The following is a 144,179-nucleotide window of genomic DNA, read 5'->3' on the forward strand; positions in this document are numbered from 1 at the left end:
TTTAGTTTTTCACTATTGCAGGGCTACCTGTCTCCATAGGCCAGAATTGGCAGTTTGATTATAACATCTTATAATCCTAATTGACCCAGGGAACATGGTAGAGAAACAAATTTAGTATGCCTGAACTCAGGATGATAAAATAGGTCTTTTAGTGAAGTTGTTTTTAACATTCTGTGTTTGAAAATACCACTTTTAAAAAATAGGTATTTTCTTGCCTAACCATCCAGCCTACCTCTGCTAGGTTGTGTATTGCATGTCTGGTTTGTGAGTGACGGAGGCTGAGGGGGCTCCAGGAGACAGGTTGAGTCAGCAGAAGGCTGAATAGACCTATCTACATTGGGAGTTGTGGAAGGAGTAGCACCTGGGCCTGAATAGGACTGTTTTAAAGACAACAAATAGCCTAGCCTACACTACACCCGTTCCTTAAACTATGACAACAGGATTTTCAATATTTTCAATTCCCTAGAGTTTGTGCCTTATCACTACTCAGATTGTCATGGTGTAGCAATTTAATATCTTAAAAACCATCAGAGGCTGCATCCCACCCAAAAGAACCACCAGAGAATTGTGAAAAGAGTGTGGAAAAAAAGTGTGAGAGAAGAGAGAGAGTACCTAACGGTAGAAACACCCAGGGGGCTGCTGGCTGGTACTCACCAGTATGCCCACTTGTCATCATCAGTCACTCTCTCTCTGTGGAGAAAAAATAATAAGTGTGAATTATCTTTTGGGAAGAATCTCAAACCAATAGGTTAAGAGTGATAGTAAAACTTAACGCCTCCTGTGCACATGACTAGCTCAGCTCGTCATGAGCTCCGGTGCTCATGTCGAGCTGAGCTCGTCATGACCCCACCCGTTTAATGGAAGGTTCGCACGCTGGGCTGATTCCCCTGCTGTGCTGAGCGTTCCATTAAACGGGCACGGTCATGACGAGCTCAGCTCGTCATGAGGACCGGAGCGCCGTGGCTCATGACGAGCTGAGCTCGTCATGAGCACCGGGGCGCTGTGCGTGCCCCCCCCCCGCACATCGGGGGAAACAGCCCCACAGTGAAGGGGTTAAACAATCAGTGTCTATATCTTTGCTCAACTTTGAAGCCAAATTATTGGCCAAAGCGCTGGCGAACCGCCTTCTCCCATATGTCGCAGACTTGGTTCACCCGGATCAAGCGGGCTTCATGCCGCATAGGGCGACACGACACAACATTAGACGTGCACAGGCGGCGGTGGACGCTATGGGGGCGACTGGAGAACGGGCAGCGCTACTGCTGGCAGACATTGACAGGGCGTTCGACTCGGTCAGCTGGGCGTGCCTCTTCGCCCTTTTGCCGCGCCTCAACCTGGGCCCGGTGTTTGTTTCATATGTTAGGCTGCTATATACGGACAACACCGCTTCGGTGCGTATCTCAGGGGCGATTTCGGAGAAATTCCCAGTTGCCAGGGGGACCCGACAGGGATGCCCCCTATCCCCGTACCTCTTTGCACTGGCCATGGAACCATTGGCCGCGTGGGTGCGCATCGATGCACAGCTTCGTGGCTTTGTGTGGGGGGCGGGACTCTCGGATAGAATCGCGTTATATGCGGACGATGTCCTCTTCTTTATGACTGATCTTAACCGCTCTGGCCCTCGAATATTGGAAATAATGCGTATCTTTGGAGAAGTGTCAGGACTCTTCCTCAACCCGCGCAAATTAACCCTGTGGGTGCTGGGCGGAGAGTCGGAGACATACCCCTGGGCATCGGCCCTACAGGTGGCGGTCGGTGGTCTAAAATACCTAGGAGTCTTCCTGTCTGAGTCTGCCGCAATTGCATGGGAGCGCAACGTGGTGTGGGACAGAGTCCAATCGGACATCAAAACCTGGTCTCGCATGCCTCTCAATATCTATGGCAGGTCCGCAATCTTTAAAATGGTCGCCCTCCCACGGCTCCTGTATCAACTGCAGAACCATCCACATAGGATCGACCCACAGTTGTTCCGTCGAGTAAATTCAGTACTGGGCCGCTTTCTGTGGGCGGGGGGTGCTTCCAGGGTGGCGCTGCGGACTTGCTTCTTATCCACGTACTGTGGAGGTCTGGCTACATAGGACCTTCTGTTCTACTATCAGGCCTCCCACTTGTTGGTTCTGAACAAGTGGTGGTACGGCGATCACAACGACCCAGCATACGCACTGGAACACTTCTTGATGGGTGATGCCACGCTACATACGCTGTTGTACTCGGCCGGGCGGCGGAAGAAATTGCCGCAGGTCATTCAGGTGGTCTTCATGATCTGGAGACAGGTGCAGCGCCGCATGGGCTGGTGGGGTAGGCTGACAGCGGAAACCCCACTATGGCACAATGGACAGCTCCCCGCACTGGCCTCGCTGTCGGGGTTTGGTGGCTGGGACTCCATTGAGATTTCGTCACTTGGTCATGTTCTTACTGGGACTACCCTCAAATCCTTTCAAGACCTCAGCTCCGAATTCAATATGCCCACGACCCAATTCTTTAAATATCTACAATTCCGTCATGCACTTGCACCGAGTCTGGTGGGGCTAGACCAACTTCCTGAATTTAGCCCTGTGGAAGCTAAGCTCTTCAGGGGAGCTCTGGGGGATAAGAAAGTCTCCAAAATATACCAAAAGCTTGTCACTCATTGCTCCTCTTCTCTCCTGTCGTTGAAGGCCTCCTGGGAGACGGATATTGGCCCTTTGGATGAGGATGACTAGAGGGAGGCCCTGGAGTCCCCCCGTGGGGCTGCCATAGCTGTGCGACTCCGGTTCATACAGTTCAAATACCTACATAGGGCCTATTACACCAGAGAGAGACTGTGGAAGGCTGGCCTCATTGCTACCCCGGAATACCTGCGCTGTGGGACTGAGAGGGGCACGCTGCTACATACTGTGTGGTCCTGTGTGGGTCTGACCCGATTCTGGAATGGGGTGTGGAATTGTTTGTCAGAGGTACTGGGGTGGGACCTTCCTCGTACGCCCAGGTTGGGTCTTCTGCATGTCCTGAAGAATGTAGGTGGGAACATTTACAAGCGTCACCTCTTGTTGCTGGGCCTAGTCGTGGCCAAGCGGGATCTGGCGAGGGCATGGAAGAGCAACCGTGCTCCCCCACTTAGCGCCTGGAACGCGGGCTTGGACTTTCTCATGGGGTTAGAATTGCCAGTGTTTGAGGCCAGGGGATGCCCCCGGAAACACTACAAGATCTGGAAGCGGTGGGCGGATTACAGGGGGTTGACCTTGGAGCCCCCAATTGACTTAGATGATGGATTGCCTGCCGATGGTGACCTCGGGGCCTAAGAGGGTATTTGATGCCTACTGTGCTCTAACTGTATACTGCAGCTGAAAGTGAACACGTTCGCTGGGTTAGGGTGGGATAAGGGGTGGGCAGCGGGGGGTTTTGGGGTAGTTGGCGGGGTAAGGGGGTGTAGGAGGGGGGCGATTTAAGCGTTTAGGCTATGTATCCATCCTGCTATATGTTTGCCACTGACAGTGTCCTCCTGATTGTGGAGAACTGTACATATGCTATGCCTAAACATTTAATAAACGCAGTTGTGAAAAAAAAAACAATCAGTGTCTAGTGTTTTTCATATATGTGCCCATTGGACCCCTGTGAGAATCTGAAAATAATTCTCACCGTTAAAAACCGGTAAAGCTTGCTGGCCTGGCGCAACTTTATTGAATGCTGCAAGTTTCCATAATTAAAAATGTTTTTTGTCAAACCATAATCAGCTTTATACTGCCAACATGTTTTGTTGCTGAATCGTCACGCCACTTCTTCAGGGCTGTAAGGGGTTCCAATTCTCAACTTCACTCGAGATTCACCTAAAACCTGTGAAGGTACCATTAAAAGACACACACATAAACAGGACGCCAGTTGTAACATCCATCTGCCTCCGATGAAGGCAAAATGAATGCAAAAGCTTTTTAACCAAGCGGTTTGCTATAAATAATGTACATAATCACATTTTTACCTAGCGGTTGCGATGCCTCCTCGTACCTGCAACTGTCTACACAATAGTACACGCGTCCTCAGATTGCGTGCCCCTCGGGTGACTGCACACCGTCTAGCCCCCTACAGACATACAAATTATTTGTTATGTTATTCCTTAGTATCTCCATCGATATCCCATCTTTCTTGCATTGAAAATCAACAACCTGCAGCCATACATGCCGAGCTACCACTTGTTGAGTTTTGTATGTACTCAACCGTCATACTCCCTTTCCAGGCATTTAGTTATGCAGGGCGATATTTAAAAACACAGATTTTTATAAGCCACTACTTTTTCAACAAGCTCCCTTTATCATTATATAGAAAATGTACTCGTGTATGTGGTTTCGTTATTATCAAAGTTCTGTGCGCATTACAATGTCAACATAATTACCGGTCCTCGACATTCTTGGAACGCGCACTCACACTTTGCAGTGCGCATCATAGACTAAGTCCAAACTGCTCGGCAATTTCCCTTAATGCACACCTCTCTCTCACCTGCATGCATACCGCTTACCGCTACCGTGTCCCACCGGCGTGTTAGGAGCTCCAACAACGAGCCAGCATGACAGTCCGGGTTAAAATCACTCTAAGCCCCACCCCTCCAGCACATAAACATCCAGGGTCAACCTGCGCTGATCGTCAATGGCGGCCATCTTAAAATGGAATTGCAAAGCGGCAGAAATAAAGTTTTGAACTGGATAAAGTGAAATTACAACATATCCATCGAACGGTCACTCTATTAAATCCAAGACACAAATATTTATTTACAGAGGACACTCCTGCTTCCTTCATTAATTGTCAAAAAGGGGCGGTCTCCCCATTCTTATTTTTTTTCAAAAGCTCTCTGCATATTCACCATCTAATAAAGTTTTTTCTTATTATCCAGTATTAGGTTATCTTTCATAGATTCACATGCCTGAATCATTTCCCGTTGTCGGGATGGGAGTACCCGGTACATAAATTAAGTAATGTCCCATTAGACATATAGAGTAATAGGCCAAAGGCCCCACATTAGTAGCGTATCCATGTCCTTTTGTCCCCTAGAGAAGAGCCAATCAGCTATCATCTCCCTCTAGAACCCTCCTGGAAGGAGCTCCTGTCCCTCAGATTTTCAACCGCACGTTGTGCTAAGGGAGTCTCCTCTGAGCTCTGCTCAGTTTACTACTCCTCTGGTTTTCCAGTGTTTTCTTGCCTCATATTTACATCTTCTGACTGAAGTTCTTCAGTATTCTCATGGCTGAGACACCTAAGAAAGGTCTTTTTAGGCCCTGTGGTTCCTGTGGGAAAAAGAGACTTCATGTAGATGACCAACATCAAGATTGTCTCTACTGCCTCTATCCGGACCATTCTTCTAAAGATTGCAAGGTATGTCGTACCTTTTCCTCTAAAACCCTCAAAGATCGTGAGGGACGCCTTTTAATCTGGCTGCAAAAGCTTAAAGACAGAGACCAGCTGTAGTCTTCTGAGGAGAGTGAGGGCTCTTCTGTTTCCTCTAAATCCTCTCAGAAAAGACCAAGGGTAGCTTCTCTAGGCCCTTCGTCACAGGCTCCTCAAAAGAAGACACTTAAAAAGTCTTCAGAGGTCCATTCAAAGGCTCTACCATCGAAGGTGTCCTCTCAGGAAGTTGTTCACACCTTTAAGAAATATTTAGGCTTTCCTGTTTTCAGTTTCTATTTTGGGCAAATTCTGGTGGTGTTTTGTCAGTGTTTTCCAGTGATTTCAATACCTGAAAAAAACAGTGCTTTTCAGTGATTACTAATTTTCGCGCCATAAAAAACGACTGAAACGGTGTTTTTCCGGTGTTTATGGAACGCTTTGCTTTTATTATTGCTGGCTTTCTTCATTGATGCATGGCATATAGACAGTGTACATAACTGTATATGAAGTCCAAATACATTTTCACAAGTCAAATTTATTGTAGTACACCATACAATATTTCTTCAGTGATTCTTTAGTCATTCGCGCTCTCTCTTTCCTTCCCATGTACACTTTTATTTGTGAAAACGCCCTCTCAACGTTGGCACTTGAGACTGGCAACGCCAAAACAGCCAGTACACAATTTGCCAACTCTGGCCACTGACATAGCTTTCCATGCCAGTACTGGTGCACCTCAAGGTTGACATTCTCTGGGATAGGTTCTGCAACATATGCGTTGAACTGGGTGCACATGCCCTCAGAGGTATTAAAGCGGTCAAAAATGAAGCTGTACTTTGCAAAGTCCGGAGAAAATTCCCCTTTACGGAATGGATCTAACACTTGTGCAGAGTACCAAAGTGAGGCTTCATTCACTTCAAACGCCATGGTTGGTGAAGGGACATTTCTATGCATCATAGCTAGCCATTTCTCATGCATGGTAAAATAAAATGTTCTGAATTGGTCTTCAACACTTCTTTGCTTCCCAAGTGGCAAGCATTCTAACAGGGAACATGTTGCCGTGCCAAAGTCACTAAAAGTGTCGTCTAGCCTACTCTCGAGGAGATGTTTGACATCAACACCAATTATACTGAACACTTGGTAGACAAGGGTGTTTTCTGACTCTAGTTTTTTGATTATGTCCACTACAGCAGTCATGTTTTCTTGTAAAAATCTAAGGATGCAGTACAGTGTACTTTTTTTAACATCACTATCAATATGCACCCGAAGATCCTCACATTTCTTGCCTTTTGCATCATCACTAAGCAAAAATTCAGTAAGGGGTCGCCACATAGATAATATTGCATTCACGGCCTCTAGGACTGAGAACCACCGACTAAATGACACAGTTGGGATGACTCTTTCTTTGCTGCCACACAAAACACAAAATGAGAAATATTTGCGTTTGAGTTCCCGCGCATAACGAAACAGTGCACCTGAATGGACTACAAAATCAATAGCATTCTTCATTAGCTCAGAAGATTGTAATGCTGCTTTCAGCATACCATCTAGCAAGTGGCAAGGATCTCTCACAGGGAAACACTTCAGCTCAGGTACTGCTTTTGACAGGTCATCACATAACTTTTTCATATACGTTGCTGAATCACTGCAAATACAAACAATATCTCTCCAATCTTTGTTAAACTTGGTAAGAACTCTCTGAAGCAGCATTCCAAGTGACACTGCGTTGCATGTTTCTAGTACATCCAGATCTGCCATGATGGTACGTCTGTACCATCCATTTTTTGCATCACAAAATGTGATTAGCACTGCCACTGCTGGGTCGCCACGCATCTCTGGGGTTTCATCAATGGTAACAGAGATCTTTACATCACCTTGGAGTAACTCTGAAATATGTTCAATATCTGCAAGAAACACCTCAGGTAGGTATTTCTCATACATTTGTGTTGCTTTTGGTAATGTTTTGAATGCTGGTGAACGCTTGCGGAAAAGATTCCCAATCGGTCCATCGGCTTGGTGTAAGCTGGTTCCAGATTGCACGAGGGCACGTACAAATTCATGTGCCACATCCTTTTCTTCCTCACGTTTTCTTTTGAAGCGGGTCATTGTCTCAGCAAGAGACATCTGGCATAGGCTGTCGCTATTAGGTGGCTCTTTCAATTTCAAGTGGGTCTTGGTGACAAGATGTTCAGCAATTCGGCTTGCAGTCTTCCCAGTTACTATTGGGACAGTCACTCTGCAAAACCTGCAAATTAACATCTTTTGCCCACGCACTTCTTCAACCATGAAATCTTTGTTTTCCAGCACATAGTCTTCTGCCGTCTTTATTCTGCGGGGCATGTTCTGCGCACACTAGATCAATAAAAAATAAAAAACACTTAGAAACCGGTTGTGTACTGTTGAGAAAATAAAGAGAACGACAATATTTTCATGGTCAGGTGACTGCTGTGCAAACAGGGAAGAGCGCACTTGTGTTGCAATGAATAACAGAAACAACAAGTTCTGGTCACAGGAGCTAATAGGCTAAAAGCACCCCAGGGCAGGGGTGTGAGGCCTTGATGTCTGTAAGATTAAGTCAGCAGCATTTTTGGAAATTTGCCTGAAAAGGGAGGCTCTGTGCAAGGCACACCTCTTGAACTGCGGGGTACAGAGAGACGTTTTTGGAATCGCAGGTTTTGGTACTCTCCAGGTATGAGTAATTTATGAGAGATTTTTGGGGGTGTTGGGCGTTGTAGACAAGGAAGGCACTTTTCATAGTTCATTTAGAATCAATGTGTTGTCATTTGAAGAAAGTGAGAGCTGGGTGACATGTTCATGGTTTTGGGCACTTGTCACAAATCGCGTAGTATGATGGCACCGCTCTGAGTAAAGCTAGGCTGGTTTTCACTGCTGTTTTTTCTCCTCTGAGATTTATATAGTGCGAACTCGACCTGAAGATTTTGAAGCGCTTCACGTGAGCACCTGTTGCTTTACACAAGGGCACATTCATTTTGGTTAAAACCGACTCTGAACGAAAATACACTACGGAATGAAAATCAGCTCACCCGGTTTAAACCGAGTGTCACTGATTTTCATTGCTGTTACACCGCTTGGCCACTTGATGGAGCCAAAGCATTGCAGACCAAACTGCAATTTAGCCATCAAGAAGGAAACAGCCCAGAACGTGCGTCACCCCCATTAAAAGCGGGGAGACACATTGGTTGGCAAGCATTTTCATCGTCTACGACAGTGACCCCATTGTCGACGGCAGGTAAGACTGTGTCGTCGACGATAAAGATAAAGAAGACCTAGTCGACGGCAAAACAACCATCGACGCTGCGATCACCGATGACTGGGTCGTCAACAAGTTCGACGACGAAGACTGTCCCGTCGACGTCCACTCCATCATCGATGAGATCTCCATCGTCGACGTCAACGACGACGGCTCAGTCGACGATAATTCCATCGGCAATTAAACCTTTCGGCGTTACACCGTCGATGGGCTCGTCGACGACGATGAATTCAAATTTGAAGAGTACATACGTACACCTTAAAATAACGAAGCGTACGTTGACATTGGCCCTAACGTCTCCAAGTAGGGTCCAACCACTGCCTGCAGCATGTCTTCTGGAAGAGGAGGATTCTGACGAGGGCAGTATGTTTCAAACAGTGACAAGCCCCTCTGAACTTAATGTAAAGTATCAAGAAAGTTCAGATGATCAGAGTCAGGAGAATCAGACAACTTATAGGGAAGAATACCAACCGCCTCCTCCACTTATGGTTTCTCTTCCAGCCTCCTTGGTTACAGACCTAAAATATCTCATTACGGACTGTAAACAGAGGTTTCCTACGTCTCCTAAACATCAACCCCCAGCGGTGTCTCCACCACCAAGACCACGGCCTCCACCTTTGAATTTACAGCCGGAGCCTGTCGTTTCGCAGCATCCTCCATCTACTGATGATGAGGAGGAGGAAGATCCACATGAAGAGGAAGAACTTCATGATTCCCAGTCTAACCATGATTAATGGGATGACTACGTCATTCCCTGTCCTGCTTCTCCAGTGCCTGCGCAGGCTGACTCACCGCCTGAAGACATTGGGGGATTCCATAACATAGTTGAGAGAGCAGCTTAACGTTTTCAAATACCCATGACTTCCCACCAACAAGATTGCTTCTTGTACGATTTTAAAGAGTGTTTCAGGATTCTTTTTGAACCAAAGAAGGTAAGACCGCGAACAGTGCGCTGCCCTGCTTTGGGCGCTTGGTTAAATTTCGCCACATTTAGCATGAACACTGATTCTGTGTTCGTTTACCTTTACAGACATAATTCCTACTCACAGCGCCACACGCTCGATTGCGGTGGGCTGTTCAGCCTTCCGAGTTATTACAAAATGTGAGTATGACAAACTTGATATATCAAAAGCGGCAGGCGCCGCGTTAAAAAAGGTTTCAAATGTAATGCAACTTTTGATTCAGGCAGCACATTTGTGACCCGGGTTCATTTCGCAAACTTTACATTGCAGAACCAACTTTAAGCACAGTACCTCACGCAAGGTTGCGGTGGACTGTTTGGCTTCTGAATAGAGAAGACTTGTGAGTACCCCCATGTTTTTCTCATAAGTAATGCAAAGGTATTGCATAAATACATGTAGGCGGACACTGATAAAAGCGTTTATCCACACTTTAGGTCACCTTGGAACAAAAAACAATGCCTTGGCAAGAGACCACCCTTGAGGCTTTCACTTAAGGTAATTTCACTCCCTATTTTGTAGCACGGCGTGCGTGCGGGCACCTTCTTTTTAAAGGACAATCATTTGAATATATTCCTTCTCTGTTGCAGTGTGAGACACACAGTGGCGGCCACACTACTATTAATAAAAGGTCGCACTCAAGCCCTCAATCAGGTACGACGCATCCAGTGGATGCTTTTTTAGCTTAGTGTTGTTAGTTTTTAATGGATTTGGAGGAACCCTTACTAAACATAGATCCTTCATTTTTTTCATTGATAACAGTTCCCAGTGGAATCCATTTAATGCTGCCCTGATGAGAGCCCTGTGACTTTCTTAACAGGACTCGAAACGCGTCGGCTACGGCACTAGTTCGCATAAAATTCTTGTTAATACATTTAATATGAAGGTTCAAGTTTAAAAGGAATGTTTAAACTTTAACTCATGTGGTTCTAAAAAGAAATAGTGCACCACATTGTGGAAACTGAATGCATATTTAATATTGGCAAATTCTTTCTGTCCATGATTAACTGTTTTTTGATAATTGGAATGAAATGATATATGTTGATTTAATGTTCTTTGTATGTCACATGTACATTAGTCCTTTTTTGTTAAGGTCTATTGATGATTAATTCAATGTTTTTTGTATGTTATTTGTACATTAGTCTTTTGTGAAAATTCAGTCGCTAGAGGTTGAGTTGATAATGTTGATTCTCTTGCCTAAAAAATAATCATCTAAAAAACTGATTCTAAAGATACTGACAAAATAAATTGTCTTGGTAAAACTAATTCATTTAGCTTTATCTATTGTCTTACTGAGTGATTTAGTAATACATCCCGGAGGCATAGGTACAATCCCCTTGTTTTATATTCTCTCCAGTGGCGGCATATCTCAGGCAGCAGCACCATCAAGTTTTTCCATATCTGGATGACTGGCTAATCAAGGCACAATCCCTGGAAGGCACATCCAGGTCTTCCAATGCTTGTTTACAGCTTTGCAATTGCTTGGGACTCACACTCAATCGGGACAAGTCGGTCCTCCTGCCTACCCAGCGTACAAATTTTCTAGGCGCTATCCTCGACACAAACTAAAGGAAAGCTTTTCCATCGCAAGAAAGAAAGGACAGACTTCTGTCACTGGCTATTCACAAAAGTTCCAAAAGGTCCTTATCAGTTCGCCTTTTCAAGTCCCTGCTCGGAATGATGTCATCATGTATCTTACTGGTTCCACACTGCCGTCTTCGCATGTGCCCTCTTCAAGAGGCGCTCTCAGCTCAATGTGTCCAATGCACAGGTTCATTCGACGATGTCATACGAATGACCCCTTAAATGATCAGGGCTCTGCAGGGATGGATTTGTCCTCAGAACCTTTCTAAAGGCTTGTCTTTTTTGCTTCCAGCTTCGCCGCATATCATCACAATAGATGCGTCACTGGAAGTTTGGGGAGCTTTCCTCCAAGAACTGCAGATAAGTGGGAAGTGGTCCCCCTTTGAGAAAAAACTTCATATAAATCTCCTCACACTGCGAGCGGTCTTCCTCGCCCTTCAAGCTTTCCTACCAAGAATCAGGAATTCTCTAGTGCTTGTGCGAATGGACAATACCACAACAATGAACTATCTCAACAAACAGGGAGGGACTCGCTCGCTAACACTCTCTCACGAGTCGCAAAAATCTGGAACTGGTGATCCTGCATAATATTTCCCTTCGGGCAGAGAGCGTCCCTGGGACAGACAACTTTCTGGACGATTCTCTGAGCAGGCAACAGACGACGTGTCACGAGTGGGAATTAGACCAGTGAACCCTTCGCCAGATATTCTCATGATGGGGCACTCCTCTCATAGATCTATTCGCTACAGGGCAGAACGCCAAATGCCAACACTTCGCAAGCTGGTATCCCCAGAAGGGATCCCTAGGGAATGCATTTTCGATCGCATGGTGCAACGTCTTTGCATACGCTTTTCCACCATTTCCAATGATTCCCAGAGTTCTCAGGAAATTGAAAGCGGAGCCTTGCATGCTCATTCTGATAGCCCCAGCTTGGCCAAGACAGCATTGGTTCACAGAGATTCACCTTCTCTCCCTGGAACCACCAATCCGGTTGAAACTGTTCCCTTCTCTCCTCACGATGAACCATCAGCAAGTTCTGCATCCGGATCCGGCAACTCTCAGGTTATCTGCTTGGCTCCTGAGTTCAAAGAATTTCAGAATCTAGACATTCCGCCGGATTGTAGAGCTGTTCTGGCGCTGGCTTGAGCGGACAGTACTAACAAGACATACTCTTTAAAGTGGAAGAGGTTTTGCATTTGTTGTAAGTCACAGAGGATACACCCTTTTTCTTCTTCTCCAGTACAAATATTGCCTTACCTTCTCCATTTAGCGAACTCAGTTCTTGCTCACGCTTCCATCAGGGTTCACTTGGCGGCAATATCCCGTTACAGAAAATCTTCTGCTGGCCCTTCTCTCTGGTCTAACAGATTGATCAAACAGTTTCTAAAAGGCCTGTTCAGGGCTTTTCCTCCTGTGAAGACTTTACCTCCTGCTTGGCAACTCAACACAGTTCTTGCTCAGCTCATGAAACATCCCTTTGAGCCGATACACAGAGCTGATATTAAGTATCTCTCTTGGAAAACGGCACTCCTTCGCGCCCTTACTTCAACGAGACAAGTAAGTGAGCTCCAGGCTTTCTCAATTCAGGATCCTTTCCTTCAATTCAAACAAGACAGGGTGATCTTACGGACCAATTAAAAAATTTGTGCCAAAAGTGCTGTCGGACTTCCATCTCAACGAGCCTGTAGTCTTACGCTCTTTCTTTCCAAATCCTCGCACGATAGCAGAGAAAACTCCTCATTCTCTGGATCTGAAATGCTGCCTAAAGTTTTGTATTGAAAAGACAAAGACCGTCCGCAAATCCAACCAATCTTTGTGGCTTACAGTAGACCTACAAAAGGTCTTCCACTCACTTAACAAAGTATCTCTTGCTGGATCTCTGCAGCTATTTCATTCTGTCACGAGCAGGCGGGGCAACCCATGCATTCTAAAGTACGGGCCCATTCCACTAGAGCGATGTCTACATCCATGGCGCTCTTCGCAGGTGTGCCTATCATAGACATTTGCAAAGCAGCAACTTGGAAGACGCCGCATACATTCACCTAGCATTACTGCTTGGATACAGAACTCATGAAGGATGCAGCAGTGGTACAAGCAGTACTTCATCATCTATTTTGATAGAGGTGAGCCTTCCTTTCCTCCCACCATCCTTTCTTGTATACACACATTTCTCTATTGTATTTCTTGATGGTATTTGTGCTTGCTATTGGATGTTGTTTATTTGTCACTTTGGTATGTTATTATCTGGTGAATTTGTATATGCTGTACAATCCCAAATGTGCTTATCATTGCTTGCTACTCTGATTCAGGCATGTGAATCTATGAAAGATACCCTAATACTGGATAAGAAATGCATTAATTACCTGCAACTGCAGTTCAGTTATCCAGTATTGGTATCTTTCATAGATTCACATGCAACCCTCCCGCCTCCCCTGGAAGGACTCATCTAATTCTCTCAGTAGTACGCCTACTTAGCACAGTGCTTACGAACATCTGAGGAACAGGAGCTCCTTTCAGGAGGGTTCTAGAGGGAGGTGATAGCTATTTGGCTCTTCTCTAGAGTTTGGTCCTTTTTACAAAAGGACATGGATACGTTACTAATGTGGGGCCTTTGGCCTATTACTCTATATGTCTAATGGGACATTACTTTATTTATGTACTGGGGACTCCCATCCCGATGACAGGGAATGATTCAGGCATGTGAATCTATGAAAGATACCAATACTGGATAACTGCAGTTACAGGTAAGTAACGCATTTCTTTTATTTTATTGTTACACGGACCATACTGGTCCGTCATCACTCATAGTGAGATGGAAATTATTGGGGCATTTACATCCAAAGGGCCAGGCGGGAACAAAGCCTATTCTTAATTAGTCCCATCCTTTGAAAAATTTACACTCGAAGGCCCCATCTACATGTCACTGGTACTAATCCTATTCCTGCACCACTAACTCTCACCCCGTTGTGGTGTCAAACAAGGACCCTCAAAATTTAAAATGTAAGCATCCATGTGTCTTGTAGTCACATAGAAAGCCACATACTCTTTAACGCCTGCTGATTCCATTAAATTCAATGGAATCGTTCAGACCATCCTGATCCGCTCGTTCTGAAAAAATCCATTTGGCTTCTTTCCTAGCCAGAATCGATTTAACATTATGTGTTTCGCCCAACACTCTTTCTAGAACTGTCCAGTCTCTGGGGTCATGTTGTTTATTGTTAAAGTGTTGTACTAAACGTGTTGTCAACTTCCTGGCCTTGAGAGTGCTCAAGTGCTCTTGTATGCACACTTTCACCTTCCGTGAGGTCAGGCCAATGTAATGCAGCCCACAATTACAAGTCAGTCCATAAATCACATTCGATGTGTTACAATTACTGAACTTGTTCATGAACCATCTTTTGTCATTGTTCAAAATCACACTTTTAGTCACCTGCGTGAGATTACATACCAAACAACCCCCACACGGATAATGACCAGATGGAAGGGTGGTTAACTGTGTTGTAGGAGTGTGGGTATGGACAAGTTTGTCCTTCAGATTAGACGCTCTTTTAAATGCAAACCGTGGAGGTGGCATTTTACTTGTAGCAGTATAAAGAATGGACCAGTGTTTCCTCACTATCGGTCTCATTTTTGTAGACAGTAGGTCAAATGTGGTGACAACTGGGAGACACTTTTTCCTTTCCTTAGTGCTCCTCTCTAACAGAGCTTCACGTCGAGTGTTCAAAGCACGCTTACATGCTTGCTTAATGACTTTGATAGGATATTTCCTTTCCTTTAGTTTGGATACCAGTTCTTCAGATTGTTCTATAAATTTAGCAGTTGTGGAACAGTTACAGCGGTAACGCAAGAACTGGCCAACCAGGAGATTATCCCTTAAGGCTCTTTGGAGAAGGGAATTCCTATCTGTTGTCTTATGATGCACAGTGGTGGCCAACCTCTGGTCCACAGCAGTAATATCCACACCCAGGTATACAGCAGATGTATTAATGATAGACCACGTGAACCTGAGACATTCATCAACCTGGTTCAGCCATGTCAAGAACGCCAAAAGATGGTCCTCTGTACCTGTCCAGATACAGAGGATATCATCAATATATCTCCTCCACAGGGAAATATTCCCTCTGAAGGGATTGGAGGTATGATATATAACATTCTCCTTGAACTGGCCTACATAAATGCAGGCCAGACTTGGTGCGAATGTGGACCCATTGAAGTCCCCGATACTTGCAGGTACAGTTGGTTTTGATACTCAAATTTTTTTTCATGAGCGCCAACTCAGTACAATGCAGGACAAATGACTGGGGGGTGTCATAAAACCATTCAAGCGTCCCCGGACCCCACGCTGTTGCCATCAGCGTGGCTTCCTGGGGGATGCTGGTATATAATGATTCAATATCAATAGTAACCAGCAATTGGTTTTCAGGGTCAAACACCACTGTTTTAACAATGATCAGTATATCAGTCGTATCCTGCACGTATGAACGTTGTGTAATGACTGCCGCCCTCAAGAAAAAGTCAGCAAACTGGGACACGGGTTCCAGGACTGACTGGGTGCCCGACACAATCGGGCGCCCTGGTGGAGGACTTTGTGGCTTATGGATCTTAGGCAGAATGTAAAATGCTGAGACCCGCGGTTTCTGGCTAATAATGAAATCTGCCTCTTTAGATGTTATCCATTTCTTTCCTACTGCATCCACCACCAAATTTTTCAAAGGATCGGACCAATTAGGAATAGGCTTTTTTCTCACCCGGCCCTTTGGATGTAAATGCCCCGCTAATTTCCATCTCACTATGAGTGATGACGGACCAGTATGGTCCGTGTAACAATAAAACAAAATAAGAAAACACTTTATTTGATAGTGAGTGTGCAGAGAGCTTTTGAAAAAAACTAAGAATGGGGGAGACCGCCCGTTTTTGACAATTAATGAGGGAAGCAGGAGTGTCCCCTGTATATAAATATTTGGGTCTTGGATTTAATAGAGTGACTATGCTGTGGATATGTTGTAATTTCACATTATCCAGTTCAAAACTTTATTTCTGCCGCTTTGCAATTCCATTTTAAGATGGCCGCCATTGACGATCAGAGCAGATGGACCCCGGATGTTTACGTGCTGAAGGGGTGGGGCTTAGAGTGCTTTTAACCCGGACGGTCGTGTTGGCTCGTGTTTGGAGCTCCTAACACGCCGGTGGGACTCGGCAGCGGTAAGCGGTATGCATGCGGGTGAAAGAGAGGTATGCATTACGTGAAACTGCTGAGCAGTTTGGACTTAGTCTGCGCAAAGTGTGAGTGCGCGTTCCAAGACTGTCGAGGACCGGTAATTATGTTGACATCGTAATGCGCACAGAACTTTGATTATAACGAAACCGCATACGCGAGTACATTTTCTGTATACTGATAAAGGGAGCTTGTTGAGAAAGTAGTGGCTTAAAATATCTGTATTTTTAAATATCGCCCTGCATAACTGAATGCCTGTAAAGGGAGTCTGACGGTTGAGTACATACAAAACTCAACGAGTGGTAGCTCGGCATGTATGGCGGCAGGTTGTTTTTTTTTGTAAGACCTTTATTCGTAGCACAAGAAGGATACACAGCCGGGAGCCTACAACCCTGGGGCCGGCTGCGTTAGTGTTAAGGTGCGTTTCAACGTGGATAGTACACAGCCATTTAGCCGGCATCTGTCCGGCGGCGTAAAGCACATAAATTAGGTCTTGTTTTTTAACAAACTTTGTTGGTGTATTAGAACATACACAGAAAATTCCAACCCTAAACCCCAACAACGAGACCTTCACCTTTCAGTTGTCCACATCAATAAGTACAGTGTAAACACATCGTTTCATCTTTTCTGAACACCTCTCCCTCCAACCCCCATCGGCACCATTACATTTGGCTCTTATCACTGGTAACTTCCAGTGTCACTCCGTGTCACTCTCCACCGTGGCCAAATATTCAGTGAGATACAACCAAAAGTCTTTCGGCCTGGATCGCAGTGGTAGACTCTCTTCGTATGTCAGTAGTTTGTCCCTACAGCTGGACATATCTTGTAACCATTTTAGTGTGGTGGGTACCTGAGTAGTGTGCCAGCATTGTGATACCTGCCTCTTGGCTAATAACAAGGCGATCGCACAGAACTTACGCTTAGATGATTTGAGTTGCGGTACAATGCCCAACAAGCAGCATCGGATTGTGCAGTCCACCGCAATCCCCACCATGGTAGACAGTTTAGTGATTACCTCTGCCCAGTAGTCCTGGATTTTGGGGCAATAACAGGCTAAATGGACAAATTCAGCACCCTCTGCACCGCACCTTTTGCATCTGGTGTCATCCTGCATTCCGTATCTACACATTCGTGCCGGAGTGTAGTATGCCTGGTGCAGATATTTGTAATGTATGATTTTGAGATTCCCGTTAGGGGTCAGAATCTGTGTTAGTGCACATGTCTGTTCCCATTCCTTCTCTGTCAATGGGCTGTCTAAAACCAAGTCCCATCTAGTCTTGGCCCTGTCCGTGGACTGTGGAATCTCAGCTTGTGCCGAGGAGTATAGTCGCGATGTGAGGTGCGATAGATCCTGTGTTGTAATGATGAGTTGTAAGGTATCTAGGATAGCCGGCTCTTCAGGAAAGGTAGGGTATAGTTCCATCATGGCTCTCTTCAGTCAATAATGTGTGAAATAAAACATCTGTGATTTGTTGTGTATGTACTGGAGTTCCGCAATTTCTACGAATCTGCCCTCGTTAAATAACTCTCCCATCTGTGCAATGCCCACCTGCTGTAGCAGCGACATCCCCACCTTCTCGCGTGTAACAGAAAGTGCTGAGTGATCATGCAGTGGCATGTTTCGTGCATAAAGCGGGGCTTTGTGTGCCAGTCTCCCAAGTTCGTGCCATGCCGTGACGGTAGTGTCGACTGTATTTATGTCGCAAGCGTGTAATGGCGGGCGTTTATACGAGAGGATGGCGGTAAGAGGGACCGGGTGCGCATCGCCTTCTTCGATCGCTGTGTGAGTTAGATATGGCACCATGTGAAACCAATAAGCCGCATACTGTGCCTGCGCGCACAAATAATACAGTTTAATATCTGGCACTCCGAATCCTCCTTTAGCATAGGGGAGCTTCAGCGTCTGGAGGTCGATCCGTGTTTGTTTCCCTGCCCAAATGAGTTGTAGTATCAGTGACTTGATGCGACGGAATACCTCACCCGGTGGAGCAATGGGGATATTATTGAATAGATACAGCAGTTTGGGCAAGATATTCATTTTAACTATTGCAATACGGTCTGCCAGAGACAACGGAAGCTGTATCCAGCGCTTTACTTTATCTTCCAGTTTGGATATTGTTACGCCATAGTTTGCGCGGATTACTATGTCTGGATCTCTATGGAATAGCACACCCAAATAACGCACCGGGTCGGTCTGCCACTCTAGGGGGTATTCAATATCAAAGGGAGTCGTAGTGTTTGTGAGGGGAATGATGGAGGACTTTGACCAGTTGATTGTTAGCCCCGAGTGCCCGCCAAATTTGATGTACTCCCTCAGCAGCTGGTTTAGGCGTTCGTTCGGGTCGCGAACGTAGAGCACCATATCGTCTGCGTACAATGATATGTGTAGCGGCCAAGCGGGAAATTGCAGGGCAAATGATCTATAGTTCTGCCGGATAATGCAGGCCAGTGGTTCCAATGCCAGGGCAAATATTAGGGGGGAGAGCGGGCAACCCTGCCTAGTACCGCGTTCCACTGCAAAACTGTCGGATAAGTACCCGTTTACTCGGAACTTGGCTCGTGGTTTAGTGTAAATTAGGGACACCCACTGGACAAATCTTTTAGGGAAGCCCATGCGGTGCAGCACCGCAATCAAATACCGCCATTCAATGGAATGGAACGCCTTTGCAGCGTCCAGCAGCACCGCTACCGCCTTCGTTTTTGGTTGGAGATAATGGGCTAGGGCGAACATTGTCCGGGTATTATGGGACGTGGACCGTGTCGGGACAAAGCCTGCCTGGTCAGGTAACACCAAGTTGGTCATTAGTGGTGTCAATCTCATAGCCATGATCTTCTCTAGAATTTTGGAATCAACATTTATCAGTGATAGCGGCCTATAGGAGTCACATTGGGTCGGATCCTTGGATGGTTTCAGGAGAGCTATGATTACCGCTTCTCGGAGCGTTGGGGGAAGTTCACCCTGGTCGAACGCGGCCCCGTACATCTCTGTCAGCCGGGGAGCCAGGATATCCACGTAATGTTTATAAAATTTGTTTGTGTACCCATCCGGGCCCGGCGCTTTACCATTTGGCAGTGTTTTTATCATCTCCGTGATTTCCTCAACCGTGATGGGTGCTGCTAAGTATTCCCTCTGGTGGTCAGACAGCCACGCTATGGCCACATCTCTAAAGTAGTCGTTGATATCATCTGTGGAGGCTATTGACTGTGATGTGTATAGTGTACTATAGGAAGCGACAAAGCTTTGCAATATATCCGCCGTTTGTGTTAATATAATATCGTTCTCAGTTTTAATGCCAAGTACCTCGGTGTGTTTCTTGCCCTCACAAATTTTTGCCGCTAACAGCCCACCCGGCCTGCCTCCCTCACCAAAAGCTCTAGCAGTGTGTTTTTTATCCATATACTTTATTTCGTCGTCTACTAGATTCTGATGTTCCGTGTGTAATGTGCGTAGTTTTCCCAGAATCGTAACATCATGGGTAGTTTCGTATTCCCTTTCCAACTCCCTCATTTGTGTGTCGCATCTTTTAATCTGTTGTCGTATGTCGCGAAGTATGCCGATAGTTGTGCTCATACACACCCCTCGAACCGTTGCCTTAAAGGCTTCCCACAGTAGGCATGGGTCATCGACCGCCGGTTCTTTCAGCAGGAAATAGTCTTTGATTGCTGCGCGAATAGTGTCTGCGTATAGTATGTCCGTTAGAGCACGTGAGTTAAATCTCCATTGATAGGGAGGTAGGATGTGATCTGGTATGGAGAGTTTCAGTAAAACCGGATTGTGGTCCGATAGTGTTCTAGGAAGAACGTTAATGTCACTAGTCCAATGTATGATATCATCAGTACCTAGCCAATAGTCCAATCGGGACCAGCTGTTGTGGCATGCAGAAATGTGCGTGGCACCCGGTTCCGTGTGAAATTTGTGTCTCCATATGTCCGTTAGCTTCACGTCCTCCAGTATATGTTGGAGTTTGGCTCTAGCATTTTTATGTGGTTCGATGGATTGAGCGGAGCGGTCTATACCATCAGTAAGGGTCACATTCCAATCACCCCCGCATATTATCCTAGTGTGTGTGAATTTTTGTAGGTGTCCCCATAAGTCCTGAAAGAAGTCGGGAGAATCTACATTAGGGCCATAAACATTAAGCAAAGTCAGTTTCTTACCACGAAGTGTCTCTGATACAATAACATATCTGCCCCCTGGATCCTGTATCACCAACAGAACCGTGAAATTTAACCCTTTCCGCAACAGCAACATCACCCCTCTAGAGTAGGAGGAGTACGTTGCGACATGGACAGATTCGGCCCATTTTAGGCCTATGGATAGATGCGTGTTCGGGGCAATGTGCGTCTCTTGTAAAAACGCAATATCTATGTAATGCCTGTTCAGGTATGCAAACACGCGTCTAATTTTCTTGGGTTGTGTTAAGCCTCGTACATTCCACGTTAGTAGTTTTATGTGTGCATTATTGGCTTGAGTCATCGGTAAGGTGGTGGTGTCTGCATCTGTTGTGTATTGCAATAGCGCCAGGGGTCCGCCGAGACGTGTCCAAGTGCAAGCATGTGCATACAATCGTTTTCTAGTTCCACAAAATATAATCGATAGACAAAATCTGACTGTTCAGGTCTCAAAACATCAGTAGTTACCTCTTCCCGCCCTCCCCCTCCCACTCCAGCAACCCAAACATGCCAAAGCCATTCTCCCCCCCAATTACCCTCGACAGCAGTTCGGGGCTAAACATCAAAACCGTTCCTATAGAACCTGTGTGGGGAACTCCCTTGTGGAGGTCCGCTGGAGGCGCAACTCTCCATCCAACTACATGGATGTGGACGGCATCCCTGACGTTAGTAAAAGTATGCGCGTCATGTCTCAACACCCTCGGCCGCTCCCGGCCCTTCGTCTGAAAAAATTTAGTTGGCCATCAGGTGGGAACACTAAACTTGTTGCTCCCCGCCCACCCGAGCCCAATAAGGAACTTGTCAATATATAACGGCCCAAAATCCATTAACAGTGTGAGAACCCCAGGCGTCCCTCCATGTACCAACCATCGTGTTCCACCATACAACACATCTCCCAATGTGCCCAGTACCTTCAACAACATAGTCATAAATAACGTGTGCAGAACAGCTAAACATAGGAGCAGTTAGGTTGGGCGGGAAGCATTGTTCGCCCACGGGCGATCCCGTACTATCTTATGCATAGATACAGCATGTCACACCTAAGAAAGTATTCATTAAGTTCCGCTACTGCTCCTCCGTGTAACCCCCCATCAGTTCGGACCACGTGAGGGAATCAATATACCAAGTGGGTATTGTAGGAGGGTAGCTCCAGACTATGGTTGCCCCCAAATTTTTGCCTTGTGTTTTAGCTGGTTTTTGACATAGTTGGCCTGGGACCCTGCCAATCAGGACCCCAGGCCTACTGCTCTCTCTGTAAAATGGATTCCATGTACCTTAGGTACAAATCTAATTGGTATTGGGCCACCTTATCAGACCCTGTAACTCAGGGCATAGGTGTACCCAGGGCCTACCAGGGGCTGCAGCATGTATTATGCCACCCCTGGCTGGCCATCTAAATCTGACACAACAGGCTGCACGACAGCTGGGGCAAGGTGCTTTAGATATAGTATACCTATATCTAACCCTAAAATGGACACATGTATTCCTATCAGTCACTCCTATGGCAGGCCTTAACAATCCTGAAGGCAGAGTGCTTGAAATTATGTGAGATGGTGCTCTGGCATGAGCTGAGCCCGTCTGCAGCTTGCGGAACCAAGTCCTAATAGCTGTTCTATGATAACGCCTACCATATACTCTTAAGTGCATTATAATCCTCGCGGTTATTTGCTATCTTTGGTATCGCTTTATCAAAACATGTCGAGTTAGGTGTCATACGAATTGGAATACTAACCCCTCGCCAATTCTGGCGACGGGGTTAGCATCCCACCCTTCTAGAGGGACACGACATGTATGTAACTGTGAACCCCGGTTAAAGTTAACTCGAGCCTCAGCATCACAAAATGGATGCTGCCACCACAGATACAAGTCTGACCCCCAGCAGCTGGGAGTCCTTCCAGCGAGGGGAGCTTGGACAAAGGCTTTCCTGTCAGGGGCGGTGCTAGCACCATCCCAGATAGGGTTTTGTGTATCCTAGGTAGGCAGGGCTGAATAGGAAGGTGACTGCAAGTGGCACCCCTGTGCACACTGTGAATCTGCCAGTTTGAACCAGTTCCAGGGGCACACCAGCCCCTGAGCTGGGGAAAGTCCGGCGTGGGAGAGGGGTGTAACCACCCCCCTTCCTGGTCCCACCCATGGGCAGGACCTAGTCCCGTACCAGCCCCTTTCTTTAGTATAAAGGTGGGAGCGGGGACCCTTCCAAATGAGATCATCTTTGAATCCTGAAACTACTTTCTACGAAAGGAACTCAAGACTTCTTCCTAAGATTTCTCCCTTGTGACTAAGGAGTAGTCACCCTGCATCTGCGGGCACCAACTAAGAACACTGCGGTTTGCTGCACGTCCTTCCTCCGGAACCAGACCGACCAGCACGACGAGACCCGGCTTCCCTGGCACCTCTGACCTCTACCTACATCATCAGCCCAGCTGAGATCCGTGGGTGTGACGAGACCTCGAGGGACCGGCCATCTTCAGAACTGCACGACGCTTATCCAGCACGACCGCCGAGGGATCCTCGAGTGAGTGCTTTGGGGTTTGAGAAGCCCTAACCCTGAGCAGCTCTAGCACCGAAGTCCAGTCCCCCAGCATCCACGAGATCTGCGTGGGGCCCTTCTGCTCTTTGCTGCTCACCGCGTTGTCCGGCCACTTGCCTGCTGGCTTGTAGCCCTCTTGACGACGAACGACGACACTTCTTTCGCTGGTCTGGTTGCTCCAGACTGGCCCTTGCTCCCCTCCAACAGAGGAGCACCCGGACCCTCCTGGTCTACTCCAGACGCCATTTTGAGTCCACCGCGTGGGCTTCCATTTGCCAAGAGTTGTTGCCCCAATCCTGGGTCCAGCATCGCCGACAGCAGATACCTTCGTGGGACAGCTCGCACCTCCATCCTGGTCGCCGACAACGCCTCCTGGTCCGAGAGACTGCAGAGCCCAGCGTCGCCCACTCACCTGGTCGAGGTGACTTCATCCGGTGCCATCCTGGTGCCCATCTAATCACTGGCTAGTGATTCAGAACTTGGTCCCCTCTGCTTACAGGTACCCTCTTCAGCTGATCCAGTCCTTGGATCGGCCCGGAACATCTTCAATGGTCGCCTGCCAGCAACTTCCACTTCAGGCTCCTGGTTCGTCAACGAAGAAACCTGACGACACTTGAACCCTATGCAGCCGCAGCCCCTGGGCTAGGTAAACCGAGTACCACGGTGCTCCAGTGTAGACCAACTCTCTTTAAGTGTCTAGATCCACTTTCGTTTTTGACCTACCTAGTCTGGTTCGCCCGAGAACACTAACTTTTGCATTTACTAGGATCCATATACTTAGTCCCGCATTACGCGTGAGAGTTCCCACTCTGCACACGGCGTTCCTAGACCTCCTGCTTCTAATCTAAGGGTTCAGCATCGTAGGCCTAGCGATTCTAAAGTCGATGAGAGTAGTACTTACCTGCTAGTAATTTCGCATTCCACTTTTGTAGTATATGGTTTTCCGTGCCCCTCGGGCATTTGCGTAAATTGTGCGACTTTCAGTATTTCTTTAAGAGCTTTGTATTGTGCTTAGCGCCCTGTCCTCATAAAGAGTCCAGTGCTGTTTGTTATAAATAACTATCTGTTTATTTTCATAACTACTTGTGTGGTGTCCTTTCACTTGGTGCTCAAGGGGTATATGTGATGGTATAACAGCTGGCTTAACACGCCCTCTAGAGTTTAGCCTAAAGACTGCTCTTTTCCATGCTACTAGGATAGCTGGTCTATAAGGTTGACTTACAACCAATCATCAATAAGGGTCGTTTGGACTGATACATAGTGATCACTAGAATAGTGAGCACTGCATATCAGGCCAACTTCTCACAGGTATCTCAGCCAATATGGGTTTAAATTCGTTACTGTGAGATCTCGAATATGACCTGCACAATGAGGGCTCCCACAGGCAGAGCAGCACCCACAACTAATCGCATCTTCGGAGGCCATCTGGAGCAATGTCTCGGATATCAGAAAGTGTAAGTATTGCAATGTTACGGGAATAGTGCCGACCTGACATTTTCAGCTCCATATGTCGGCGTCCATCCCCACCAGCCCCCTCAACACTCCGCACCATGCGGTCTCAAAGCATATCAGGTGACATTGTACACAATAGTCAATCTGTGGCCAGCATTGTGAAAGATCACCCACCATCAGCAGTTATAAGTCCCGCAGTCCGTCGTGGACGCTCAGCATCGCCTGGCATGATCTACATTAACGCTGGCTTAATGAAATGTCCATGGGGCGTTAAAGTGCTACATACTCACATACAGTTGTCTTTCGAGCGTGGCCCCATCATGCTCAATCCGTGTCCCCTTGCTGTCCTTCTCGCTCCCCAGCTTTTTTTCGTGAGATTATCTGCTTCACAAAGTCTTGCGCAGCTTTCGGAGTCGCCAATATCACCCGTTTTCCTTCCCATTGAACCCGTAGTCTGGCCGGATATAGCATAGAATAAGTAATTTGGAGATCTCTGAGCCTAGCCTTCACCGCCTTGTATTCTCTCCGAGCCTGTTGGACGGCCAACGTGTGATCCGGATAGAATTCCAGTTTATTGCCCTAATGTGTTATGGGGCCTTTCTCCCTTGCCAGCCTCAAGATGGTGTCCCTGTCTCGATAGTTCAGTACCCTGGCCTACGATCGGCCGTGGCGACGCTCCTGGCGGCGGGCGGGGCGCAAGGAATCTGTGCGCTCTCTCTATGACGAAAATCTGCGATAAAGAGTCGTCTCCAAACACATCTTTGCACAATTTCTCGATGTATTGCTCCATTCTTCCGGTGTTAGTGGACTCCAGCAGCCCCGCTATGCGCACGTTATTGCGTCTAGAACGCGATTCCAATTCCTCCTCCTTTGCTTTGATCACCTCCAGTACCCTCTCCATGGCCGTGCATTTGGCAGTTGTGGCATGTGATTCGTCCTCGACCGCTGAAATCCGCGTTTCCGCCGTTTCCAGCCTCTCCGTGTGCTTTTCCACTTTGGCCGCCATACCATCCATCCTGCACGTTAAATTGTCTAGTTTGCCGTTGATATCCTGTAGATTGGATTGGATGGCCAATAGGATCTTTTCCATATTGCTGCCAGTAGCAGGGTCGTTTGGCGTTTCACTCATGGCAAGAGGGCCCGCTTCCGTAGCTTTGGGTGTCTTCCTTGATTTGAAGGAGATCTTTTGTTGTTGCTTATCTGGCCTGACCATGTTAGATGGAGATGGGGTGAGTAGAGCTGCGTTGCGTGGCGCGGCTCTCGTTCTTCTAGTGGCCGTTGCCGTCTTGGCGCCCAGTGCTGCGCACTCGCTGGGTCCCGGGTATCTTATCTTGCTGGTGGCCCCCAGGTGTGAGGTATCGCTGTCCTCTTATACAAGAACCCCTTCAGACCCTCATTGTGGTAGCGGCAGGTTCCGCTCCCCAGGCGCCCCAATCTCAGCTGCCGAAGCGCGGGCAATCAATGCTTCTCTCCGGCGGTTTGCGTGATTGACTGGGGCCCCGTGATGGTATTCAGCCCCTGCGTTAGTGCGGGTCTCCTTCACTGTATATGATTGCATCCGCCTAAATCGATTATGCCCAGCGCCCCTGACGGTCACAGAACAAGGTCGGAGCCCTCCGGGACAATCAATGCGCATTACGCGAGCCCCGCCGTCTTCGGATCCCTCACCTCGATCGCCGCCTCGCGTCACCACTCCGGCCGGAGGCAGAGCGCTCCAACGCAAACCTTTCGTGCCTGTTTTCCGCTCACCTTCCAAGAATCGCTCCATGCAAGCGTTGGTCAGGAATACCTGGGGTCCCTTCACGCCACCTCCTCTCCAGTTGGCGAGCCCAGTACGCCGTCAGTTACTCGGGCGCGAACGGGAAAGTGATGGCCGCCATCTTGTTTGTTGTCGGCACCCGGAGCTAGTTTGCCGTTTTTCTCATTCAAAGCGCCGGGCACCAGACCTCTATTTCTAGCTCATGGCGTGCCTGCCACATTCACACACCCGGGACCGTGTTCGCTGATGTCATTGGCGGGCATTAGAGCAGCCGTCCGGCCGAGCTCGGTCTTACCCAGCCATTCCGCTGTGCGCCCCCTAGCGCCTCCACCATGGCTGCAGGTTGTTGATTGTCACTGCAAGAAAGATGGGATATCGATGGAGATACTAAGGAATAACATAACAAATCCTTTTTAGGTCGAGCTCTCGACCTATTGTGGCCAAGTTGCTCCTCAAGGGACGCAGATTGGTGCACGAGCGCCGACTGCACATCGTGAACGCGCATCATGCCCCGCCCCCCAGCCGTGCACATCTTTTGCTCCACATTCACAGCGGCAGCCTCTCACAATCACGCACACAGCCACACTCACAGAAGCGCGCGCACACACACACACACACGCACACACCACACACCATACGCACACACCATACACACCTCACACACAGGTGCCAAGCCCCACTTACCTACTCAGCCGCCCTCCTGTCTTCTGCTGCCATCCACTCTGAGGGCGCGGGCTTCTCGCAAAGTCGGAAGTCCCGCCCCACGACTGCCGTGAGCGTGCACATCCCGAGACCGGAAGTTCGGGAGAGTGCACGCTCGCGGCTTTTTTTTAATGTGCAAATGATCCTTTCACGGCCGTGCAGCTTTACTGCTGCGCAGCCAATGCTTGTTTCCGCCTGCCTGTAACGCCTGCCTGTAAACAGGTTGGGAGCCTTGACTTGTAATGCTCGGTGATTAGGAGCCACAGGTGGGGTGTGCCTCTGGTGGTCAGTGGGGTCAAGCAGCGGTGGACATCTGAAACCCTGGCACGAGAGAAGAATTCCTTCTGGGCGGCATCACAGGAGCTGAGAGAAGCTGATCGCAGATCAGGAGCACCAATCGGTGGTGCGAGAGATCTCTGACCCACACACGAACGGCCTTGGTCTCAGGGGGCGAGAGATCTCCGTCCCAAACACCCACCCCCTCCTACGGGGCGAGAAATCTCTGTCCCAAACGCACACAGTCCCGTTTCAGGCAACAGGAGATCTCTGACTCACGTACAAATCTTTGAAGGCTGAGAGTGCTCTATTCTGAAATGCAACAGCCCCTGTGTCAGAGACGGGACAGTCTCTCCTCTGCAGTGCAGCGGCCCCTAGTCTCAAAGGACTGCTGAGGTGACAATACATTTAATACATCAATCTTGCAGAGAGAAAGGTTGTTTCGGGTTATGTTATTGGCATTTGTTTAGCGCCCAGTCTGCTATTGGTCTGGCTTCGAAGCGCTTACCATTGTCAGAGGATCAATCTGAACGGTTCTGAGGTTGCCATACACCGCATGGAAGATGCACGCACAGTGGTGCCACCAGGTGAATGATGTGTTCAGTGTGCCTGGTGTTTGATGGGCGAGGCCAGAGGGCTGTACCCAGTCGCTTACACGTCTTCTATAATGGCCCGCATGCCCGCTGCCCAACCGGGGTGTAGTACTGTCAGGAATGTGGCTTTAGGGACTGGTAATGGGTACTGTTATACATAAATAGAGGCAGAACGGAACAACGTCGATGTGTGTTGGGAGTTCTGTGTTCCGTTGCACGGCGCTGTTCACGAGGCGCGCGGCGCTGATAAACAGGCTGGTTGTGATGTAGTGTCTGTCCCTTTAAAGAGTTATCTTCCCAGATGAGGTTAGCATGCCAGGTTTGTAGCAAACATGAACAGCGCCGGGGAGCGCGATAATCGCACAAACGTCTCTTTTTCCATCAAACACTCTTCCAAGAGTGTAATAGTTCTGCGTTATGCGGTAAGGTAAGAAAATTCAAAGCTGAAGTGCAAAGAAGCATGTCCCCAGGGTGCAGTAAAAGCATGAAAACCCATTTAAAACAATTGTCGAAACTGTAAACACACAGAAAGGAAAAATGTTCAGTGTTTTCAGAAGAGGCGAAGAATGTCATCATCGCCTAATCCGCCACATCTGTCAGGAAAGGCGGGACTCCTGCCTGTCGGCTGTTTATTTGTGTGCTGTCCTAGAGGATACATTATTCCATCTTGGCGAGTGTGTAAAGCGCTCAGCAGACACGTGGCGGTTCAGCGCTCTGTGTATGCTAATACACAAATGAAATAAATACCTCTTCAAACACGACCACCTGTAAAAATGAAAATGGCCTAGGATTGAGGTGGTTCCGTTGTCTAAACAAAATGCTAAGGAGCCTTCTCTTCCTTTCTAATTGACTCTGTGACAGCACCCGTTTCTAATGGAGCACTCCTAGGGAAAAGGAGATAATGGATTTAAAAGCTTACTGCACCGTGACTTAAACAACACTTAATAACAACACTCACTCGTGGCTCAAAAGATCTGTTTATATTCGGAAACTTATTTATAATCCATTTACATTCTTTCTGATTTGTCAACTTTTCTTTTGGCATTTGAACTTAAGTTATTGTTGTATCAAGAAGTTTTCCTTTTTATAACAAAAAGCATGTTTTTGTAATCCTGGCCGAGTTCCTTTCTCGCTGCATTACTACTCCATGCTCGTTTCAGTTCATGCTCGTTAACTAATGTAAATCCTCCACTTTTATTTGATGGGCTTGTTCTTTAGGAGAGCGAACTTCCTTACCTGACCTTTCCTTCCCCTAGTTGAAGAGAATAATGGATTCAGCTCAGCGCACCGTGTGTGCTTTCACTTTCTAAGCAGCGGGGACAATGACAGACGCTTCTTTGCATACGTCTTGCATTTACAAGGGTATGAGCTATAGGCATTGTACATGAAAATGCCTTTTATTTATGTGTTAATTATCAAAACGTATCAGTAATAAATGGCATTGTCATTTACAATGCCAATAGCTTAAACTCTCTAAAATGCAAGACCTATTGCATTGCAAATGCGTGTTTAATGTACTCTCCACCATCTTTGCCTACTAGTCTACTGCCTCCATGGAATGAAGAGTAGAACAGTGTTCACTGTTAATCGTTTTTTTTTTTTTTGCTCTGGACTTATGTTACAACCTCTCGAGTTGCTGCAGCCTGCTAAGTAGGGCACATTCACATGTGAAATGATAGGCCCAAATGATATACAAATTGCCAAAAATATTCCATTGTTAAGTAACCTGTGTGCAGGACCACCATACAGCTGAACAGAGTATGGTCATGGGAAGCGATAGCAAAGGATATGCGTGTTCCGCTGACTTCTAAAATATTGCATATGATTTTAGACTGCATGGTTTCTTAGAAATCTGTACTGCAAACTGTTTCATAACCTCAAATATAGGTCTTGTTTTTATAGCAGTTCCTTCGTCTAGCGTGAGCAATAAATCTTAAATATTGCATCCCCCTATTTAACAGATACACAGGTATGTAGGGGCTATAAAGGAGAGAATCTGGACTAAGTGGGCATTCTCATTGGGATTGTTAGCAAAGTCAACACAAAAGGTTTCTTTGCAAAACTCTGCAAATTAGGGAAAAACACAGTACTTGACAAACTTTTTTTGAGGCGATGTCCTAGTAAACCCCGGATTTTTAATTTATTTTAAATCCAACACCATTTAGTGCATGTTTCTTCTTACTCTCTCCCCTGTCTGCTACTCACAGTTCAGATCTACCCCCTACCCTCTACATATGTTACCGTGACTCCCCAAAGTTTATTGCATCCTGTGCCCCTTCCTATGTGTTATTTATTTATTTTACACGCAGCTAAGACAGGTCCTACCTCGCTGCTCTGCAAGATGGGTGTCTAACCATCTTAAAATGGTAAAGTAAAACATAGGGGACACCATGTCCTGGTGCATTTGCACATATATATACTGGAAAATAAACTCCTATGTGTCTGTCACCACGCTGGTGCCAGCCACTTTCCTAAAGTTTGCAGGTTCCACACTCTGTGTTTGCTTTTAAATTTGTATGATTATTAAATAATAGGTAGTCCCCGTCACCTACTACACATTGCACCTTGCATTTTAAGATTATTTGTTTGTATTTTTATTCATCCATTCACACCCTTTACGTTAATATAGCCAATGCTTTACTGTGTATTTGCTATAAAAGCTCAGAGTATGATATAGTGTGCACTTTTTAATTTAAATAATCACTCCACTGCAACAAAAATAAAATTGCCATTTACAATGCCAATAGCTCCAACTCCAACAAATGCGAGACCTATTGCATTGCAAATGCTTGTTGAATGTCTGTAGGGGCTAGACGGTGTGCAGTCACCTGAGGGGCACGCGATCTGAGGACGCGTGTACCATTGTGAAGACGGTTGCAGGTACGAGGAGGCATCGCAACCGCTAGGTAAAAATGTGATTATGTACATTATTAACAGCAAACCGCTTGGCTAAAAAGCTTTTCAATTCATTTTGCCTTCATCAGAGGCAGATGGATGTTACAACTGGCGTCCTGTTTATGTATGTGTCTTTTAATTGTACCATCACAGATTTTAGCATGATGGCAGTATAAAGTTGATTATGGTTTGACTGAAACCATTTTTAATTGGGGAAGCTTGCAGCATTCAATAAAGTTGTCAGGCCAGCAAGCTTTACCAGTTTTTAACTGTGAGAATTATTTTCAGATTCTCACAGGGGTCCAATGGGCACATATATGAAAAACACTAGACACTGATTGTTTAAGTTTTACTATCACTCTTAACCTATTGGTTTGAGATACTTCCAAAAGGAGAATTCACACTTATTATTTTTTCTCCACACAGAGGGAGAGTGACCGATGATGACAAGTGGGCATACTGGCGAGTACCACCCAGCAGCCCCCTGGGTGTTTCTACCGTGAGGTACTCTCTCTCTTCTCTCACACTTTTTTTCCACACTCTTTTCACAATTCTCTGGTGGTTCTTTTGGGTGGGATGCAGCCTCTGATGGTTTTTAAGATATCAAATTGCTACACCACGACAATCTGAGTAGTGATAAGGCACACACTCTAGGGAACTGAAAATATTGAAAATCCTGTTGTCATAGTTTAAGAAACGGGTGTAGTGTAGGCTAGGCTATTCGTTGTCTTTAATACTTTGAGTGGAGGGCCTCCTGGCCTCCATTCCCCCTTGACTCCTATTGGGTTGGCCTGAATAGGACTGTGCCTGCCTTCCACAATGCTGGCTCCACCTCCTGTGGTGCGTTTGATGACCCTGGCCCACACTGACAAAGGAAGAAGTTGTGCACTGGCAGAATGCACCCAGACCTGGTTTGGACTAGGTACAGACACACTCTGCCTTCAGAGACAAATGATTTGTGTGTATAAAAAGGGGGACCCAGACCCCAGAACTGTAGATCACTTCTGGACATCAAGATGGACCTTTTGCCAAGGAGAAGAACCAGAGAATCTGCAGGAGTTTTTGACTTCCCCTGTGTCAGGTTTAATTGCTGGGGTTGGCCTGCAGTGGTTTCTTTATCGCCAAGGAAAGGAGAACGACTTTTATTTGCAACTTTCATCCCCTTGAAGAAGAATTTCCAAGGGTTTGAACTGTGCTTGCCTCCTGCTGAAGTCTCAGGGATACAAGACTTCACCACCAGCTCCCCCTTGAATTTCGTTGCTAGGAATTCTGTCTGCAGAAGCCTCCATGTTGTTGAGAGCTTGACGCTCGACTCAACGAGAAGAAGTGTGTCGCATCCACAGCTGTTGCCGTCGCATCAATGGAAAAACGTGTCGCCACCGCAAGGGTCGCTGTCATATCACCAGAGAAGCGTGTCTCCGTCGCAGCTGTGTGTCGTCGCATCACCGGAGAAGCGTGTCACAACCGCAAGGGTCGCAGTTGCATCACCGGAGAAGCATGCCACAGGGCCTGTCGCTTCTCCAAAGTTACAGGGTTGCAGCACGGCCGCCGGGTGTGCACGCATCGTCTTCACGTCGTCGCATCACATCAAGGGCGCCATCTTCATGCATCGCACCGGATCGTCGCATCGCAGCAAGGTGCCATTTTGTTGAATTGCAATCAGGCCCCACCTCGAGATCGTCACATCACCTCCTCTCCGGTAAGGAACAGACTCATTGCCTACTTTGCGCAAGCACTGAGGAACGGACGCATCGCCTCCCCTGAAGCAAGGAACCAACGCATCGTCCTCCCTGCAAACCTTTTGTTTATCTTGCTTGACACATCCAAAGGTACTTTGTGGGAAACGTGTCGCATTTACCATCTAAAGTGAACGGAGTTATTTCTACCATAGTAAAGTCAAGTTCTTAATATTGTAATGTGGATTTCTGTTGTTTGGGTGTTGTGTTAAGTCTCTATAAAGAAATACTTATTTTAATAAAACCTGTGTTGTGTCCATCTGTAGTATTTTCACTGTATTCATGTATGTGTTCACGAATGCTTTACACTCTGCCTCTGAGATAAGACTTCCTGATCGTGCCAAGCTACCACAGGGTGTAGCCCCCTTACTCTTACTAGAAGCAAGGGTCCCTATTTGGACAAAGGTGCAAGCCATTGCCAACTAGATACCCCCAGTTCTAACATTCCCCATGATCAAAAGCCCTTGGAGGAACGTCAAGATATTTTTGGCTTGTTACTGAGCCACATGTATGTGTAGGAGAGTCAGTATGTCTGGGTGACCTTAGCTGCTGTGGCTCAATGGGGGGTTTCTGCGAGTCTGTATAGAATACACAGTAACATGAAGCCATTAAGGTCAATCAGCTGTCCCAGTGAAGTTCACAAGAAGGTGGGTTCTGTGCGTCACAGCTGGTCTGACCATCCATGGAACTTGGCGGAGCCCGCACAACACCTGCGGCAAAAGCAAGAGGGCATGTGCAGCTCTTATTTGAGGAGTAAGTTTTAGTGTTCTCCAGTGCAGTCTCTCTCCCATAGCAGCGGGCGGCTGATCGCACCCACAAGCAGATGTGCCACTCCTCAGGGCCTTCTGCCCCCACTCAGCAGCTCTGGAGGCTACCCCGGTCTTCCCTTATCGTCGTGCTTAGCGGCAGAGCAGGGCTGACTTGCAACCTCACTGAATCGCAGTTCAGGGTTGCCCTGGCAGTTGCAGTCGGGCTCAACAACCTACCAGGCAGCCAATGGAGCATCGGGCAGCAGTCCATCTTCAGCACATCATTTAGAGTGAAATTCGGTGTGCAGATAGGTCAGATGATGACGGATGTCAGGGGTTCTCAAAGGTTTTTTAATGGTTTGGTAACCTAGGAGACAGCATATTCAGTTGGATAATTAATCCTATAATCACTTTAATTTGTGTAGAGGGTGTTAGATGCCTTATGTTGAAGGGAAGGCTGAATTGTAGAAAGACTCTAAAGCTGTCATCAAAGAACGGAAATAAAAAAGGAAGAGAGATGATTATGAATGAGGCGCTATCTGATGTCATTTCCTTGATGGGAAGGGGCTGGAGGAAGCTGGACGCAAGAAACTAAATTTAATGGAACCTATTTTATGGGATTGATGAAGTGATGTGATGATTTCAAAAATCATCAGGAGGAGGGGTTGATGTAGGTGTTTTAGCTGTATTACCACACTGTAATTAACACAAAGAATTCACAATATTCTGCTGAGAAGCTTTGTTTCTTTAAACTTTGGATAATGTAGGCCTTGATTTCAAAATGGTTGTCTCTGTGTGCATCCTTCTTATTTTTTTGCACAGTCATCTGTCTGTTATTCTTCATCATATACGCAGAGCACAATAGTTATATTTTAAACAATGTTTTGAATCACAATATCATTCTCTCATGTACTACATGATGCTTCATTCTCAAACTTCAATTTTATGCGGTGTTAGCATAGTGAATTTTTTCCCAAGGCCTCACCTACTGTTCCATGTTATGATTCCCACAAGAACTTAACCTTGAATTGTAGCAATATTTGAACCATTTATTAAGGTTTCTTAGGAGGACCAGGGATGAGAACTGTATTATGAGCTTTTATTGGACCATGTTGAATAATATGACTTTAAAAACTGTATTGTTCATTCTCTAACCTGATTGGTTTAATGTGTGAGATTCTAATGAAGTTGTATTAATGTATTGCTTGCTTTGTATTTTCAACTATAGAAGGCTCCCTTCCCTCAGGGTGTTGATTTCAGTATATCATGACTGACCTCAGAATTTACTGAGCTGAATTATACCTTGTTCTGCTATTTCTGTATTTGCATTTCAGCATTTCATTCTGAGCTTCTTGCTTTTATATGAAATATGACCACGGATTGACTCCTTCCCATGAATGTTGCTTTCTGTAATGCCTTTAAACTAGCAATAAACCTTTGTTGTTTTCATTATAATACGTTTGTCTTTATTATAAATTCTAATGTGCATTACATCTACCTCTGAAATGTTACCGGATATTGAATTCAAATGCTGACCAGGTCTAGTTGAGAAGCAATAAAATCCTTGGGATTTTAACATTGCTCCCTTTTTATCAGAAATGCTTTAATCTGATTTTAGGGGAAATCACTATATGACGGCATAGGTTTCACATCTGTTGTTTTTCTGTAAGCTAACCCACAAAGGACATCATTGTTTTATTAATTTTTTTTAATGCAAAATTGGCACTTTTATAAAAAAAACAGTTTTTTTTATAAATGTGTCCACAACGTTGGATAAAAAAAACCTGAGCCTTTCCTTACTGGCTCTGCACGGCCTACCTCTGAAATGTACAGAGCTTCCTCCTGTGCAATTAGCCTTCAGCCTGTCCCCTGCTCTGCAGGCGCTTGGACCTAACTCCTGTTCCCACAAACCACCCCATGTCTCTTTTTTTAATTTTTTATATAGAGAACATGGTCCAAGGGCATAAAGCCATATCCTTTCTCCTCTGCCATCCCCCACTCCCTTGCTGTGCAGTGACTCCTCTCTTGCCTCCCTCCTCCCATGACTTATCTGGTAACGCAGACTCTTATGCACCCCAGCTCCTATGCGCACAACCCCCAAAGAACACAGGTTGTCTAATGCTGTATAGAGCAGATTTCACACTGTAATCTGCACTCTTTGGCATCAGACATCCCCCAATATGAGTTGCTTTACTGCAGGAGACTCTGTGAGGTTCCAGATTGTGACATAGCACTGTTTCAAGCAGTGACACAGAACAGGTTGTGCAGTAATATTGTGGCAGGTACATTTTATTTTATATTATGGCAGACTTTGTTAGAGTTCCATTTAACGAGAAGAGACAAAGATTGCAGGGAAGTATGGCGCTTTTGGACCCCACCCCTACAACTTATCGGGCTGGTCTACAACCAGTACGAAGAGATAGACTGAGAAGTGAATAAGATTTGAAGAAGGATGGGAGAGGGACATTCAGACTCCCCAATATCATGAACCGCCAAATGAGTTGCAGAGGAAGATAGAGTGGGAAGACAGACATGACTAGTGTCTTTTCTATTTTAGCTAGCTGTCCTCTTATATCCTTAAGGATACCTGCTGTAGTGCTTATACAGGCCCCTCTTATCGTTACCTTGAAAGCCTCCCTTAGAGTGGCGACGATATCCACAGACCCTACATTCACTTCAAAATACCTCTCAATTTCTGTCCTGATTGTTTCTTTGTAAATCGGGTCTAACAGGGCTTCTAATCAGAATCGCGATGTAAGATTGTTTCTTTTTAAATCGGGTCTAACAGGACTTCTAATCTGAATCGCGATGTAATTGGCCTGTGGGTGTTAGTTGGGAAGAGTAGATTTAGTTTGACGGGGTTGTGATCTGATAATGTGCGGGAAAGAGAGACCACTTCCGTCACCCAGTCATTAGCCCCCTCACTCAATAGCCAGTAGTATAGTCTAGACCAGCTGCCATATGCCGGAGTGGCGTGTGTGCCTTCACTGATGTTGCAGTTCCTAAGTCACCAGGCATCTACTAACCCGAGCTCAGCCATGGCTTCTCTAACACACTTGGCAATTTTTGGAGTGCACCCATTTAGTTTGCTATATTTATCCCATTGGAGATCAAGATGTGTGTTAAAATCTCCTCCCCACAGTATTCCGACTTCCGGTCAAACTCGCAATATCTGAACTGTATGTGTAAACACTTCAGGCTCATCCGCAATGCGGATAAGTTGTGCACGCATTGGAATGCGTATGCATCCCTGTAAGAAGAGGCACTCCATGGGGTTCATTAAAGACTCCAAGGTTGATTGTAGGTTATTTTTTATTTTTCATATGGTAGTTATCAGTTCATGATATTAATGGCATATCAGAAAATTCAAATTCAAATCATGGTAATTTCCATTTAGTAAAACTCCGATGCATTTCGGGCTAATCTAGCCCTTTCTCAAGGAGTACTGAAAAACGAAGAAGATATAATGGGCTGTCAGATAAATAGGATTATACCATTTCGATTGTCTAAATATCCAAATAATCACCAGCAGTGCACCCTCTACCACCGTTTTTTTGTCATCCGCAATGCGGCCATATACATTAACCATAGTCACCAGCAACATCCTGAGTTTGCCATGAACTAGGGCGTAACCCCCTCATCGTCAGTATGTGTTTTGATCGGTGTGAATAAAAGCCAGCGTTTGAGTAGGATGAGAACACCTCTAGCATAGGAGGAATAGGATGAAGCAAGCCTATAGCCAGCCCACTTAACAGAAATGTTTGCCTCAGTCGCCCTGGTAAGATGTGTCTCTTGGAGTAGAGCAGTGATTCTTAAGCTTTTGACGTCTGTGTACCCCACTTAATACTTACTGGAACCCGGGGACCACTACTGATTTATTACTGGAATCCGGGGACCCCGACAGTTATCACCAGAAGCCGGGAACCCCATGCCTACGCATTTTTACAGATTTGAACCCCACAACAAATACATAAAATGCAGAAAAAGCATTCATAAAACAAATGCACAAATGATGAAATACTTTATTGAATTCAAAAATATATAAAATAAATCAAAATTTACATTTTAGTTGGAGGGTTGGAGCTTTTCAAAATTCAATTGAGGTCACTCATTGTCCTTACTACCTTCTGTTTACATTCTAAAGTCCACCTTACCCCTTAACTACACCGCTCTCAAAAATCAACCTGGGGATATTAACTTTTATGTTTTTTTTAACACAAACTGAATAAAGAATTATGATGATGAAACTTAATTTATAGTCTTCAATTTCTTTACATTTAAAGAAAGTTTTACATTTTTCACTTTTACATTTTGCTTCTTATTTAAATAACCTATAGTAATATGTTAACATTATATATATGTTAATATTATTTCGTTTTCTAAGCATTTGTGGACCCCCTGAGTTGGCTTTGCTGACCTCCAAGGTCCCCGGACCACAGGTTATGAACCACTGGCCTGGAGTCTTGTGGTTGTGTTATACTCAGATGCATTTTAGTTAACCTTCAATTCTAGTGAATCCTTGGATAATTATGTGTAAAAATTGTCAAATTCCCCACTGATATTCTCATCTTCTCATTTTAAATAAATCACAATAATGAAAGCCAGAAATCCCTAGTATCTAGTAGGACTGAGACATGACCCCAAATTCTGAAATATTGTGTAGAGTGTAAGGTGTCATCATTTTGTGAACTTTGGGTCTATATATTATGTCATCTCCTCCGGAGCAATTGCAAAGCCTTGGCAACTTTTAAATTCTCTTGAGGTTTTTGGATTGTGAACATAGTTTGGGTCCTATGCTCTACTCAATGGATTATAGGGTCTCTGCGCCTTAATCCAGACCGAATGTTCGGAATAACCTATCTGAAAGATACACGTTAGTGATAGATTCCTTACCTTAGAATATCCCCAGGCGTCAGACTGTATCCGGAAAATTTTGCGTAGCAATACACCTGCGCGCCGGCAGGCGTCGTCTGCGGCTCCGCGTCCGTCGTCGGCATCGTTAGCGCCGGAATGACATCGACGGAGTACTTAGACGCCGCCCATGAGCGTTGACGTCAGTTTTTCTTTTTTCCGCACCAGCTAGCGCAGATCCGGAGAAGCTCTACCCCTTAGTCTTTTTTGACTAAACTTTTTGATCTTTTTGATCATTTCTCTACTCGAGTCTTCGACACCTACGGTGCCGGTAGGGATGCCCGGGTTTAAACCCTGTTCCAGGTGCGACCGACTGATGTCGGTTACCTACCCCCATCGCCGGTGCCTCAAGTGTTTAGGCCTCAACCACGACGACCGTACCTGCTCCGATTGCCGGGCCCTGATGTCTAAAGCTAGGCGGGAGCGGTCCCGCAAGCGACTGGAATTCTGGCAGTCGGCCCCAAGCCGCTCCAGGTCCCGGTCCCACAGGAGGTCGAGGGACGGGTCGCGGGGTCGGAGCCCTCGCAGCTCCGGGAGTAGACATTGGTCGTCAGGATCCAAGTCCTCAGGTAAGAGGCATGAGAGGTCGGAGAGACGTCATCGTTCCTACGACCCACCCCCGACGCTCGCGCGATGCGGCCGGGGATTCGGGTGACACCACCCACGCGGGTCCGACATAGCCACACCTTCAGGTCCCTGGGCATGACGCGACGCCTGAGGAGATCGAGCGGTACCTCATGGCCATGAAGTCCCTCCCTCCTCAGCCTGGGTTCCTTGGCGCCTCCGGGCCCAACGGCCCCGGCTGGAGGGCCTAGCGGGTCGGGCGCTTCGGCTCCGACGATGTCGGGTGCTTGGGCCCCGGCGCCACCGGTGACTTCGGTCCAGGCGCCGCAGGCCCTCCCTGGATCCGCTTCCGGATCCGGGTCGTCGCCGGTCGACCTCACGACCTCACCGGCGCCGGCCCTGCAGGTGTTTCCCCAGCCACCTGCTGGGCGCCGCTACCGATGGCCTTTGGGGATTTCTATTTCCATGAACTGGCCCCATCTGCTGACCGTGAACTACAGGAGATGGGTGACGAGGGTGATTGGGAGGGGTCTGAGGACCCTCTGGCATGGGAGTGCCAGTCTCAACAGGACTGGACATATGAGCTTGGGGAGGCCAGTGGAATTGACACTTCGCCAGACACTGGAATTGTCTCCCCTCCAACCGTGGCTACGGAGGAGGGGGCTGCTTATAGTGTAGTGTTGATGAGGGCAGCCAAGGCCCTAAACCTTGAGCTCCCTGTCACAGCCGTGAGGACTAACCTCCTCACTGAGGTCCTTAGACGGCAGACAAGCTCCAATGAGCCTCTGCTGCCGTTTAATGAGGCCTTGTGTGACGTTCTTGTGGGCACTTGGTCCAAGCCCGCCACAGGTCCGCCTTTAGATAGGAACGTGACCAGATGCTACCGCCCGGCCCCGGGCGACCCATGCTTTTTGTCTACCCATCCCACCCCGAGAGCCTGGTCATCCAGGCCTCCACTTCCCAGGCCGCATTCCAGACGGCTTCGCCCGATCGGGAATCCAAGAGGTACGAACAGTTCCGAAAGAAGGTGTTCTTGTCCCTGAGTTTGGGACTGCGGTCAGTCAATACTGCATGCCTCTTAGGCCGCTACACCCACACACTGTGGGACACGGTCGCGGAAGTGCTGCCAAAATGTCCGGAGGAGGCCCGGGCAAAACTCGCCCAAGCCCTTGCGGAGGGTCGAGATGCAGCACGGTATTCCATCCGGTGTGGGCTGGATACCACGGACTCACTGGGCAGGGCGATGGCAACGACGGTGGCGGTTCGACGCCATGCGTGGTTGAGGTCCGCCAACTTTTCGGCCGATGTCCAGGATACCCTTCTGGATATGCCTTTCGATAACCGTCGCCTCTTTGGCGACAAGGCAGACCATGCGCTTGAGCGTCTTAAGGACTCCAGGGCTACGGCCAAGTCCTTGGGCCTCTCAGCCCCATGCCAGCAAACGGGTGCCTTTCGCTCCTTTCGTGGCCACGGAAGGGGCGACCCGACACGTGCCCCCAGCCACGCGCCGCAAAATGTTCAACAGCACGGTGGCGGCCGTGGAAACCGCCATAGCGGCGGTCGGGGACCACGGCGAGGCCAGTCCACACCTTCCCCCGCAGCACCTGCCTCAAAACCCTCTAGTCCGTGCTTTCAGGCCCATGTGATGCCAGTGGGGGGCAGGGTTCGCCATCACCTCTTCCACTGGCGCACTGTCACGTCGGACAGGTGGGTGCTGCAAATCATCCGAAGGGGCTACTCCCTCGCCTTCGAGGCGACCCCTTCAGCCATGTCACCGCAATTCCACCGTGTGTCGGGGGATCACTTGCAACTTCTGCAAGAGGAAGTCACGGCCCTCTTGGCCAAGAGAGCCATCGAGCGCGTTCCAGGGCCGGAAGTAGGGTGTGGTTGTTACTCCCACTACTTTCTGGTACCCAAGAAGGCAAAGGGGGCCTACGCCCTATCTTGGACCTACGGAACGTCAACAACTTCCTCCAACAGGAGAAGTTCAAGATGCTGACTCTGGCTCAGGTCTTAGCTGCCCTGGACCCCGGAGACTGGATGGTAGCGTTGGACTTGCAGGACGCTTATTTTCACTTCCCCGTCCTGCCGGCCCACCGGCGTTACCTTCGGTTCACGGTAGGCCACAAGCACTTTCAATTTACCATGCTCCTCTTCGGCCTTACCAGCGCCCCACGGGTGTTCACGAAAGTGATGGCGGTGGTCGCAGCCCATCTGCGCAGGTTAGGGATGTCAGTCTTCCCCTACCTTGATGACTGGTTGTTGAAGGCGGGCTTGCCCCAGACAGTCGTCAGCCACCTCCAGACTACGGCCGATCTCCTGCACCAGCTGGGGTTCTCCATCAACGTGCCGAAGTCGCGCCTGTGTCCCTCCCAGAAGCTCCTCTTCATCGGAGCGGTTCTGGACTCGGCGCAGTTTCGGGTTTATCCTCCCGCACAGCGGGTTCGGGATATTCAGGCTATGATTCCGATCTTTCAGCCTTTATCCCGAGTCTCGGTCAGGTTGACGCTGTGGCTTCTGGGGCTGATGGCCTCCTGCATCCTTCTGCTGCATCACGCCCGGTGGCGGATGCGGGCTCTGCAGTGGGACCTGAAGTTTCAGTGGGCCCAGCATCAGGGCAACTTGTCTGACCATGTCTTGATCTCGGAGGGCACTTCAAGACAGTTGCAGTGGTGTCTCACGGACCGCGATTGGGTCAGTGGCAGATCCCTCTCCCTACCCCACCCGGAGCACGTAGTTGTGATGGACGCGACCCTCCTGGGCTGGGGGGGGGGGGGCACATGGGAGAGGCGGAGATCAGAGGCCTCTGGTCTCCGGCGGAGTCCCAGCTCCACATCAACCTTCTGGAGCTGCGGGCGATCCGACTTGCACTGAAGGCATTCCTCCCCTCTGTCCCGGGGAGTGTAGTGCAGGTGTTCACGGACAACACCACCGCCATGTGGTACTGCAACAAACAGGGCGGGGTGGGGTCGTGGACCCTATACCAGGAGGCTCTGCGCCTCTGGCAGTGGCTGGAACATCAGGACGTGACCCTGGTGGTTCAACACCTGGCAGGTTCCCTCAACGCCAGGGCGGACAAACTCAGCCGCCGGTGCATGATGGATCACGAAAGGCCTCTGTCAGCAGTGGGGAGAGCCTTGGTTAGATCTATTCGCCACAGAAGAGAACGCGCAATGTCATCAGTTCTGCCTGTTGGAGTTTCCAAGGCGGCGCTCGCTCGGAGACGCTTTTCGTCGCAAGTGGAGTTGCGGTCTATTGTACGCCTTTCCGCCTATACCACTTCTGCCCAGAGTGCTGAAGAAGATCAGACGTGATCGGGCCCAGGTTATCCTTGTGGCTCCACACTGGGCACATAGATACTGGTATCCTGAGCTACTCAGCATGTCAGTCGATCCCCCGATTCGTCTGCCTCTTCGGGAGGACCTTCTGTCGCAGCAGCAGGGACAGGTCCTCCACCCGAACCTGTCCAGTCTCCACCTACGAGCTTGGAGATTGAGCGGCGACAGTTGAGGCCATTTGACTTGCCTCCCGAAGTCTGTAATGTCGTTCTGGTAGCCAAGCGTCCCTCCACGAAGTCGGTATACGCCTGCAGGTGGAACAGATTTGTGGCATGGTGCACAGCAAAGGCTGTGGATCCACTCTCTGCAACCCTTTCTGAGGTTCTCTTCTTCCTTCTTTCTCTTGCCCAGCAGGGCTCTGCTCTGGGCACTATCAAGGGCTACCTTTCTGCCCTTTCCGCCTTCTTAAGGCTACCTGATCAGCCTTCCTTGTTCAAGTCCCCGATTGTAAATAGCTTTTATGAAGGGCATCACACACGTTTCCTCCTGTTCCTTTTGTGATGCCACAGTGGGACTTGATTCTTGTGCTTACCTACCTAATGTGTGCTCCCTTTGAGCCGCTCCATAACTGTCCTCTCCGTCTTCTTACCTTGAAGACTGCTTTCCTGGTTGCCATCACCTCTGCGAGGAGAGTGAGTGAGCTCCAGGCTCTTTCTTCTACACCTCCTTTCCTCTCTGTTCATCCGGACAAGGTTGTGTTGCGGACGAGACCCTCTTTCATGCCCAAGGTTATCACAGCCTTCCACATCGGGCAGTCCATTACCTTGCCCACATTCTCTCCGCCTCCGCATCCCTCGAAAGAGGAAGAGAGGCTCTACTGTCTGGACCCAAAACGTGCGCTCTCTTACTATCTGTTTCGCACACGCCAGTTCCGGGTGGATGACCAACTCTTTGTTGGTTACGTGGGCGCTAAGAAGGGAAAGGCGGTGCACAAGCGGACCATCTCGCGGTGGATTATCTTGTGTATCCAGGCATGTTACTCCTTGGCTAAGAAGGAACCCCCTATTGGACTAAGGGCTCATTCCACTCGGGCCACAGCGACTACCACTGCCCTGGGCCGAGGAGTGCCCTTGCAAGACATTTGTCAGGCAGCTACGTGGGCCTCGCTGCACACGTTCGCAAGACATTACTGCCTGGACAGCCAAGTCCGGAGGGATGGCTTCTTTGGCCGTTCCGTCCTCCAGGACTTTCTGGTGTCATTATTGGTTTGCAGACCCACCACCGGGGTTGGTATTGCTGGGGTATCTATTCTAAGGTAAGGAATCTATCACTACCGTGTTTCTTTCAGATGCACAAGTTACTACTTGTGTAACGATATATCTGTAAGAGACATTAGTTAGTGATAGATTCCTTACCGACCCACCCATCCTCCCCATTCTGCGAAACGATATCTAGGGTTAATGTCATCCCCTTTCAGGGCCCTAGTTTCATGGCACCAGTGTTGGTTCTATCATGGCTCTGCGTATCTGGCGTGGAAAATCTGTGTATCAGAACTGTCTGCTAGGAAGAGCTACCTGCTAGCCTCTCCCATGTTTTGACTTTGCTATACTGACAGTCAAGCCATAATGGGGTTTACTTGGTGATCAGTTTTGGGTCCAATGGTACAGTTCGGTCTGCGAAACCAGAGTAAATAACTATCCTTGTACTCCTGAAAACTTTCCAGCAGTTAGGAAATAGATTAGCTGTGGCACAAACTCTTTGTGGCTCACATAAGGTCTGGACATTTTGCAGTGGTCCAGTGACATTTGTAGTTTATCTGTTCACGGTTAGCAGAAGTTAGTCCATCAAAAAAGTCTATTGGCACAGGAACTTCCTTTTTGCCTCAATCTTGAAAAATCCCACAGGACTAATATTGGAAGGCTACTGGACATGGTTAAGGACACCTTTAAAGCTCCAACTGGTCCAATATATAATTTGGAACACCAAGTTGTTTCTTGGAAATGGTCTGGGACCTTGTAGGAGGCACCTAAACATAAAGTAAAAAGTTATGGTCATTTTATGACAAGATTTGAGGTGTTGGGAAAGGGGTATGGGTTTTCACCCTCTGGATATGGGGCAGGGACACCTTAATTTAAGGTTACGGAAACATACTGCTTGTAACTGTCATAAACCAGGAAGTGTAAGTCATAGCAGAATGTTTCCAATGATTCTTAGTTCAGAGCTACCAACCTTACGTGATGGGTGGCACTCAAAATCTTTATTATTATTAACGTAGAACTGAAAATGGTACATGACATTATCTCATTAAAGTAAATGATTTAAAAATAAATAAATCAATAAAAGGTATTCATTTCATTTATAATTAGCGGTGATTAAAAATATCAATAGGCAGACCCCCACTTTCATGTAAATGTTTAATTAACATTTAGTACACTTTAATTATGTTTGTTTTTAATTAAAAGTTACACATTTTATTATTACATTTTTATAAAGCACATTTATGAATGTTTGTCATCCTTTTTGGCTGAGGTGCAGTTTATGAACAGTTGTGGGATTAATCTTTTATGGGTAGGTGTGTGTATTTGTATGTCCACCCCTAAACCCCGCCTTACCCCTCCGTATCACCCTCCTTACTCCTGCCTAAATCCCTCCCACTTAGTAGTAAGTATTCCTCATTTTCCAGTTACTCTCCCAGGTTCCTCCCACATTTACTCTTAAAGTGCATATCTACGTGTGAAAAAATGTCTGCAATAGGGCGAATATCCCCACATAGAGAGGTCTCTGCACATAGATTTGTGAATAACATTTTTTAGTACATGGGATGTACACTGTTGTAGCACTACTAATCGCACTACAAAGTGGAGTTTGTGAGTAGGCCACTTGAGTATGCAGTTACTTCTTGTAACCTTTCACGTGAAGGCATCCGACCGCCTTATTACAATGACAGCAGTCGGATTCGAAATCGGCCAGTCAATCCGACTGGCTTCTGACGGGCTCAAGGAGCCCGTTGGGCAGTCGGAACTGCAAAATAATCCCTTAAGGATGGCGTTCCCGCCATCTGGATTATGATGTCAGTTTCCAACAGGCTTTTCGTTTTGCGCTTTCCGACATAGAAAGCATGTCGGAAATCGACTTTGGGGAACCCTAGCAGATCTCCCCTTCTTCCATGGCCTCCGGTTGACGACCGAGGTGGCCCCACACAGTGCAGGGATTTAGAGTGACTCCAATTTCTCTATGGGAACTTGTGCTGCGTCCGGTTTCTGATCACCGCACAAGCTGTCATAGGGAATTGGGAGTCTGTGACTGCACCATGTGCGGTCCCATCATAATTGCGGTTTCGAACCGCCGACCTGCGGTCAGTCGGTTCCGAAACCGTAGGGATGCCTCTGACTGACATCCAAATTTTGCACGAAATACCTATAATTAATGGAATAAAATGTTACGGCACATTTATTTAATTGTTTATTAAATAATGTATTATTTATAATATATTTAAATAATTAAAACATAATATCCCTAAAGAAAAAATGAAAAAATAAATTCCATCTACATTAATTTATTTTTTATATGAAATGTACTTGTTAAAAGTTATGTGCAGGATTATGTTTCAATACTAATATTTATTTAACAAAAATCTTAAAGTTTATTGTAATTTTAATATTAAAATAACTTTATTTTTTTTTAACAGACCAATTGTTAATTATATATCATAATTTCAAATGTAACAATAGTTATTGATTTTAAAAGTTACAATACATTCAATTATTTAACATTTGTTTCTATGGAGTGGTGTATTTTTAAGGCCCTACCTCTCTGGTTTCTAAAGAAGCCAGTTGCAATCACTGTAAGTGGCCAACGGTGGTACCGGACTGACTCCAAGGCTGGGCTATGATTGCTTTGAAACATTTGTGACTGTTGTAACTTTAGAAACACAGGGCCTGATTACAATGTCGGTCGGACGAGCATCCAACCGGTATTGTTGCGGTAAAGTGACCAGCCGACAGGTAGTCGGTGGTCCCAACCTCCAAATTAGGATCCAACCACTGTGGGGGCTGTCAGAAACATGCCTCTTTGCGTTGAAGCTTGTGCTGTGGCCCCAAAAAGAGCTGCAGCACAAGTCCCAATGCAAAAGGCATGTTTTTAAATATCACTGCACCTTGTGGCAGGCACCGTGCAGTGACTGCCACACGATGCAGGGATGTTTAGGGTGCACCACAGGTGCTCCCCCCCCATAGCGGAGGGCAGCGGGGAACAGGGACCCTCATAGGGGCCCCAATAAAGTCTTTCTGATAGCCTTTTCATGCCAAAAGAACCAACATCAAATGGCTGGCGGAAAGGTGGATCGTAATCCCCACAGCGGTGCCGGAGAAGGCACTGCCTTCATAGTGGGGAATGCGAGCCTTGAGCCCATCGGAAACTGTCTGTCCCTGGGGCAATGTGGTCCGACTGACCGCATTGTAATACAGCGGCCTGACAACAGATATAGATGTCGGTGAGACCGACACCGACAGCATGTCGGTGTCGGTCCCACTGACATCTTAATCGTCCCCACAGTTTGTATATAGCAATGGGCTTACCCATGTGTGGGTGTTTTATACTTGTATGTCCCCCCCACCCTCCTCTTTAACCTTCCAGAAACCCCTCCCAATTAGGTGTAAGATTTCTCCATTTTCCGATCCCCGTCTCTCCCACACTTACAACTAAAGTGCCGCTTGCAGGCGGAGACTTTGGGCATTTTCAGCTCCTGAACTGACCTGGCATTTAACCGATTTCAAGGATTCCACGGAGAAGGGGGACTGCTTGCCAAATCGGGGCTCGGACTTAGCTTCCTGCCGCTGAACTTGACGCGGGACTGCGAGGACCAGCTTCCTTAGCGGCTCGTTACCTGCCGCAGCTGGGGCCTCTTCCCGCTCCTCCCACCTGGTGCTGATATCGCCTCGCGGCTTCCGCTTCGCGGCTGCCGCTCGCAGGCGGAGACTTTGGGCATTTTCAGCTCCTGAACTGACCTGGCATTTAACCGATTTCACGGATTCCACGGAAAAGGGGGACTGCTTGCCAAATCGGGGCTCGGACTTATCTTCCTGCCGCTGAACTTGACACGGGACTGCGAGGACCAGCTTCCTTAGCGGCTCGTTACCTGCCGCAGATGGGGCCTCTTCCCGCTTCATACCCTGCCTATTTAGACACGCCCATTCCGTGGGACGCGCGCGGAACGGAGCACGGGGCGAAGCCTGGGCCAAGGGCGGGTCCGTTGTAACCCGTTCGAGCCCGGGGGAGACCGGACCGGGCCACCCCTCTGGGGGCGTGACTAGCTGCTCAAGACCTACCATATTCTGTGCCCCATTGTTCTAGCTTGGCTGAGATCCAACAATACCAAGAATAAATCAACATGACAACAAGGGAGACGAGGAGCAAAGCCACGGCACCGTCTACCATGGTTGCAGGTACTCTGGACAGTTTTCTTATTAGAGCCAACACTGTGGTAAATAATGAACTGACAGCCCTAGAAAAACAGCTCGCGGAAGGGATTGAAAGTACTAAGCGATCTTCTCTGGGTTTAACCGCGAATGCTAGATCCCCAGAAATACTGGATGCCTCCCATCCATCCCTCCTGGATAGCATCGATCAAACAATCGAATCTGTCCTTCAACAGCTGAGGACTTCCTCAAACTCACATCGAGACTCCCTCCAGACTATACCTGAGGTGACTTCTCTGCCAATATCTGACTCAGTCTTGACTCTGGATGAGGGGAGTGATCCCAACTTAACTCACTCACAGGGTCTTAGGGAAAGTGCTGTTCCAAAAAGAAAAAGAGCTAGACAGTCTAAGGGTGTAAAAAGGGCTAAATTGGATCATGTCTCCAACACCACTGATAACATGCCCGACATAATGGAATCTTCTTCTCCCACGACTGCTAATGAAACTGTGAGTTCAATACAGCCCTCGCAACTGCAGGTGCCAGTGCAGTCTGGCCCGTTTACTTTCTGCGAGGGGTCTTGTGGCGGGAGGGAACAGTCTATTCATTTTATTACTAATGTTCTGAAGAAACTCCTAGACCCCCTGTTGGCCAGGCTTGATTGTATTGACACCAGGCTACAAGCAATAGAAACAGAGACCGGGGTTATGGAGGATCAGCTAAGAGCTCTGGGTAGCATCCAACGTGTAACTACGATGAACGCGGGGATCCCCCCTCCCTCTAACTCACCCAGTACCTTAACCATAAAGAAGACTAACCCCCCTCTATAGTAAGCGTACCCATAGTTATCCTACCAAATCCTACCCCCTTACCCGTCCCAAGGCAACTTCCTCCCGTGCCCTCATTGCGGAAATCAAAGCCGCCTGTGCCAACAACCATAACGAGGCAAGAAAAGACGCCCACCAGGACGGTTGACTGTCCCAACCAGAATGCTAACAGCCTAAACTGGTCAAATACAGTTAATCTTCCTCCAGAAGCGGCGGCCCATTCTGTAATCTTGACCCGGGTCCCTGAGCTTTCTAACTGCACCAGAATCCTTTGATTCTTTAAAAAACAAAGTGATTAGCTGGTTGAACATTCATAGGCCCCTCCCTCCGAACTTGTGAGGGGAAATATTGATGGTCAGAAGAGTCCCCTGGGTGGGACACACCACAAAGAAAATAAAGGGTGATAGCGTTTTGGTAAATTTTAGGGATTTGCAGATCATTTCCCATATTTGTAACTGGTTGGGGAGCTCGGGAAACACAACCATCCAACTGCTACCGCTGTCCTTTTTCTATTCAAGAAATCACAACTTGTATTCTGGGGTGAATGATCGCTGGACAAGGGTGGGATTCGCCATTGATGGGCAAAGGTATAGGCCTATGCGTCACGATATACAAACCTCGAGCAACTATATACATACCAACAGGTATAGTTGCCTTGATCAGGTAGACTGACTTCAGCGGGATGAATGTACCGGGGAAAAGAAAAGGGGTGGCCCCCCCACACAGCTCAGCTGGGGACAGTGCTAGATATCTCTGATGCTAGCAATCTTACCTGTGTCCATTTATCCTCTGATCGGCCAAGTACTACTAGTACCTTAGAATCCCCTATACAATCGCACAGTACATCCCCAGGTCGGCATGCATTAAAAATCCTTCCTCGGAATATAACATCTCAACATGCCCTAGATTCGGGGGTTTTGGTAGGACAGGTACCCTCGGCAGGGGTGTTATCCACCAACCAAGATCAGGACGGGGAGTGCGGGGTGGGGAGAGTGCCTAGTTTGGGCCCAAAAAGGATGAAGGTTCTCTAATGGAACCTAGCAGGCATTGATAATAAAATTGATTGCAGTAACTGGGGCTCCCTAGTGGGCAGTAATGACATCTGTCTCTTTCAGGAGACTTGGGCTAGGGAAGATTACCCCAGGGTGGGTAATGCAACTTTCTATTTCCCTGCTAAGTGGGGAGGCAAAGGGAGGCCGTCTGGTGGACTTGCAATATGGGTTGCTACCCATTTGGGTTGCACAGCGGAAAACATACCAACTCATTCGGAAGACGTCCAATGCGTTCTTCCTAAATGGCCACATGCCTATAAACTAGCAATTGTGAAGGTCTACTCTCGTCCAGTGAGTGTGTCTTTGGAATCACCCACTATAGATGAATTATCTTTCTTTCTCTGGCTATTACCCACTGACTGTAAGATTCTGGAGGGAGGGGACGTCAACTGCCACTTTGAACCATTACATGGATTAAAGGAGGGTGCCCTGACGGCTGAGGACGACTATTGGGGGATTCGCCCCTGCCGATCGCCTAGTCCGAATTCTTGGTCTCCTTTGGCATTACAGATTGTGTCCCTTACCCTGAACTGCGCCCTGAGGGCTTGTAACTGGCGCACTCCATCTGATAGCCCCTCAGTGTGTACCTTCAACAGGAAGGGCCATGAATCACGCCTAGACTATATCCTTGTGGACACTAGCATGTGGTCTAAGGTCCTGGATTTCAGGATGAGGGTGAGAGCTGACAGCGACCACAATGCTCTCTCTCTAGAAATGGTTTACCCAGGGCCTAAAGAAAGCACATCATCATACGCTACCGATCAAGACACAGGGGCTTTAGTATTATCCCACAATAGACGTAGGGTAAAATGGGGGAAATTAGCTAACTCTGCAGAGTGTATCACGAAAATCTATGACCTGGCGCTCCCAAGACTAGTCGAAATGGCGACCTGATTAATCAACCCATAGATACAGACTTTAATGAGAAATTAGGGCAAATCCACACAGATCTAGTTGACAAGCTAGGAGAGGTCTTCTACCCTGTGTCCGTTAGAAAGAAGAAGAGGACACCATCCTCAGCCTGGTATAACTCTACGTGTAAAAAGATCAAGACTGAGCTGATTTCAATGGTCAAGTCTGGCACTAACAAACACAAAATACATGAGCTCAGACGGAAATATAAGGAGGCAGTTGCCCATGCCAAGTCTGAATGGGATTGGGATAGATGGCACAATCTAACAATGGCCCTGGAAAACAGGGACTCTAGAAACTTTTGGTCATTAGTACATACAGGATCAGGGGAATCGAAAACTGCTGTAGAGCCAAACATCGCTGCTTCGGTATGGGAATCCCACTTTAGTAAACTGTATCAGGATGGTCCCACTATGCCTATAGAGACAGTCTCTGACACCCCTTTGGATCAAATTGAGCAACTAGAGTTCACTCTGGGTGAGGTTCTAAATGCAATAGGGAGACTTGCATGGGGGAAGGCTCCAGGCCTAGATAAACTGCCTGGAGACTTATTCAGGCACTAACCAGAGATCTGGGGTCCCTATCTGCTCATTATTTTTAATTCAGTCCTGAGGGGAATGGAGATCCCCAGTACTTGGCTAGCGCAGAGATAGTACCGATTTTCAAAAAGGGCTCTCCTCTGCTCCCAGCCAACTACAGGTCGATCAGCCTTATAGATGTACCCCAAAAACTTTTCGCTTGTCTTCTGCTGGACCAGCTCTTGGATTGGATGGAGGACAATGAGATCCTTCGCCCTCTCCAAGCAGGATTCAGGAAGAACACATCCACCATGGATCAGATTTTTCGCCTCGTCCTTCTTTTCTGGAAAGCGGCAAGGATCGAGGGGGGAAGTCTGTACATGGTGTTTGTGGACCTGAGGTCCGCATTTGACCTAGTACCACGCGAGAAATTATGGGCATTCCTTAGGGAGTTAGGTGTTCCACCACAGCTCCTGGATGTAATAATTAGGCTGCACAAAGGGAATTTTACCCAGGTCAGGTGCGGGAGGGATGGGGCATTGTCATCTAGGTTCCCAGTTGACAGGGGGGGTGAGACAGGGTTGTGTCTTAGCACCAAGCCTGTTCTGCCTCTATGTCAACGGCGTAATATCTCACCTTGACAACGTCAACAACAATGACGCCCCAAGGCTGGCAGGCAGGAGGGTTCCGGCAATTATGTTTGCCGATGATACTCTACTGTTCTCCAAATCCCCTATGGCAGGGGTCCCCACACAGGTCCTGGAGGGCCGGATCCATGGCAGATTTTTTGGATATCCTCATTGAGATACATGTAGTAATTTTAAAAATCTGGCATGGATCCGGCCCTCCAGGACCGGTTTGGGGACCCCTGCCCTATGGGGATACAACGGATATTGGACGGGTTTGTGGACTTCTGCAGAGCCCATGGCCTTGAGATCAATGCAGACAAAACCAAGTTCATGGTATTCAATCCCTCGGCAACAACTAGGCCAAATCCAACCTTGGGATTGGATAGGCTGGAAAGGGTCACAACGTTCCAGTACTTGGGAGTAACCCTGCACGATAATCTATCTTGGGGTCCACAGATAGCAAGATCTCGTCTAAAGCTAACGCAAATGGTGGGGCCATTTTGAAGGTTTCAAATTCCTCAACCTTCAAGCCAGTTAGCCCAGCACTGGAGATGTATAAAACTCAAGCCAGAGCAGCCTCATTATATGGTAGTGAAGTGTGGGGCTATAATGCTGGAACTGAACTCATCAAGGTAGAGACTAACTTCCTTAGACGGTTGCTGTCCCTACCACAAAGCACGCTTCTCTTACCATTGAGACTAGATCTGGGCCTCCCCTCTATAGGGGATGAGCTAGCCCTAAAACCATTGAGGTTCTGGCGCAGGCTATGGTCCACTACCGAACTGTCCCACTACAGGCAAGATTTGAAGCATGTCCTGAGCTATAGTTGTTCTGACAGAATCCCATGGTTGGCCTATGTAAAACGAGAATTTCTGCGACTAGGCCTGGGTGATTTGTGGGATGATCCCGAAAGAGGCTGCCTTGAGGTCTCTCGTAAATCGCTCACTAAGATCTTCAAGGACAAAAGCCTAACCACGCTCTTGTGTGCCCCAAAAATTGGCATCCGAACTGAACAATTTTTGGTTTCCAAAAGTTCATTCAAGTTCGAAGAATTTATGGACATTATTTTTCCTACTACTGCAAGGAAACTTTTTATTCAATGGAGGTTTGGTACACTGCCCATTAAAGACTTTACAAGCAAATGGTCTACACCGGACGATAAAACCTGCCCAGGGTGCAGCGTGATTTTGGAGGACGAAATGCACGTGTTGTTTTTTTGCCCTGCCTACAGCAGACCAAGAAAGCACTGGCTAGTACCTCTGTGCAGGAATCTAGGCTTTAGACACTGTTTACATTCGTTTAGAATTTTAAAGTCAAGCACTTTACAATGTATTGTATTTGCACTATCTAAGTATTTAATGGCTATGCGGTTGAAAAGGAAAAACTTGTTGAATGCTAATCCCTAACTGTGAGAAGAACTGCATTACATAGTATCTTGATTCCCCTGGACCCTGACAAATAATGAATGAAGTTAATTTCCGTTTCCTCGCAGTTGGAGTAAAATTGGTGTTCAACTGTATCCTAATGCTTTTTTTTAACTTGTATTTTTATGGCACATGGATTTTACTGTTTTTGTTGCATCTTTTATGGCCTTGTTGGCCTAAATAAAGAACTTTTGGATTGGATTGGACTAAAATGTAAACATACGTGTGAGGACATCTCGGCACTTGTGGAAATGATTCCCACATAGAAAAGATAGCAGAGGCTGGGGCGGGGGTCTCTGCACATAGCTTTGTGAATTGCTTTTTGTAGTATGCTAGTAATACTATTGTAGTACTACTAAATGTACCACAAAATGTAATTTGTGCATGGGCCCGTTAATGTGTCAAAATGGTATGTACTAAATAGTAAGAAAAGTATGTCTCTCTGGTGAATAGAAATAAAATGTTTGCATTGTGTACGTAAAGTGGCATTTTTGTACGAAGGGCCTCGTCATAATTCTGGTCAAGAAGATGCTAAAACATTAGTAATATTTGATATTCATAAACAGTCTGGTTCAATATTGGGTTAGATATTGGTACGTTATCATTATCAAATCATACTTTGCACTTCCTGGCAGTATTAGCAGTAATTCATTCAGTTCAGCTTCCCTCCAGACAGTGATCAAGCTTTGGAGAGACTTCGCTTCCCTGCCTATAAAACAATATATCGGCTTCTGAGAGCAGGAAGGCTGGAGAAGAGTAATAACCTGGTACTTTTCGAGGAATCCGGTGGCTGGAAGAAGACAGGAACAAATGACCAAGCAAAGGGCAAAAGTAAGGGCCAGCTTTTGACATACTTAAGGACAGTATGGAAAATATGGCTAAAACCGCTATGCATGCGGCTGGGCCTCAGATGTCATAAAATGGCCCTCCGGGTCCTCCGTACTGACACATCTTCTACTGCTGTGGTATGTGGGGTAGCCAAATTTCTGGGAAGTGCATGGCAGACCCGTACCAGGAGGGCAAAGCGTCTCGCTCATTTAATCTAACCAATGGACAGCATTAAGGCATGAAGTGCTTTTTTATGTTTAAATAACTAGCTTTGAGCTTGATTTTAGACAATTTTAATGAGTAGTTTATGAGGATGTTGTAAATATATGAATGTAGTGCCCCTTCTCTTTTATATATTTCTTTTTTTTTAATGTACTGTATAAACTGTGTACTTTTATGATGATTTTTTCTTCGAATAAAGTAATTACAATTACATACTTAAGTCACGAAGGGGCTTACTGGGAGAAGCCTTTTAAAACAGATTCCTCTTAGCCATTTGTCTCTGCTCCAAGTAGAATGAGGGGAAAACCTGTTCCAGCACACTGAGAGGTGGTGTATTCTTCTTTCATACGGCAGCACTTGAGAAGAGATTTAGCACTGAACAGAGGAGCCAGGGTTCAGCCATCTCGAACAATTCTTCAGGGAATAGTTTGCAGGCAAGGTAACAGGAACCGCTGCAGAGCTAGACTAGGGGAATAGTGGGAATTCTGCAGGGATTGGAGGACAACTCAATGGCTAGTTGAAATAAAGTCGGTTCCAGAGTCAGGAAAGCTGATTAGAAGTAATTTATTGAAGAGCTAAGTAAAACAGTACATATCAAATAACCTGGGTCGTAACTGTCATCCCATGGAATCCGGAACACAGCAGTGTTCCTGATTCCAGGCATGACACAACAACACCACACATTCCCCTTCGTAAAGGAAAATTACAGAGACACAAGGAAATGATAAAGAACGAGAACTAGCAAATATTACATATTGAGAATTGTGGAAAGAAAAGACATAAGTACAAATATCTGGAAAACAAATTACATAATATACAGATTGAATTATCTATAAAGATGATAGTCCTTAGACCAGACTGGAACATGACATTTCCTCTGTACACGTTGGACAGGCATATTGTCATCAGAGGAACAGGAAGACTTATTTTCAGGAAAACTGTGAAGGGTTGTAGAACCCGAGAATTTCCTCCAATTACTTGCTCCATTGGAAGACCTCAAGCCGGATGAAACCTTAGACCCTGGAGACACATCCTTGGGCCACAACCACCTAGGAACCTTAACCACCCTAGACAAGTTCCACATGTTACCGTCTGAAAGTTCGACAACTTGCCTTCCAACACGCGTGACCATCAAAGGACTGGAATACCGAGACTCACCAGACTTGACATTTCTGCACTTCTTGACACGGACCCAATCATTGACACAGAACTGGGAAGGACCACCACAAGGGGCACGATCAACGTCAACAGCCCTCCTGGAACCAAGCATTCTCACCCAAGGTTGAGACAAGTTGGAACCACTCCTCCTCCCTCTCATCTTCTCAAAAGGATACAGGTCACCCATGCTCCTGGGTGTGTTTCTGTAACACCACAGAACTTCACTAATGGTTTGTTTACAATCTCTTCCATTCTGCAAGGCAAGTTGAAGACCTTCCTTAAATACCCTGATCCATCTCTCAACGATGCCATTACTTTTAGGATAATACACTGACACGCGTCTATGTTTGATACCATGACGCTCCATAAACTCTCTCATCTCCAAGGATACACATTGCACACCATTGTCAGTTGTAATAGATTCTGGAAAACTCTCCCTTTCAAACACTTCATTCAAGAACTTGATCACTACACTAGATGTTATGCTAGAAACCATCTTTACCTCAGGCCACTGAGACAACTGGTCTATCAAAATTATAGCGTACATCACACTCTTGTTAAACGATAAAGGACAAGCAATATCCAATGATACACTTTCCCAACCCCGTGAAGGTCTAGATATGGGAAACCGTTCACACTGAACATGCTTTTGAGACTTATCACTCAAACAGCAATCCAAACAGTCTCTAACATCTCGTTCTATGCACTTATCCATTGCTGGCCACCAGAATTCACTTCTAACCCTTCTTTTCATGGATGTCATTCCAGGATGGCCTTCGTGAGCCATTTCTAAAATCTTGGGTTGTAAGTCACGAGGGACCACTAATTGCAAACCTCTAAACAAAACACCTTCTACTACCGACAATTCCTGCGCAACATGAAAGAAAGGGAGAAACTCATCAGACAACAACTCTTTACGAGGCCACTGGGTTTTTACAAAATTGCAAATATCACCAAGAACAGAATCATTACCACACGCCAATTTCCATGCATCCTCATCAATACAACCTTTGGAGATTTCACAAATTGACACAACATTATCATCATCCTTATCTTCTTCCACAACATTGTCATCAGGAATGGGCAATCTAGACAAGCAGTCAGCTAATACATTCCTAATACCAGGGATATATTCTACTTTGAAATGAAAGTCCTGAAGCTTGTACTGCCATCTGGCAATTCTTGAAGTCGCTTTGCCACAACCCTTGGTAGTAAATAAATCCACCAAAGGACGATGGTCAGACCAAGGCTTAAAAACAGTGCCATACACATGCTTGCGGAAGTATTCAATGCCCCACCAGCAAGCAAGAGCTTCCTTTTCTAAGGTGGAATATTTGCATTCAGCATCCCTTAAGGGTCGAGATGCGAATCCAATTGTCACCAATTGGCCTTTTTGACGCTGCATTAAAACTGCACCAACTCCTACATTACTAGCATCAGTGATGATAAACGAACAGTGAGCAGTATTAAACGTTGCTAAAGCAGGTGCAGATATGATGTTTTGTTTCAGCAACAAGAACTCTTTTTTGCAATTATCATCCCAAAGAAATTGAACATTCTTTTTCATCAAATTCCTCATGCTCACAGTCTTATCAGAGAACAGGGGAATGAATTTCGAATAATATTCGGCAAGCCCCAAGAAAGATCTGAGCTGATCTTTGTTCACAGGGTCTGGAGCTAACTCTATGGCCTTGACCAAATTCATTTTCGGGGAGATGCCCTCCTTACTTATGGTATGCCCCAAATAGTCAACAGAAGATACACCAAATTTACATTTTTCTTTTGTAAGTGTTAGACCACTATCTTGCAACACACATAAAACTTTATACAAAATCTCGGAATGATCAGATGGATTGGATGCAAAAATCAAAATGTCGTCTTGGAAATACAAGACATTGTCAAAATACTTAAAAAGATTGTGCATGACCCTTTGAAAGACGGAAGATGCTGATATTAGACCAAAAGGCATCCTTTTGTACCTGAAAGCACCCTCTGAAGTGATGAAAGATGTCAAATGCTTACTATCCTTGTGTAACGCTATCTGGTGATAAGCATTGGACAGGTCCAAAGTAGAAAAAATGGATGCCCCCTTCAATTTAGTGAACATTTCATTAATATTAGGGAGCGGGTGTCTATCCACCCAAACGTTCCCGTTTAAATCCCTCAAATCCACACAGAGTCTCACTTTGCCGTTGGGCTTGTGAGCGACAACGACTGGGGATAACCAAACAGAGGATTCTATCTCCTCAATGACGTCTAAATCACATAACCTTTTGAGTTCAGATTTTACAGCATCTCTTAAATGTAAAGGGACATTCCTAACCTTATGGACTTTTGGTACAGCATCTTCCCTAAGAATGATTTTGTGTTCAAAGTTTTTCAAAAGACCTAACGTGGAGGTAGAAAAAACAGAAGGAAATTTTTTTTCACATTCAGAGCCGAGATCAGACTCTACACTCATGACAAGATCAGAATACCCAAGTACTTGTTCAGGATGATTGGGATCCAATTTTATCATTAAGTCTCTCTGTTGAGGCCATCCCAATAAACAAGAACCATCTTTAGCCACATAAACCTTGGAATTAATAGTTTTACCTTTGAAACTTAGGGATGTCGTAAAAAAAACAAGAATATCAATGGGTTTCCTCCCATACCCAAGCAACTTTATGTCTGGAGGAGATAATTTTAAACCAGGAAACTCTTTTACCCATTCTTCACCAATGAGAGTGCGTTTCGCCCCTGAATCCGCCATGACATTGATTTCCTTCCCTCCAACATTTACAGTGCAGTAGGGAGAATCTTTATCACAAACATTGACTTCATACACTGCAAAAAGAAATTCTTCTTCTAAGTAATCATCCTCAATTTCATTTACATGCTCATCAGAACTCCTTTTTTGACTAAAACCCTTACTTTTAAACTTGTTCTTATTCTTACACATTTTGCTAAAATGACCCTTCATTCTGCAATAGCTGCACACTTGACCAATTGCCGGACACTTTCTATCATTTGCTAGGTGATCCGGACTACCACATTTAAAACATGCAAATTCTCTCCTCTCTTGGAACTGTTGGTTTCTGTTTCTGAAAGAAGATCTTTCCTCAAAGTTAGATTTCTTTACAATGTTGACTTCAGCAATGCTTTTTTCTGCGAGTTCCTTCACTCCAAGTTTCATATTTTCAAAACGATGTGCGATATCTAACGCTTTGTCCAAAGTCAGATCCTCAGTGTTTAACAGTTTTCCTTGAAGCTTGACATCAGCAATTTTGTGGACCATTTGATCACGCAACATCTGATCATGAAAGGTTGAATAATTGCACTTGGATGCCAAAACTCTTAAGTCATTCATGAATGAGTCAACGATTCACTTGGTAATTGACCCCTACTTAAAAACTTATGACGGGCAACTACAACGTTGACTTTCTTAATATACTGTTTATCCAACTGTTTGATTGCTTCCTCGATAACATCGATCGCTTCCTCAGAAGAAGATACACCACCTGCAGACAAAGGTAAATGACTCAAGACATGTCTTCCTTCAGCACCTAAACAATGTTTTAAGATGGCAAGTTTACGTTTATCAGTATAGTCATCTCCACCAATAGCTTCAATGTAAGCATAAAAGCCTTCTTTCCATCTTTTCCATTCAAGAATAGGTTCGCCTGGATTTGGAAGAAATGGTGGTGGTGCTGAAAAGCTTTCCATTTTAATAAGGCAAAGTCTTAAAACACACTTTGATGGATAGTGTTCGATTTCCTTTATGTAATTCCTTTTTTTTTTTTTTTTAATTTAATTTGTCAACCAAAATTAAACTTTCACTCAGAGATAATGTGAAGTTTTTAACCTTTTCGCAGGATTCATTTGAAATAAATGCCCAGAGATAAACTAATGCGCGAAAACGGGTCAAATCCACGAAGTCAGCAGATTGTCATTGCTTTGCATTGGTTTTTATCCCAAAAGATGGCCGCCGTGCGTCAAAATGCGTGAAACGACGTCGTGACGTCACACGCATGCGCATCAGCTCGAGCTGCTAGGCTCGCGTAGGCTCGCGTAGACGTTGTTACGTCACGCGCATGCGCACCGGCTTGAGCTGCGCGACTTAGCAGAAATCACAAAAATGCTCAAAATTACTTCACCTCCTCGCTCAAGGTCATAAAACAGTGGCGGTTTCACTCTCCCAATGCCGACACAGACCGTGACACAGCGCAGACGCCGCTTTCAACTCTTCTCGCCTGTTCGTGATCCTCCGCATCTGACGAGGCGTAACGATGCAGGTAGGGACTCCAGGTTGACTTTAGGTTCTTGCCCAATCGTTGCCAGTGAAATAAAGTCGGTTCCAGAGTCAGGAAAGCTGATTAGAAGTAATTTATTGAAGAGCTAAGTAAAACAGTACATATCAATTAACCTGGGTCGTAACTGTCATCCCATGGAATCCGGAACACAGCAGTGTTCCTGATTCCAGGCATGACACAACAACACCACACTAGTGTTAAGATAAAACAGAAGCCACCAAACAAAACTCATCAAAAAAGCCCTTGAACTTGTGAAGACTCAGAAGAAGAAAAATGATTTCTAGTTGTGTGCCAGTGATATGCATCTACACTCCACTTGAACCCCGAATTGGAAGTACTTTCTAAGGGTTGCTTGGAAGGCCTCCTATATAGCCTCAGGGTTGCCTGGAACTTAACAATGGCTCAATCCTGTGTAGGAGAAGCAGCTGCCAAGTATGAAGTGACTGTATTAAACCAAAGGGGTTAAACAATGGCATTAACACTCCTTTTTTGGTAAGCTGAACATCCCATAGCATATACCGTATACTGAATATTTGGGAATGTTTTTTTTCTTTGTTTTTTTCCATTGCAAAGGTAAGCTTTTTCATTACAGCATTGAAATGTGTTAGAGTGAAAAAAACTCTTGATTATTATCATTATACTCTGGCCAGACTCAGCTTTCGGGATAATCCATGCCGGACCGCACAGCTCGTGAGCAAACTGTCCGGATTCAGGGACAACGTTCGTGTTCTATTTGAGGAACTTATACATTTCCTTCGAGCTGAAAGGGGACTTGGCGACGCAACACACTATTGGCTACACTTTGTCCACCAACAGTACGAGGTTCACTGCGGGATTACGTGTATCTTTGTCCTAAATTGATCCAGCCTTAGGATTCGAATATTGAAATACCAGGCGGTCGCCTTATTAACACGTGAATCCTGGGTATTGACAGGAGTCTTGAAGTGACGGTGAATACTGATTGGTTTCCCCATCACTGCATATACATCGAAAGACTATCTACTCTTGGAATTTATTTCTGCCTATACACTGCCCCGAGGAAGCTCCTCGCATGGGAGAGAAACGCGTTGGCTGCTCCTTTTTGTGATTACAACAATGAACTTTTCTATACATTTTAACAAATAAAGAAGAAATATTTTGCATACAAACTATATTTGTTTTGGACTTTGTTTTTGTGCGCCCCCACCAAATCTAAAAAAAAAAACAGACTCAGTCATAGTACATTCCACAAATGAATAATGGAAGAAGCACTTTCTAATGCTGTCTGATGGTCTGAACCCCGTATGTTGATTTTTAATTTTTGTTGCCAAGAAGTCTTTGTTTTCGATTTTACTAAAATCGTACACTTCTTGAATAATTTTTATGTTTATTTCCTTGGTGTTTCCATTCTATTTATTTTCTTTAGATCTTTTTCCATGTTGTGAAAACATATTATGGCATCTAAATCTCTTGATCCAGAAATATTTTTTGGAAAGCTGTGAAAACTGCAATTTTCGATTGCACGTGCAAAATGAAGATACATGGAATCAATGCAAATTATGCTCCTCCTTGAGCCATGTGGTTTATGAGTCATGTGATGCCTCTTGATACTTTTTAGTGGCACTTTGCATGATATACTATAAAGTGCCATTTGAAGCATCCCAGCCCTACCTTCTACTTTCAGACAAGAACCCAGAAACATGTGCCCAGAAATACAAGCACTGGTTTTGCTCGCTCTAAGGACAACTTCTTTTCTACTTGTGGGTAACTCAGAAATACTATGGACTGTATTTACTGCAATAGGAGAACTGATGCTGACTTGCTGGTAGAGTGCTACACCCTTTGATTGAATTAAAATTGCTAACATTTTAAATTTATAAGTTAACATCATCAAGTGGGTTCTGAAATAGACGTGGTAAATTCAAGTGTATACAAATTATTTTGGATACAAAGAGAATATGTTGTTATAAGGGCACGTAATATTTGTAGACTGTTCTGGTTGTTTTTCTTGCTCAATTGTTTTCCTGTGCCAATTACAAGCCAACCAAACGTGCACTCTAGAATTGCTAAAGCTACCTCACTCAAGCATCATGATACAGTAGATAGATTATTGTAGTCCAATAGCATAAAGGACTAGTAGAGCACATTTATGGATAAGGAAGCTTATAACATAGAGGGTGACAGCACTAGTGAGAATAATGATATAAATATAACCAATAATTCAAAGACAGCACAAATAAATCATAAGAATGTGTTAAAATTCTGAGCTTAGGCTATTCTGTGCCTTCACATTATAATAACGTTTCAGATACATGACTATAACGTGTGCCACTGCAACGCACAGTTTTCTCATCAATAATTTTACTGCATTTGTTTCACTAATATCATTAATGCTGTCATAGAAGATGTCATGTGTGGTGTAATATGTGGGGTAATTAGCAGCACATGGCGAGGGCGCATGTTATAATTGCCTTAGGCCCAGTGGCGGCTCACACAGGTAATGTTGTTCGGCAGTGAGGCGGGCGGGGGCAGGGCTGGGTGGGGGGTAGTGGAGTGTGACATACGACTGGATAGTAGAGAGTAAGGAAATAAATAAATAAAAGCACTTACTTTGTGCTTCCAACATCGCTGAGTCGGCGATGCTGCGAGTGCAAAGTAAGTGCTTTTATTGATGACAACACTGTGCATGACGGGTGCACGAATTGCAGTTCACAAAGTATAGGTCACGAGTTTAAGTATAAATATAACTGGTGAATTTTAGTCCTATCTTTTTATGTGCAGAGACTCTGTTCTCTAGCAACAACTGCCACCAGAGGGTGCCAGGACGCCTTCCACCTCGATTTTAAAGTTATGTGGATGGTAATTGTCAAGAGAAATCACCATCAACATAAGTTGTTTTTAATTTAATAAAAGGGTTTAAGCCTGTGCTGAGTACTGTCTTCAGTGTCTGGCTGCCTCTCGTCCTTGCTGAGACGAGAGTCAGGCAGCCTGGCACTACTTAAAGGGACACATGCTCTAGTGAGCACGTGCAACACAGCCTTTTCTTTTTTTTAAAATCCCTACGCAGGCTAAGGGCTGACCTAGTGCCAGCCCTGGCCTGCAAATTTCAGGGATCTGAAGAGGTCTCCCATTCATGCAGGGGCGGCCTTAGGCATGTGCAAGCTGTGCACCTGCACACGGCCATCAAATCCCAGGGGCCACCACGCCAATATATATCCTTAAGATAATAATCCTCTGAGGATGTATACATATTTGTGTGGCGGCCCTTGGCAGGGATATGGTGGCCTCTGGCTCTGTTCCACCTCCAAACACCCTGACCAACCCCCCCCCCCTCTTCACTAGCCTCCGCGTTCCGCCCCTCCCAACCCCCTCTTCCAGGGCCCCGTACCTATGCTCCCTGCCCAGGGCCACCATGAGCCTAGAGCCGCCCCTGATTCATGACATGCAGCAGTGTCCTTTTGCAAGCAATGCCGGGCATCTGAAGCATAAGCCCTGTATTCCTTGGACTGCTTGTCAATCATTTCACAGGCTGCAACCAACACCCTTTCCTAACTTGTCACCTGTGACGTGATGAGAAAGGATGTTCCTTTAAATTTGTGAAAGACTGAGGGCATATGACTCGAGGCCACTGAGCTCAAACCACATGCATGCTGTAAACAGATACACTGCGCATGCTTTAGCATGCATGGGGTGTCTGTTTAAAGCACGTAATTACGGTATTTAAAAGTGCTCCCTCTGTGTGCTTTTACCATGTGGGGGGTTTTCTTTTCGTACATCATCTTATATCACTATATTGAGAGGCATTTATGAAACCTGTTAATAAAAGCCTCTCAGTTAAAAACGTACACAAGAGCACTTTTGAATATGCCAGTTCTGGATGTGTGCATCCTGAACTCACATATGTAGAAACCTCTTGTACGCTTCTGACATGCAGGAGTGTTTTACTTTAGTACATCAGTTTATATCAATATATTGAGAGGCATTTATTGAAACGGTTAATAAACGCCGCTCAGTATAGTGATATAAATGGATGTTCTAAAGTGAAACAATCCTGCATGTTAAATGTAAATATACTTGTAAAGCGCACTACCGCCCCATCTCGGGGCATCCTGGCGCTGTATACCGCTGTGGAACCCTTCCTGGCTTTCCCTGTGAGATGCCCACTCCTGGGCACCCCCAAGGTGAAGCCAGGCATCCCAGTGCTGTTGGGGCCGTTGTGGAGATTAAGCAAGCTATTGCCCAGAGTTGCAGAGTGGGACCCATGATTAGAGTAGACACTGAGGCAAGAATTATCGAGTCCGCGGACATTGAGCCCAAGACCATGCCGCGTCGGGAATTGAACCCTGGTCGCGGGCCTGACCTCTGCTTCAGGGTCTGCCGCTTCTAACCAGTGAGCCACACTTCTCCACTTAAAAGGATACAAGAGAGGCTCTCCTCCATTTTCAAATCCCTCCGGTCGCCACTGCTGCACTCGTAAACATACTACTTACAAAATACCTCTGTGAATAGTAAACAACTGTAAACTTACACAAAAGTGTATGTTTCCCTTTGTGAATCAAGCCCATATTGTTTGTCATGGGGATAATCAACACCAAAAGCCTACAATAGCAGTCTCTGAGATGTATATACTAATTGGCTTTAACATATGTGTTTTATATTAAATAAGCAAGGCCTGTTACCAGAGCAGATCTATGCCATCTGGCATAGCTTTTCCCAATGAACCAATCAGACCTATAGCCTAAATCATTGACTTGTCATCAAAACTAACCCTGGGCGTAGTTCGCGTAGTAGCGCTATGCGTAGCTACGCGAAGTGCGTAGTGCACTGTGCAAAATGCTGTTCACACTGATTGCACAGTGATGGATGCTTGTCCGCACTGTGCAATCAGTGCAAACCACATCTTGCACAGTGCAAGCGGTCGTTTTCTGCCACTCGAGTAGATTTTTACTCGAGCAGCAGCTTTCTCAACGCAGACTTGTAGATTCTTGTCACGAGCGGTTGCGAGCATGCGCGACCACTCGCAATGAGAAACCTGACCTCCCCGTGTTGAGAATCTCGCCGGGAGGTTTATTTTCCACGCTCGCGATTGGCAACTTGATGTTCCTGATCGCGAACGAGGTAAAAGTCTTGCTGGGATGTCATTTTTCTCACTCGTGGTCGCCAACTTGACGTTGAGGACCGTGAGCAAGCAAAAAATTACTGCTACACTACGCGTGTTTGCACTGTGCTATGTGCAATTCGCGTAGTGCAAAGTAGCACAAACTTTGCAAAGTACACGAGCGTAGTGTAGTACTTCGCCCAGGGTTAATCAAAACCAGCTCAGGCCTACCACATAAAATCCCCCTGAAGAGGGCCTAATGAGGATTAGCACATTGTAAATCTTCTATCCCCAAAAATTGTTCGAGTAGGGCACCAAAGCCTACTATGTCAATCCACAGGCTTTGACCAATTATATATTAAAACAATCCACCGTTGAAAGCCTATTGTTGTTAACGCATGCTTTTCACAACAAATGAGGCTCACTGGGTTTCTCATACCGTTTCATAATCAAAAACCTATGAAATCTCACGATCTTTCTCCTTGTATAGCGCCGAGAGATCCTTTCGGGGATTATTCGTATGCGCTCAATAAATCCACAAAATAAATAAATAAATCTGACATAACTTTTTCCAGTGAGCCAATAAGTTGTATAGCTTTTACCATTGACTTGAAAGACAACTAATACAGGTCTAATAAAGTGTGCATATGCTGTCAACCATCACACATACAGCTAAAAAAGAAAAAATCTTTCCAAAATGACACTTGGCAAAGCAATATACAACCCCACTCAATTGGCCCTAAGAAGGATTATCGCTCTGAACATTTTCTACACTCATGATTTGTCACGGTGATAATGAGCACCACATTAGTTGCCTACAATAGTAATCTGTGAGATGTCACATAGGAACATACCTATAACATCCATACTAATATAATAAAGAGAGAGCCCAAACCTTTGAGGCAGGTAATCTCAGGAACCACAGCACCAATCACAACACCCAATACAGCGTTGGAAAGGGCAGTTGCAGCAGAAGGACATAGGCTATGCAGACGCCCACCATATACATTTAAAAGGTAAAAGAACCGTCCCAGCAAAGTAGTCCCTTGTGGGTGTGTCTGCGTTGTGCTGTGGGCATGTGCTGGGGGCGTGACAAACGCTGGGGGCGTGTGGTACGTTCCGCCCTTCATGCCATGCCTCATATCGTGTGCTAATCCCACCCTGCACCCTTTAAATACCCCTGGACCCCATAATCATAACCCACCCATACTCCTTAAAATACCCCAACACCCTTAAACACTAACCCATCTTAACCCTATAAATATACCCTATACCCCAAAACCCAAACCTATCCCTAAACCCTAAAAAAACCCCAAACCTAGCCCTGAACCCTATAAATACCCCTGTACCTCAAAACCCAAACCTACCCCTCAACCCTAAAAATACCCCTGTAGCCCAAAACCCAAACCTAGCTCTGAATCCTAAAAATACCACGGTACCCCAAAACCCAAACCTAGCCCTGAACCCTTAAAATACCCCTGTACCCCAAAACCCAAACCTACCCCTGAACCCTAAAAATACCCCTGTACCTCAAAAGCCAAACCTACCCCTGAACCCTAAAAATACCCCTATACCCCAAAACCCAAACCTAGCCCTGAACCCTAAAAATACCCCTGTACCCCAAAACCCATACCTATCCCTAAATCCTAAAACTACCCCTGTACCCCATAACCCAAAACTATATCTGAACCCTTAAAATATCCAAACACCCCAAAACATATACCTCAGTAACCCAAAACATATACCCCTGTACCCATACTTACCTTATCCAAACATTTAAAAAAAACATGCTTTTACCATTCATGCATTTACAACGAATTTCGTTGTAAATGTATGTGTGGTAAAAGCATATAAAATGTAATGCCATGCGTTATAATGGCATTGCGGAGTCATGGTACTTTCGTAATGAAAGTATGCGGAGTCATGGTATGCGGAAAGAAAGTTGCGGAATAATGGGTGTTTACCCTCCCCCGGTAAGTACATTGGTGGCACGGCGGACCACATCTCCAGCAACATACTCATATTTTTTCACCACCCATTTGAAAATGCACAGGTCTCTCTCATTGATTGCCAGCAGCGACATACACTTTTAGACACACCTTCCGCCACAAGTTCTAGAATTGCGAACTTTAGAGCTGGGGAGCTACGTTCGAATCTCGGCATCAGCTCAACATCCTGTGATTCCAGGCAAATCGCTTTGTCTCCCCGCGCCTACCACAAATGAATGTGTTCTTCTGTAATGTAAATTGTGCTCATGCCATGTAGTCGAGTTCGCGCTATGTAATATTGCAAGGAAAAATAAAGTAGGGAAACTCGAGTTCACACACTACTGAACGCGCACTCTTAAGTGCATCAGCAGTGCACTGTGAAACGGAGCGTTTCACAGGCCTGTCACAGATAAGAAAGGCTATCAAAACGAAATCCTACAAAACAATATACTACTGGTAGGCAGCAATTCATACCCGGACAACGTCGGGACGGGCTGCTAGTAGTGTGATAAAAATCCACTATTACAGCCATATTAGGTTAAAAAATGTTTTACACAATAAATAACCCATGTTTATGGCCTTTGTCGTAATTTTTTATAATAAAGAGATCAGACCTAGCTTTCTAACAAGGCACTCACCAGGCATATGGCCACAAAATTAGAAAATTAACAACATTATAGTTGGCAAAACAAAATACTAGGTCTCAGAACAGGCCTGACAAGCAAATCTTCAGTCCCCCCAGTTTAGCAGATGATGTAACCAACACTAAAACCCTTGCCTATGACAGTAAACTGTGAGATTCCATGTAATAAAATACCTCTCTGCATATTTTATTTTTTTAAATTTTTATTATTCAGCTTGAAGAGAAACAAAAACAAACATCATAGCATTTGAGCATATCATGACATCAATATAACCATTTTTTATATAAGAAAACCCAATAGGGATGGGGTAAACATAAAAAAAATCAAATATTCGTAGCAAACCGCTGCAGCCGTAACACAAAATTAAAGCATACCAATAACACTGGTCAAACAATTCAGTTATTCTGCCAATGAACAAATGCAGCCCAAATTCGTAGCCCCCTCTCCCGCCTCCTCTTACCCCCGCGCTTGAACACAGCTGATTCCAAATTATGCAGAGCCAGAATCCTGGCTCTCCAATTCACAAACGTGGGGGCTTCTAGGCTAATCCATTCAGAAGTAATACATAGGCGTATTAAAGACATTGCAATAGATATTAGGGCTGAGGAATAGCTCGACCTAGGTTCTACAGTGTCTGATTCACAACCCAGTATTACTAATTTGGGAGATAAGACCACAGGAATTTTAAGGCTAAGATTAATAAATGTTTGAACTTCTTGAAAAAAGAAATCGAATTTGGGACAGGTAAAGAACATTTGTATATCATTAGCAGCCGCTAACCCGCATATCGGGCAGCTATGGCCCCCGCTCCCCCCCCCCATTTGGAAATTTTGACGGGAGTATAGTAAAGGTCAAATATGGCCATATAGGATTGTGAACGTAAGCTCCCTGAACTTAATACCATACTGGAATGCTCCAGTGCTTGAGTACCTAGCCGGCCCAGTTTATTATCCCATTTAGTATTTTGGAGGGATAGATCGTCAGGAAGACCAAAAATAAGGTTTTGATAGATCAGACTAATTTTTGATTTCTTCAGAATCAAATCCATAAGTGTGTTTTTAACAAACAAAGTTGGATTTCTAGGCAACAGTCTCTCTAGGTAGCTACGAATCTGCATGTATTTAAAAAATGTGTGCGAATCCAGAGCAAACTTCTCTTTAAGAAAGAGAAAGGGGGCCAAATTCCCCTGTTGAGCTAGATCTCCGAAAATAAAGATGCCATGCATCCTCCACCTAATTGTGACTTGGTCTTGGAAAATAAATGGTAACAATCTGGCTGCTGCAAGAGGCGTGTAGTAATTAATATTAGCTATTGACCATTTCCACCGTACCTTCCTCAAGGCCGAGTACATAGCCATAATGACTTTAAATTTGTTTTTTTTTGTAGTAGCTGGGTTCGAGGACAGATAATAGCGTTCCCTAAGCATCCTCTTCTAAACCAATTGAAAAAATCGAGGGGCTACAGCATTGTGGAAGTACGGCTCGGTCCCCAAACAGAGGGGCGGTGAGATGTTGAAGCAGGGCTGCCCAATTGTAGAGTACCAAATTGGGAACTGACCACCCACCCCTATCTAACGGCAAATGCATCCATTTTGACGCCCTTCGTGGCTGGCGGTAACTCCATAAGAACCTGCTGCAGCACCTCTCCGCCCTAGCCATGCTAGTCTGAGCAAATTCTAGTGGAATAGTCCTAAAAATATACAAACATTTTGGTAAGATCAACATCTTTAAAACATTCCTTCTTCCAAGCAATGATAAGTGCAGGTTATCTAATCTACGTAAAGTGGTGCTAACTGTATCTATAATATGTAAAATGTTAATTTCTGGGAGTTTATCCACTGCTGCTGTAATTCTTATACCTAGATACATTGCACTTAGAACCACTGGCGCATCAGAGGGCCCCATTGTAGAAGATTGCACCACCTGGGTTTTTTGAGCGTTAAGTTTATAGCCAGAGCAACGGCCAAATTGTCCTGCTAGAATCTTTATTGCTGGGAACAAGGTTGCCACATTGCTAGTTAACACAATAATATCATCGGCATAAGCCAATGCTTTGAACTCAGAGGTTTTGACCCTCACTGAAGATATATGCAGAGATGTCTCAATTTTGCTTAAGAATGGGTCGATATACAAAGCAAATAGCAGGGGCGAACAGGGACAACCCTGTCTGGTGCCCCTGCTAATGCAAAAGGAGCTTGAGACCTTGCCTGAGATGGATATGATTGCCTGTGGCATGTTATTAAATGCCTGCACGGCTTGAATAAAGCCAGGGCAGAACCAATTCTATTGAGGACTCACCACAGGAACCCCCACGCAAACCTGTCAAATGCCTTTTCGGCGTCTAATAGGATTGCGCCAAGGGGAGATCCGGTAGCTTGAGCCCAATCAGAGTGCAATGACTCGACAGACGTGGTCCGCCGTATCTCTGCCAGGGATGAATCCGTGCTGGCGGATGGAAACCAATGGGGAAATAACTACGGCTAATCTAGTGGTGAAGATCTTTGCAAAAATCTTATTGTCCGTGTTGATCAGTGAGATCGGGCGGAATGAGGCAGGGTCAAGCTCAGGCCTATTTTTTTTTTTTTTAAGAGAATAATATTTGTGTGATGCCAAGAATCTGGTATATGACCGAGCTGGGCCTCTCTAAGAATTGTTAAAAAATCCTCCCTGATTTCTGAACGGTATACACTATAGAACTCCAAGAGGATGAAGTCCGGACCCGAGGCCTTGCCCTTAGCCAGGGTATTAAGCACCCGTTCAACTTCCTCCCATTTTATAGGTGCAGCCAGGACTAGATTCTGATTGTCTGATACTTTTATGGTGTTGATATGATAAACAAAGGCCGCAAACTCCTCATCCATATTATAATCCCTAGCTGTCTCTGTATATAATGAAGAATAAAACTCGGAAAAACAGTCAAGACTCCCTCAGGGGTAGTTTGGATACACCCCTAAGCGTCCTGTATCGAACCAATACGATTAGCCATAGATCGCTGTTGAAGACGCTTAGCAAGGAACCTTCCTGATTTCTCAACGAACTCGAACATAGTCGAGCGAAACTGAATATATTTAGCTGCTAGATCCTTACCAAAAAATTCAAGAAGGGAAGACTTAATGATTGCCACCTGAGTTTGACTGTGGGCAGTATCCTGACCTTCCTTGATAGTGTTTGTGAGCAAAACCTCTGCACGGCGCAATTCATCAGTCCGCACATTAATTTGCTCACAGATTTGCTTCTGACTTGAAAGTGAGAAGCTCTTGGTTTTACCTCGAATGGCTGCCTTAAGTGTGACCCAGACTATGGTGTTGGAAGCCGACCCTCTGTTAATATTCAAGAATTCAAGAACCCAGGGTCCCATATGGCCTAGATAAGATTCTTCTAGTTGTAGCTTCCTCTCAAAAATTCCAGGAGCTGGGAGCCTTTGTGACAGAGTTTAAGGGACAATTAATAATCAGCGGGTTATGGTTGGATATTATCCGAGGTGCGATAGAAATCGATGTTATATCCGCCAACTGGTTAGACAAAAAGAAATAGTCCAACCGCACCATTTTGTTATGAGGAGCTGAAAAATAAGTACTGCCATCTAGCTCCCTATGGTGACGGTACCAAAGATCTGTCATAGAATGCTCCTGGACCAACGGCTGCAGGGCCCTAAACACCTTAGGTTTCTTGCCTACATATATTTGTCCACCCGTTAAATTAAAGTCTGCTGACAAATTAATATTAATATCCCCACAGAGACAGACGGGTGGGGCCACATGGCCAATTCGACATTCAGATAATGTAAAACAGTGGGGTCGTCCAGATTTGAACTATAGACAGTACAGATGGTCAAAAGCGCCATTAATCAAAAGTTCTGCGATGGCCCAGCGACCACCATTGTCTTAGGTTGTTCTCACACACGATCCCACCCTTCGTCTAACCAATATTGCCACCCCTCTTATCATTGAGGTCTGTCGGGAGCATCCTATCAGATCAAAGCCAGGGATTTTTAGAGATGCTCGATCATGCCATGGTAAATGCGTCTCTCGCAGACAAAGCACCTCTAGGTTTAAGGCCTGGACAACCCTTGAAAATAAAGCCCTCTTCTTCCCGTTATTTAGGCCACAAACATTTATTGAGGCTATATGTAATTTACCCAATGCCATTCATTCTTTTTGACTGTGAAAACACAATAAGCAGAGAATTCAAAGTGATATCATGATACATATAACATTTTACAAGCTGTTTTTTATGCACCCCCCAAGACCCCACCCAAAAAACCCACCCTCCCACCAACCCTGAGCCACACCCACCCACTGCCCCCCCCACCCCCCAAGCTGGACAATAGGTCCGAGGCCCAGATGATGGGGAAACTGGTGAGAGCTAGGACCCACCCCCCCTGCAATTGCTGCCATTCAATTTACACAAGGGCATGCCCGAGGAAGTTCCAAAAAAACTACCAAAGCAAAAAAAAAAAAAGTCCATCAATCTCACACCCCCTCAATTGGGCATGCCCCCACTAATATCTATTTAGGGCCAAAACAGGCAAAAACAAAAAAAGAGAAAGAATTAAGATGTAATCCTTAACGCTTTTCTAAATTGAGTCCAAAAATACCTTAGCCTGAATGTCAGACTCAAAGAATTTTGTCTGGCCTTGATGAATTACTTTAAACTTAGAAGGAAACAGCAAGAACACCTGCGCCCCCTTAGCTTGAAATGGGGCAATCAGCTGACGGATCTACCACCTCCTTTCAACTGTCTGGTCTAACAAAGAATTGGCACCCCTTCCCAGTTCTCTGTTTATCCGGTCTAGCTAAATCATACAATCTCTCTCTGGGCAGAAAATTATGCAAGCATATTAAGATAGCACGGGGTCCATTAGATATTTGGCCAGAGTGGCCAGAGTGTTGTTTAAACTTAAAAGGAAAATGGTGGGCGCGTTGGATTTCAAGTTGACAGTCCCATTCCTTCACTTCCGGAAATGTTTCCGTAAATAGTTCGACCACAAACGACGAGTATCCGACCCTTCGATACCTACCGGAACCCCCAGGATCCTCAAGTTGTTTCTCCGTGCTCTGTTTTCCATGTACACAAGCTTCCATTGAATATCACACCTCTGGGATTGGATTGGATTGACTCGATAGTAGTCTTCTGAGTATCCATATCGTCCTCAAGGGTCGAGATCCGAGTTTCTGCCTCGGCTACCTTAGATGCCATATCTGCACAAGTTTTAATCACTCTTCGCAGAGAGTTTTGAACCCTGCGGCAAGCCCCTTGCGCGCAGGCACTTTCTTGGCGGGTCTCTTCCCGGTGAGCGATTATTGTCTGGTAAATTATTGCCAGCGTCATTTCGCCTGGAGGTGGAGCCAGGCTAGGGTCAGAGACGTTAGTGGCTGAGTCTTGGGAACTAGGTTGCCCTTCTGGCTGTGCTGTATATGAGTAGTCCTAATCTAAAGAGCCGGTCTCTAAACCAAGATCCTGAGGAATTTTTCGAACTGTGGACAGCACCTTAAAGATGGCAGCGGAATTCAAAACATCATTAGTGCGCCAGTCCCCCTTGTCACTATCTTCGTCATCCGTCCAATTCCTATCCATACCATTGTCATCTAGCGAACAACCAGTGTGTTCAGATAAAGAAAAGAAATTGTTGTCGTCCGTGTCGGCATCAGTGTTTATTGAGGCTGGTGGTATGGGAGCTTGCGTGGCCTCTGCCTGTGGATGGGCATTTGGGGGAGATAGTAAGGTTACTGAAAGATGGGTTACAAATGTCTGTTTTTTAGGGGACTGTTCTGAAGGGACTACTTCTCCCAGAAAGCCATTGGGTTGTGTAATTAATCCTGTTAGAGATTCCCTGCTAATCAAAGTCCCAGAGTCATTAACACAGGGCACCACCATCTCTGATAGCCCGTTTGTATTGCTGACCGAGCCCCCATTAGTAATACTGGGCGATACTGTTGGAGATGATAGTTTATGAACACTATCCATCTTACCCGCTGGCACAGTGGAGACTTTAGTGGCGGCAGTAGTCGTAAGGTGGCAGGATTTCACCGCTCCAGGACTGTGAGGTGTCTGAGGCATTTTGGTGGTACTGCCGGCCCGGGCTGGAACATTACTGGCACAGGAGCGGACTTGGTATTTTTGAGAGTCTTACCAGTCAGGTTCTCTGCCTGGGCTTTCTTTCCGCTGTCTGCCGTTGAAGGTGCCACCTGTACAGATGGAGGCACCAGGGGACCGGATTTTGCTGCGACCGAGCCGGATTTTTGGTCTGGCCCTTTGGCGGCATCTCAGCGCTTCGTGAGGACAGTTGCTGGAGCCGCCGCGTCGGGTAAAGACAGCTGCACAACAGCCGCCGCGATGCTAGAATCAGATGGGACACGTAACGGCGGTATCTGCCGGGCCAACGGAGCATCACGCAGCCAAAGGTAGATGTGAAAAGCGTTTTAATCCGTTCGTGGGACTACATCCACAGGCCCTCAAACTGAAAGGCAATCACATCGGCAGGTCATCCAGGCGGGGAGACGCGCTACAGCCAGTTCACTCGACCAGCGAGCCGGCCACCATCTTTGCTTGACTGCAGATTTTAATAGAGTAATAACAATCTGTCCTTAAAGGACTGTTGAGTTTAAGAAGAACCTATATGTTTTACAATGAATAAGCAGGACCACTGACTTTATTGATTTGTTTTTTTTTAATAAATGGATTTAGTTTATAATCTGGGTCATTGATTTGTAACAATTATTTGCTCTGCTTACAAACTAATAAAACTGTATTTCTTAGCATCCTGTGTATGTCAATCACGTTTTATTACTTGGGGTTATCCTAGAGTAATAAATCTGCATATTGAAACCGCCATGGAGTATCACAGACAGAACCTATCCCACGGTGATGCATCCCCATCATGGAATCAACTAGTACGGTCCCAGTCTCATTCTAAAGTTATCCTTGGCTCATCCCGGAGTAATACAGCCCCATCCTGAAGTACTCATAGAATCATCCTGGAGTGATCAAGCCTAATTCTGAAATCATCATGGGATCATCCTGGAGTAGTACATATTCATCACATGTTTTTCACTGAGATAATCGGGAACCTATCCTGGAGTAATCCAGCCTAATCTGAAATCATCATGGGATCATTCTGGAGTAGTACAAGGTCATCACATATTTTCGACTGAAGTAATCAGGGACCCATCCTGGAGTAATCCACCCTAATCCTGTAATCAGCATGGGATCATCCGGCAGTAGTTCAAGCTCATCACATCTTTTCCACTGAAGTAATCAGGCCCTAATCCTGGAGTAGTTTCTCTGATGACTCTAGATAAAGTCATCCCATTTAAATATTTTGCCCAGACTTCAAATTCAAAATAGTCTTTATTCAATATTTTTCAATCATAAAAGACATTTACATACTTGCCCCCCACACAACAGATAGTAAGATCCATAATTAATCATTTCAACTTTATCTAAAAAGAAAAAAAGAAAATAGACTAGCTCATCAATGTGCTATCAAAAAGAATCCATGGATCCATTCTTTAAATATATTATTATTAAAAAGAATAAAACAGTATTAAAAAGAAATTCATTCGATGCTAAATACATCAGTCTCTTAATACATTTTACAAAGTCAAATAGCAACATGTAACAGCGGACCCAGGGGTTATTGCAAACTCATTTTACGGGCCCGGATTATCCACATCCAGTGAAAGAATTTAGACATGGCTATAACAACTGGCTGAGAGGTATCAGTTCTTAAAATCCTAATGGCCTCACTAGCAGTTTTGAGGCCTAACTGAACACAAATCGGTTTTAGCCAGGATTTTCTAGGTACGTTGTTTCTCCAGTATTAGGGTGTCTTTCATAGATTCACATGCTTGAATATCCCCCGTCGTCGGAGTGGGAGTCCCACGGTAAATAAAATAGCAATAATATATACTATATATATATATATGTAACATAAAACCTGAAATATGTAATAGAAAAAAGGCATAACAAGCGTACACATATTTCTACATAGGAATGCATGGAAAAGGAAAAAACCATTTGCAGTCTATCATTGTCATTATGTTGATCCAAACTACAGCCAATCAGGCGCCAGCAACCCTCTAGAACCTTCTCCTCAGAGCTCAGCACCTCAGATTTTCTACCGCACGTCGTGTGAAGGGAGTCTCCCTGAGCTCTGCTCAGTTTTTTCTTCAATTTTCTTCAATTTCTTCTTCTTAATATCACAGTTTTGTACTGTCTTCTTACATGAAGTCTACGTTCAGACCCTGTGTCACTTGTAGGAAGCTGTGACCTTTTCCTGTGAACCCTCATGAAGAGTATATGGAAACACTCTGCTTGTCTCTGACATGGTAAGAGGAGAAGGGGTTGTTCTTGTGCTTAGACTGTACCCCCCTTCTGATGTAGGAGGAATTTTTGTTGTTTGTCCTGTACATTCACGTTTTAAGTGATGCTTCTCCTCTACTTCACCAGCTGAAGTAACTTCACAATTAAGGGGTCTCTGGCCTTCTTTGAGTCTGCCTCCCACATCTACGCCCACGAGATTTACTCTCAGGCGTCTAGACTCACACTGCGCACTTTTCTACGTGAAGATGTGCCAGCTTGTCGACGATACGGTCTATGTATCCTCTGACTCGTCTACGATATGTCCCGTCGACGGTGGCCTCGTCGACGGTGGCCTCGTCGACGGTGGCTCGTCGACGGTAGGCTCGTCGACGGTAGGCTCGTCGACGGTAGGCTCGTCGACGGTGGGCTCGTCGACGGTAGGCTCGTCGACGGTGGGCTCGTCGACGGTGGGCCCCGTAGACGACGGGCTCGTCGACGGTGGGCTCGTCGACGGTGGGCCCCGTAGACGACGGGCTCGTCGACGGTGGGCCCCGTAGACGACAGGCTCGTCGAGGGTGAGCTCCGTAGACGGTGAGCTCCGTAGACGATGAGCTCCGTAGACGGTGAGCTCCGTAGACGGTGAGCTCCGTAGACGGTGAGCTCCGTAGACGGTGAGCTCCGTAGACAATGAGCTCCGTAGACGATGAGCTCCGTAGACGATGAGCTCCGTAGACGATGAGCTCCGTAGACGATGAGCTCTGTAGACGATGAGCTCTGTAGACGATGAGCTCCGTAGACGATGAGCTCTGTAGACGATGAGCTCTGTAGACGATGAGCTCTGTAGACGATGAGCTCTGTAGACGATGAGCTCCGTAGACGATGAGCTCCGTAGACGATGAGCTCCGTAGACGATGAGCTCTGTAGACGATGAGCTCTGTAGACGATGAGCTCTGTAGACGATGAGCTCTGTAGACGATGAGCTCCGTAGACGGTGAGCTCCGTAGACGGTGAGCTCCGTAGACGGTGAGCTCCGTAGACGGTGAGCTCTGTAGACGGTGAGCTCTGTAGACGGTGAGCTCTGTAGACGGTGAGCTCTGTAGACGGTGAGCTCCGTAGACAGTGAGCTCCGTAGACGGTGAGCTCCGTAGACGGTAAGCTTCGTCAACATTCAGCCTCGAGGCCAGTTGCCTTCGTTGACGGTTGACCCTGTCTACTATTGGAATCGTCGACGGTTGAGCCCATCGACAGTTGGTTTTTACACACGGTTGTCTTTTATGCACAATGTGTTTTGGTAGACGATTTATCTCGTCGACTGCAGCTTTCTGCTACATCCACGTGATGGCGTGGTGGCTTTTTACTCCTGCCTTTATATCTTCCTCTAAAAACTGGAGCTCTATTGCATTCACCTCCGGCAAATATTGGAGGTTTTCCCCTCCTTATGAAGAGAGCGGCGAATCGCTTTTCCCTTTTTCCCCTCGTCCGGGGGAAACCACAAAAACAAGTTCGTTCAGTTCCTATCATAGACTTTATTTAGCAAGAAGGTGTTAGACTCATGCAGAGGTCAAACTCTGTGCCGGCGGTTTTTGTTTTTCACGCCTCGACAAGAAATGTGAAGCTCCCCACTATTCAGCCTACCCTGCCTCAGTCATTATTCAGGCGGCACAGCGATTATCTTGCAAGCCAGTTGGGCAGGTATGCCACCATATGTGCTCTGACATGTTGGCGCCAGTAGCACTTATTCCAGAATCCTCCAAGCCTCACGCTTTGAAGATCCTGCAGGAGTGAGAGCGAGAGAGAAGTGCATCAGAAATGATACACTGTGAAGCGGACATTGCGTGTACAGGTGTTCCACAGCTCGCTATAGGGGCAGTCTGGGAAAGACAATTTTGCTTCAATGCTACGTCTTTCGCAAGGAGGTTCAGACTTCTATACTTCACTTGTTCTTTTGATTGAGGAGCCCTTCTGGCCAGCATGTTGATGAGGCACTGCAGACCATCTTAAAGGACACAGATACTGCCCGCACCTTCGGGATATAGAATCGCAGCCTTTTCGTGGTGCCGAGGACGTAGCTCCACGTCCTTTGTTTCAAGGGAGTTCCATCCAATATTGGCTCCTACAATCAAAATCAATTGCGTTACTCAAATCAAACACAGGCACATAGGCACAGTACCAACAGGTCCTACCTAGATTATCATCGTACAGCCTAGGCAAACTCTTCTTAGAAACGATGGATTACCGGGAACACCCCTTTATTCCCTCCAAAAACGTCAGAGATCTAATATCTCAATTTTACTCCACTTGGTCAAAGGTGACAGAGGACCGTTGGGTTTTTAAACGTCATGCCCAAGGGCACATTTTAGAATTTGTCTAATTTCCCTCTTTCTACACCTCCAAAGGGACCTCCTCCTTCTCATCTACGGGTGTCGTTTTCACAAGTGTCTATATGGATACAAACAGGGACCGTCGGAGTGGTTCCGAATCTCCAACAACGTTAGGGTTTACTCTCAGTTCCTCATCAACAAGCAAATGAGGAAAGTGTTGCATGATTTTAGATCTTTGCGCAAACTTTACAAATGTTGTCCCTCAACAAAATCCTAAAGTTCTTATACCAGAACGAGTTTATAACTACTCTCAACCTCCAGGATGTCTATTTTCATGTGCCAATCCTTCCTAAGCATAGGAAGTGGCTACGCTTTACAATAGGTACAGAGCTTATTCAATAAAGGTCCTACCTCTTGGATTTAGGTCCGTTTCACATGTCTTTACGTACATCCTGGCACCAGTGGCAGCCTATCTACGTCTGCAAGGCATACAAATTTCTCATTCCTGAGACAACTGTATAATAAGGGCTCGCTCTTATTTACAATCAGTCCAGCACACCCAAACTTGTCAGTCACTGTTTCAAGACCTGATTTTCAATAAATCATGACAAGTCACAACTAGTACTAGCTCCGATATCAACATTTCTCGGATCATCAATCAATACCAACCTAGCAAGGGTGTTTATCTCGCATGAACAACGGGCTTGTATCTCCCACTTGGTGGTTCTTCTACGTTGGTTTCAGGTCTCCAGTTCCTTTGTAGATCTCATTCAAATCAATCCTCGGATGCAAGAGCCCCCCCCCTTTTTGTTGGTGGGTCCAAGTAAGAAATTTGTAGAAGGGGTGTACGTTATTCCTTCCAGAAGTGCCAAATTACACAATCGCCGCAGACGCATCCCTTCGAGGGTTGAGGAGCATATCTCGAGGGCTGAAGGTTCAGCAGGGAATGGAACCCTCAACAAAAGGCTTAGCACATCAATCGGCTAGAGCTAGGTGCTATCTTCTTAGCCCTCAAATCCTTTCGTGTTATCATTCAAGGAGCCACAGTATTGGTTTGCACAGACAATACCTTACTTACACAAACAAGGAAGAACGAGGTCGGTTCTTCTATCTCAGAAAGCCCAAGAGATATGGGCTTGGGCAATATGGCACAGGATCAAACTCTTGGCTGTTCATGTGCCGAGAGTTGCAAATGTGCTGGTGGACACCCTCAGCAGGTCAACAGGTGTCCACCCACGAATAGGAACTGCATCAGCCAACGGCGGATCGAATCTCCCAGCAGTGGGGTCATCCCGATCTGGACCTCTTTGCGACAAAAAAGAACAGCTTATGCCTGTTTCTTTGCAAGCTAGCATCCTCACAGGGATTCGCAGGGGAAGGCGTTTTCGATAAACTGGTCTCAAATATATGCTTACGCCTTGTGTCCGGTACCGTTGGTTCCGAGAATTCTCCGTCAGATGAGCAAAGAGCCGTATCGTTTGATTCCCATCGCCCACAGGTGGCCTCGCCAATACTGATTCACCGAACTTCTTCTCCTCTCAGAGTACGATCCAATACAGTTTCGACCAATTCCAAATCTCCTCTCCATTCAGAATGGTCAAATTTTCCATCAGATCCGGCTTCTCTAAAATTAGCAGCTTGGTGTCTGAGCACCTTGTATTAGCTCATCTGACTATCTCGGCGGATTGTAAAGAGGTGCTGGCTTACGCGAGAGCACCTACTAAAGACATACAGTCTTTAAAAATAAATAAATACATAAATAATAATCTGCATTTGGTGTTAATCGGCTGGGGTTTACCCATTTCTTGCAACGCCGGACCAGATATTACCTTTTTTCTTGCACCTGGCAAGATCAGGCTTATCTCATACAACGTTGAAGGTCTTTTTGGCAGCCATTTCAAGGTAACGTCAGGATGGGTCCATCTCTCTTTATTCTTCCAGAATACAACAGTTCTTTAAGGGACTACTCAGAATGTTTCCTCCTGTACGTCGTCCGCCTCCATCATGGCATTATAATGTAGTATTAGCGCAGCTCATGCGCCACCCATTTGAGCCAATTTTTAGGATGTATTTCAAATTCCTAACATGCAACGGTTTTTCTCTTTGTAGCAGTAACTTCATCTAGAAGAGTCTGTGATGTTCAAGCTCTCATTGTCAATTCACCTTTCTTACGATTCACGCCCAATTCTGTGGTGCTACGTGCAAACCCAAGGTGTATGCCTAAAGGTGCCTTCGGATTTTCACCTGAAAGAACCAGTTATCTTAAAGACGTTTTTTCCTAATCCACAATCCCCTGCGGAGAGGGCATTTACATACTCTTGACATCAGAAGATGTTTTAAATTTCTATTTGCAAGGACCTCTGTCATTATCAAATCCGATCAACTGTTTATTGCCTATGGAAATATACAGCTAGGACGAGCAGTGTCTAAACACACCATAGCTAGATGGATTTATGCGGCTGCTGACATTTGCCATCGTCTTAGCTTATGGACGTTTCCACTAAGGGCGTCCAGTTCCCAAACCTACAATTGCTCGTGGGGTTTCCTCGGCCATTGCTTTCTGCCATCAACAGGCAGGCAAGCCTCTACAGTCTTCAGTGAGGATCCATTCTACCAGGGCGATGTCGTCTTCAACTGCCCTGTTTGCCGGTGTGCCGCCACATCAGATCTGCAGAGCAGCCATGTGGTCAAGCAGGCACATGTTTATGAAACACTACTGCCTGGGTACCATTAACAAAGCAGACCTGCAGTGGGACAGTCTATGCTTCGCTATCTATTTCAATAAGGCGAGCCTCTGTCTCCCCTCCTCCATTATGGTTTACCTTATTAACCCCTTCCATGCTGGTGACGAACCCCAGCCGTCATGCACTACGGTGCTCGTGTGCTGATGACGGCTGGGGTTCGTCATGGCCCGCCCCTGTTCGTTTGTTTACCGCACGGGGGCGGAAACGGGCCAGCAGGGAAGGGGTTAATGTACGTCTTGCAAGACTATAGACATATTTGGTTTTATAAGTCTATGCATGTGTATCATGCTGGGAAGTTGTCTTCGGATATTACTGCTTTCTATTCTATATTCAAGCATGTGAATCTATGAAAGACACCCTAATACTGGAGAAGAACAATTGTTACTTACCTGTAAACAGGTGGTTCTCCAGTATTGGTGTCTTTCATAGATTCACATGCGACCCACCCTCCTCCCCTCAGAGGCTCTCTTCTCCTCATAGACTCTGTGGTCACTCTTGTGCTACAAAAATCTGAGGTGCTGAGCTCTGAGGAGAAGGTTCTAGAGGGTTGCTGGCGCCTGATTGGCTGTAGTTTGGACCAACATAATGACAATGATAGACTGCAAATGGTTTTTTCCTTTTCCATGCATTCCTATGTAGAAATATGTGTAGGCTTGTTATGCCTTTTTTCTATTACATATTTCAGGTTTTATGTTACATATATATATATATATAGTATATATTATTGCTATTTTATTTACCGTGGGACTCCCGCTCCGACGACGGGGGATATTCAAGCATGTGAATCTATGAAAGACACCAATACTGGAGAACCACCTGTTTACAGGTAAGTAACAATTGTTCATTCTGGGCAGGCGAACAATACATGCCCAATGTCTTCCCTTTTTTCAGGACAAAAGAGACACACCGAACTTTGGTTCCCACGCCATTTCGCAGTTAAAGCATTTAGTGGTAATGTCCCCACCCTCATTTGATGGTACTTCTTCCGGTCCCCTGGAACGGTAATCCAATCCCAGTAAGGTTCTAGGGCCGGTACATGCTTGAGTTCTAAGAAGTCGTTTGTAAAAGATGGTTCAATAAAGCTCTTTGCCCCAACCATGTTCCAGTACAAATCACGAAGTGTTTTCTTAGGTGGGAAAACATTCCTCACAGGGTCATCCCATAATGGAGAAAGGCCCATAGTCATATAAATTGCTTTCACCTCCCTCATCCATGATATTTAATGAGCTTTGTCCGAGTCTCTAACCTCGAGGAAGCACTGAGCATACTGGGAGAGTTCCGGGGTTACCCATAATCTCCTCCAGTAAGCAACCGATCTATATTTGGCCATATCCTCGAAGTTATGAGTCCCTAGATCGTAATGGAGAGGTAGCAGGGGAGTGGATACCGGTAAACCAGTTATGTTGCGCAAACATTTATTTTGGGCAACCATCAACTTTGTAAGGTTACTGGGCCCCCAGAGTTCGACCCCATAAAGGACCACATCTAATTTCGCTGTTCCAACCTTGGCATTGTAAATCTTTAAAACCGGGGTAATTGGCCTAGTGTGTGACGAGTAGAATTCCTTGGTGAGTGCTCCTGTCAGTTGTGCATGCCTCGTGACCAGCTGGTTGGTGTGCTGTTTCCAATCTAACTTGGATGACAGGGTAATACCCAAGTAATTAAAGACTTGGGTCTGTTCCAGTTGTACCCCGTCCATAACCACCTTCCCTCTTACAAGTTTCTGTTTGTGTAAGACCATGAATTTTGTTTTGGCTGTATTAATAACAAGACCATGGTCTATGCAGAACACTTCGAAAACTCCAATGGCCTTCTGAAGACCCTGTTGTGTTTTCGAAATTAGTAGCGTATCATCCGCAAACATCAACAAGGGGATCAACTTTCCACCCAACTTGTGTGCGTCAGTCGGTTGTTGCTCAAAGTACCTGATCACCCTATTGATGTATAACGAAAAGAGGGTTGGGGCTAGTACACATCCTTGGCGTACTCCCCTTGCAAGGGGGAATTTGTCAGTTACGCTGCCCTGCTGATTCCATCGGACTTGAGCAAAATTATCCTCGTGCAATCTGATTAGTAACAACAGGATATCTGTTGGGATGCCCTGTTCCTGTAGGGATTTCCACAGCTTAGCACGCGGGACCAAGTCGAATGCTGATTTAAGATCAACGAAGACTGCAAAAAGCATACCCCCCCTAAGTAGCACTACACGCCAATATAATAAAACAAATCTAAAAACTTGATCGATGGTACTAGTGTGGCTGCGAAACCCTGCCTGCAGGGGCGAGAGAATGTCATTTTCATCTATCCAGCCATGAATCCGCTGCAGCAGAAGCCTCGCCACTACTTTTTGTATGCATGCAATAAGGCTAATAGGCCTATAATTGCCTGGATCCGAGCATTCCCCTTTTTTAAAGATTGGGATAATCTCGGCTCCCTTCCAGGACTCTGGAATAGGCGAACCCTTCGCAATGCCATTGGCTAGCAACTGGATGTAGGAAGCCCAGAGGTCCTTGTCATGCATAAATAGATCTGCAGGAACAGAATCCAAGCCTGGGGCCCTCGCTTTTGGGATGTTGTTCAGAGTTTTTAGAACATCGCCTTTGGTAAAGGATAGGTGGCTAGCACTCACAGTTGTATTCAAAAGTGCCTCGCGCCCATCTTCATCTCCATCCTCAGGAGCGAATTGGGACGCATAATGGGAAATCCAAGCGTCTGGTGACACATGGTTCGTGGGTTCACCTCTTTCAACCCCCCTTCCCCACTTAACCATATCCCAGAAGGAGGACATAGATCTTTCTTTGCTGGCTCTCAAGAGATCCCTCCAGTACCCATCATCCCATTCACCTTTTGCCCTAAGTTGTGTTTTTTTATACACGACTCGGGCTTCCTTTATCTTGGCTATATCTTTAGTCTTTACTGCATCTGACAAGGCCCTGTAAGCAACCCTGCAGGATTTATCGTACCATTGATCCTCCTTCCTTACAGGCCTACTCTGTCTTTTAATAACCTTTTTAACGAAGAAAAATCTCAGTTTATTAAAAAACACATCGTGGATCCTACTAACATTAGATACCTGAGCCTCCGCAATGGAGTTGCTCCTTAGGTCTATGATAGCCTGGGTGGTTAAGTCCCTCATCGCTGCAACACTATCTTCATTTGTTACACAATTGGTCCATCTGATTCGTCTGTGGTCATTCGAGAGGGCAATTTCCACACTGTCCCTCGGTCCCTCACTTTTAGGTAGATCGAACAACCTAAATAACAAAATTAGTGGGTCATGATCACTTTCAGCCCGTGGCTCTATCCACATGTCATCAACACTGGACCAATTCTCCTTATTAGTGAGAATATAATCAATACGACTATGTGATGTGCCATTGTTAAAGGTAGGGGCACCCTGTTTGTCAGAACCCGTTCTTCCATTAGTGGCCCTTAGCCCGTGCTCCACACATAGTACTTTAAATTGCAATGCGGCCTCTGACCATCTTTTGATAGGTAATAGGGACAACTGAGGGATTTCCCAAATATAGTCCTCTTCCACCGTAAGGTCTATATCATACTTATCTAGGGGTTCAAAACAACAATTAAAATCACCAGCAACGATAACATTGCCGTTCAAACGGTGTTGCTTAAGGAGAATATCTAGCTGATCAACTGCCTCAGTAGGTTTACCGCCTGGAAGCCCCCTTGAGTAAATATTAAAAATAAAGAGGTCCTTGCAGTGTAATTGTTGGAATTTGACTAGCAAGATGTCAGAGCTATTTGTAGCCAACTGGAGAACAGAGTACCCACTGTCCTGTTTTACCCATGTCACCAAGCCTCCCTTTGGCTTTCCCCGTAGACTCGGTGTGGCTGAGATATAGAAATGTAAGTATCCTTGCTTTGGTTCTGGGGCTACCTGCCAAGTTTCCTGGAGGAGGATTATATCCTTGGTGTTCAAGAAAGCTAGCCAGTCCAAGGATGTTGCTTTGCTTTTTAGGCCTGCAACATTCCATGACACCAAGGTAAATTGAGCAGAAACATTACTATTGGGTAGTTCCGTACTAGTGGGTTGACTAACCCTACACTCTTGGGATGAGATACTTTCACTCAAACTATTTTCTGTTACCACCAAATTTAAAGTTATTTTTGCATTTGCGCTGTTGGTAGTATTGCAAACAGGTGGATCATTAGGGTCATTAGTTCCTTTTAAGACCACTAGAGTATTTTGTTTGCTCATTATTTTTATCTGGGGCGTGAGAATATCACTTACCGGGGTAAATGTCTGAGCTATAGGATCTCCCACTTGATGATCACCAAGTGGTATGGAGCATGCAATCTTACGTCCCCTCTCAAGTCAATCACAATCATTTAACCCCGATAAGATCCCAAATCTATTTCCCAAATCCATTCCCCATTCATTAGCTGGAGCCTTTGCTCCCCATCTGTTTCTCACAGTCTCCCACACTGGCCCCGGGGTCTTGGGGAATGTTACATTTTGCTGTTCGCCGTAGAAAAATTTTAGAGTGAGTGGGACAACAGTCCCACTTCTTCTTTGGGGCGGAAGAATATTAGTCAAGACATTGGGTAGGACAGCCGGATGGGAAAAAGTCACCGCTACACAGTCTCCTTTGAACCTTTTTGGTCGATTCCCGATCCTGGCAACCCTTTTCGCTGTCTTGATTTCCCCCGCTAGCTACTGTTTCTCTCCTGGCGCCATCTGCATGTTTCCTGTTAGCCAATGCAGCGCCTTGCTGGACAGTGATGCTGGGGATTCCAGTTGACCACTCGCCAGAGGTGGTACATTGGCCAACACCAGTACCACTGGAGAGGCTTCCACTATAAATTGGAGGGGATCTATTTCTTGGCATAAAACCGGCGGAATATTTAGTGTAGCCAAACCACCATCTGTGGCCGCAGAGTGATTATTGGTGCTTATTGGAACCTGAGTCGGGCCAATAGGTGGCGTTGAGTCGCCCCCCTCCTCTGTTGCACTCACAACATTCTCCCCAGTTGCTTCTACCAATTTCGTAACTAGTGTTGCTAGTTTATCAACCTCACCCACAACCTTACTCTGAACCCCACCAATCTATTTTTTTAATCTCAGTGTTTAGTTTATCAATTTTGGCGACCATAGGCTTAATAATGGACTTAATTTTACATTCGAACATTTCGGCTATTCTATGGAGCAGCTCATCGTCCATAGTGCGTTTTACATTATCATCCCCATACTCCACACTTTTAGCCTTGATTTTCCCAGGGGGTGATGCCTTTTTCCTCCTTAGTCCTGATCGTAAACCAGCTCGTTTTGGCTGGGTCTTTCTGCATGTTCTAGCTGGTCGAGTTTCCTGTTCTGATGAAGATGGATCTTCATCTGTAGTTTGGACACGTGTCTCAGGATCAGAGTCAGCGTCATTTTCAGGGTCGATCATGACGAGGATTTCAGAATCGGCCGCCGGGAGAATATTTTGGTCATAGTTATCACCTGCATGTGTGTTAATGTCTATCAGGTCAATGGGAGCATCCAACGATGGAATATCTACCTGTGAGGATGCTTGAGTTGGGCTCATGAGTTGGAGAACAGGTGACTGGCTTAATCCCAGTGACTGTCTCCTTTCACTGTTTATTTTCGTAACCACCTGGACCATATAGTTATCTATAGTATTGGAAGTAATAGTTGGGGCTCCTTTTTTAGGCATACTGAACACTTGGTAAGTAAGCGCACTGAGATAATATATAAAGTCACAAGTTCAAACAGTAGTAAGGGTGAGGAAGTAGAGTGTTCAGCTTAAATTCCCATATACAGTTGCAAAACAGAGTAGTGGGTATTTTTCTTACTTCAGAGGCGTGGAATAGGGCCCAGTCCGGTCGCGGCCAGTCTCGGACTGTCTAAGACTGTCTGCCCTTAGTCCGGGCTTCGTCCGGGCGTCCCGCGAGGTGGGGCTGGTGATTGTTTTATGCGCCTCCTGGCGCTTGGTGGTGACGCGGCAAACCTCAAGGGCTGCTGGACAATGGAGTCCGCCCCTCGCCGGTCTCCTCACAGCGGCCCCGCTCTAGGTTGGAGAAGCGGCAGGGCAGCGAGAGGCAGGCAGAAGGTCCGCGGGCAGAAGGCTGAAGGCAAGTCCTCACGAGCGGTTAGCAGGCAAACAAAGGCAGTGATAGCCACCGCTGTCACCTCTGCTGCCTCTAGCACTCAACACCCTCCGCCACTCCTCTCCGGGTATGCTGTTCACTGCTCACTTGCAGGATGCCTCAAAGAGATGCTTTAGGCATTCCATACACTTTAGGCACCTCCGTGCTACCGCCTCTCCTCTGATCAGGCTTTGGGTCCTCTCCTCTGATCAAGCTTTAGGTCAGACATGGGGCTTCGGGGCCTACGGCGCTTCAAATGCCTCAAAATTCACTTGCGCTCCAGACGTTACCAAAACACTTCTGTTTCTTTATTCTGCATCTACATCTGGCACTGGTGTGATGGTGTAATGCGGTACTTCAAGGCTCCGAGTACCGCCAGCGCTTCGACCTGGGAGTAGCTCTCAGCCTGCACCCGGCACCCAGCTCCCGCTTCTGCTTATACTTCTGCGGGGCGGTGCGGAGCGGTTATGAAATGCCTCAGGGTTTCGGGAGCGGAACAGTGCGAGATGCCTCAGGGCTTTCAGGGTGCCGCGATGCCTCTGGGCTTCAGAACACTTCAGCTCCACCAGCGCTCTCGGCTCACGGCTCACACCCAGTTTCAGTTTCGCAGTGTGGTATGGTGCGGTATACCGGGCTTTGATTCCACCAGCGCTCTCTGCCTGTTCCGACACTCTCCTCTCCTGCTACAGCTCACGCTCGACTGCTCCACGCTGCTCGATTGTTCAGCAGCTCAACAGCACCCTCCAGTGGCTCCAACTTGCCTTGATCGGACGGCACTCACAACTCTGCACTTCAGAATCACTCCAGGATGATCTTCCTTTTTGACTTGGGTTGCCACCCACAATAGCTAACAAAGAGCGACTGTATTGAACATAAACATTCACACAAGAACCAGAAACTAACAAACACTGTAATTACCTAGGAGATGTTGTTTCATAGCATCATAGTGGCTTTTTTGTGACATTAAATGGTAAAGTTCCATCCATCACAGTGGCACATGTGTGACTGAAATGTCAACAGAATAGCTTTGCGTGTTAAAGTGTCTGGCACCTGGATAAACAAATGATAACCGCTGGTTGGAGGGTAAGCACTCTTTCTTGGAAGTACACATCTTTTGACAAATCAAAAGCAGTGCTCAGATGATTCAGCGTCTAAATGGAGCCACTGTTCTTCTCTGTAGTACTCCTGAGAGATTGTTTGATCAAATGAAGCCTGGTGATAGCATTGCTGTCACCACAAACATTATTAAACAAGCATTGCCATAGGCAAAAGGTCTCGCCTTTGAGACCTAATAAGTGTTTAGCCATGCAGCACATTATCGTGGGTGGTTCAATTATAGCTTAATTCCTGAACATGTGTAAGGTTACATCAAGCCCAAAGTGCATCCATTAAAAAATAAATAAACTGCACACAAAATAAAAAGTGAGTGTCAAACTACAGGCACATGGCGTGGGAAGCAAAGTAAACAAGTCTCATGAAGATGAAGGTACCACCCATCCCACCCTGGGATGGGCCTGGGAATGGGGAATGGCTCATTTTAATAAGTGGGGTTATGCCAGAAGGCTCAGTAGGAGGACCAGAGTGGACTAGGCAGGGGACTACCATGAAAGACCCAGGGACTGTGTATCAATAGAGAGCTGAAGCTTGTATATGGAGGAGTGTATCCAAACAGCCACGGAGGGCATATAAAAGGAGACGGGGGTATATAAACCTGACTGTCAGAAGTATATATTAAGAGGGATCAATGATCAAAGGGGGCAAGAACAGCATACAAAAGGGGGCTGGGAAGCACTCAAAAGTGAGAATAGTGTATTTAAATAAGGAATCAGGAAGAATAAATACATAAGAAGAGACTAGGCAGGGTATGTAAATGTGGCAGCGTTGAGCCATATATGAAAGGGGCCAAAGAGAGTGTATTAAATGACCTAGTAGAGCGTATCAAAGAGATCAGCAAGAGTATGTAAGATGTAACCAGGAAAAGGATTTCAAAGGGAGCAGGGGAGAACATGCCAAAAGGAGAGAAAGCACTTGAAAAAGGAATAGGATAGATCGCGTGAAAAGGAACCAGGAAAGAGTTATTTAAAGGGCCCTGTAGAAATCACATTACAAGGGGAGAATTTGTCGAAAGAGAGAAGGGGAAAGCAGCAGGCAGCTTACGGGGCAAAGTGGGTGCTGCAGGTAGCTTTGCAGTTATAGAGGCGATATTCCTGGCAGCAGGCACCTGAAGTACTTCAGAGCATCTGCAAATCACTGCAGACCAAGAAGCTGGGGTGCCAATGCTGTTCCCTGTTAAGGGTTGCCACAATCGACCACCTGTTGACCTATGTGTTGTAGCAGCTCTGCCTTGGTACCTTGGTCACCCTCCATGCTGAAGCACCTCAGCGCAATCTTTAACACTTTCCGTGCTCATGACGAGCTCAGCTCGCCATGAGGCACGATTGAGCTGTGCTCATGACGAGCTGAGCTCATCATGGCCATTGGAACGTTCGCATGCTGGGATAATTTCCCCGCTGTGCTGAACGTTCCAAAACGGGTGTGGCCGTGATGAGCTCCGCTCGTCATGAGCACAGCGCCACTGTGCACTGTGATGAGCCAAGCTCGTCACAAGCGCGGCGCCGCATGCGCGGCCCCCCTCCCCCCGCACAGCAGGTGAAAACGCCCCGCAGCGAAGGGGTTAAGCACTCACTGAGTGTCAGTGTGGCTGTAACACCAATACAAGCCTTTGTATCTCAGTTCCTTCACTGGGTACAGGGGTGTAATGAAACTCTTAGGAACTCTTTGTATCTTTTCGCCTGTAGCGCTTCTCTCCTGACCCCATGGATTTCAGTCTCTGGGCTCTGGTCCCTCACTGCTGAGTCATCCAGCAGCTGGTCTTTATTTCTGCAATCGCAGGTCACGTGGCATGTGGTCAGCAGCTGATGAAGCTGCTGTACTTAAATGGCTCCTACAGGGGCGGCTCCTCCATGTACGTGGAGGAGCGCCGCCCCACTGCTTTCTCTCAGTACAAGAAGCTGAAACATAAAATGGTATTATGAATACCATTTTATGTTTCTGCTTCTCAGGCTGCGAGAAAGCAGAAGGGTTTGGCTGGGGGGTGGGTCTGCTTTAGGGCAGGGGAGGAGTGGCTTGCCCACTGCTGAGGACGCTGACCAAACCAGTCATGCGCACTCTGCCTTTTCTCCATGTAGTGGAGAAAATGGCCTCCCCATAGACGCAGAGCTGGTCGGCGTCCCGACCAATAACAATGCTGGCATTGCAGCATTGTGATTGGCTTAGGGGAGGGAGGGAGGCTGCCTGCTTCCTGTTTAGGAGAGAAGCAGAGACGACACTGTACTGGGCCAGGCGAAGGTAAGTTAACGTTTATTTTTTTTTTTAATTCAACCTCTCCTCCCTCGCGACCCCCTTTAGTCATGCCTACCTGTGCAAGACCTCGGTCAAGTGACAGAAAGAAATTAATTAATAACACAAGCTGGTGCTTTCCGGGAACCGCCATAATGACAAGAGGGGCGGATAGGGGGTGGGATGGAGGGCGGGACAAGAGATGGGGAGAGGGGTATGGAAACTAACCCGGGGTGGGAGGGAGGTAGAGGCAGAGCATCTGTGCTGGAGCTCACCCAAGCATGAATACTGCCTCAGGCATCACATCACTAAAACAACACCCTCCCTGCTGGCTGCTGAGCCTGCGGTGCACTCTGAAGTGTCTGTTATATATGCTGGTGGTTGCTGGTGGGGATCACCAGCACACATTTTTGGGGACCGGTCCAACACTTATTTTTACCCATCAGATATTTCCAGAGTGCAAGAGAGTAAAAACATACTGATCGGAAAGACGGGGGGAGAGGAAGTTGGTAAAAGTGTTACAAAGGGACAAAAGCAGCTTGGACCCTGAGCGAGAAAAGGGGCAGGGAGTGTCTGGTAGTGGATTACAGACTACCAGCCTTGGTATATGATGCGCCAATGATTAACTGCACCCGCCTTGAGATACAAAGGAGAGGTTCTGGCACCAGCGCTTTCCTACACAAATGAAGCGCTGCATAACTGATCACAACACTGTATAGCACCCGTTGCGCACGCACTGTGCATAGATAACTGACTACATCATCACACCTTCACCGTTAAGTGCGGAGTGAACTGCACACGGATAACTGATCACATTATCACTCTTTCACTGAACTCAGCGCTGGTCGCAGATCACTGATCACATCATCACAACTTCACTGACCAGCGCGCAGTGCGCTGCACATGGATAACTGATCACATTATCACACTTTCACTGCACACAACGCTGTACGCGGACCACTGTACACATCATCACACCTCACTGCTGAGCTGGCTATGCGCTTGGCACTGTATACAGTGCTTTACCCCTGGCATGGTGCAGTACCCTAGGCCCAGAAGTATTGCCTGCGATCCACAGTGCTGATGCCAGCACCAGGAGGATGCAGTGGGTATGCACGGATTGCTGGTGCTCTGTACGTGTGGGGCCCATGATTCTGCTGTTTTACTGTTCAAAGTTCATCTGTTCTGTTCACAACTGTCTCTCACACTCAATGACCTAATTCAACAGCTGGCCGCGTGTTCAAGAGAAAGGGGGTTCTCTCCCTGCATAACTCAGTCTGGTTTCAGGATTGCTCTGCGAGGTGTCTGAGCGTCAACTGAGCCTGTAATACTATGCTGCCTGCTGCTGATCCTGGGCCCCAGCTGCCTTCTTTGTGATCCGCTGGTGCCAGTAACAACTTGGCATCAACAAGAATGCCAGGACTCATTCAAAACGCCAGCACGCACAGCTGGGATGATGGTGACATCAACGCAGCGGTGAGAAAGTGCTTGGCATGATGGTTCACGCAATGCCTGCAACTTGTACTATCGGTGTGCTTAGGTCATTTAAAAAGAAAAAATAACTACATGTTCCGGAATTCAGTGGAACTGTATTTGAATTTGGTGACACAAAGTCACAAGAAGATGAGGACAATGGTGGAATGAATGCAAAATAACTTTATCAACTAAACAAACAGCAACCTGGAGGTAGGTGGGGTGGGCATGCAGTGATATGAGAGGAGGTTGGAGGGATGAATGCAGCATTAAGAAGTAAGCAGCAACGGCTGCAGAAGCTGAACACAGGCAAACAGTAACATGAGCAGGAAACAAATAAAAGAATTGTCTCCCAAACAAACAGATAAACAACCAAAGCGTAAAGATACAGTACTTGATGCATGCTCCGTGGGAGGAAATGAAAGACAAAAACGATGGACAAAGAGGAAGGCTTGACCACTAGCAAGCAGGGATTTTTAAAGGACACTGTAGGAAACAAATGAAAAGCAGTGGGAGGGCTTTAAGCCTACAAAGAAGTATATGCTAAAGTTTATACAGCAGTTCTCGAAAGCGCAACCTAAAAATGGACAAAAAAATATTGAGAAGAAAATGTATTCACTATATACAATGTACCTACTGCCACCTGCTGGTCTTAAAAGAAGAAACAGAACTAGCGAATACTTTGCAGAATTTGAAATGTAGTAACTAGACGATCATGAATAAAAGCTAAAATGAAAATGAAAAATAAAGACAAGCACTGGCAAAGCCAAACGGTCTAGACTGTGCAATGCTTTCATTTTTTTCGTTTTTATTGCAAGCAGAAATGTGGTTGGCTCAGTCATTTTGTAGGCATGTGCACCATGCATAAACCTGCCTACAGAAAGATGCAGCCTCTTCTTTTTTTCTTTTTATGTGCTGATCTGAGTTTGATAAACAAAAAGAACAAAATGCATTAAAAGTGTTTTTTTAAGTGCTCATAATGGGGAGCAACACAGAGGGCACAAGTTGCGGAAGCAACACAGTGGGTCCGGGTGGAGCAAGTAACATAGGGGCAAAGGTAGGAGAAGCAATGGGTGATTGAGTAGGAGGGCGTGGACAGGGGAAGCAACAAAGGGTGTGGGGTAGAAGGAGGCTACACAAGGGTTCTGGTAGAGAGAAGACGAAATGGACGAGAGAGCAATGTGGTGTGGGTTGCGGAGAAGCACACAGGCTACAAAGCAATGTTAGAAAGAGGGCATCAGAATGGGCGCAGCATGGAGAGGGCAGGGAAAAGCACAATGGTGATGACACAGCAACACTGGGTGCAGAGGGAGAGACGTACATGAGGGAAACACCTGAAAAACACATTTGGAGAGCTTAACATAAAAGAAAAAAGTAATGCTTGAAAAACAAGCAGTGGAAGCATAGAAGCCAGCTAATCAAAAAAGATGGTAAAAAGGCTATGCTCCATGGGCGGGGCAAACGAACACAAGATTGACAAGCTGGGACACAAATAAGAAGCTGGCAAATGAGAGCGACAGGGAAAGCAACCAATAGTAAACAATGGGTGGGCTCCAAACCTCGGTATGTTCATTTTAAGCCCACAATATGTCTTGCAACTGACAGCCATTGACTGCCTAGTATACTCAACCTAAAAGAGAGATGGAAAATAAAGCACTGCATAAATGGGCACCTGAAGTGTAGGCACAAACAAATGTGCGGTTAATTAAAGTTGTGCTAAAAAATAAATAAATAAGGCACTTAGAACCTGTTTTATCATTAAAGAGAAGGGAACTATTTTTAAGTGGATCTGACAATGCGCACACTGTTTGTGCAGTCACTCAAAGGCAGAACCAATTAGTAAAGTGGACAGACCAAAGGTGCCATTTTGTGGTGGATGGAAGTAAAATGTGATTGACAAATTAACAGACCAATAGATGAAGCCTCTGAACAAAAACGCCTCTATGTATAGATCGTATGTATGAATTTTTGGGAAAAGCAATGGTCTCGCAAGATAGCTAAGCTGTCTAAAAGGAGAGACTAAAAGAGAAACGTTGATTTCAGTCCAATACAATTAGAATAGTTTAATATAGGAAAAGTAGTACAGATATTGGCTTTATCAATTTTAAAACAATGAAACCCAGACACCTTAAGTTGGGGAAGATGTCAAGCCCCATTTACCCCTTTGCTTACTACCTCGCTAAAGTGCCTTTAGCAGACATACCCATACATATTGACTCACTTCTTCTCTGCATCACCTTCTGAGAGACCATAGCCCAGTCTACAAACATATTGAATGAGCATGAAGTCAAGAAGGTATTTTCTGAAAGAGTTGTTAATTCAATAGCAAAAGGGCTGTTTTTTTGTTAGTGGAAGTGTTTGGCAATAGTTGGACAACTTTGGACTCATTTAGGGTTTGGCGGACAAATTTGCGATGGAGTACCCTCTCCTCTAATCTCTGAGTGTGCCATCTCTAGAGTCAGCCAAACTGTCATGTTTCCACCGGTGGATCCTTCACTGGGTCCGCTAGCGGAAATCTGAGACTAATGGCCTCATGTACATCAGACCAAGACCCTAGGTACCACAGATCATCCTCCCTACATAGGAAGTATGTTCTGAAACACTTTTTTCATATTCAGGACTACCAGAGAAAGACCGGTGATCCCAAAAAAGAAAACTTACATTAGTTTTTTATTTCTTCAAAAACAAAATCTTGCATTGGGAGTTTATATTAGTAAAAGAAAAATATTTTGCTCAGTGTTGTTTAGTTCACCCACACAGCAGAGCTTCTGTAGCATCAGAGGAGCCGCTGTTGTGATGAATTCTTTGAAGGATCTTCTGAAGGGACAGAGATGTCCACCAGGTAGACTGAGATATTTAAATATGGGTAACTTTAGTCAGTCCGGGCGGACACCAGAGTACATCGCTCCACTACCCTGGTGGAACAGAGTACAAACTGAAAGTCTAAATAAGCCCCTTTGTGTGTTGCCCTAGCTGTCCTGGAAAGAAATCCATATCATAAAGTAACCTCATGTGCCACTACAATAAGGAAGCTGGGAGCATGGTTTTAGTGAACAAACTGCATTAACAGAGTTAAACAGTACCCTCAAAGTCGGATGCTAAGAAAAATACTCAGAGGATGAAGTTGGCGATTTAAGTGGTGAACATAAAAACACATACAGCCAACTATTACCAAATAGATACTTTTGACATAGGGACAGTCAGCCGCGGCCCGTGCAGGTAAGAGCGGTGGGGCTGGGTGGGGGGGGGGGGGGGGGGGGTTGACAGGGAAAATTAATTATTTATTTAATTTTCCCTTGTGGCCATCTGTTGAATCAGCCCACCCCCCAACTTGGCCGGATTGGTCTTACCTGAACGGGCCGCGGCTGGGGACAGTATTTTGATGCAGCTTTTAAAATGCCTTTGTTTGGCCATGTCTTTCCTTTTGTGAACAAGTAAGATGTTATTGCCACATATTATCATGGCAGGAAACTAAAGCTGATGAAAATTGCAAGGTTGATTCGTAACTAACAATGCTTTAATGGCAGGTTAAGGCATCTATTCAGCACAAAATGCATCAATCAAGAATAAAAATGTCTTGTAAGCAAAGTAGAACAAGAACTCTTACAAAATCCTCCTGCGCTGGGATCTCACTTCATTGCTGCTTTATAAGAGGTTTGGTGCTCAGAGCTATGTTGAGAGGGGTGCGGCAACAGAGTCACGCTCTTACACACCTGGGTGACCTGGTCGACGATACACTCATTCTGGAATGACACCCTGGACAAGGTATACTCGGCTTTTCTCTCACTTCCTCTTGGTGGCAAGACTGAGCATAGCTCAAATGTGGAGGCAACCACAAGCACCTTCATCGAACTTGTGGTTGGGAAGGTGTGGACTATCTACGCCATGGAAAAGCTCACCGCAATCCTAAGAGACGGAGTTGCTAAGTTCGACACAACTCGGCGTCCATTTACCACCTACATAAAGGGATAGCAATAAACTTGTGGGCTGCATCTAAGGATGTCCAAGATGCTGCTGTTAAAGATTGGACGGATTTGTTAGCATGAGCTGAAAGCCATTTTGTATTTCTGACAGCCATCTTGTTTACCATGTGCTGCCACGTGCTCGCCATGTGCTCTGTCTTCCCTCAGTGTTGACTGCTCTTGTAATCTGCCTAGAAACAAACTATATTTAGCATCTTCCACCTTAGCACATGCTCAGAAGAGCCTAGCTATTAGAATGCACCTGCTCATCTTGTAGAACTGTCAGGCTATTTTTGCTGCTGTATGGAGAAGTAACTCTCCTCCCATTTTGTTGAGCAAGCAGATCTTGCATGTCCATATTAGTAATTTTGCATGCTTCCATGAGCCAGGACTGCCCCTTGGCCTTATGCTGAATATGTAAACCTAAGCATATATAAGGCCTCTGTTTTCTGTACTCCTCAGACTGCCTCATTCATTTGCTACGGCTTCTGTGTGAAGTAGTCTCCCTCATTTGAGGTTAATAAAGATGTTACTTTTATATTTCAGCTTCTGTGCCAATTTCTTCTTTGTTGGTTTAAAAGGACCAAGTGTCAGTGGGACCTCTGAGAAGGATTCTATTTTCTACACTGCGGGCATCAGAGTTGTGGATGATGTCACCCTCGGACACGGAAAATGAACCGCCTTCAGATGCTGGTTGATGTAAGTGCCATTATTTACCGTGGGCTCAGAGGATGGGGGGGGGGGGTTGGATCCTATCTTACAGATAGGTAAAGGCTGTCCTTATTGCCAGTTCGATTGCTTATTTGTAATCCTCCTATGAAAAGCAGTTTTAGGATTGGTACCGTAATAATGTCCTTTGCCATTATTCTTCAAGGTAGATGTGAAATGTGTGTTATGTTTTTCTTCTTTATATACGGCAAAAAATCAAATGAAGTTGTTTACAAAAAATATGTTCTGTAATTTCTAGTGAGACATACTCAGAATTACTATGCAAAGCAATATTAGTGGATGAGCCAATAAATTAACAGAGCCGAGTCAGCAAATCACGTCAAGTAAAAATATGATAAAGTCTCTTCAAGATTAACAGAAAATATTTTTTATACATTCAGAAGCAAGTCTCCTTAGTACTTCAGATTATATCACTGCATTGAGAACTATTTATTAAAAGTGATAGTTTTTAAATATTAACTTAAAAAGATTTATGCTCCTGCCCTGAAGACAATGTCATTTATGAACGAAGTGGCTAATCAGCTGTTATATGTACCCTAAATGTGGCATACATTTTTGTTACGTACGAAACAAAGTTATAGTCTATTAAATCAAATATGAGAGACTTTTCTACAGTTCCCTTCCTCTCACATGTGCTCATTAGGAAACAGGAGGCTCAGTGAAATAAAAAATTTGTCTGGGTATCACGAAATTTGGTCAACCAGGGAAGCCAGGATTTCTTGTTTCACATTGTGCAGTCCAGCCACTAGATTGGTATCTCTTTCTCTTGGCCATTTTACACCAAACGTCACTGCTTTCTTTTTAATTCTTGGCGCATGAGGTTAAACAATGCATGGCTGGCAGAAGCTGCACGAAAGCTCAGCTTGTTTTGGGCTCGAATGGCCAAGAGAACCTCGAGCTGAGACAGAGCCGGGCACGAGTTTTCAGTGGTTCGCATACTACTACAATGTTCTGTGCTGTTCTCCAGAATCTTTTTTTAATACAAATGGTATTTCTTCAAAGGCCTTATAAAGAGAACTTGGGTCACTGCAAGCTATAGCACAGGAGTGACTCTTGTGTCAATTTGAAAAAATGTCAAAATAGCTTAACAGTTATGCCACAGAATATGCTGCACAGTTTGCCTTTAGTAATAAGCTGCAGGATTTGCTTCTCCGAGCTGTGTAATTTGTTTTTTTTTTGGAGCATATTATAGTCACCTCTGCTGCTTAATTACAGAGGCCTTGGCCACAAGGGCATTTATACAGTCAGATCCATGTCTCTACGGGAAAATGAACAAACCCACCTAACTGCAGCTGGGCCTGCAGCCAGGGCCGGCTTTAGCGTTGGTGATGGTGGGGGAGGGGGGGGAGACAATCAGTTTTTGTGCCCCCCCCCCCCCCAATGATCTCTGTCTGGGTTAACCCTGACTACCACTGGGCACACGTGCCCCTTATCTCTCCATTGCCCCTCTCCCATATACATTTCATTCATTTTAAAGCTCTGGTAAAAGCTGGTTTTACGAAGAAGAATGTGTATTTACGCAAACTAACCCTTTTTAGCAACATTAGGAATAGATAATGAAAGACTGGGGAAAAACCATAAAGTCCTAACTATTTTATGCAGTTTGCACGTAGCTCTTTGATGGCAGTTCGTAACCTTTACTGTTGTATATCAGGGTTATATCTTATGTACTGCAGTAACACAAGGATCTCTGTGACAAAAGCAATAATCCACTCAGCTATCCACATTAAATACAGATTTGTGACCTGCACTGTGCGTGTTTTCTGCATTAACCCTCTGCACTACTTATGCCACTAGATAAAACACTAATCTCTCTCTCTAAAAGGTACATTAATCACAAGTTAACTTGACATTCCTTTGCTGCCTGAAAGCAGGATGCACAAGGAACTCACCAGAAGGTGTTTTGAAATCGTATGTTATTGCTAAGGACAGCGCTCCCCCTGAGGTCAGCGCCTCCCCCCCAGGTCAGCGCCCAGTGCGGCCGCACCAGTCGCACTGCCCTAAAGCTGGCCCTGCCTGCAGCCTACACGTCTTGAATAACGAAAAACATGTTACTGTGCGCACGTGAGGCTGGTGCGCCAGCTAACGCGTCTCTAGGACAGACCTACAACGGTTAACATTCGCTCGCCTCTTTGGTCTAAAACTCATAACTCGCTTCCATGCTACATTCATCAGTTACAGATCTGTGTAAAAGAAGCATTCGTTCCTGATCTTTATAAAAGAATATTAGCTGTAAACAAATTAACAATTCATCCGTGTGAGGCTAGACCCGAGGAACTCGAGTGCTATTCACCAGCAATAGATGACGTCGGGCTGCAGGCGCAGACCGCGTCGAGAGCGCGTGCTGACGTGAGAGGAAGGCTGCTGGGCGGGAAATGGACCTTTCAGAAGAGATTCCGAACACGTGCGTGCCTAGTGGTTTTCTTCAGTGAATACTGGCTGCGCGTGAGTCATCGTGCCGATGTTTGCTCCACAAAGACTCAGCAGAAAATTAACTGCGTTCATTTTCTCCAGCTGGCAGGCCATCCATAACCTTTAATCACCTTGCCTGACTCGCTGCATTCTTAAAATGGCGCGCTCGCCTCGTGCTAGCGTTTTTACAGTACTCTGATTGCTTATGCTCTACTAATTTAAATAGCGCGCCCGCCATCCCGAGATGAGTGGGTGATAACCCTTCGGCTTGGGGCTGCCAATCACAGCCTGGTCTCATAGGACAATATCAGTCACACAGGGCCTTATTTATGAACCCTTGTGACACTTTTGTCACTTTTTGTGACGCACCGGCGATGTAAAAAATGCACCACGTTGCGCCCTATGTACAAAGTGACGCATCTAGGCAGATGCGTGACTTTGTAAACCCCTGCGCCACATTATACCTGCACCAGGTATCATGTATGCAAGGTGGGCATTACCCCGCAAAAAGCCAAGAAGAAGTGGCGCATTGAAATCTATAAGATTTCAATGCGCTGCGTCTAGGATGCTACTGCGTCAATATCTTGTGCCTGCCTCATGGCAGGCGTAAGACTGACGCAGGCCCTTTCACATGGGGCTTGCCCCATGTGAAAGGACACATTACTGGAGTTGCGTCAAGCTTCCGACACAACTCTAGAAATGAGCCACTTTTGCACCGACAGTTATCTGTCATTCCTTGTGATGGGATGCGTCATACAGTAAATATGACGCGTCGATGGTGTCGCAAGGAGGGTGCACTGAGAAGTGTAGCATTGCTGCTTTGTCGCAGTGATGTGACACTTCTGATAAATAATGGCCACACCTCTTTCCTCTGAGGTTCTGCAACTTCATTAGTAGGGGGTGAGTTGTGGGGGCAGAGATCATAATCAGGGCCACTAGAATTATGTTGCAGGGTTGGATCAAATTATATGTGACTGTTGACTAAATTATGTGGCAAAAAAGGCAAATTATGCAGTGTGATGCACATTTTTTTGATAGAATTATTTCATTATTTTGCCATGTTAAACGTTAACACTGTCTAGGTAAACAAGTGGTGCTGTGTTTTAGCAAATCTGCAGATTATACAGCAGTTGATGGATTATGTGGCAAATGCACCAAATCTATACTTATGCAGGCAATGCCGCCACAGCAGAATTGCATGATTCCAATGGCCCTATTCATAATGGACATTTCAGTGTATTAAATGGGCAGGTACTTTGTAATACTTTTTTACCTGCACTTCTTTAAAATGAATGGTGTAATGATGGTATTTCTCAGCAGGGGCGCAATACTTTTAATGTGAGAGTATTTGCACTTCTCTGTGGCAAACGGTACTCTGTACTTTTATATTTTCATTAGAAGCACTGGCATGTTAGTCACATTTCTGTAGTGGCAACCAATAAATTGTTTGTGTGAGTGAGCATGAAAGTAAAGTGAATTTGATAGAGGAAGATCTTTGTGCTATTCGGTGTGTAAGGATGAATGTGCAGAAGGACGTTCCATTTTTTTTTCAGATTTGAGGGACCAATTAAACTGTGCTCAACCAGAGTATACTGTTTTTAGGTCTCGCCTAGGCACTGCATGCACTGCATGCGCTGTCTCAAAGAGACATGTTGTATCTTAAACATGGGCTTTAAAAAAAACATCTTTTCATTAGTTCGTCTTTCTGTCCTTTATAAATGCTGGCTTTTAATTGGCGAATACACTTAGTAGTCCCTTCTTTTGTTCCGCCCTGGAGACTGTCACCCTACATGAATCCTTTCACTATGGGCCATATTTTTTCCTTTAGTGCACTACTTTGTCTTTCGCTCTGTATCCGATGCTGCTCCCAGTTCACTTAATCTCCTGTGCCGCTCTCAGAACAACACCTCCCACCCCTCGTAGCTTGTTTGTATTTTGAACAACTGCTCTTCGCTCCCTCTCATGGGCTGCAAATGACTCTTCCTCTGTGCGCCCTCCCCCTTTAACAACATGAGGAGGAAGCTGGAAATTTGTTTAAGCAAATAATGCCTTGTAGTAGGTGTTACAGTGGTTCACCTTCCCTCCCCGCTCCACGTCCGGCAAATACACTGTATCTGTGTATATTTTATTTAAGTACTTCAACTTTAATAATGGCAGCCGCACGCCTTTCTTCTCTTCTGTGCAACTTGCCAGACTCAATTTTTCAAAATTCATGTGCTTTTTTAAAGCAGTGTGGCGCGCTGAGCTTCAGCAATGGTGGCCTCTTCTTTTATATCTAGCCCTTCACAGCACTGCCTCTTTAATGCAACGCGGCACACCGTGCTTCAGCAATGGTGCTGGTTATTTTATATCCAGTCCCACACAGCACTGCATCTTTAAAGCAGCATGGCACACCACATTTCAGCAATGGTGGCCACTTCTTTAATATCCAGCCCACACAGCACTTGCGGCACGCCGCTCTTCAGCAATGGTGTAAAGACATATGAGATACCTGTGGCATCCCCCACCACTTGGAAACAAAGGAGGCTGAACATAACGCATCTTTCCAGACATCAGACAGACACAATAGTCTCATCAGATAGAGACCTAGGCCTTCCACAGCTAAGGTATGCAGCACAGGAATGTTAGAAAATCATGTTGTTTCATATACTAGCATTAGTCACGCTACTCTGCATTGTAGACTACGCTTCACATCCACATCATAGATACTATCACAGGTCAAACTAAATCAAAAAGTATGAAAACTGTTCCTGACTGTAGCGGGGGCAGAGTTAAAAACCTGAATGAAAATAGCAAAATATTTTGTTGGTTTTTCACAATCAGGTAACTGCACATACAATAACTAACACACACGCCTTAAATATTAAAAAAACACACATTAAACCAGTTCTCCCAAAAAGTTTTAAAATTTAACAATCGTCTATGCATCCCATCAATGGCCCAAATTACACTTCCAGTTAAATCAACACAGAAGGTAAGGCAGCAATCTCATTGTCGCGTACCAAGCGATGCAGCTCTGGAGCCGGAGTCAGCACTTTGGTGTCTCAAATGGATAAGCACTGCATATAGCCCCATGGCTCCGACTAAACTCTAAATTGTTAACTATAATTAGCTTAAATAGCAACCGTTAGCACCACCTGGTTAACTGCTCGCTTTGTTAGAACAAAAAAGCATTATTTGACTGAACGCTGCTTGTGACTTTGTTGCCTCTCCCTTGCACATCGCTTGTAAAAATGCAGGTTGAGTCGCTCACAAACAACTTTGCATCCTTCATAGCACCCGGACCAGCACTCTTACAATATAGTCAACAAATTACATCATACTCAACTCATTCTAACACATTTAATCTAGTGGAAAATCTATACAAAAAAATTGCCAGATAAACACTCTGCTCAAAAAAAAAAATAAGTAAAGAAAATTATCATTTACAACGCAATAGCAAATGTGAGACCTATTGCATTGCAAATGCTTGTTATAAAAGCATCACACACCTGGTCAGTGTATGTTGTTATGTGGTATTAGCTGCATTTTTTAAGGTGTAGTGCATGACAGTGCTATAGATTATTGACTTGGCCCTGCTTTTAAACTTATTTGGCTTTTGTGTGGAACTAGAATGTATGATGAAACCACGCAAACACGCCGTCGAGCTCTGGGATCTGCTCGACACCTCCGCCCCAGATGTGGCCTTCCTGACCGAGACCTGGTGGAACGACTCCTCGGCGTCCGACATCGCCATAGCCATCCCGGACAGCTACAAGATCACCCGCAGGGACCGCACCAACTGAATCGGAGGAGGAATAGCCATCGTCCACAAGTCAACCCTCAAAGTCGCCAGCCACGCAGACGACACCCTCAACACGGCCGAACACTTGCACTTCCGGATACACACCGACTCCAACACCACCCTCAGAGGAACACTCATCTACAGACCCCCCGGACCCCGGGCTCAATTCAGCGACTCCATCGCCGACCTCGCCAGCATCCACGCACTCGCCTCCACGGACTACATCCTCTTTGGGGACCTGAACTTCCACCTCTAGAACAACAACAACGCCAACTCCGCCACCCTGATCGACAACCTTGCCAACCTCGGCCTCAGACAACTCATCACCACACCCACCCACACCGCCGGCCACAAGCTTGACCCCATCTTCTCCACAGACTCCCACGTCACCTTCAATCACACCACCAAACTCCACTGGACCAACCACCGCTGCATCCACTTCACCTTCAAGAAACCAACCACGCACCATCACACCCAACAGCTGCCTCGCCGCTGCTCGAGCAAAGTCACCGAAGACCAGCTGCTCACCTCCCTCGCCAAGAACCCACCCACCGACCCCACCAACTCTGACGCCGCAGCCCTCAACCTCAGACAGTGGATCGACAACTGCATCAACACCCTTGCCCCACTCAAGAAACCCTCCAACAGCCACACCAGCAAAAGAGCCACATGGTTCACCAACGAGCTCCAGGCCTCCAAACGCACATACCGGAAACTGGAGAAAACATGGCTCCACGAACGCACACCAGACAATCACGCAGCCCACAAGGACGCTACCCGCAGACATCACCACCTCATCAGATTAGCCAAGAGATCCTCCTTCAAGGACCGCTTGGATAACAACGCACACAACAGCAAAGAGCTCTTCAGCATCGTAAAGGAACTCTCCAACCTTAGCGCCAAAGTCAACGGCATCCCGCCCTCCAAAGAACTGTGCGACTCACTGGCCATCTTCTTCCACCGTAAGATCACTGACATCCACGACAGCTTAAACACCATGACCGCCCGACTATGCCAGACTCCACCTCCCCTGTGAACACCACCAGCGCCAACCGCCTGACCTCCTGGTCCAACGTCAACGACGACGAGACACGCAAGGTCATGAACTCCATCCACTCCCATTCCCAGCTAAAGTCATTGAGAAAATCGTCAACATGCAACTGACCCGGCACCTGGAAGACAACAACATCTTGGACCCGTCCCAGTCCGGATTCAGACGTAACCACAGCACCGAGACAGCCCTCATCGCCGCCACAGACGACATCAGGCGCCAAGTAGACAACAGCAAAACATCAGCCTTCATCCTCCTGGACCTGTGAGCCGCCTTCAACGCGGTCTGCCATCGCACTCTAAAGACACGCCTCCTAGAAGCTGGAATCCAAGAAAAGGCCCTTGACTGGACCACATCCTTCATCACCGGCAGAACCCAGAGCGTCTGCCTCCCACCCTTCCGAGCCGAAGCCACCAACATAATCTGTGGTGTCCCCCAGGGCTCATCCCTCAGCCCGACGCTGTTTGATTTGATTTGATTAGGATCTTATATAGCGCATACTGTCACCCTACGGGTATCCTGGCGCTTCATACTACAGACTTAGACAAGAATAGAACAAGGTTGCAGCAGAACAGGATGGAGGAGCTGGGCTTATGCCTTAGGGAAGAGCCAGGTTTTCAAGTTCCTACAGAACTCTAGCAGGGAGTTGGCTTGTCTAAGGCTCAGAGGGAGTTCATTCCATAGCCGTGCACCAGCCACGCTAAATGTCCTACCTCCTAACCTCGAACGTTTAAACCGGGGAATTGTCAGCAGACACGCCATAGAGGAGCGAATCTGTCTTGTCGGGCGATACCGTGTGAACCTTTTCTGAAGAGGAATAGGACCTAGTTCATGCACCGCTCTTAAGACTAAGCAGAGAGTCTTAAAATGGACCCTCTCCCTGATCGGGAGCCAGTGTAGCTCTCTCAAAGCCAGGGTAGAGGAGGAGCTCCGTAACCTGCCAAGAGCCAATTTAGCTGCTGCTGACTGGATTCTTTGCAGTCCCTGAGTAAAATAGGCAGCGGCCCCCAAGTAGAGGAGGTGAAATAATGCAGCCTGCTTCCCCCAATGCTACTTACCACCAGAGAATGAGCCTCTTTAGGAAGTAGAGGGAGTATTTTCCGTAACAAACGAATTAAGGCAAAACAAACACTGGCAGTCTTTCTTGCCTGAGATTCCATCTGGAGGTCGTTATCAAACTGGTCTATATCTAAAAGATTGTTCTCCACCAGGAAACGCGACAGAGACCTACTGACCACCTTCTCAAGTATCTTCACTGGGTAGGGGAGAAGTGAGATGGGTCTCCTCATCATATCCTTTCCTCCATTTTCTTTCTGCCGTCTTGCGGCGCGCACAAAGTTGTTTGAGCTCCTCATTAAACCATGGAGCCGATATTTTACTTCTATTTTTTATAACCTTTATGGGGATTACCTGGTCCAGGATATCAACTATGTGTTTTGTGAATACATTGTAGTTCTCCAGTATTAGGGGTGTCTTTCATAGATTCACATGCCTGAATCATTCCCCGTCGTCGGAGTAGGAGTCTCACGGTATATAAAAAAGCAATAAAATGCCATAAAATATATAGCATATTACCGAAATACCAAACCAGGAAGTAAGTAGCCCCAGCTACAGTAGAAAAAACTTCCACTTTCGTGACTATCTAGGTCATTATGTGTTAGTCCAAATTTCAGCCAATCAGGCGACAGCACCCACCAGAATGTTCTCCCCAGAGGCTCAGGCTCTCAGATTTTCTACCGCACGTTGTGTGAAGGGAGTCTCCCTGAGCTCTGCTCAGTTTTTTCTTCCATATCTCTAAAATTCTTCAACTTTCCCAGATGTCTTCATCTAAATCCCTGTTTAGAGCCTGTGACTCTTGTGGGAAGCCAAGACTTTTCAAGGAGGACCCCCACAAGAAGTGTTTGTATTGTCTTTATCCGGATCATGTGGTGAAGGAGTGCAGGATCTGCCGGACTTTCCCCCCCAAGACCATCAAGGACAGAGAAGGGCGCCTTCTATTGTGGCTCAATAGACTAAAGAACAAGGATGACCCTATCTCTGAGGTAGGAAGTTTGGGTTCCGGCTCTTCATTTCTATCAACTAAGAGGAAGGCTGAAACTGATGTTTCATCTCTGAGGGCGAAGGGGGTTAAGAAGTCTAAATCTTCCCTGGATGCCCCTGGGCCTAGTTCTTCGAGTAAAGTTATCCCACTTTCCAAAGGGGATTCTACGCCCTCTAAGAAGTCTGGTACTAAGGCAGTGCCTAAGCAATCTTCTAAATCTGTGCCTCCTCAGTTGCCATTATTGACAATTTCAACGTCAAGGAAGGACTGTGTTTCTTCTCATGTGGCCACTTCTACCACCTGCACTATGACTTTCTCCTCACCGAAGCCTACACTTGTCATGTCTTCAGCTTCTTCGCCCACACTGGTTCATGTCCAGATTAGGCCTATCTCGTCGTCGACAGTTGCCCCGACGACGATGGCCAAGGTGCCGCCGGCGATTTTGTCCTCTTCATCTAAGAAATTGCCACCGTCGACGAAAACAAAACCACCGTCGACGGCCTCGGCGACGACACTACAGTCGACGGCCTCGACGACGACACCACCGTCGACGACCTCATCGGCGAAAGGATCATCGTCGACAGCAAGGCCACCTTCGACGACGACACTACCGTCGACGGCCTCAACGACGAAACCACCGTCAACGGCATCGACGACGAAGATACCGTCGACGGCCTCGACGACGAAACCACCGTCGACGGCCTCGACGACGACACTACCGTCGACGGCCTCGACGACGACACCACCGTCGACGACCTCGTCGACGAAAAGATCATCGTCGACGGCAAAGCACTCGTCGACAAAGCTACCGTCTACGACCCCGTCGACGACCCCGTCGACGACCCCGTCGACGACCCCGTCGACGACGATTCCGTCGGCGGGACAGCACTGTCAGCAGCATACAGGCGTCCCGTTCACGCCGCCTCTTTCAAGCTGCACTACTTTGCAGGTTTGGTCCGCACAAACAGCAGGGATTCCATTGCCATCTCCTGCGACCACGGCTACTTTATTAAAAAAGAGAGCTGCTGTGGACTCTATTTCTACTACCATCGTGGTGCCTGACAAACTCTTGGATTCCGATGAAGAAGAATACTATGAGGGCGAAAACTTTGGGCCAGCTAGAAGTCCATCCGAACTCCATATTAAAGTTCAAGAGGATGTTGAGGATGACATGGAGGACGTTCAGCCTGCTCCGCGTGCTGAAAGACCTGACACTGATAGGCAACTGCCTGAGGAGCTATTCCGCAACTTACAGTACATGCTCAGTGACTATTATAGACGTTTCCCGCCTTCTGAGTCTGGTGACTCAGTGATGTCTACACCTTTGCCACAGGGAAGGCCTTCCCTCTCTCCGCGTACTAGACCAAGGGCTTCTAATGCGTTGGAGGACAGTCGCTCAACGTTGCATACGTCACCGATTTCATCTCCTCAGCCACGAGAAGAGGAGCTTTCGGAACAGGATGATCAGGAAGAAGGAGAGCTGAATGAAGCCTCTGAATCGTCGGAGTATGAGGATTACAACGCGAACACACCCTCTCCGGCGGAGCCTACTGCCTCTGAGTCACCACCCGTGGACATTGCCTCATTTCACAGGATCATGGAAAGAGCGACTAGGAGGTTTCTAATAACCATGGAAGCTAAACAAGAAGACTGCTTTTTGTATGATTTTAAATCTACCCCTCATAAGCAGAGTTGGACCATTCCAATTATTGATTTCATCTGGAAGGAGGGCCTTAAGATCATGGCCAAGCCGAATTCCTTACCAGCAGTGCTCCCTCGAGTAGATAAGAAATATAGGGCGCCTGCTACTTCTCCTGCATGCCTTGTCGGGCAAGCTAAAGCCGATTCTGTGGTGGCACAGGCAGCGCAGAAGAGATCTTCCAACCCTACGTCTCAGGTCTCTGTCCCTCCAGACAAGGATGGGAGACGCCTTGATTCCATTGGCAAGAAGGTTTCTACCATTGCAGCCACAACCATCAGAGCCGCAAACTCCCTCGCCATTTTAGGGAGATATGATAGACAGATGTGGTCAGACGTCTCACCGTACGTAGACAAGCTCCCCGAGCCTGATCGCACTGAGGCCAAGAAAATCCTTCAGGAAGGAGAGTGTGTCTCCTCGGAGATGATTGACGCTGCTGTGGACGTTGCTGCCACTGCCTTTCGACAGCTTGCGGGTGCAACTGTTTTAAGACGGCAAGGATGGTTACGAGCAACCTCCTTTAGGCAGGAGGTTCAAAACAGAATCATTGACATGCCTTTTGATGGAGAGTCACTATTCGGCAAGCATGTGGATGAGGCCCTGGAGGCAATAAAGAAAGACACGGAAACAGCGCGTTCACTGGGTACCCTTCAGTACCGGAAATCTTCCTTTCGTGGCACGAGAGGAAGGGGCAATTTCAATAATAGAGGAGGATACGCCCAACAACGCTCTTATTCCTCCACCCAAGGAAACCAAAGATTTCAGCCTTACCGGCAACAAACCTATGGACAGAAGAGAGGAAATTACTCTCAACCTCGAGGAAAATCTAATTATCGAGGAAGAGACAACAAGAAATGAGGAACGCATCCTGCCATCACTCTGTGCCAACCCGAACCAAATTGGAGGTCAAATATCCCAGCATTACTTAAATTGGTCCGAAATTACTACAGACAAATGGGTCCTGGATGTAGTAGCCAGAGGACACATTTTAGAATTCGTAAAAATCCCCCCAAATTGCCCCCCAAAAGGACCCGATCCAGCGCACCTCAAGGAGCTATTCGTCCAGATCAACACCATGATCCGGAAAGGGGCAATCGAGAGAGTGCCTCATCATCAGAGGGGACGAGGCTTTTACTCAAGATTTTTCCTTGTTCGCAAGAAGTCAGGAGATTGGCGCCCCATCCTCGACTTGCGAGCATTAAACAAGTTTCTGAAGAAACTCACATTCAGGATGCTAACACTTCAGGAGATCCTCCAATTTCTTTCGACGGGAGAGTTTTTGGCAACACTCGACCTTCAAGATGCATACTTCCACGTACCGATTTTCCCACGGCATCGGAAGTTTCTCAGGTTCAGAGTGGCTGGCAGGGACTTCCAGTTCAAGGTCCTCCCATTTGGCCTACGTTCAGCCCCCAGAGTGTTTACGAAGATGCTGGCCCCAGTGGCGGCCCATCTTCGGTTGCAATCGATCCAAATTTATCCATACCTGGACGACTGCCTTATCAAGGCCAGTTCTTTCGACGCGGCTCAAGATCACGTCCAAAAAACTTTGTCGGTAATGCAGAACCTAGGTTTCTCAATCAACTTCGAGAAGTCTCGCCTCACACCTACAACGAGAAAGGACTTCTTAGGAGCGACACTGGACACCAACCTTGCCCTAGTATTCATTTCAGAGGAAAGACAAGTCAAAATTCAAAGATTCGCGATGACATTGTCACTAAGAAAGTGCGTTTCAGTACGCATATTCAAGTCATTCCTCTGAATGCTTTCTTCCTGCATTCTGCTCACTCCCAACTGCCGTCTTCGGATGAGACCCTTACAGGAGGAACTCAGCCGCCAATGGATCCAAGCCACAGGATCTTTCGAAGATATCCTCCACATTACACCTCGCATGCGACAAGCAATCGCATGGTGGACCCACCGATCCAACCTACAAGTGGGATGCTCCATGCTAACGGAAGTTCCCAGGTTCATAGTGACGACCGATGCATCCATGACAGGCTGGGGTGCACACCTCCAAGGCATGACGGTCAGCGGGAAGTGGAACCAGGTCCAAATGAAATGGCACATCAACCGGTTAGAGTTACACGCCATATTTTTAGCCCTGAAGTCCTTTCAAGCGACTCTGCAAGGTGCCACAGTCTTGATACGGACAGACAACACCACCTGCATGTATTATCTAAACAAACAGGGCGGGACCAGATCAGTCCGACTATCTCAACAAGCACAAGAAATATGGAGTTGGGCCTTGACTCACGATATTCATCTGTCAGCGATCCACGTTCCGGGGATCGCAAATGTATTGGCGGACTCTCTCAGCAGGTCCGGGGGCTGCACTCACGAGTGGGAACTCCATCCCCCATCTCTGCGTCGCATCTTTCAGATGTGGGGGCATCCGGACTTGGACTTGTTTGCAACCTTCCAGAACCGGAAATGCCCATTCTTTGCAAGCTGGGTTCGCCACAAGGACTCGTGCGGGGATGCCCTTTCGCTGAACTGGAATCAAATCTTCGCGTACGCCTTCCCACCGATACCTCTGATCCCGAAAGTTATCAGGAAAATGAAGAAACAGCCATGCCGGTTGATCCTAATTGCTCCTCGATGGCCCAGACAATACTGGTTCCCCGACCTACTCCTTCTCTCGGAATGCAACCCTGTTCCACTACCACGCATTCCGCAGCTTCTTTCCACCCAGCAAGGCAGGGTATACCATCCGGACCCGAACTCGCTGAAATTGTCAGCTTGGCTCCTCAACACATGGAATTTGCACACCTAAATATTCCACAAGATTGTCAGGAGGTGCTTGCAAAAGCCAGGGCTCCATCCACGATCAAGACATACAAACTTAAGTGGAAAAGGTTTTGTACATGGTGCCAAGCTAATGACTTACATCCCATTCAAGCAACACCAGAACAAATCCTTCCTTTCTTTCTGTATCTAGCCAGACTGGGTTTGGCGCACTCTACTCTTAAGGTCTTCCTAGCAGCCATCTCTAGGTTTCGCCAAGATGGATCAAACTCTCTGTTCTCTGTACGGATCATCCAACAATTTTTCAAAGGCTTATTTCGCATGTTTCCGCCAATCCGAAAACCTCCTCCGGCATGGCATCTGAACATCGTCCTTTCCCAGCTCATGCGACACCCCTTTGAGCCGATTCATAAGGTGGACCTGAAATTTCTGACATGGAAAGTATCGTTGCTCCTGGCTTTGACATCTGCTAGGAGGGTCAGCGATATTCAGGCATTTACATCTAAGGCACCTTTTCTTCAATTCACCACGGACTCAGTGGTATTGCGCACTAATCCCACATACATGCCTAAAGTACCACTGGACTTTCACCTTAATGAACCCGTTGTCCTTAAAACATTCTTTCCTAACCCACAGTCTACGGCTGAGAAAGCACTGCATTCTTTAGACATTAGAAGATGCCTTCGATTTTATCTCTCCAGAACTTCGGTCACCCGCAAGACAGACCAACTGTTCGTGGCCTACGGCCAGCAGCGCCGGGGTTGTGCTGTTTCAAAACAGACCATTGCTAGATGGGTTTCCTGTACGATTGGACTTTGTCACCAACAGGCTGGTAGGCCCTTACAAGCCTTGCCAAGAGCACATTCAACCAGGGCAGTTAGCTCTTCCACTGCCCTTTTTGCTGGTGTGCCGCTTCGACAGATCTGCAGAGCTGCCACGTGGTCTAGCAGGCACACCTTTACTAGACACTACTGTCTGGACTCGGCAGATGATGCAGATGCTTCGGTGGGGAGAGCAGTGCTTCACAATCTTTTCAAATAAGGTGAGCCTCTGTTTCCACCTCCTCATTTCTGCTCTTAGACGTTTGCTCAGAACATGTGATTACTGTTGTGCATGTCTCCTTTACTGTATACATAGATATGTTTAATTATATGCATACATGATATTCTGACGTCTACGAGCGTTATAATGTGAGTACTGCTTACTATTCTGATTCAGGCATGTGAATCTATGAAAGACACCCCTAATACTGGAGAAGAACAATAGTTACTTACCTGTAAACAGGTGGTTCTCCAGTATTGGTGTCTTTCATAGATTCACATGCAACCCGCCCGCCTTCCCCCAGAGACTCTCTCGGATAGCATGGGACTTCACTCCTGTGCGGGAAAATCTGAGAGCCTGAGCCTCTGGGGAGAACATTCTGGTGGGTGCTGTCGCCTGATTGGCTGAAATTTGGACTAACACATAATGACCTAGATAGTCACGAAAGTGGAAGTTTTTTCTACTGTAGCTGGGGCTACTTACTTCCTGGTTTGGTATTTCGGTAATATGCTATATATTTTATGGCATTTTATTGCTTTTTTATATACCGTGAGACTCCTACTCCGACGACGGGGAATGATTCAGGCATGTGAATCTATGAAAGACACCAATACTGGAGAACCACCTGTTTACAGGTAAGTAACTATTGTTCTTCTTCTACAGTCAACGTAGGTTCAAAATGAGTAACATCCAGGTCAGATATTGGAATTCCAGATTTAGTAAGTTTCGCCCATTCCCTGCCCTTCCTATAAGACCTTTGGTGACCAGCACTATCCCTGTTATTTTCCAGCCTGATGTTAAAGTGAATAAGATAATGGTCAGACCAGGTCTGTGGTATGATGTTAAGTATCTTAGTAGATGACTGATTGGAGAATAGCAGGTCTAGGGTATGACCTCCCCGATGTGTGGAACTTTCCACCAATTGGGAAAGATTCAAGTTTGCACATGCTTGCCTTAAGTCACGTAAATGACTATTAACATTCCCATCTTCCCAGAGATTAAAGTCACCTAGGATGATCATATTAGAGTGTGTCAGTGCCAGATTGGTGATACATTCAAGGAGATGTTGATAGTGTACAGTCTAACCCGGAGGTCGATAACACACCAGTCTTGTTCAACGTCTACAATGGCCCCCCTCGCGCTAGTGGCTCGCCATCACGTCCTCAACATCATCTCCTATGCTGACGACACCCAGCTCATCCTCTCCCTCACCAAGGACCCACACACTGCCAAAACCAATCTCCACAAAGGAATTAAGGCCATTGCCGACTGGATGAGGAGCAGCCGTCTGAAGCTGAACTCGGACAAGACGGAGGTCCTCATCCTCGGATCCACCCCCTCAGTCTGGGACGACTCCTGGTGGCCGACCACACTGGGAACAGCGCCAACACCCACCGACCACGCACACAATCTAGGATTCATCCTCGACTCCTCCCTCTCCATGTCTAAGCAGGTCAACGCCGTCTCCTCCTCCTGCTAAAACCCCCTTCGCATGCTCCGCAGGATCTAAAAGTGGATCCCGACCGAAACAAGAAGAACAGTGAACCAGGCCCTCGTCAGCAGCAGACTGGACTACGGAAACGCACTCTACGCAGGAATCCCAGCCAAACACCTACGACGACTACAACACATCCAAAACGCCTCAGCCCGACTGATTGTCAATATCCCCCGCCGCAGCCACATCACCCCCCACCTGAGAAACTTACACTGGCTTCCCGTCGACAAGAGGATCACCTTCAAACTCCTCACCCAAGCACACAAAGCTCTTCACAACACCGGACCAGCCTACCTGAACAGTAGACTCAGCTTCCACACCCCCACCCGCCAGCTCCCCTCCGCCAGCCTCGCCCTTGCCGCTGTCCCCCGCATCCAAGATCCTTCTCCTACCTCACCGCCAAGACCGGGAACACCCTCCCTACCCACATATGGCAGACCCAAGACCTACTCACCTTCAGAAGACTCCTCAAGACCTGGCTCTTCGAGTTGTAGCTGCACTCTTCCCCCTCCCTTCAGCACCTTGGGACTCTCACGGGTAAGTAGCGCGCTCTACAAGTACTTGATTGATTGATTGATACCATCACAACGTAGTATTTTACATCGTGGTTTGACAACGCAAGTTGTTACATCGACTTGCGTTGGAGGGCGCTGGACTTAGGAATAGTGTGAATTACTATTCCAACTCCAGTCTACGTACAGTAGGGAAGGTGTTGGAATAGTAATTCACACTATTCCTTAGTCTAGAGCGCACTCCAGTGCAAGTCGATGTAACAACTTGCATTGTTAAAACCACGATGTAACCATTACGAGCTGTAATGGTTGCGTGGTAAAGGATGTTTCCCGTGGAACTATGAATATGATGGTGAAGGTCCTCTGTTTGCTATATTTGTATAAACATTTGAGATTAGAATAAAGGTGAATGGTGGTCATATTGGCAATGGGGTGCTGCTCTAGGGGTTCTCTGCCAGATTATCGAGCACAATATTGAAATAGAAAGAAATCTAATTAACAAATATCAAGTATCATAATATTGTGACACTATGCTTATAAAGAAATGCACTAATATTGACTTCTAAAATATTACTGTAAAAACTATTGAAAATACCTAACTATCGAAAACACAAAAATAAAGGTACATGAAATAGTGTAGCAAAATTAAACACATACAATGCAACAAAAATATTGAAAACAAGATTATCAGTACATTAAATGTTGTTACTATTAAATCAAAAATGTTATTAAATCAAATACAGTACAATAAAGGGTTCATAATTGTCTGTAAAATATCTTTTTGTGGCAAAGGCATGCATGTTAAAGGTATATCCGTGGTAAAAAATCCAGGTACGTACAAACCCTATATATATATATATATATATATATATATATATTCCAGGACAATCCGATATAGGCGCTGATAAGATCCAGACAGCAAGTACGGACACGGACCCAAAAGTAAGTGCAAAATTGATTTATTCCTCGGTGTTCCTAGTCGTCATGACGCGTTTCGCGCTTCTACGAGCGCTTGATCACATGACACAGCTCTTTCAGGACATTGGTTTAAATACATTTGAAACAGTCGGTCACATGTATTGGCCTACGATAGAAACAGAAGAGTTTTGTGGTTTTCAAGTGCACACTACAAATACATTATCCAAAGGTTTCCAAAATACATCAGTAGATCGCTGTAAATATTACGTAGCTAAAAACATGTGCAAATATTTATATTGATAAATAGTTTAAAACCATGTCCTGATAAAAAACGGTGAATAGTGCAATAGGTGTGTGCAAAAAATAGAGATTATTTACATAAGCCCCATTGCTCTCTGTAAGTTTTTTGGGGGTTATTTGACAACTTAACGTCTATGTGTGCAACAAAGCTTAGGGTGTGGGGGTTTAGCAGCAAAGTTGAAATATCGGTATGAATACCAGTAGTGACCCGGGATGTTTCAAACTCTCCCTCTCTGACTGTGGTGGTATGATTTTAGAATGACGGTATACATACCAGGAAGATTAATCCTCCCATGACACATAAGTCAAACCAGTTTATATATATATATATATATATATATATATATATATATATATATATATATATATATACACACAAGAATAAGCACGCCATTCTTGTGTGTTTATAAACACATATGTGTGTGTATATAAACACACAAGAATGGCGTGCTTAAGGGTGTTGATTGACATTCTGTGTTGAAATAAAACTGCACGCTAAAAGGATCTGGGCTCGAGTCAACTTCTTTGAAGGCAAAGTCGTCTTGTGCAAAAAAAAAAAAAAATATATATATATATATATATATATATATATATATATATAAACACACAAGAATGTCGTGCTTAAGCACGCCATTCTTGTGTGTTTATAAACACATATGTGTGTGTATATAAACACACAAGAATGGCGTGCTTAAGCACGCCATTCTTGTGTGTTTATATTCAAAATAATTGCTTTTGCCCGCCTGACTCGTGGCTACATTGTATCGCGAAATCGCATTGGAGAAAGGAAAAGCGTGCTTTGAGGTTTACGAAAGCCGCATAACAACAGGACACCTTCCGGTAACCTGGGATCAGACCGGAGTGGATTGATTATCAGAATTCTAACAAGACTGCGATTTCCTGCCCAGTACAGGGTAACAGTGACAGCCAGAAACAGAGCAATACGGAGACATACGGTGCAAACAACGATATACCGGCTGGTTAGTTGTGTCAGTGAATATGGCAGAATCAAGAAACAACAGGAGGTTGGAAGCAGCAGCAAAACTCTTTACACCAACAGAGTCCAGTGTTGGGGATGAGACAAGACCACCTGGTAAGAAAATTGATGAACTGAAATCACTATGGGATGCATTGTGGAAAAACCTTAAATGTGACCAATCGCGCTGGTGGGAGGCGGCTGCCCTCACCAAGTACCTTGAAAGTAATAGGATACCGCTTGGTTTAAGGATTTTTGTTATACCAACTTTCCAAAACCCTGACCCCGAACTGATTAGTGAGTGGATGGATAACAACCACGCATGTTCTCTCAACATGTTAAAAAAGCTTATAAAAAATGCGGAAAAGGAATGTGCTCAACTGAATACAGAGAATGAGGCATTAATTATGAAACTTAAAGTCAAGTATACGGAGAGTGAATTCACTACTGAAATGGACAAGATGAACAAACGCCTCGATAAAATAGAGGAGGACATTAAAGAAAAAAAGCAGCGGAAATTCCACCGCGATGAAATCGACTATATCAAGGGCCAGATCTTAACCTTTGCTAAGCGGTATGATGTGATCAGGGATGCCGCGAAGAAAACTAAAGTACATACGACACCTGGAAAAAAGAAAAATGTGCCTAACCAAACCGAAACAACTTTGGGAGAATCGGTAACCGTAGATGACGAGAATGAGTCGGTTGAAAGCGATATTTCCGAACAATTGGAAATGATTCCAGCAAAAGATTTAATTTTAAAGGAGGTAGCCCTGATTGCCAAGGGACGCCAGACAGGCACCCCATCAAAAGGGCGTGGAAAAGGCGGCAAAGGCGGACGTGGAAGAGGCAACAAATCTTTCGAGGCTGCGCCAAGTCCAGTGGGGGTCGTAACCAGAGGCACCGCCGGTTGTCTCGTTCAACCCATTTACGTGTGTGAGCTGTATCATAACACTGTATACGAGTAAATGTAGTTTATATAGACTAAGGAATAGAATGAGAGTATGTTCTAACATTCCAAGATGGCGCTACATTGTACAGTCTTGTTTGTAAGTCCGTCATTTATGTTGTTATTACGAAAACAGTAAATACGGCTAACTTTGTCATCACCATTGTGTGAACAAGCACTCATGGAGTGCGAAACGCGTCACGTAGGGCTTATGGCGTGAATAAACCCTACCTTTGCTGACAGACCTACGGTGTGAGCGTGGATTATTTGCAACTGAGAGCACGCTTGGAACGCCGCTTTGTATGGTATATATATATATATATATATATAAATTAGCGCAAGGAAGCGTGGCCCACTGGGGGCTAATCTACATAAAAGAAGCATGCAGGCTTGGAAAATCTTTGCCGCATTTTATCAGCTGCCCAGGAAGAAGAAGCTGATGCTTCGAAACGCGTTGGCAGTAATAAAGAAGCCTGGAAATGTCATTGCTGGTCTTCGTGTGTTTAATGGAACCGCAAGGCTCACGTCAGCTGTGAGTGCATACTTCAAGCTTTCGGGCCTTTGTTTGTAATGAATATACACGGCTGCCCTGCCGTGGAAGTGTGCACCATTTCGAAAGGAAAAAAGAAAAGCTGTGCGGAAATGGAATCCTACCAACACCGCAATCAGCACAGCTGATGACGAAAATATGGACCTGGCTGACATGAAAGGGGCCTACTAAAGGTATTTTAATGTACAAGAAAGCTGTTTAAAAAAGAAATGTGGCATGGGACCTACTAAGGGAAAACAAACTTCCATGAGGGACTGTAAATCCCAGCATGCATCTCGAAAATTAGCGCAAGAAAGCGTGGCCCACTGGGGGCTAATCTACATAAAAGAATCTTTGCCGCATTTTAACAGCTGCCCAGGAAGAAGAAGCTGGTGCTTCGAAACGCGTTGGCAGTAATAAAGAAGCCTGGAAATGTCATTGCTGGTCTTCGTGTGTTTAATGGAACCGCAAGGCTCACGTCAGCTGTGAGTGCATACTTCAAGCTTTCGGGCCTTTGTTTGTAATATATATATATATATATATATATATATATATGAACAAACCAATCTTCAGAAAAACCACACTTCAGTGGACACGAAGACACGGACCCAATGGTTGCAGGCAAGGAGATTTTATTTAAAACCTCTCCGGTTACGCGTTTCGAGCAACTTGTGCTCTTGGTCACACACCGCGCACCTGGTCAGCTACAAATTTATACAGTTTTTTTCTCTATCAGTGATGCTCCACCCATACACGTGAGTTACAAAGGTGTAGACATAGAAAAAACACGTATTTCATTATACATATACGTGCACACCTCTAAAGTACATATCAGAGTTGATAATAATATGTTAAAAAATTATTATTATTATTAAATTATATCTGCATGAATGCATTTACAATGTCATATTAAACCATAGCCATGTATAGAACATACTAAATATGCGTATGTCAATTCTACATACAGCTGTGCCCATTAGATTCGAATCCATCTCTAGAAAAATATACAAATCCTATCTATATACATTATACAATGATCCCAAGTTATACAAAAATATATATAAAAATATACATATGCCTATTCCTATATATATATATATACATATTTATATCCTACAAAAATATACACTATTTTCCTATTTACAAAATCTGTATCTTATCCAAATTTGCTTAGCAATATGATGGACACAAGGACACATATCTATGTATGACTCAAGAAAATGACTAATAACACGTGCTAATGGTATATCAACGCTGAAAATAAATAACCCACTGGTGCTAATTCTTATTGTGATCTATATTAAAAATATAACAAAAGTGCACCCTAGTGAAAATAAAAACACAATATCGGTGGACAAAAAATCATAGGTCCCCAAATTATTCTATAAATGGATAAAGAGATGCTATATACAAGAAGGCAGTATACATCAAGGTCCAGGTGATACATGAATCCTTTGTGGACTCCCATGTGGTGCCAGGCCGGCGCCATCTGGTATCAGTTGTTATATTCAGAAAGACCTTGAGGAGAAAAATACAGAAAGAACCCATTGAGAACATTAGGATTAATAAGACTACAACAAATGATGTAAGTCTTCAGTGGTGTTCAGTCCATTGGGGTATTTGCTGTCTAGTTCTATTATGTATTCGGTTTCTTTCTTACGTAGCAGTTTTTCTCTGTCGCCTCCTCGGACGAGGGGCGCAACCACATCTATAACATAATATGATAGATTGGACAAATCATTATTATGAGTAGACTTAAAGTGGCGTGCTACTGGGTACGTATTGTCATTGTTGACAATGGCTCGCAAGTGTTGCAAAATCCTGGCGTGCACCTGTAGTTTGGTACTGCCCACATATCGTAGGCCACAGGTGCACGTCAGGACATATATTGCAAACTCGCTGTGACAATTAAAGTAACCTCGGATGGCCTTTCTCCTAGGACAGAAGGGTGTAAAATAATGGGATGTGTTTACACCGAATTTACATGCCCTACAGGAGGAACATTTAAAGAAACCTTTTTGTTTTAGCCACGCGCTACCATTTCCTAGTTCCGGGCTATTTTTAACTAGACAATTATGCATACTGGGTGCTTTTTTATACGTAATGGTAGGTGTATTGGGGATGATATCACCCAGGACACTATCAGTACGCAGAATGGACCAGTGCTTCCTCATAATGGACCTTATTTGTTTCTCTTGTTTGCTGAATGCCAGTATAAGGCGGGGTGCGGGGTTCTCAGATTCTACATCTACGATTTCAGATGTTAGAAGGGATTCCCGGGGTTTAGCTCGACTACGCCTCAGTGCGCTATTAAGGACCTTGTTGTTGTATCCTCTGGCTTTCAATCTGTTAATTGTAGTCTGAGCTTCTTGTTCAAAGGTTTCAGGAGTGCTACTGATTCTCTTAACTCTGAGTAGCTCCCCATACGGAATATTAGAGATGACGTGTTGGGGATGTTTACTGCTAGCATGTAATATGCTGTTGCCAGCCGTCGGTTTGCGGTATAATGACGTGGCAATAGTATTATTGGAGACAGTAACATGAACATCTAGGAAATCTGCTTTCTCCTTGCTGATGTGGGCCGTAAAGAACAAGTTGTCATTATTCCGATTTAAATCATCAACAAAAACTTTAGCACTTTCCTCATCCCCCTCCCAAATACAAAACACATCATCAATAAACCGTTTCCAGTATTTAACCTTCTCAAAGCCGGGAGTACCGGTGAGACCGCGCTCCTCCCACCAGCCAACATGCAAGCATGCATAGCTGGGGGAGAAGCACGATCCCATCGCCACACCCCGCACCTGTCTCCAGACACTCTTGGCAAACATAAAGTAATTGTTGTTTAAACACCAATGTATCAGCTCACACAGCATCTTGTTGTGTGCATAATATTCACAAGATCGAGAACTGAGATAGTGTGTGATGGCTTCCAATCCTTTTGTGTGGTCTATGGAGGTGTATAAGGACTCAATGTCTAAAGTCAAAATGCACCAATTTTCACGCCACTGTACGGAATTGAGTTTGTTGAGAAAGTCCCCAGTATCTTTTAAATAACTAGGCAACTCCTTGACAATGTCCTGCAGAAAAAAGTCTATATAATGAGAAATATTCTCCCCCACACTGTTAATGGCTGCTATGATGGGGCGGCCCGGGGTGGGAATTTTCTGCTTATGAATTTTAGGGATCAAATACAAAATCGGTATAACCGGATGTTCTCTATGCAAATAGTCAAATTCAGCTTGGGAGATCAAATTAGTTCTTTTGTAAGACATTAACAGTTTTTTCAAGTTGTCTTTGGCTCGTTTGTAGGCCATTCCATTAGATCTTTCATAGCAGGTGGGGTCATTGAGTTGTCTCATGGCCTCGGCCATATACTCTTCCTTTTTCCACAAGACAATATTACCCCCCTTGTCAGATTTGTTAATGACAACTTCCTGATTTTGACTAAGTTTTTTCATTAGAGTATTATATTGCATGATCCTAGTATTGTTCTTATTGGATTGTGCCTGTGTCACACGGTTCAGCTTTTTCAAATCTTCCGTCACGCACTCATGATAAATATCTATTGCATCTTTCGGCATGACGGGTAAAAAGGTGCTTACCGGTTTGAAGGGACTTTCTCCCGCTCCTTTTTGGCGAATGTCCACATTCATCAATTCTCTTTGGGTATTTTGAGTTCCGTCGTTGTCTTGTGTCGAGGCCGCCGCAGCACTTCCCAGATCACATAAAGTGAGCAAGAGTCTAGCATCCTTTGCTGCCGCGACTGCTGGAACTGTAGCAGCAGCAGCAACGACCCTTGTACTGGTGTTGCGCTCCATATTTTTGGAGGTCGTCTTGGAAGCAAAGAACTTTTTTAGCTTCAGTTTGCGAATGAATTTAAAAACATCTGCTCTTGTATTTGTATAATTAAATGAACTCTCTGGGCAAAAATTGAGTCCTAGAGCTAAAAGTTGCTCTTCCGCTGTGGTGAGGGTAACGTCAGAGAGGTTCGTAATGGTACAATCTGTTATTGTTTCTTTTTGTTGAACCATTGTTTCTTTCTCTTCTGCTGTTGAGGCTGCTGATGTTGCTTTCCGCCTTTTGCGTCTTGCGTGGCGTCTTGCGTTGCGCTTTTTGCGTTGTAGTTCTTTTTGTGCCTCGGACGCAAAGTTTGCAGCCGGTCGTCCACTAAAAAATCCATCTCTTCACCGATTTCTAAAACTCGTCCTGGATGTGTTTCTGTGCTGCTAATCTCGGAGAGAGACATGCTAGATGAGCTGGCCAGCGAGACTGTATCAGGATCAGAATTTTCCGTCACCTCATCTTGTTGATTAGTTGTTGCCATTGTGCTATTGCTGGCTCCCACTTTCGCGGCTTGTTTGGACCATTTCACTTGCTTGGCTCGATCGTATTTTCTAGCAAATGTATAGATTTGCCCAGTCTCATAGTCCTTTAGGTCCCTCGCGAATTTATGCACTTTTCTAATTTTAATGCGCTCCTCATGTTTGTGTAGTCTCTCACTTATTTCCTTGCGCATGTTCGTGATTAGCAACTTGGTGTCAGGGTCGGTAGTGGCGTCCAGCTGCTCGTTAATACCCTTAATTTCCTCGAGCAGTTTATCGCGGTCTATGACTGCATATTTTATAAGTACTTTTACCAGGTTCATCGACGCATCCAAATTCAATTCGCCCCATTCCTTTAACATTGCTGGGTTGGGGTCCTCGAAGCTGGGTGCCAGCATTATCCGCAAACCACGCGGAACTCGACTGGCTTCGACGTATTTGGTGAGAGACTTGTGCTCCCACCATTTCGTGATCTCCGTCTTAGTTTTTTTCTCCAGGATTTTTAGAAGTTGTTTTGCATCCTGTTGCACTTCGTTGGGCTGACTTATAGCCGCATTGTTTGTTTGATTGTTCCTCCTTATATTGCTGAAGAGTGTCTCAGCGGCGTCCTCCCTCTCTCTCTCCAAGCTGGCTGACATGGTGCGACTGGAGAGGCTCAGCGTTTAAAATATGAAAAACCGGCGACTCGCGCCGCTGCCGGTCTCTTGGCTGCAAACCAATTCTCGCCACCTGAGAATTCCTCAATACAAGCCCCGTCGTGGTTGGACACCACTTACCAACCGCTAGCCACTAGGATCTGCCGTACGTAAGCGTTAGTCCGTCCGATACACGAAGGCTCTTACTTTCAGCTCAGGGGGTTCGGGTGCAAATTTTCCTCCTCGGAAACACACGTAGTTTTTGCAGCTGCAGTGCTCCCGACCTCTCTTAGGTGAGTGGGTTCCGTAAACAAGGACAGCTGCTCCTCGTATAACACGAACAAACCAATCTTCAGAAAAACCACACTTCAGTGGACACGAAGACACGGACCCAATGGTTGCAGGCAAGGAGATTTTATTTAAAACCTCTCCGGTTACGCGTTTCGAGCAACTTGTGCTCTTGGTCACACACCGCGCACCTGGTCAGCTACAAATTTATACAGTTTTTTTCTCTATCAGTGATGCTCCACCCATACACGTGAGTTACAAAGGTGTAGACATAGAAAAAACACGTATTTCATTATACATATACGTGCACACCTCTAAAGTACATATCAGAGTTGATAATAATATGTTAAAAAATTATTATTATATATATCCGTTTCACCAAATGCTCCAAAAGTAGCGTAAATGCACTCTAGTCCAGCATTAATCACCACTCCATTAGACCAGATAATCGTAGTTCATAATTTTCCAATTTATTTCCAGCATGAAAAACAGTGCATGGAACCAACCCAACGCGTTTCACCGAATGCTCGGCTTGATCACGGGTGAATTGTGTTCCTCAAAATCAATGTTAAATAAAGTTTCACAAACCACTTCCTCGTGTAAACATAAACAAAGGACAAAAATACGAATCAAAACCGCGCGGCCATATTGGAACAGTGTCCTACTCGTGAATATCAACGACAAAAATTATATCATTTAGTGAATATGCTGTTGATAATTATAATGAAAATCACACTTAGAAGTATTTTGTCACAATGCACTTCTAGGTAACCTTTTGACAAACAAAACTCGTTGTGATCAATAAATGTCCCAGTGGAATGGTCTTCGCAATGAGTCACAAACAATAATGACAATGTCCTTGTACTTAAAGCATTCGTAAATCCCAAGTGGGAGTATATCCTGTCTTGCACATTCATTCTTCTTCAACAGATATTACCTGTATGAAAAAGACATAAGTAAATAAGTCTTGATATTCGCTAGAAGTGGCGTGGCCTTAATGATTCGAATCAAAGTGCATAACATAAACATTAATAAATTTGTGAAGTGATAAACAGATATTGTGATGTTAAAAACATGAGAAGCACATTCAGGAGACTGAGAGAACAGCTGTACATTCCTATGCAGATAAAATCTCATTTATACCCAGTGGTTTACTCTCCCAGATGCCATTTTAATTCCTCTTCAGAATTGAGCCCACCCGGAATGCGGGTGTCTAAGTCAAGAATGTATTTACTCTCTAGCTGTCGTAACCTACATATTCTGTCTCCCCCTCTTTTCATGGAGGGTATTTTGTCAATCACAAAGAACTTTAAAAGATTACGATTGCTACGGTGTAGTTCTTCAAAATGTCTAGCTACTGGTGAATTTTGGTCTTTATTCTCGATTGCCCGCATGTGTTCCAGAATACGTTTCTTAGCAGGAAACATGGTGCTTCCTACGTATTTCTTGGAACACGGGCAAACAAGAATATACATCACATGATCGGAAAGACAGGTCAGATGTTGCTTGATAGTCTTTTCTCTATCCTCAATTGGATAGTAGACTGATTTGACATTTTGGCTGAATTTACACGCCTTACATGTCATGCATGTAAAGAAACCTTGTATGTCAGATGTTTTTCTTTGCTTGGTGTTAATTTCATTTTTACTCAGTCTTTCTTTTAGAGAATCAGCTTTCCGATATGTGATGCTGGGGTTGCAGCCAACTACATCAGTTAATGTAGACTCAGTTTTCAATACATTCCACTGTTTTTTTAGGCTACTTTGTACCTGCCATGATTTAGCATGGTAAGTTGAGATAAATCTGACCACCTCCTGGACCTCACTCTTTTCATGATCCTTGGGGACCAGTAACATTTCATGGCTGATTTTACTTGCCTTCACAAAGGCTTCTTCAATTACTTCTGGATGATATCCACGTTCCTTGAAGCGTTTTTTCATACACTCCCCTTGAAAAATAAAGTCTTCATCTTTACTGCAGTTCCTCCGAGCCCGGAGGAATTCTCCAAACGGAATGCTGCGTATTAGGGACTTGGGGTGACTACTCTCCGCATGGAGCAGTGTGTTGCCTGCAGTGCTTTTGCTGAATAGTTTCATCATTAGTCGGCTACCACCAACCTCAACTTTTAGATCTAGAAATTCCATCTATTGACTGCTGATTTTCCCTTCTAGGCATAGGTTCAAATCATTCTGGTTTAAATCTTGGATGAAACTTTCTGCCAATGCTTTAGGACCATCCCAGATGATAAATAGGTCGTCTATATATCGCAGCCAGGTTTTCACATGGCTGCGGTATAATGCATGAGTCTCTGCCACCTGTTGCTCCCAGCCTGCCATAAACAGATTGGCAAAGCTGGGAGCAAAGCAAGTTCCCATCGCAGTCCCTTGTTGCTGTCTATAATAGACCTCATTAAAGATGAAAAAGTTGTTTTCAAGACAAAACAACATCATGTTCAGGATCATTTCAGTGTGGTCCCTAACCCCTTAAGTGCTGCGTCGGTGCGTTGGCCGACGGCAGCACTACCTCCCCAGTGCTGCGCATGACCATTGGTCGTCCATTCAGCACTAGTTCCAATGGACAGCGCAGCACTGGGGAGGGATGTTTACTAGCATCTATGAGGTTAAAGGAGATTGTATTGTATTGTATTGTATATTGGATTTATATAGCGCTTATCACCCAGGGGTCTCTAAGCGCTTGCCTTGGGAACCCGTCCTGGCTTTTCCCTGTGAGATAGCCCCTACCGGGCATCCCCAAGGTGAAAGCCAGGCATCCCGCCGCGGGGGGCGTTGTGGAGATTAAGCAAGCTTAATGCCCAGAGTTGCAGAGTGTGAACCCATGATTAGGTCAGGCACCGAAGCGAGAATTATCGAGTCCGTGGACATTTGAGCTCAAGACCCTGCCGCGTCGGGAATTGAACCCTGGTCCCGGGTCTGACCTCTGCTTCAGGGTCTGCCTGCTCTAACCAGTGAGCCACACTTCTCCTAATGGAAGTTAGATGGAACGTTTCTTGAGGAATTGACGACATGCATCTATACCATCTTTGTGCCGAATAGAGGTGTAAAGGCTGCACACATCAAGGGAAATGAGTAAATAGCTGTCCTGCCATACAAAATTTCTGATCTTATTAATGAAGGAAGGTATAGCTTCCACAAAAGGGCGTAGGAAAAAGTCGATGTACTTGGACGTGTTCTCTAACAGAGAGCCCATGGAGGAGACAATAAGCCTGCCAGGTGGTTTTTCTGCATTCTTGTGGAGCTTTGGCAGGAGATATAGTACTGCCACTTTAGGATTGCGATTAAGTAGGAAGGAATACTCATTCCACTCTAACAGACCTTTCTGTTGCCAATCCTTCAACATCTCATAGTAAGTGGTATTGGTTTTTTCCACAACCTGACTGGAAGAGATCTCATAACAATCTATACAGTTCAATTGTCGCATCCCCTCATCAATATAGTTGCTCACATCCATCACAACGACATTTCCTCCTTTATCCGACTGACGGATAACAATGGAGGAATCACCTTCTAATGATTTGATAGCAAGACGTTCGCTTTTGCTCAAATTATCCTTTGTCCAACCCTTCTTTCTGGCCAACTTTTTCAAATCACTGATAACTAAAGTCTCAAAAATGTCAATTCCACAGGTTGGTGACATGGGATTAAAGTTAGACTTGGGTTTGAACTTATTTGGGCAGTTTAGATTGGTGCTGAAGCCCAATGATTCAGCATTGATCGGTCTCTCCAAAGGTGTGTTCTGTTCCAGTTCTTTGGCAGCAATAAGAGCCTCTACCTCACCAATAGACTCTGGGGCAGAGGGAACAGTATCAATGAAATGATTTTCCCAACATATATATATATATATATATATATATATATATATATATATATATATATATATATATATATATATATATATATATATATATATATATATATATAAAATACATATATTTATGTATATTTCTTGCATCAACTATTTGGTAAAGGTCTATAGTCAAGTGACAACACAAATGTAATAAACCACAAATAATGTAATAACCAACATATACTAACAGATGAACTCACCATTTACAAGATTATAGGTGTTCTTTTGTATAAATTTATTTTATCCTAAGAATTTATGTTTTGATTTTTTTGATTTTTTTGATTATATTCATTGTATACAGATATATCTTTTACATCAAATTCTTAATAGTGTATAAATATTAAAATCCATTGAAAGACAGACATAACAAAACACGTGATAATGCAATATGGCAAGATAGGTCACTTCAACCCATACCCACCCTTAACCCTAACAATACCCTTGAACACAAATGCCCTTACCCACCCTAAACCCTAAAAATACCCTTGCTACCCAAAAACCCATACCCACCCTAAACCCTAAAAATACCCTTGTCACCCAAAAGCCCATACCCACCCTAAACCTTAAAAATACCCTTGCAACCCAAAAAATCCTACCTACCCTAAACCCTACAATACTCTTGTCACCCATAACTACCCTAAACCCTAAAAATACAATTTCCATGCCAAAACCCATAACCACCCTATCCCCTAAAAATACCCTTTCCACCTAAAAACCTTTACCCACCCTAAACCTTAAAAATGCCCTTTGCATAACATGTATGTATGTATATATATATATGTATATATATTTATATATACATATATGTATATCTCCTACTGGCGGCCGCTAGTAGGAAGTTATGGTTAGGACCTAGTTTCCATAGGAAAATCATTTTTTGACTTGCCTATAACTTTGGCGTGGTTTAACTAATCTTCATGATATTTTCCCAAACAAGTGTCAATGTAGGTTCTGTGTGTTATGGAAAGTTTGGGGGTGATACATGTAGTGGGGACTGAGAAAAGGGGCGTGCAATAAGGGTGCGTTTGTAATGTTAATTCCCATAGGAACCCGTTGTTGAACCTACAGCCCGAACCGCTGGACGGCATTACACCAAATTTGGCAGAAAGGTAGATGCTGTTACACAGATTGTGCTTTTTGTTCTTTTGTGCAAATCTGTTCAGTAATTTTTCCAGAAATGTAAGTTGAAAATTATAGAACTTAGGGCACACAGAAACATGTGCAAAAGTTGGAACGACTTTGGAGGTAGAACTATGACCCAGGAGCCAAGGCACTTTACCGACAAAGCCTTAAAGAGTTTCGCAAACTCAAACGCTACTCCATGAGCACCTATTTTTCAGGTACTATTGCCAAAGCAAAAAACTTGACCAAGGCCCTTTTTAATATAGTGAAAGATTTCACACATCCCAGCACATTGTCCACTCCAGTACCTATGTCTCAAGCACTGAGTGAAAATCTATCAAACTTCTTTGAAGAAAAAATAGCCAATATTGCGGCAACTATCCTTCAGAACGGTTCCAACATTACAGAAGACCTTGCCACTAACTGCAAACATGCATTCACAGCATTCCAACCACTTACTAAGGAACATGCCATGAAATTATTTTTGGAATGTAAATCAGGTTCTCCCCTGGATTAGGCGTGGGCGGAAAATCCGTTCCGCTCGCGGATTTTGCGGATTTTCGGGAAATCCGCAATCCGCGAGATTTGCGAATTTCCCGCAAAATCCGCAAATCCGCGAGCAGCGGATTTTGCTCGCACTGCTCGCACTGTTCGCGTGAGTTCGCGCCCCGCGAATAAGTGCAAAATTGCAGAAATACGATTTTAGCAAAACTGAAAGTAACTACTTACCAGGTTCAAAAGTTCAGGCTCATCATTAGTAGCCATTTCCTGGAGTGCTTCCTGAGGGGCCCCTCCAGAGTTCAGTTGCCAGTTGAAACTAGTATGTGACCCTGCTCTGAACCTCAGAATAGTTACACATATGCCACAAAGGTCCTGAATTACAGCTAAGGGAGACAAGCAGGAGCCAGGCTGGAAGTTAAAATCCATTAATCAGCCCCTAATTCATTATTGTCAGTTGGGGCAGGGCAGGTGTTGTAACTAATTTTGCAACAATGAAAGCACTTAGCAAGTGCAAAAGATCACTAATCAGGGCGCACTAAGGAAGCAGGTGCCAGCTAAAAAAATATTCTGTGACACATGAATCAGCCCCAAATTAATTCAGGTCACTTGAGGCAGGGAAGGTGTGCTTTGCTTTGCCGAAAATAATGTACACTGGACAACCAGAGGGTGTGGTGATGAAACAGAGGGTGGCATGGGTGGGCCAGAGGGTGGCATGAGTAGTCAGAGAGTGGCAGTGGTGACAGAGAGTGGCAGTGATGAAGAAGAGTGTCCCAAACAGGCTGGACACGTAGAAACAACAAGTTCGCGAAACTTGCGACCCGACAGGTAAGTTCGCAATTTGCGAAAGTGTACAAAACCCTCGCGAACTGGCAGAAACACGGGCGAACACAAAAAAAAAAAAATCCGCAAATTCGCGGGAATTCGCGGATTTTGCGGATTGCGAATCCGCAAATCCGCAAAATTCGCGAACGCGAGATCCGCAAAATTCGCTCATGCTTACCCTGGATCCAGCCTTAATCATGAACGAAATTGCCCCCTTAATCATTAATCCCCTACTCGAAATCTGGAACTCCTCCTTAACCACTGGTGTTGTCCCCACCGCCTGGAAACACGCATTGCTTATCCCAATCCAAAAAAAAGCAGGCATAGATCTTTACTGTCTAAGCAACTACCGACCGATCTCACTTTTGCCCAAGCCTGCAAAAGTACTTGAGAAAGCTGTTCAAAAACAATTATCGTGCTACCTAGAATCAAACTCTTTGTTCCACGATACCCAATCAGGCTTCAGACCGGACTATAGTACCGAGTCAGAGCTACTTGAGGTATCTGAGTCGATCCGAGAATGCACGGATAGGGGAGAGGAGGCCATGTTGGTCCTCCTCGACCTATCCGCTGCATTTGACACCATCTCTCATGACAAACTACTGACTCGCCTGCAAGAGATAGGTATCTGCGGGCCTCCCCTCTCATGGGTAAAATCTTTTCTTACGAACAGAACCCAACAAGTGATGCTGGGATCCTTTCTTTCCTCCAAAAAATCCCTGATTTCGGGAGTTCCGCAAGGTTCCTCCCTTAGCCCGCTCCTTTTCAATGTGTATCTCAAACCACTGGCAAAAGTGGTCGAATCCTGTGGCGTCAAAGTAACCTTCTACACCGATGACACCCAACTGGTGTTCTCTTTCAAAGACCACGCTGAAAAATCATTCGACAACTTTCGCCATTGCATGCTGAATATCGCCTCCTGGATGTCTGCGAACAACCTAAAGCTCAATACAGATAAGACTGAAGTCTTATTTTTTAATCAGAAATCACCCTTACCTTCCAATCTCTGGTGGCCGGCTGCACTCAACCATCCTCCGGAACCAGTCCAAGCCGCCCGCAATCTAGGCTTTCAATTTGACACCTCCCTCTCCTGTAAAACCCAAATCAAGAAAGTCACCTCAGTCTGTTTCGGGAAGCTACAAATGTTAAAAAAAATCATCCCCTACCTACCACTAGACTCTCGAAAAACAGTAGTCCATGCCCTGATCACCGCCCACCTGGACTACGCTAACAGCTTGTATGTAGGTGCTCCTACCTACCTCATTAACCAACTACAGAGAGTCCAGAACGCAGCAGCCAGGCTGATTTGCAATATCCCTTATCGTCACTCCATTTCACTCCACCTGATCAAACTTCACTGGCTCCCAATAAGGCTGCGCATCCATTTTAAAGCCTTAACTCTGGCTTTTAGAGCTCTCAATGACCGAGGCCCTACATACCTACGTCGCAGAATGAGGTTTTCACAAGCACCACGAAACCTCAGATCTAACCATCTCCGCCTCATGATATGCCCCCGTTTTCGTCTTGCATGCACGGGAGGAAGAGCCCTTGCAGTTGCCACTTCCAAACTCTGGAATCAGTTGCCCACAGAGTTAAGATTTCTGACGTCAGAACCCCTATTCCGGAAAAAACTAAAGACCTGTTTTTTTTCCCAGATCTAATTCCTAATCTTCCTTTCATACTCCCCTGACCCCTCCTGAGATAATGTCTTCAGCGCCGGGACACCTCCGTCGGAGGTAGCTGCGCGCTCTACAAAACACAAAATAAATAGTGATATCTCTGGTCGCGAAGTATCACGACAAAAGACGAGCTAGTGCGAGAATGGAACTGCTTTGATTTGCTGCTAACACTTCAACCAGGAAGTGTTGGCAGCCATCTTGGGACTCAGCTTCACTGAGTCCCAAAACAAATAGTGAACATAAAGAAAAGGAGGCAGGGTAGGAATACCCTGACCTTCAAGCCATGGTGTTGGGGTCCTCCACAGCCTAAAAGACAATTTGCTGCAAATGTTTTTTTTAAAAGCAAGCACGGGCTCCCGCGTTTGCTTTAGACTAACCCCCGGGTGGGTCAAATCCCGGGGGCATGGTAAAAATAAAGGTGGGGGTGCACGGCGGGCCCCACTCCTTAGGCTATTCAAAATTCCGGGGACCGCCACCTCCCCGAGGCAGTGTTATAATTATTAGCAGGGGAGCCTTGCGGCTCCCTCGTTGCCCCGGCGACCGCCACCTCCCCGGGGCACACATTATAATATAAAATAACGCGGGGAGGCCCTATGTCCTCCCCCGCAGCCCCAGGGGCCTCTGCCTCTGCCTCCCGGGGCAGTAACATAATTATGTTATAATTATAAGCAGGGGAGCTACCCCAAGGATCGCAACCTCCCCGGGTCACATACTTCAATTATTTTTGAAAAATGCAGGGGAGGCCCCAGACCTCCACCTCCCCGGTTAAAGTAAATCATAATGTGCGGGGACTCTGCCCTCGATGCAGCCCCAGGGACCACCGCCTCCCCATGGCAGAAAATACAGTAATTAAGGGGGTCCGTTGTGAACTCCCGGCCCTGGGACCACTACCTCCCCGGGGCTTATGGAACAAAGGAGGGAGCTGTGGGGCCCCCAAGAGGAGCCCTACATGGCTCTGGGGACCACCACCACCCAGGGCTATGGCTTGGAAGGAGCGCCTCTCCTGCCAAACCATAGCAAACACTGCATTAAAAATGCTCTTGTTTCCACGAAGAGAAGCAGAACTGCTTTTGGACAGAGGGAGCTGCATATTTGCAGCTCCCTCTGTCCATGCAATGTAAGTATGTAAATGTAAGTATACTTGTAAATGGCACTATCACCTGACAGGCATCTTGGAGCTGTATACCGCTGCAGAATCCGTCCTGGCTTTCCCTGTGAGATGCTCCCTACTGGGCACCCCCAAGGTAAAACCAGGCATCCCAGCGCTTTAGGGCCGTTGTGGAGATTATGCAAGCTATTGCCCAGAGTTGCAGAGTAGGGACCCATGATTAGAGTAGGCACCGAGGCGAGAATTATCGAGTCCGTGGACATTGAGCCCAAGACCCTTGTTGCCGGCTCCCACAGGAGGCGGGCAACAAGAAAGGGACCACTGGGGCCTTGAGGCTCCCCCGCGGTGATCAACAACGTGGCTGTGCCCTGTGGGATGGGCCCCCTAAGCTGATATCAGCCCGGGGAGTGGGGGGCCACGCGGATCCCCTCTCTATTTTTAAAAAAAATTATGAAGGCCTGACCCCCCGGTGATGGGGTTCCAATGGCCGAAATAGGCCTGGGGAGCCGGCCATTTGCCCCCCCCCCCATAAAAATAATAAAAATAAAGGGATCTCTGGGGCCAAAATCGGCCCAGGGAAGGCGGCTCCATTCCTTTATTTTTTAAAAATGGAGAAAAAAGGAAAAGGCCAGGCCCCGGGGATGCGGTCCCTGGAGCTGTAATCAGCCCGGGGAGGGAGGCCACGCGGCCTCCCCTACCCATTTCATAAATGTCCCAGGGTAGGGGGAGTTACAAAGCACTCCTTCCCTAAAACATTTTTTTATAAAAAACAAACCTCCAGCAAGTCCCTGGAGGCCACGCCCCTTCATCACCACTCTGCAAACTCACCTCCTGGCGCGCTTCTGGTTGGGCAATGAATTCCACTTTACACTTGAGGGCCTCAGGACTACTTTCCCCAACTAGTCCTAGTCAGCGGGATTTAACCCTGGGCGCAGTACTACGCTACTCTCAGGGAGCGTGCGTAGTCTGCGGTACTACGCACTACTCAAATTGCACGTAGCACAGTGCAAAAATGTGTAGCTTAGCGGGCATTTTTTGCTTGCTCGTGGTCCTCAACGTCAAGTTGGCGACAGCGAGCGAGCAAAATCAACATCCCGGCGAGTCTTTTTTCTCGTTCGCGATCAGCAACATCAAGTTGCCGATCGTGAGCATGGAAAAAAAAACTCCCGGCGAGATTCTCAACGCGGGGATGTCAGGTTTCTCATTGCGAGTGGTCGCGTATGCTCGGGACTGCTCGCGATGAGAAACTACCAGTCCGCGTTGAGAAATCTGCAGTTCGAGTACAAATCTACTCGAGCGGCAGAAAACGACCACTTGCACTGTGCAAGATGTCGTTTGCAATGATTGCACAGTGGGGACAAGCATCCGGCACTGTGCAATCAGTGCGGACAGCATTTCGGTACCGCACTACGTAGTTTGCGTAGCTACGAGTAGCGTGTGTAGTGCAAAGTGCACTTCCAGTAGCTACGCGTAGCGCTACTATGCAGACTACGCCTAGGGTTAGCGGGATCGCTGGGAGGATTTGGAGGTCACACCCCCTTTCTCCACTTTTTTGCAAACGCGCCTCCTGGCGTGTTTCTGGTTGGGCAATGAATTACACTTTGCTACTTTCCCCAACTAGTAGTGCGCCAGAAGGTGCATTTGCAGAGTAGTCGAGAAAGGAGGCATGGCCTCTGACAACCTCTCAGAAATCTAACTGTGTGGGTCTTCCTAGAGGTGACAGGAGAGGTAGTTGGCCCCCAAGGACCCTCAAGAGCCAAAGGGACTTCATCCCCCAACTAAAAGTGTGCCAGGAGGCGCGTTTGCAGAGTGGTGGAGAAAGGGGGCGTGGCCACTGAACACCTCTCAGCAAACCCACTGTGTGGGATTTAATGGAGTTAACAGGAGGGGTAGTAGGCCCACAAGGACCCTCTGGAGCCAAGGGGACTTCACCCCCCTGCTAGTAGTGCACCAGGAGACGCGTTTGCACAGTGGTGGAGAAAGGGGGCGTGGCCTCTGACAACTTCTCAGCAATCCTGCTGGCCCCCAAGGACGTCCTTGGGGGTCAACTACCCTTTCTGTTACCTTCAGTCAGTCCCACACAGCGGGATTGCTATGAGGTCTTTGGAGGCCATGCCACCTCTTTCTCCACCAGTCTGCAAATGCAACTCGTGGTGCACTACTGGTTACTGGTTGGGCGTGAAGTCTACTTTACTCCTGAGGGATTTTGGGAGCCAAGAACCCCTCCTGGTACGTCCTGTAAGTCCTACATAGCAGGATTCCTGAGAGGTGGTCGTAGACCCAGCCTCTTTTCTCTACCACTCGGCAAACGCGATTACTAATTAAAAAAACATAGAAATTCACAGAAAAAAAACAAAGCTTACAGGGACATTATAGTTAGGAATTAGCTTTTTTAAAAAACCCTTAGAAAGTCACAGAAAAAACAAATGTTACAGGGAAGTTATAGTTAGGGTCAGATTTCACTCATATAAAACCAGTGAAATTCGACAGTTATAGTTACCTGAGCTAACTATAACTTACTCCCCCGCAATGCACTGCTTATGATCTCATATATTGCATAACATTAAACATAAAAAAAGTAAATGTAAACAAATATAGAAAAAAATAATATTACATACATTGTAATCAGAATCAGAAAAAAATGTATTTGGCCATAAAAGACACAAACATACATAAATACATAATGACGTCCAAATAAAATTCAATAGTAAAACAAGGTAGGGTGTTTAAATATCGATTACAAAAATATAGTTGACAAAAATATAGTTGTATAAATATTGTTTACAAAAATATCGACACCCTATACCCAAACAGGTAAGTACATAAATATCTACTCACAAATATCGATGTGATAAATATAGATGTTAAAAATATTGACTTTTTAAATTAATTAAAATTACATTAAATAATTAAAAAATATAAGTACTATTAACAAAATACATTACATTACTTTTATATTTTAACTATTTATAACAAATTAACTACACTTTTTCAGTATAAACTTAATAATTGTGTACATATACATATATTTAACACATACAATTATATAACAACAATAATACATACATTTAATTAAAATATAAAAAATATTATTAGTTAAAACATTTGATAGCGAAGGGGTAAAAATGACTATTCCCACTCCAAAGGATGCAACAGTAGGGAAAGCGCTGGATAGCGTAGGGGTAAAAATTACTATTCCCACTCCAGAGGGTGCAACAGTAGGGAAAGCGTTCGATAGCGTAGGGGTACAAATTACTATTCCCACTCCAAAGGGTGCAACAGTAGGAAAAGCGTTGGATAGCGTAGGGGTAAAAATTACTATTCCCACTCCAAAGGGTGCAACAGTAGGGAAAGCGCTGGATAGCGTAGGGGTAAAAATTACTATTCCCACTCCAGAGGGTGCAACAGTAGGGAAAGCGTTGGATAGTGTAGGGGTAAAAATTACTATTCCCACTCCAGCGGGTGCAACAGTAGGGAAAGCGCTGGATAGCGTAGGGGTAAAAATTACTATTCCCACTCCAGAGGGTGCAACAGTAGGGAAAGCGTTCGATAGCGTAGGGGTACAAATTACTATTCCCACTCCAAAGGGTGCAACAGTAGGAAAAGCGTTGGATAGCGTAGGGGTAAAAATTACTATTCCCACTCCAAAGGGTGCAACAGTAGGGAAAGCGCTGGATAGCGTAGGGGTAAAAATTACTATTCCCACTCCAGAGGGTGCAACAGTAGGGAAAGCGTTGGATAGTGTAGGGGTAAAAATTACTATTTCCACTCCAAAGGGTGCAACAGTAGGGAAAGCGTTGGATAGCGTAGGGGTAAAAATTACTATTCCCACTCCAGCGGGTGCAACAGTGGGAAAAGCGTTGGATAGCGTAGGGGTAAAAATTACTATTCCCACTCCAGAGGGTGCAACAGTAGGGAAAGCGTTGGATAGCGTAGTGGTAAAAATTACTATTCCCACTCCAAAGGGTGCAACAGTAGGGAAAGCGCTGGATAGCGTAGGGGTAAAAATTACTATTCCCACTCCAGAGGGTGCAACAGTAGGGAAAGCGCTGGATAGTGTAGGGGTAAAAATTACTATTCCCACTCCAGAGGGTGCAACAGTAGGGAAAGCGTTGGATAGCGTAGGGGTAAAAATTACTATTCCCACTCCAAAGGATGCAACAGTAGGGAAAGCGTTGGATAACGTAGGGGTAAAAATTACTATTCCCACTCCAGCGGGTGCAACAGTGGGGAAAACATTGGATAGCGTAGGGGTAAAAATTACTATTCCCACTCCAAAGGGTGCAACAGTAGGGAAAGCGCTGGATAGCGTAGGGGTAAAAAATTAATATTCCCACTCCAGAGGGTGCAGCAGTAGGGAAAGCGTTGGATAACGTAGGGGTAAAAATTACTATTCCCACTCCAAAGGGTGCAACAGTAGGGAAAGCGTTGGGTAGCTTAGGGGTAAAAATTACTATTCCTACTGCAGCGGGTGCAACAGTGGGGAAAACGTTGGATAGCGTAGGGGTAAAAATTACTATTTCCACTCCAGAGGGTGCAACACTAGGGAAAGCGTTGGATAGCGTAGTGGTAAAAATTACTATTCCCACTCCAGTGAGTACAACAGTAGGGAAAGCGCAGGAACTCAAAAAAAATAATAAACCACCTGTCAAATTTAGTATTAAATTTAATGTAGATTATAAACTTATTTAATATATACATTAAAATATATTATTATTAACAAACACCTACACACCTAAAATTAATTACTCAATTACATTTAATACTTACTAATTAATTATTGATTAGTATTGTATTTTCAAAATATTTACAAAATTAATTATTTGACAGCTTTCACATCATATACACTTATAAACACCACAACACAAACTTAAATGTATTTACTCGTTTAAAAATTAAAATTATTTAATTATAATTAATTATTAATTAATTAATTAATTATTCTATTAAAATGTAATTACTACACTACATTTTCAATGTAAAATTCCAGTACACACACCTAAAATGTATTAAACAATTAACATAATTAATTACCATAATTAATTACCAATTAACTAATTAAAATTAATTAACTAATAATTATTACATTATTTATATTAAATTAACACATTAATTAATCAATTATTTTATTATATTTAAATTACTGCCCACCCTATTCCCCTATAAACCCACAACCCGCTACGGAACTTTTAACACTAAATTCAACATAAAATACATTATTACCTAATAAAAGGCTAAAAAATATACTATTTTGACAAACAATAATCATTAAAAACACTAAATTACTTATAATTATTTAAAAAACGATATTTTTGTAAACTATGTTTTTGTAAACGATATTTATTATAACTATATTATTGTTATCGATATTACTTACCTGTCTGTCGATATTCTTGTCAAACTATATTTTTGACATCGATATTTCTTCTTGTAGATATTTCTGCGGCGATATTAAGGTAACTCGATATTTTCCCGTCGATATTCCCGCTCTACACCGTAAAACAATACATCTTAAAATTCTTTGGGGACCATAAATAACAGATAATAAAATACAGACATAAAATTACATAAATGTTCATAGAATTGCGCCAATGTAAGGCACATTTTAAAAATTCTCCCACTCCATAACAAACCTCTGGCTCAGACAGCATGCGAAGAAAATAAAAAGCCGGTATATATTGCCGAAACCCACGAGCTTTAAGAATAGGTCATAAATAAGTACGCCTGAAAGACTAGTTTTAGCAACAATGTACGTAAAGCAGTATTATAAACAACAATATTGTTGACAATGACATAAAACAAAACAATAAAAAACTATATACTGAGTTGTGATATTTAAAACAACAATATTTTTACAATCATTGTATAAATGCAACATTATTAATGCAAGGTGATTTTTTTCTGCAATACTTTGGCAAAATGCCATTTAAGGACCAAATAAAGGTTAATAGATTTATGTTGGTCATGGGTGTTGAGGGCAGATTCTAATTTATTGTTTTCCGGTTGTCTGTTGGTTTTAGGTTAGTATATTGGCTGGTAGTCACAGAAAATTATTTAATCTCCAAAACCAAAGTTGCCTCTAAGCATTAGTGTGGTTCTGGTTATTGCTTTCTGAGCATGAGTTGTCAGCTTTCGTTGTTCTGTGAGAGGGAAGCAAAAAGAGAAAACTACAAGGAGAGGCAACATGTAAATGTATTTGAGCTTATATAGCGCACAGCTACCTGCAGTTGGTTTCCTGGCGCTTGCTTAGGGAACCCGTCCTGGTATTCCCCTGTGAGATAACCCCGGCAGGGTATCCACAAGGTGAAAGCCAGGCATCCCGCCCGTTGTGGAGATTAAGCAAGCTATTGCCCAGAGTCGCAGAGTGTGAACCCGTGAGTCGAGAAGGCACCGGAGCGAGAATTATCGAGTCTGTGGAATTTTTAGCCCAAGACCTGCCGAGGCGGGGAATTGAACCCTGGTCCAGGGCCGATCTCAGCTTCCGGGTCTGCCGCCTCTAACCCCTGAGCCACACTTCTCCACATAATCTTCTCAGACTAAGATGAACAAATCCTACAGCAATCACGTCTACAAACTCAAGGCTTTAGTAATTACTAAGTAAGTAAATATCAAGTAATTTGTTGTTCTTCATTTGACTATGGTGTTTACATGGTAAATCATTCTGGCATGTAGGAGCAGCTTACTGATGAATGTTGATTTTGTCTGCATTTGTATCTTATCTTCAGCCTCTATCTAGCATAGTACTGAAATGCTTTCCTAATCTGAATTCCCTTTTTGTACATCTGTGTACATTTTTGTGTGCTAGTGTTTAAAAAGAAAGAGGTGGAGGAATGGAAGAGTGGGTGTGTGTGCTGGTATGTGTGTGTATATGTGCGTGTGTGGAGAAACAAAAACATACAGAGAACACTTAGGGCCTTATTACGATGTCAGTTGGAATGGTTTCCGACAGACTCTGTCTCAGATTGGTTTTGACCGAATCAGATTTGGAGAGTCCGACCGACCGATTATAATGGTCCTGAACACCATTCAGTCGGACTCCAATTGACTTCAATGGGAGCCTGTGTTCCAACCGACTACAAAGGCTCCCATTGAAAAAATGGGTGGGTGGGGAAAATTATGCACCCTGTGACAGGCACCCCATGGTGCCTGCCACACTGTGCATGTTATTGAAAAGGGGTCTCATGGGTACCCCCACAGGCCCCATTCAGAAGGCCCTGGGTGAAGGGGGCCTGCTACGGGCACCCAACATTGGATTCCAATAGCTGATCCATGTCGGAACAACCGATTTGGAAAGGCTGTCCGAATCTGACATCGTAATACGTCGGTCGGTAACGCGGTCCATTGACTCGTACGAGTCGGCTCCGAATGACTCAGTTACTCTGAGAGCCATGTAGAACCGAGTCGCAACAGAGTCAGAAAGATCATAATTGGTCGGAAGACTTTCCAAATTGGTCAGACAGATGGGCTACGAATCTGATTCAGAAGAAACTAATGCCATTTGTAGCCTTTCTGACCGACATCATAATCAGCCCCTTATTGTAGTTGTCAGCGTCACTGTCTATGTGTAAAAACATGTCACTTTCATATTGGTTGAAAATCCACAAGTCACTGGCATGGCATATGTACGATTCCTGTTTATGTGTAAAAGACGTATGATGGAGAATGTTGTCAAGCTATGTTACGCTGAGTTGGGGGGGCAGAGTGGTGTAGTGCAAGCTAGTGTGTCTGTGTTGCAGGAAAGATGCAGAGCCCAGACTGTAGCCAGTTTGGCTGTGGGATTTCAGGCTCCTGGGCTGCTAAAGGAGAATGGCGTTATGTTAGCCAACTGAGAGAGTGCATGTGGAGGAGTGCAGTACAGTGGGAATAACAGCTTAGCAGGCATCCACGTAGAAAGGGCCACAGAAACAGTTTAATGTGTGAACAGTAAAAGAGTGAGCATGTGAGGGATTTAGGCATGTTTGAGTTTCTTGCCTGAGTGAAAGAATGAATGTTCGAAAGGAGTATAGTGTGGACTGTGTATGGTGGCAATAGTAGGGATAGAATAAGTAGTCAGGGTTGCCTGTGGGAGGAGGTAAAGCATTTTCACTTATTTAAATGCAGCAATGAACAGCTTGAGGTGAACGCTTGCATTTTCCAAAGTGCCCGGTATGGCGCTGCACCCTTTTGGCAGCAATTTGAATAACTTTTGATCCAGTTGGGGTACAAATAAATTATTCAGTACATTTCAAATTATGCATCTGATAATGGATTATCTGGATAGTGCAGCAATTTCATATTCATGTTGTAACAGCAGCAGCTGAACAATTACATTTTTCTGCTTCTGCCGGTGATGTTTCTGTTTATATGTGTAGTAGGTTTTTCATTTAACACTAACATGATGTCTTACAAAACAAAAGGGTATTAAGACATCACAGGGAAAGATGTGCACATCATACACCAGAGAGTATGGTCTAGGAGTAGATACTGTCTCCATAGTAGCCCCAGGAGCTTTCTTGATGTCCCCCTAAATGCTAAAATGCAGGTTAGCTGCATTGGACGAGGCACATGATGACAGTTTACAAACGTTGGTCTGTAGTCCTCTGAGTCCAAGTGCCTTGATATACTTTAAGCAGGGCCGGACTGGCCGTAGCGGGCACCGGGCGTTTCCCCGGTGCGCCGGAGGGTTAAGGCCAGTTTTAGACCGGTAGGGGCCATTTTTAGGTCTCGGCTAGCATAGGCTGCGCACATGCGCAGTCTCGCTGCGAGATTTAATGACTTAGAGTACGTTTCACTAGCGAGGTTAAGCCCCGCCCTCTTTTCCATTGGCTGGCGTCACCGTCCATGCTAAACGGTAGCCAGCCATTGGAATAGAGGTCCCAGTGACGTACAACTTTCTCTTTTAGCCCCGTCCCTTTCAGACTTGCTTCCTTGACTTACTGCTGTGGTAAAAGGGTTCTTATCTTCTTTATGGGGCGAAACAGATGGCCCCATAAAGAAGATAATAAACCTTTTACCACACACGTAAGTCAGGTCAATCCCATCCAAGTGGGACAGCTCAAAGAGAAAAGGCTGTGTCTTGGCGAGCGCTTGTGTTTCATTGACGCGTTGCATAAACAATTCAGCAGTAGCCTGTCCCCCATAATTATCAATAGAGCTCTCAAGTTCTACACAACTTCATGCGCGATATACTAACCCGGTTCGTGTATTTTGTTGTATGCTGGGATTTGTAGTCCTGTTTACCACCCAAAGAGACCTGGCAGCACGTAGAGCTGGTAGTTGTACCAGGAGACGGCCACCAGGCTGAGCACCCCCGGTGCAAAGACCACCAGTCCCCCGCAGCCCGCCAGCATGTAGGAGGGCTCGTCCCACCAGCAGCTCACTCCCAGCGAAGACAGCACCACCCCGAGGAGAGTGACCACCATGGAGGTGATCATGAGCCCACGGGCCGCCTGCACCTGGGGCTGCGAGAAGTAGTCTTGTCGGTCGAGGCCGCAGGTCCGCTGGTGCGTGGACTCCACCTCGCTGCAGATGTCCCAGATGCCCTGGTGTTCCACGAAGTCCGGGGATTTGCCAGTGATTTGGCTCTGCTCCCGCCAGTCTGGCGTGAAATGCAGGTCAGGGCGAGCACCAGCCCGTAGGGGGCCAACACCATGCTGACGATCATCGCCGCCAGGGTGCGCATGCTGCCTGCGGCAGGTGGGTCTGCTAGGAGGAGCGGTGCAGGGCTGCACTGTAGAAACACAGCTCCCTCCACCTGTTGCAGCTTCACCACTTGCTGCTGGGAGTCATGTTACAGTCCAGAGGCTTTCTCAGTAACGATGGTCTCTCAGGAGTGTGTACTCCTGCCTCTTGTTCCATGGCCTACCCTCGGGTCACTGCCCTGGTGCTGCCTTCTCTTTGTGCTCCTGTGCACACTTCCTTCTGCTTCTTCGCACGTCTCCTGTACCTCTGAGCGAACCCAATCTGACTGGCCAGACAGAAACTGCTGTGGCAACTGTAGTACCGCAACAGGAGGAGGAGGGGCAGGACAGGGTGGGGTGAGAGCGCCTCTCTCGATAAACACCTGCAGGGAGCAACTTCCCGCAACCACAGCTGAAAGATAACACTGCTCTCCGTAATGCAGCACGTGCAGTTGCACCGGGTCAATGTCTTTCAAGGGACTATTAAAAGCCCAATTATTAATGTAGTTTACCGCCTAACAGTATTGTGTTAGTTTTTCATGTTTGCCCCCTTGCTACGCCTCTGACTCGTCACGTTATATATATGTAATTACATCCGCTACAGGACCACCCTTTAAGTTTGCAATTAGCTGCGCCTGCAAAAGGCACGAAGGCTTCAGAACATAAAACATATAGCTGCAATTAGTAACCCTTTAGAATTTGAACGTTGGCTACTTCAGTGAGGGGGCACGACCAGAAGAAAGGAGGATATTATGCCGATTGTACTGCAACTAAAACATGTTGACCTAAGCTATCATTTCTCAGTGTCTCATTGATGAAATGCGTTTTGTTATACTTTACTTAAGATAAAATGCCACGCATTTTGTCTGCCAGTATGATGCCTCCATCTCAACTGGCCCTTGCTTACACTTAAATGTGTCTGCAACGCAACTGGTGATCACATAGAGCGCCTCAATATCTGCAGGTCGAGTTTGCACTATATAAAAAAACGCAAAAAAAAACAACAATGTGCGTGGCAAGCAACCTACATCACAGGGCAGAGGCTCGGATCGGCTCTAAGGAGTTGACTTGGGAGGGTGTGTGTGTGGGGGGTAATGAAAAGCAGAGGGGCTTTGCAGCCCGGGAAGCAGCCGTGCAGTCACCCATTCATAACAAAAGGCCCCTATGATCCCTGCAGGGGAGTCAGGCTGTTTGGGGAGGAGGCTGATATCGCTAGTGTACGGGGTGGGGCGAGGCGACAGGACATGTTTTCTCTTTTTGGGGGGTTTGTTATTGCGTGAAAGTGCTTTTTTTTACTGTAAGTGTGATAACTTGGTGTGAATACCTCAGCTTGAGGCTCAAAGGCTTTGTTCAGCTTGGCCGCAAGCGTGTTTTGTGTGGAGGTGTTCTCTTCAAACATGGCAGCGCTACGATCACGGGTTCTAAGCAGGGTGAGTTGTTTGTCTGGCACTTGCTCGAAGAATTCTTTGTTGGAAGATCACAGCTGCTAGAACACAAACTAATATACTCTAAAAGGTTTCTCAGTTTGACCACATGAGCCGTCTGTCGGCATCTGCATCACTGTGTTTGCCCTTGCCCTCGCCCTTCCAGCCCTCTAATCTCTCTCTGCACGTCCCATACTTCCTAACTAACCAGTAAGTGCACATCACTGTCTTGCTTCATTATTTGTTTCTTTTCCTCCATCTAACACAAAAAAATGCTAACTACCCGCTTCTTTTCCGCCCTCCTCGCTACACTGTCTGCGTGGAACAAAGGCCGCATTGTGCGTTTTGTTCTATCTGGTCCGACTTATGCTGCCAGCCTTTTTGACTTTGTCAATGCATTAGCTTTCTCAATGCATGTTGGTTTTTGTAAAACTTTGTTTGGGACTAACAGTTACTTTAACCCCTTTCCATGGCATCCTACTGAAAACAAATGCTCTTTTCATCCGTTTATAGCAGATGTGTAAGGCTAAATGACAAGACTTAATATAACAGCCAGGATAATGTGCTGCATAGCTAAATACTTTTAAGATCCTAAAGGCGAGACCGTTGCATTGCAAATGCTTGTTGTTAGTTGGGGACAGTGTGCAGCAGTGGGAATAGTACATTTTACCCCCCTCCCTGAGTCCAACCCTTTTCCTACTGTTGCACAGACTGGAGTGGGAATGGTTACCCCACCGCAATGCAACACGTTCCCTACTGTAGCACCACAATTTGTACCCCTCCTGAGTCCAAAGCTTTCCCTACTGTTGCACAGACAGCAGTAGGAATAGTAATTTCTACCCCTCCTGTGTCCAACACTTTCCCTGGTATTGCATAGACTGGAGTGGGAATAGTATATGTATTACTCCTACAATTTTAAAGTTCTGTTTATATTATTTAAGTGTATATTATTATGATGTTTCTGAGCATAAACTCTTCTTTTTCATTTAGTAATGTTTGTAATATGTAATATATTTTTAGTCAAATGTAATTTTTAATATCGTTTACTTTTTATGTGTAATTAAATGGTCTGTTTTTCAATTTTTTCAGGTCAATTTGTTATGGTTTTTAAATGTTATGTATATATATATATTTCACAGTCCCTTGCTAACTTTGCTGCGCTGTAAGGATGGCCCGCACTCCAGGTTACTCCAAAAGATACTTTATTTCACTTGCGCATTTTGACCAGGCGGTCTTTCTGAAAGCTGGGGAAACATTGTGGCAGTGTTCTCGATATAGTCAGAGAAACACTGTTGCAAAATTAATGAACATAGGGAAAAGACTTTGGCACTCTTACATAAATTGTGCTTATCAGTATTTGGAAAAAAGACTAAATGCATCCAACATAAAATTGTTTCTTGCGCCTTAAAATAAATAAACATGGTATTTTGATAATGATTGTAAAGAAATAATTTAAACACAAATTATCAACAAGAAACAGAAAATTATTCAGTTAATTAAATGATCCATATATCATGCAAGTGCATGTATTCTGTAGTACAACAGTACTTCTCATAAGTGCCCAAATCGGAGTACAGAGATACAGAGTGTTGGTCCAGTGACCTGAGGAACAGATCAGGGGATGCGAGGAGGTCAAAATGAGTGGAGAGGCTGGGGAGGTGAGGTATGAATAGAAACTAGAAGTGTTTCTGTGCAAGTTTGGGACTCAGGTACAGTAAAGCCCCCAAACCTCTCGAAAGCAAGAGACATATAGGCAAGGACATCGTGTTGGGAGGTGTCACAGTAGTGGTACTCCAAAGGGCAGGGAGGTTGGGACGGAGAGAGAGGAAAGAGGGAGAAAAGCAAAGCAAAGAGGGAGGGACAGAGGCGGAACGTACGGCTGTTCTCGCTGCGAGGAGAGCTATCCCAGATGTACATGAAGCTCCACATCCTGGTTGAGGCCTCCCAGGGATTTGCTGCGGAGACACATTATGTATTGAGATTCCAATCTTCTGAAGTCCCGTTCCCTGTCTCCACCTCTGGTGTTGGCCGGTACCCTGTCAATTCCCAAAAATTAGATTTTGAGATTCTCAGCATCGATGGAACTATATAAGACGTTACAGTGCCTAGCCATGGGGATGGGGGATGTCCTGTCATTGTTTTGAATTGCCCTTAGGTGTTCTAGGATACTTTTCTTCACAGGAAAAATGGTGCTCCCACATATCTCATGCCGCACACACAATCTGAAAGAGACACGTTAGTGATAGATTCCTTACCTTAGAATATCCCCAGGCGTCAGACTGGATCCGGAAATTTTGCGTAGCAATACCCCTGCGCGCTGGTAGGCGTCGT

At 45.6% G+C, this 144,179-nt stretch overlaps 1 protein-coding gene across 1 annotated transcript; it reads right to left on the reverse strand.

Annotated features, from left to right (window-relative positions):
• Positions 1-5,874: 5,874 nt before the first annotated feature.
• LOC147706225 (uncharacterized) lies at positions 5,875-7,702 on the reverse strand. Its single transcript, XM_086929046.1, has one exon. The coding sequence runs from the start codon at positions 7,687-7,689 to the stop codon at positions 5,875-5,877; it is 1,815 nt and encodes a 604-aa protein (XP_086785172.1). The 5' UTR covers positions 7,690-7,702.
• Positions 7,703-144,179: the final 136,477 nt, after the last annotated feature.

The sequence above is a fragment of the Lissotriton vulgaris genome, chromosome 7 (genome assembly GCF_964263255.1).
Source record: "Lissotriton vulgaris chromosome 7, aLisVul1.2, whole genome shotgun sequence".
Lineage (NCBI taxonomy): Eukaryota > Metazoa > Chordata > Amphibia > Caudata > Salamandridae > Lissotriton > Lissotriton vulgaris.

What these genes read in the sequence shown, in the direction of transcription:
- LOC147706225 (XM_086929046.1), bottom strand. Translation starts at nt 7,689, where the DNA reads ATGCCCCGCAGAATAAAGACGGCAGAAGACTATGTGCTGGAAAACAAA.